Source organism: Talpa occidentalis, unplaced genomic scaffold (genome assembly GCF_014898055.3).
Source record: "Talpa occidentalis isolate TD23 unplaced genomic scaffold, MPIMG_talOcc4v2.1 talOcc4.13, whole genome shotgun sequence".
Classification (NCBI taxonomy): domain Eukaryota; kingdom Metazoa; phylum Chordata; class Mammalia; order Eulipotyphla; family Talpidae; genus Talpa; species Talpa occidentalis.
In genome coordinates, this window is record NW_023601322.1 from 20451611 (window position 1) to 20579520 (window position 127910).

Genomic DNA, 127910 nt, shown 5'->3' on the forward strand with positions numbered 1-127910 from the left:
TGTTCTCTCTGACTCCACTCCATTGCTATCCACCCTGGATGCCTGCCACGTACAAACACCCACTCAGGCAGGAGCTGCAGAAGGCCCAGGCTGCCGCGTGCCACTACGCTCCAGCCCTCGAGGAGACGGTGCTGATGTCTCCACAAGGCAGGGAAAGCTAGGAAGTTCCAGGCCTGAATGTGTGGCTAAAAAATAATCAGAATTCAAATTTGTCCCCAAAGCTGGTCTCTTGAAATGCTCCTCACCGTTTCTATTCTCTGATTCTATTTATCACCAGAGTCTGACTAGTTATATGAAACTACAAATAAAAGAATAACATTTTGGTCAAATAATAAAAGGTTCTTAAAGAGCACGAAGCAAAGGGAGCCTCTGGCCAAGGGTTCTTGGGAGTCTGACCAGAGGCAAGCGTGGGCTCCACGACGAAATTCACAAGCAAGACCAAACAGCACTGTGCGGTGTCTCTGTCCCTTCCTTCTTAGGCCACAGACAAGGGACCAGAGTCACAAGGGCAAGGACGTAGGCAAGAGACAGAAACTCCTGCCTTATGAGGAGGGCCTAGTGAGCTGCTTAGAGTCACAATCGAAGTCTTATTTTTTCAATCATATTCTAAGATTTTTTTTTTTTTTAAATTTTGGTGACTGCCCAAAGGTTGTGTGGTTCTGACCAGAATTCCACTTCAAATTTCCCCTGAGGCCAGGCCTTGATGGCTCAAAGCCATCCCAGCCAAGCAGCAGTGCCCTTGCATTTGCAAACAGGCTCTGACCACAGAGATGAGGGAGGATGGGGTTAAGCGTGTCAGGTAGCAGGAAGAGAGGAATGAGGAGAGCTTTGAGGCAAGTGGGGTGTAGGTGGGCTTGTGGGAAAGTGTGTCAACTCAGAACCATTCGAGAAACAGAGGGGTTCTAATCAGTTGTTACAAATCCCAGTGAAATTTGGATTTGAGAAACTGAAGAAAGGGTTGTCGGATTAGCCTAAGAAAAGGAAGGAGAAAAGAAAGACTTGATTATCTTCAGACAGATCAGGACATGTGATCTGGGAGTTCATAATGAAATTCAGTGATTTAAAAAGGGGAAATCCTATTTTTTTTGGGTGCTCACTATGTGCTAGGAACTTACTATGTATCATAAATTGGTTCCAAGGTAAGTAGCAGAGCCAGGAATTAAGCCTGGGACTTTTAATCTCTGAGGTCCATACTTATCCTACCGCATGGCCTCGAAAGACAGGGCACCAGTGGATACAATTATTTGTGGGATAAAACCAGGAGAAACTGCAGACATTGGCCCACATCCTGGACATCTGTAACACGAGGGGAAATGATGAGTAGGTCCCCAAGGCCCCTGGACCACTGGTATTGCTAGTTGATAAGCATGCAGCTGCACTGGAGAAACTTCTGGAAAGGGATACCCCAAACTCCTAGAGTTGAGCTGATCAAGATGAATTACCATTCACTTTACCTTCTGGTCTTCCCTCCACTTCTTATTGGTAAATTATTTTCTGCTGTGGCAAAACAAACATTGGGAGGAAAGAAAAAAGTTTAATTTTTAAGAGAAAATAAACCTTGAGTTATACTCTGAAAACTTATGTTACAGCATTTTGGAATCCTGAGACTCTACTAAGCTATTCTAATCTGACAAGAGGTGATATCACCACCAGCTAGAGAACAAAGCCTGGGCTTCCCAGGCATTTCCACACAGAGAAAGACCCCAGAGGCCGCAGATGTTAAGCATGTTGGAGGCACACTAGGTCATAGCTAGCAATCTAGACATCAAGTCAGATCATGTCAATAATCATGCTGAGGCTCCGTGGTTATGGTCCATACTTTTTTTCACCAAGACTCACTCAGGTCTAACAAGCAGCCAAGGACGCTGAGCCCGGAACCCAGCACTGGAAGGGTGCTCAGATAAAATATCCCTCTCGGACCCCTTCCAGCTCTGAGATTCAGCCCTGGCTATTTTAAATTGACGTTCCTCTTGGTTTCCTGGTCCCTACATGAAATGTTAAAGTCTGTGGCTTAACAAGTGCCTGTAAACAGGACAATGATCTCCCTTGGTTTATAATTACTTCCCCCACTTACAGACTTCTCAGTCAATGTTACGACAAAACACAGGGCCCTCGCTTTAGATCTTTCCTCCAGCCAGCCTCTGTGACTGCTAACCTACACTGGGTCTTTGCATTATATTGATCACTATCTGGATTGATAGCTTTCAAAAGCATTTCATTATCTATACATGAGCTATTAGCTTCACCAATACTCATTTTCATGTTATTTTCAAGATAGATAATAGGTCTTCCCAACAAGAAAAGAGTCTTCTGTCATTTATCCGCCTCCACCAGCTCTTTTCATCTCTAAAAAAATGAGAGTGATATCAGTCTTCAGAAAGCACCTGTCATACACTGGGGTTTTGCTCTTACTGCTCTAAAACGTAGATTCTCAAACAAATGCCAACGTGACTCAAGGGACATCAGCATCCAGATGATCACATTTAAATCACCTGTGCTGGATCCACGAGAGGCTACACAAGTCTTCTGTTCTAGTCTTTGAATTCAGAGGCAGGAGCACTATCTAACTGGGAATAAAATGAGGAAGAAACACTAATCTTAAAGAGGAGCTAATGTCTTATTTCTAGAATATAGCCATGTACCTGTATCTGATGCCTTTTTGATAATTTTGGGGTATTTCTGAAATTTTACATAATAATAACTCTCATATTCCATCAAAATGGTTTCAAGATCAATGTTGTCACAGACTTCAAAGCGTCGTAACCCCAGTTTAGTTTCTTGCTCCAAAGCATTGGCTGTGTCGAAATATCTGCAATTTCACAGAAGAAAAAGAAAAAGAAAATTACTTCTGGGTAAAAAGAATAAAGGCAAACAGGTGTTGCAAGTCCAAAGAGACTCAGCACAAAGAATAAGCCCATGTCAAATGGCACGTTAGATGAAAACCAGACTATATGAAGCCTGCCTATGGAGGAAGAGCTTCGCATGTTAAATGTATACAATTACTGTCCTTTAAAGTGTTGCCTCTGCCAACTGCGGTGGGGAGAGGGGGGTGTTGGTAGGAGGGATTACAGTCAGGATGGGGGGATGGGAATTGTATGGGGACTATAACCAAGATGATAGAGCATACATTGTGCAAAAATGAAAAAATGATGTAAAAAAATATATAAAATAAAAAATTATATATTAAAAAAACCTAAGTAACTCCAGCTGGCTTTTAACTGTGGTAAGTGAAGACACTTTTTCTGATGATTATTGTTTTTTTCTGGTCTTTATTGTGTGCAAAGCAGAATTCATTTTAGGAAGCTCCTGTGTATATTAATTTCTTCTCATGCTCAGTATTTCTTTCTTCTGCTCTGAATGACCTGATATGATGTCACTTGGGCTGTAGTAAACATTTTTTTTAAAAGAAAGAAAAATAAAGTGTTGCCTCTGGAAACTACACAATTATTTTAAAGACATCATCATTGTTCAAAATGTTTTTAGAAGTACATAAAAGTCAAGTAAGTAAATTAATGAGAAAAGTGTTTTGTGATTCATCTTTATTCATTTTTAGTCAAAAATCGGTATCTGTTCAACTTGATTACCTTGTCATTCACCAGTATTTATTCTGGGTAACACTGGCAATTGATAAAACCAAAATTCAAGCCCACCAAGCAAGATTTGCCACCCATCACGATATTAAAAAAGATGTCATGAGCTTTGAAGGAAATGCCAATGATATGTTGATCAATATCATCAAGCAAAATTAGTGTAAAAAAAATTATCCACTTGGCTGTATTCTCTCTGTTAATGTTTCTGTCAGTCACACACTACACTACCTAGTCCTTCTGTAAGTAATGTCCTCACCACGGGTTCCTTACTGCCATTTTTAATGTATTCCATCATAAAACTGATTTAAGTGGTGCTAGCAATAGAAAAAAGGGCCTTTTCTCACAATCCTCTGAATGTGTAAAGATCCTTCAGGTTTTAATCTTAATTCTTAACTTCTTTTTAAAACCAAGGAGACTCTTCTGAAAAAATATACATGTCAATAAATATGCGCAAATTAGCATAAAATTTTAGGGGCTCATCCAGGGACCGCAGATTAAGGATTCCTGCTGCAAGTTAGACTCTTTTTAATTAGAATCTGGGAAAGTAGAAGGAAAAATTTTCTCTTTTATTGTGCTCTCTTCCCTACCCCAGATTCAGATCAGATGGAACTTTCTTAAAAGGGATTGCCATGGTTATTTTCAATGACCTTGCTTATTTCAAAGAACTTGCAAACATCAATTGACTGTAGTTGACCAGTTTCTATAATTACTGATGACTCATCAAGCTTCTATGCTACGTCTCAACTCCTGTTTAATAGAAAGAACTAACTGAATCTGTTTTATTATTAGCTTCGTTTAGTATAGAGTTATACATGTTCAGTTAAAAAAAAAAAAAACTAGAAGCTAAAGATAAGTTCAAAAGAAAATTTCACTAATGACAGTGAATGTTAACCTTTTCTCTGTATTTCCAAACATTTTTAATGACTAAATACATACACTTACATATATGCACTTGTAAAACCAACCAAAAATAAAATGCCAGATGGAAACACACACTGCAGTTTTGCTCACAGCCTTTACTGACATCATAGCACATTCGGAGTGTTTCCCAGCATCATGACGTTCTGATCAAATAGCAATTACAGACTGGATGTTGTACTTCCCCATGTTCCCTAAACTAGCTGATGAGGGCAGCAAAACTGTTCTATGTATTCCCATGGTGGAGGCTAAATGGTGAAATTGCTCTTAGACCTTAAAGAACACAAAAAGAAAAATAAATTAACATTTTTCTTGCTGAGGCTTGTATTTACAGATAAATAATTGCAATAACCTTGAACTGAGCACCAGGGCCAGCTGGAAACTAAGAACACAGAGAAAGCAGCTGCTACCCAGAGGCGGCCACCTTGAAGGAACTGCACCCTGGCCCTGGACTCCACCTGGAAGCACAGCCTTCTCAAACTGCTTCAGGTGGGTTAGTGGGTTCATTCAGCCCTGTGGCCACTGTTAGCAGAATATGCTGACTTCCTTCAATCTTTGGCCCTTGCTGTTCAAATTACTTACTCGCCCTTGTCTCCAAAAGCCAGCTGAATTCAAGGGATGTCAAGCCCATAGGACTGGCTTACAGAATGGTGATATTGGGTCTCCTCACTCACGGGAATTCTGGAAGTTATTCTCATCCTCCTAATGGTGGGGTCTTGTCTGGTCATACGCTTGGTGTCAACATTATTAAAGGGGTTTCTACCCGTCCCAAGCCTGGAGCCCTGTGTGTGTCTCTCTCAGGCTGAGACAGAATTTCAGTCCTCACACCTATAGGTAGGGCCTCCCCAACATTCAGCAGGAAGCAGCTACAGAAGATTGACACTGGTGTCCCTTTGCCCTTTAACAAGGAGGAGGAAAGATCTCTCAGAGGGAATGAGACAGGAAGGGTCCTGGGACAGACACAGAGGGACAGGACTCAACTCTTCACTGTTCCCATTGTTTTCACTGGACTAGGAAGCAAGAGGTTAAATAAATATGAACAGGGCTGAAATCTCTGAGGGAGGTATGAGGTAAATTGCAGCCTCCCCCACTCCAGTGATTCTGGAAAGACCTCCATGCACATTCCAGGGCAAGATGACCCACATCCTACTTGTTTAAAATCCCTCTGTCCTGGTTAAGGTCCAGGGCCCTGCTATGGCTCAGTAGTCTTGCTAAACAAAAAACTGGTCAGAACCAGTTCAGGACCCCACCAGTGAGCCCCCTCCAAATAAACATATGTATATCAGCAGCCTTGAGACCCAAGGCCCGATTCTCTCCTGAACTTGCCCACACTCCTTCTTGAGTGTGGACTATCACTTGCCATAAGAGATTCATTTCTAACTCACTCTGATTCCCATGCTAATTCTTTCCTGAGCCAAAGTCAAGAACCTCATGCCCTGGGGGATGGCCTCATTGTTCCCAACTCATTCCTATTACAGTGTTGGAGCTTGAATGCCATCTGAACTGAATGGGGCTAGTTGAAGGAGCCACCAGAGGATTTTAACCAAACAGAGTGACAGGACAGGACTTCAGGAAGAAGAGCGAGGGGTCGTGAGCAGCAGGCGAGAAGGGGAGGCTGAGTCACGGGCCGGCCGACTGGGTGACTCTGCGCTGTGGGATCCCACCCTCCCTCCCTCACACGTGAACTCTGGGCTCTCTGCTAACCTGATTGTTCCACGAATGCTATGTCCCTTCTTTCTCTCCATTACATCTATTTGTCTGGATTTCACACATCTTTCAAGACCTGCTCACATGGCCTTCATAGCAAAGCTTTCTTTGACTATTTATTCCAATCTACAAGAATCTATGCTCTTTGCTGAACTCTCAGTATTTTGTCAAAGGCAGGTCTATGTGTACTTCAAATACCTAAGTTTCGCTTTTCATCTTGATAATCCACTCAAAGTCGCTTACCCAGCAGATCTCAAGAATTTTCACTGATTTGAGATACAAAGGGCCATCTCGTGGCAGAGAGGGGGAATGCATGTTTTGTACAGTAAATTTTGGGCCATAACAGCACCTGCAGAAGGTATACATATGCTGACTTTGTCTCTTTGTTTTTATAGCTTTCCTTCCTGATACATTTTCGAGAATACAAAATACATCATAATAAATGTCGGGAATTGCCTGTGTAAATGGCTGTGTCTGATTTCTAATTATTCTACCCATTTACATGCTAGTAAGTTCCTCAATAGAACTTTTCAAATAATATTTATTGAGCATCTATTACACTGTGCTCACAGTATTGGGTCTTATGAGGTGAGTTCAAGTGTTGTAAGAGTCAATTAATCCATGAAGGCAGTATTTCTCAAAGTGTTCCATGGCAAACTAGTACATAAAAACGGATTGAGGAAAATAAGGGTGCCTTGGCAAAATTGGCTTGAAAAACTCTGAAAACTGTGACTTCAGGCCAGAGATTGCCATTGCACATTAGTGAGTTAGACTGATCCAAGAAGTCCTGAAATAAGGAGGCCTATTTAACTTCATTTAACCCAATGCTTTGTCAAGTTTCCCTCGCCACAAATGCTTTTAAAGTAACATCTATTAACATTCTGCAGGACCACTGCTCCAGTGTTCCACCTCTTAAAAAATGTGGCCTTGAGGTATTTTAGTCCAGGGTTCTTTGTGTGGAGCCGAGATTTCATCTAAAGACAAAGTAAAATGGGCCAAACCCACATTCCAGCCACTTAAGGTCCTTTGCTGAACCAGGTTGGGTATTTAAAATATAAAATCCCAATCCTTCCTCCTCTGTAGTAAAAATAACAAGTGCTCCTACGTGCCTGCTTTGTGCTGGCATTATCTAAGCATGGCACATATTTAACCCTCATAAGAGTAGTATCTACCTGACACTCAAACACTGCCTCCCATTACCCCACTTTACATACGAGGGAACTGAGAAACAGAGAGAGTAAGTAACGCGTCAAGGTCACTGATTAGCAAAGAGTAGGGTGAGTACCTGAACCCAGGCCATCTGGCTCCCAAGTCTCTGATCTTATTCCAAAGCCCCCCCTACCAGGCTAGCCCACCTGCCCTTACCTTAGAGCAGATGGATAGTCACCAGGGAAAAGCAACCCACCACCCAAATGCAGACTGTCCAGGTCAATTTCAAGATGGGGAAACAGAGGCAGAGAGAGAGACAAAATCAGCCCTGCTCTGCCCCCACCCTCAGTTCCAACCATTGCTGTGTGTGGGTTTAGAGATTTAGCAGCTGAGTGTTGATTTTTTTTTTATTAAAATGTCATTTATTGGGCCTCCCCGGTGGCGCAGCGGTTGAGCGCCAGGTTGCGAGGCTGCCCGCAGCCTCTGCGGCGCCGGTTCGATCCCCGGCTGCTCCCTGGCCACCGGAGGAGGGTCCCACATGGCGCGCAGACCTCTCCTGCCGCCCGCTGCTCCCCTCAGCAGTGTACTTTGGTCCTTCTGCCTGCTCTGCTCCCCGCTCTGGCTCTGGTGAATTCTCTCACCCTCCCGCGCTTCTGACTGTACCCAATGCTTGTATAAATAAATAAATAAATCCTTAAAAAAAAAAGGCCATTTAAAATAAATAAATAAAATAAAATGTCATTTATTAGTGCTGTTAATTTAATGTTAATATATTAATGTTATTGGTTATGTTATTAATGCTTATTTTAAAATTGCATTTATGGTTGCTAAAAGAGAAAAGGTCGCTAAAAGATAAAAAGCTTATTTGATCAAAAATAATTTGAATTAGGTAACATCAAACCAGATGTGGCTAGGAGTGTTCCACTGCTGGAGTTAGAGGAAAGGCTTTTATAGAGTAAAGGTAGAAGAAATGCAAGGAAAGAATTTAACTATACATTAAATGGTTGTCTTATTTGGGAAAACCTTAGTTGTCTGTGATTGGTTTTCCTTAGGTTCAAATTTCTTAACCTTGATGTAATTATTTAATTAATTTTTTTAATTGTAAAGCATTTTATTGTATATGTATATATATTCTATTTTTTTAATTTAAATTTTATTTTTATATTCCCCATACAATTACAACCCCCTAATTTTGACCCCAATCCCTCCTTTCCCCACCCCCAACCCCCCCCATAGAGAGTCTCTGGTTCATAGTTGTTTGTTGATTTTGTGATTGTCTGTTTTGCTAACCAATTGGTGCATCTCTCTGACCCGAGACTGACAAGTGATATGAAAAGAATAAACCACTTTTTTGATAAAATTTAAATCCCCAACACAAAAAAGAAAAGTGTGCAATAAAACCATGTATCACAAGCTAAGTGGACTGAAGAAAGTTTTTGTCTTCAAAATGATGCAGTCTGTACCATTTACTTTGGAGAAAAAAGCTATTTCCACAATCTGATATTAAGGTGTTATGAGGAAGGCCACATTTTGTAATTAAGATCTAACATGGTCAGTCAAAGGGAGAAAATAATTCAAGTTTACTCAATAAACAAAGTCTGTGCAAAGGTGCAGTGTTATAATAGGCAACCAAAATATCAATACATGCATCTGAACTCTTGGCAAAAGAACTCAAATCCTTTAATGACTTAAATAATAAAAGCGGGGGTAAGTACAACTGGAGATATTTCATTTTCAGACTTAAAAAAAAAACACCTCGGGCCTCCCCAGTGGCGCAACAGTTGAGTGCTGGGTTGCAAAGCTGCCCGCAGCCTCTACAGCACCGGTTCAATTCCCGGCTGCTCCCCAGCCACCGGAGGAGGGTCCCACATGGCGCGCAGACCTCTCCTGCCGCCCGCTGCTCCCCTCAGCAGTGTACTTCGGTCCTTCTGCCTGCTCTGCTCCCCGCTCTGGCTCTAGTGAATTCTCTCACCCTCCCGCGCTTCTGACTGTACCCAGTGCTTGTATAAATAAATAAATGTTTAAAAAAAAAAAAGAAAAATCTTTAAAAAACAAACAAACAAAAAAACAAACAAACAAAAAAAAAAACCACCTCAAAATTGTGGCCTGTGCCCATTCTTATTTTCCTGAGATGATTTTCAAACAAAAACAAATTCTTCCACCTTGGAGTAGAGGACTAAGATTCTGGAAGACTGGGAAGGAGACAAGCCTGGAAGTGCTGCCCATATTGCACTCTCAGAGTTCCTTTGCTCAGTTAAACCCAGTGTCTTCAAATGTAAAATAGGGACTTTATTCCTACTTTAAAAATTAAAAGAACAATTCCTCAAGGTCTCTGGAATGGCCATTTCCTTCAAGAGATTAATGGGTTTACTTAGAACAGCTACCAGGGTTCAGAGACATAATGACAAGGTCTCCTGTCCTTGCTGCTGCCTCTGACCCCAACCCTCAGGTCACTTGATTCTCCAGCCCAACTTCTGGTTTCACTCCTTCCCCTACCCCCCTAGCAGGGCTGGGTTAACTGAAGGAAGAGATGGGCTCAACCTTTTGGGAAAATACCAGCAGCTGGTTGATTCTTTGTGCTTGAAGGAGTTTCCACCTTGACACCACTGACATTTGGGCCAGATAACTGTTGTGGGGGGCCATCCTGTGCCTTGAAAGCATTTCGCAGCATCCCGACCTCCACTCACTAGATGCCAGGTGATAGTCAAAAAGGCTCCAGACATCCTCAAATGCCCCCTGAGAGGCAAAATGACCCACCTGAGAACCACTGCTCTTAATTCAAACATTTCCAAACCCTAAATCTGAAACCTGAAGATATTCTTCCTGGCTGAAACTTGAAAAGAAAGGAAACTCCCAGACACTTTATGGGTCAGCTCTCTTGCGCTCATGTACTCAACCTTCTGGCAGCCTTGATTGTAGGTGCCTGTGTGATTTTAAATGAGCTAGGTGGCCACACTCATTGCTTCCCAACGCCCTCTCCCTACCAGTCACAGAATAGACATTGCAAAGGGAAACAAGTTGAGTGTAGGTCATCCAGGTAAATCTGATACCTTTATTGTGAGGGAATGAAAATTGAGGAGTAAGAGTGTTACCTCTGAGTACAGAGCCAGCAGTGGGGCTCTGGGAAACCTCACCTGAAGGCCTGTGCAATCTTCACCTGTGCTATCTTCAGACCCGAGAGGAGAGTCTCATGAGCAAGGTAACTTTGTTAATAAAGTTTTCAAATGCAGCAGATATCTAGGTAAATGAAGTAGTAGGTCTATGTGTCTGGGTTGCTGGGAAGGTGAGGCAAGGATGATGGGACAGGGCATGTGTAGTGTAGCAAAGCTTCCATAGGATACCGTGATGGTGGGACGTGACATGATGAATTTGCCAAAACTCATGGGACTACACAACACAAAGGGTGATCTCTGATGCAAACTACGGGCAGAGTGAATAACACGATATCCGATATCAACGTTGTTGAGTCCTCAATTGGAACAAATGGACCACACCAAAGACAGGTGTTAAGAGGCAACTGGGTAGGGCTCAGTAGGGCTTGGTGGGGGGTTACTACTTTATGGGAACTCTGCTCCATTTTTCTGTAAATGTAAAACTACTCTGTTTTTATCACTGTGTCTGGAAAAGTGGAGGTCAGAAAAAGACAGAAATCAGCTCTGTAAACATTTGTAATATAACTTACCCTTCCTGTGTTAGATAATGCAAAATCAAAATTAGAAGGTTTTTTCTTCGTGCTTCTGTTCTCATCTCGCACTGTGAACAGAGGAGAAAAATTTAGATGGGACAACAGTGAGATTTAACACTCCTTTTATAGCAGTGAACCCTTGAAGGTAAAAGTAACCTGTCAAACCAAGAAGCATGACTTAATGGCTGGAAGGCAGTTTGACACCTGTAAGGGTATATACAATTGTTTCTGTTGTTACATTCTTTTTTAGAGCTCCCTTCTAGATTGTCACCTGAAGATGCAAGTATTCAAATTAGGGTTTCAGTTTACTAGCTAACTTCTTACTGCCAACTTTTTATAACCACAAAGAAACAAATACACACACTTCTACTGCTTGGACCAGGTTAAGGAAAGTGATGATAAAGTCTTGTTGAGTTAGAAATCAATTCTGACATCACAGGTAACTTACTCATATCAGACTCATATCAGATACCGGGTATCTCCCACCCTGATGCACTCATAAAATACTTGACTTGCCATAATATCTCCCTAATTTGAAAATAACTTACTTAACATCTTTATCAAAGGAGAATGCAAGAAAGAACTAGAGAGAAGTAAAAAAGGCCCATGAGTGGCCCAAATTATACCATAAAATCTATAAACAAGCACTCATGCTTATAACACATAAAAACTTTTCAGCTCTTCACCCAGAGCTTTCTCAAATATTAATGTTGTAGTAAAATCAAAGCATTAAATAAAATTTAAACTATGTTTCAGCAACCTGGTTATTTAAAAATTAAATAGTTCTGTACATTTTTTAAGTTGCCTTTTAAAAATTGTAGTCATGTGTACATGACACAAGATTTAGCCTGTTACCCTTTTTTGCACCTCAAGTTCCTCAGATACTAAGTGTCAATTACACTCTCTCCAGCCCTCTACCCCCACCCCCACCCCCAGCTTCCCTGAAGCCTCCAGCATCTCCATCCACCAGAGATCGCAGACTCTCAGGCCTCCTTTGGGTGCTTATCCAGCGATTTCCTTTTGAAACTTTCCTGCACTGGGCCCCCTGGAAATGGAGTGTTCTCCTTTCTGGGTCACACCTTGGTTCAATGCACACCTCCCCTTGAGTAAAGGCACATGGAGTTTGGAGATGTTACACAGCTCTGGTGAAGACTGAACGTTTTGTAACTGGCCGAAATTAGCGATGATGGTCAAAGTCTTTCCCTCTTCTTTGTATTTTGGCTTTGTTATTGTCGGCTTTTTGTTGTTTAGAGTTGGTTGGATTTTTTTTTTTTTTTTTTTTTTTGGTTTGTTTTTTGTTTGTGGTAATTTGATTTGCCTCGCCTATAGTGCCATCTAGTGTATTAGGAGGAAAAAATACTTGTGAAATTTAGGGAGCTCCATAATTTGCAAATAAAGATGAAAATCATCATAAAAACACTCTAAATCAAGTTTGCAAAATAAAAATAGGGTCACATGGATTTGTTTCTAAATGTGCAAAATTCTCAAATTTATGTTGAGGGTTTGGTTTGGAATTTAAGGAGTCTAAAAGGTGTCTGCCCATCACTGTATCTCAGGGACCTGAGATCCAGAAGAGTTTAGAGATTTTCTCAGGAGCCCATAAAGAGTTGGGCACAGAACTTAGATCTTTTGCCCCCACCCCAGGCCCCCACACACAAGCTCTTGCCTCCACCAACTCCTCCTGGACATTATTACCCCCTCCTCACCAACCTCCACTCCCATCCCTAGATATTCACTCTCAACCAGAGAGAAGCTGCTATTTTAATTTGCCAAAAACAAATTTGTGAGCCAAATTTGCCAAAAAGCATACAACTGGTTACCCATCTTTCTTAGTGGACTTAACTGGGTAACAAATGGTGTCACTAACAATTCCTCAAACCTAATATCCCACTTTAGTCACCATTTCAAAGCAACTGGCAGAGACCTTCTTGGAAAAATTAGTCACCCTGCAGCGCCAGGAGTCACGTGTCTCATAGGAAATTATGCCTTTTAATTCCTGAGGAGTCACAGCTCTGGTGTCAATCAGGCTATTCCATGCCACAAGCCTTTAAGAACTAAAGGCCTGGGATTACTGAACCTTGAAAGCAACGTAAACGCCAGACAGGCTGCACTGGATACTGCCATTTCCACCGATTTTCATGACCCTCTAGATTTTGAGGCTCCGCTGCAGTGTCCTGGAAATCACATGGGGCAAAGCCTGGCTTTACATACTGTGGGGTGTTACGTCGGGTCAGAATCAGTGGTGGGTACTCATCGCTGTGCTCCATCCTTCACTCTGGAAGCACGAGCATCTTCCTGATCTAAACATGCACTGATGCAAATGTCCTCTTGGGACTAGATACTGAGAACTAGAGAGCCCAGGGTTTTGCCCCTGCTCCTCAGTGATGTGCCCTCTGTACTGCCTTTGGCTCAGAACCCTGAATTTCCTCAAGATGAGGTTCTGAGTGGACCCAGAAAACTCAGGAACAAAAAAAAAAAAATCTCAGGAGAGAAGTTTTTAAAGGAGTAGTGTAAAAGAATAAAGGTGAAGGGGAGAATGGAGAAACAAGGGCTATGACAGTTAAGGAGTGCAGTTTCTTTTAAGGGGAACAAAAATGTTCAAAAATTATCATGGTATGGTTTGCCTAGCTGTAAGTATACTAAAGGTCAATGAGTTGTACGCCTTAAGTGAGTGACCCTATATGAATTATATCTTAATAACACTGCTTTTAAATGCAAAAAAAAAAAAAAGAGGAGAGATGTAGAGAAAAGAAGGTTAAGAGAAATGTAAATAATTTAGGTAATTTTTTTGGTCCTGATATATACAGTTAATGGTCCAGTTGAATATAGAAATAATTTCATGCAATATTTTGAAGTTATTCAAAGTGGAAAATAGGAAGGGGTGGAAGCTTATCACCCACATCACTTCGAGGGGCTGCTCCCTGCCCTGGGGGTAGAGCCAGCAGGTCTTGGACAGTGACACTTGCTTGTTCTGATAAATCGGCAAAAACAAGTTTGCTGTGTCAGTGTGACCATAGGATACACTAACCAGAAAGAAAAGAAAACACAAAATTCTCTGGACAGAACTTTCTCTTTATATTTTTTCTTTTTGGCTTTATTGTAAGTAGCAATGCTCATGAAAGTAGAAAAATCCACTTAAATATAGTTAATATTTCCTTAATTCATTGAAACAAAAGTAAACATCTTTCAAGAATCTCAAAAGATTTTAATGTAAAAAGATGTAATTTTGATATTATCCAGAGTTGGAAGGATGAAAGAAGATGTACTTAGATGCAATTGGTGGAGTTAGAAACTGGTGCAAATTTTTTTGTAGAACAAATTCACAAAATCCATTAAAATGAAAAATGTACACACCCGCTGACCCAGCAATTTATACTACTAGAGAGCAATTGTACTATATTAAAGAAATACTCCCTTTATGTACAATGATTAATGTTTGAGGATGCACATTATTTGCAGCATTATTTGTATCCGCAAGCAATTAAACATCTCCTAAATGTCCACCAGTGTTAAATAAATACAGCCTTGCTATGGAATACTATGCACCAATGAAAACAATGATGTGGATCCATATATAGTAACAAAGAATGATTTTGAAGACAATGTGTTTTCTCCCCATCCACTCACTGCCCACTTTCAGATTATTGTGTCACTTGGAGAAAGAAAGTTTGAATTAAAAAGTAACATTTAAATTTGACAAGTAAAACCTCAACTAGTACAGAAAATATGAAAACAAAGTTCCTCTCTTCACTCTACCAACCATTGTTAATGTATTGTGTAATGGTTCTGAAGAGGAGTACGGATATATCAGCACGTACATGCAAAAACTTTAAAATTAAAAAAAAAATTGTATACACTTTTGGGCACCTGGATTTCCCACTTAATAATGTATCTTAAAAATCTTTCCATATGAGCACATGCAGATCTACCTAATTCTAAGACATGCTGTCAAGTGAAAACTTGCAGAAAAAGCAAAGAATGAAAAAGCCTAGATACCTAGTTTTCTCTGGGTAGTGGCATGGGCTGGAAGCACAACATCTGAAGTTTTATTTATTTTTTTTTTTTAAGATTTATTTATTTATTTATTTATACAAGCCCTGGGTACAGTCAGAAGCGCAGGAGGGTGAGAGAATTCACCAGAGCCAGAGCCGGGAACAGAACAGGCAGACTGACGAAATACACTGCTAAGGCGAGCAGCAGGCGTGGCAGGAGAGGTCTGTCGCGCCATGTGGGCCCCTCGCCGGAGGCTGGGGATCAAATCGGTGCTGCAGAGGCTGCGGACAGCTTTGCAACCCAGCGCTCAACTGCTGTGCCACTGGGGAGGCCCCCCACCTGAAGTTTTAATCTATACTCTTGTGATTGTTTAAAATTAATACTTTGGTAAGTAATAAGGAAACAAATGCACTGGCTCGGGTTCAGATGTTCACAATCAGAAAATTGCTAAGGCAAGAAATTCTATTACTACTTTGGTAGATGAGCCACATCAGGGTTCCCCCTGTTCCAGCTTCCATAGAGGTACAGTGACAGGCTGGGGGTAGGAGGGGATGTCCTGATGCTGATGTGGCCTCAGGTGTTCTCATTCACTTAGGCTCCTAACAAGTCACCCAAAGGCAACCCTCTATACCTTATTTCCCCTCTCCAGATCCCCCTGAGCTCTCTTTCCTCCCTCTCCCCAATCCACACAACCCTCACAGAGGGAAAGAAACCTAAGGGCTTGTTTTTTTTTTTTAAAAAGATTTATTTATTTATGCATACAAGAGCTGGGGTACAGGCCAGAGATGCGGGAGGATGAGAGGATCCACCAGAGACAGAGTGGGGAACAGAACAGGCAGACTGACTGAAATACACTGCTGAGGGAAGCAGCCGGTGAGGCAGGAGAGGTCTGCTGCTCCATGTGGGTTGCTCCCTGGCCGTGAAGTCATGCTGCAGAGGCTGCGGACAGCTTCATATTGAGTGCTTAATCCCTTGTACCCCCAGGGAGGCCCAAAACCTAAGGGTTTTATTGCCCAATATCCTAGGAAGGACCTTGGGTTTCCCTGGCTGCCCTAATGAAACCTGAGCTCCATCATTTGTCAGAATTATCTCCTTCAAATTCCTCTCAGAATCCCTGGAGGGTCTTTTAAATGGTGAACCAATGAGCAAGTTGAACTCAGGCTTGATCAGGATGAACAGAAAGGCAAAGCTCTAATTCTTGGGAGAGAGGAGCCTCCAGATTCTAAACTAATCTGAGCAATGTTGACTGTATTTTTCAAAGTCTATCAGAGAGGCTTGTGCAGAGTTTTGATTATAGTCCTGCCATACACTCGCTGTCCCAACTCCAGTCAAGAGCCTTTCCAGGACATTTTGGACAGAATCACAAAGTTTTGCAAATAGCCCCCGTCTCAGTGGCAGATGATGGGAATTGAGGGGCACCTTTGGTTCAGCGATTTGGAATTCTGTTTGGTAGTGAGTTTGCTCCACACATGGTTTACTTACTATACAGCTTGGGAAACAGCTTGTACTTGGAATCTCCAGGCCTTGAAATAATGATTCGACTTTTTCTTTGAGATGAGATTGACGGAAATGCAGAATTTAGTAAGAATAGAAAAGAGAGATAAGAAGACCCTATTCAAATATCTAGTGTTGAATATTTAAGATGAGCTGTTACTTGAAACACAGAACGTGCTCTTATAAATCTGTTAATTAAAAGTATAAAGCTTGCCAGATCTATAACATTATTCTAGTCATGCTATTCAAGTGAACACAAAAATGTGTCTTCTGAATGTAAAATCTAAGAATGGCCCACTGACAAATGGTCAATTTAAACTGTGAAAGATGGCAGCAACCTGAAATGGACACAATTAGATGCTCAATTAATTTCTGTCTACCAAAGCAACGAGGCCCAGAAGTGAACATCTCACCGAGGTGTCTCATTTGTCTCTGCTTCAATAACCTGGCTGTTTTCTTCTTCCTTCATTTCCTTTGTGGGCTATTGTGCAACAAAAATGCCTCCATTATCAGATTCAAAATTGAATCCTATGATACTGTAGCCTGAGGAAAAGGAAGCATTGAATATCATTCCTAGTTTTAGGCCCAGAAGATATTTAGGAAATGTTACTGTATATACACCACATGCAACATTAGTGCTTTTAATTTCTTTTTTACTGGTGCAATGGAGATTAATTTGCATGAGCTTGTTTCAATTTTTGTAATAAGATCCGGATTTTACATTAAGCTTTCCATCTCAAAAACAAACAGTTAAAAAGGACACATTTCTTCATTCAATTGTTTTTATTATAGTTCTATTTTACAGTCCCTGCATCTAATATTCACTTTAAAGCTTGACTATACATACCCAATGGTTCTAATTTGTTTTTTATTTGTTTCCTGATTACCTCCTCTTTCGACCAGGAAACTTCCTAAGTTTCAGAATGCTGTGTAACCTGACAAAACACTGGAACTACCAAAAGTAGAGTCTGTAGATCCAGGAAAGGCATTTATACTATTTAACATACTGTCAGGACTGGTCAGTTGTGCTGGGAACACAGTGTGTCCTAAAGGGGACATGTGTTTTTAATGAGTATGAACTGGTTATAGAATTTGAGGTTTCAGAGAAGTGTCAAGTCTACTAGACTAGAGTGTGGTATTATACTTAATTCATGTTCCCACAGACTACCCTCTGGTTACAACAGATCTGCAGGACGCAGAGGTCACTGCCATCTAGAAGAGTTGACATCAACCTGGTCACATGTGCCATGTGACATCACGGTATAGTCTATGAGGTCAATTATCTTTTTTTTTTTTTAAACCCACTGCAGGTTTAGTGACAATGACCCCATATTATATGCAGAGCAGGTTCACTTTGTGCCAGTTGTTGAGAGCACACATCCCTCGACCCCTCCTTCCTTCCCTATGAGATAAAGGGTTTAACTTAAATCCATCAAGTCTTTAGAACCAACTTCCAGTTGGGGTTTTTTTGTAAAGTAGGTGAGACTTTGAGGAAGGGGACAGATCTAAAAAGGGAGCTGTCCTGAGAAATAATTGGTGGTTTCATGAACAAGTCAGTGTCATTGAAAATTTGAGAAGATAAATATAATAAAAAGAGAGAAGATGGGAGATGGCGGAAGCTGTGCTAATTCAAAGAGACTTAAAAGATACAATAAGCAGAAATCCTGAATGAACCCTGGCTAGAGAACCAGCTGGCTAAAGAACAGTATGTGGCATAACACTTTGTTTTGAAAAAACATACCTGTAGATGTACATGAAGTACATATATATATATATATATATATATATATATATATATATATATACACACACACACACACACACAGGAAAGATCTGGAACGACATGTGGATACACACTAATGTTCTCCCTTAGTTAACACCTTAGTATACCTGGGTTGTGGGAGTGTGGTGATTTTTATTTTATTTATCCAATTTTTTAAAAAGATTTATTTATTTATGCATACAAGAACTGGGGTACAGGCCAGAAGTGTGGGGAGTGAGAGGATTCACCAGTGACAGAGTGAGGAACAGAACAGGCAGATGTACTGACATACACTGCTGAGGGGAGCAGCGGGTGAGATAGGAGAGGTCTGCTGTGCCATGTGGTTAGCTCCCTGCCTGGGGATCGAACTTGTGCTGCAGTGGCAGCGGATAGCTTCATAGGTTTGTATCTTAACCCCTTGCGCCACCAGGGAGGTCCTATTTATCCAATTTTTACCTATCATTTCTTTCAACTTGATTTACAATTATGTAATTAATCATGCAATTTTAGAACTGCCAATTCATACCACTGAGAATACAGAAAACAATAACTCAGGAATTCTTAGATCTATTCAAGTTCTAAGACTTGGGATAGCTCTAAACTTAGAATGAAGGGGGAAATGTTGACCAATAAATCATGTTGACGGGCTACAGAAAATTCAGGGAAAAGATGAACAACAACTCACAATGTATATAATTTAATATAAATTTTTATGTTTAAGAATTTAAATATAAAAATAAGGGGAGAACAACCACTGGGGTTTTCCTGATTTGGACAGGAGACCATGGCAAGTGTGCTCGTGGAGATCTGCCAGGATCTAATCGGATCTGACCTGATCAAGTGCTGAATAATCAATATTGGCAATTTAAATTAAGACCACTCATTTATCTATTATTTGCTTATTTTAGCAATAGTGTTTCACAGACGACTACCGAATCTGTTACCAATTACAATGTTTTTATCCACAAACGAGTATGAATGAGTCATTTGGAAAAGGCAAAATCACTGCTAACCAGGGGAGACATTTCTTTTACCAGTTTCCACATTCTCTGGCATGTCTAGTGATTATCCATCACCTGAAAGAAATTTGGGGGGGAGGGCGTGGAGAATGAAGTATAGGGGGGACAGCAGTCATAAAATGAGTTTGGTGCTGCATTTACTACATCCTAAGAGGTATTAAATGGATTTAAGAGGATTAGAAAACTCACTGAATTCACCAAGCAAATCTCTTCAGTAAACAACTGAAGTTAATCTCCATATTCACACTGAGACTCCAGTTGTTCTCTACTAATCATTTAGGGTGGTCACTACGGATAGATTGGATTTGACATATGAGAGAAGCCATTTGCTGACCCAGACCTATAATGCCCAGCAGTTTTTACCTTTAAGGAGGTGGCTTACTTCTTAGAAACTTTAAGGAAACACTGATTTAAGAAGCCCGGTTGTCAGGAGCTCTGGAAGTCTACACACTAATTGAAGTACTCAATAAAAATTCATTGGGGGCATGACAACTTCCACTCAGAATATGAGGCACTGTTAACAAATTTTTTTTTTTTAATAGTTTAAGACACTGTTCCTCTCTGCCCTTAAATGGTTGATTTTCTCGCCAGCATCAGAAACATAAGAATACATGCCTCTGTATGGCAGTGTCTTTATTTTATTTTTTTTTTAAGATTTATTTTTATTTATTTATTACACAAGCACTGGATACAGTCAGAAGCGTGGGAGGGTGAGAGAATTCACAAGAGCCAGAGCGGGGAGCAGAGCAGGCAGAAGGACCGAAGTACACTGCTGAGGGGAGCAGCGGGCGTGGCAGGAGAGGTCTGCGCGCCATGTGGGACCCTCCTCCAGTGGCCGGGGAGCAGCCGGGAATCGAACCGGCGCTGCAGAGGCTGCAGGCAGCTTCGCAACCCGGTGCTCAACCGCTGCGCCACCGGGGAGGCCCGATGTGTCTTTATTTTTTAATAGATTAGTTTTCATTGAGGTAAGGTTGATTTACAATACTCAGTATGATGTAAGGGTATTGGTCCATACCTCTTTAGTTGATGTTACTACACCACACCCACATTCAGAGCACCCATTTCTTCACTAGCATCCATTGGGCCCCTTCTCCGTTTGCTCCCTACTGCCCACCCTCCCACTCTGGCAGCCTCAATTCTACAGTCAGATTCCTAGGCTTTGTATTGTTTTAGTTTTGTCTCTTCCTTTGTTTTTTTTTTTTTTTTTTTTTAAAGATTTATTTATTTATGCATAGAAGAACTGGGATGTAAGTCGGAGGTGCAGGGGTGAGAGGGTTCACCAGAGACAAACGAGGAGCATAACAGGTGGATTTACTGAAATACACTGTTGAGGGGAGCAGCAGGCAAGACAGGAGAGGTCTGCAGTGTCATATGTGGGTTAGCCCCCTGGCCTGGCATCAAACTCAGGCCGTCCTGGTGATAGCACTGAGACAACCCCTATGCCAACAGGGAAGCCCTATTTGTTTCTTTATATTCCATATGTGAGTGAAATCATCTGGTATTTGTCTTTTTCCTTCTAATTTATTTCATTTAGTATAATCCTCTCCAGTTCCACCCCTGCTGTTACAAATGGCCAGAGCTCATCTTTTATTTATAGCTGAGTAGTACTCCACTGTGTCCATAGCACGTCTTCCTAATCCACTCATCTGCTGTTGGTCACGTAGGTTATTTCCACAGCCTTTGACCTTTTCTCCCTCGCCTCTCCTCACCTCAGAGATCTCATTTTGTTTATTAAAGACCACTAGTTTGGGCCTCCCCGGTGGCGCAGCGGTTGAGCGCTGGGTTGCAAAGCTGCCCGCGGCCTCTGCAGTGCCGGTTCGATCCCCGGCTGCTCCCCAGCCACCGGAGGAGGGTCCCGCATGGCGCGCAGACCTCTCCTGCCGCCCGCTGCTCCCCTCAGCAGTGTACCTCGGTCCCTCTGCCTGCTCTGCTCCCCGCTCTGGCTCTGGTGAATTCTCTCACCCTCCCACGCTTCTGACTGTACCCAGTGCTTGTATAAATAAAAAAAAAAAAAAAAAAAAAAAAAAAAAAAAATAAATAAGTAAAACATGCCTCTAAAAAAAAAAAAAAATCTTTAAAAAAAAAAATAAATAAAGACCACTAGTTTTTATAAGTATTTTACTTTGCCAAATAGTCTATTATGTAAATTTCCAATATTTCTCTTTGTCATTCTGACTTGCTTTACTATGCATAATTCCCTCCATTTTGCTGTTAATGGCAACATTTAGTATTTCATTGTGTGGCTATATATACACCACATCTTGATCAAATCTTCTATCCATGGGCATTTAGGTTACTACCATATGTCCTAGTTATTATAAGAAGTACTGCCATAAACATTTTAGAGCATACAGTTTCTGAGTTGATGGTTTCACAGTCTTTGTAAAGGTGCCCAGAAGTGGCATTGCTGAGTCATATGGTATTTTCATTTTAGTTTTTTTAAGGTAAATCCAGATCACTTTCCAAAATGGTTGTACCAGTTTACATCCCCACCAAGAGGGGCATTGCCTCTTTCTCTGTATCCTCTCCTGCATCAGATTTTTATTGTTATTGTTGTTTGTTCATATACCATTCTGATGGGTACAAGGTGATATCACATTGTGGTCTTAACCTACATCTCCCTTAAATGATGAACATTTTTTCCATGTATCCATTGGTCTTCCGGATCAGCTCTTTGACAAATTGTTTAGTTCTGCTGCCCATTTATTAATTGGGTTGTTCATTTTCAATTGTTGGATTTAGTTTTTATTTATCTTGGCTATTAACCCCTTGTCATTTGTGTAATGTGTAAATATTTTCTCTCATTCAGTAGGATTTTTTTAGTCTACTTAAATTTTCTTTTGCTGTGTACATTTTTAAATTTGAAGTAAACCCAATTGTTTAATTTGCTTTTATTTCCCCTGCCATAGGGCCCACATACTGTTCTTTTTAATAGCAATAATTTCCATAATAAATTCAATCCTTCTAGATAAAGGTCAGCACCCTTAGACACCTGAGGTGTCTTAGGCAAATCTGACTAAGGCCTTTAGTCAGAACATTCTGCTGATGTTCAGGTCATCAGGGCAAATGGCCATTCATTCATTTCAAAATAATTTATTTGATGTCTACTTCCGACACTATTTTGGGTGCAAATCATACACAGGTTATTATTGCCCTCAGGGGAGTTAAATTGTGACTTTAGACAAAGCTCTGTCTCTGGGCCTCTCTTCCTCAGGGTGCACTCACACCAGACCCACACTACTTAAATTCAAATTCCTGCTTCATCTTTCCTGTTGTGTTCCTTTGGCCTCCCTAAGCCTCAGTTTTCTCGTTCTTATAACAGGGCTAATACAACTCTTTTTGAGTGGAGGTTGAAATTAACTTCATGAATGGCAAGAGCAGCTCTAGAGTGGTCAGCACTGATGAATTCCAGTAGACCACCCGCTGGACCACCCTGGGGTGGGAGGTGGCGGTGTCAGTAGGGTGTGGCTCCCTGCCCTGCAGGAGGAATTGAGGGGGAAGGGATATATAAGGCGGGGCCTGGCGCGCGGGCCCTCATCCTGTCTGGGACTGCACTCCGGAGCAGTCCCTCCAGCGGGTGGCTCCATCCTGCCCCCTGAGAACCGAGGCTGCCCCCACCGAGGCTGCCTCCCGCGCACCCGGGGCCTGACTGGACAGCCGCCCACCACAGGGGGCAGAGCAGGCCTCGCGGGCCGAGCGCCAGCCATGGCGGAGGGGTGGTTGCCCTACGTGGTGGAGGAGCTGCAGCTGCGCCTGGCCACCAGCCCCGACCCGAAGAGGCTGAGGAAAGATCTGAAGAAACTCTCGGCCTTGCCAGTCACCGCAACCGTTCTGAGGAGGACCGGGGTCGGGCAGACGGTAGGTCGGCTGAGCACACACGAGCATGTCGGCAGCCTCGCCAGGGAGCTGGTGGCCAAGTGGAACAGGCTGGTTCCTTTGGAAGGAAACGCAGAGCCAGATGCAAGGCGCTCGGAGAAGAGCGACTCCCGAAAGCGCCCCAGGGATGCCCCTCTGAAGGGGGGCGCGAAGGGGCGCCACGAAGAAAACTGCCAGGTCTCCAGCAGCCGACCGGACGGGCCTGAGGACCGACAGAAAAAACACAAAACAGCCCCCGAGTCTGAGAGGCCACGCCAAGGGGCCCACGGAATCGCCCCCGTTTATTCTTTGGATCGGGAATCTTCTGGTTGCGGCCTTTCCCCTCCCAAGGCCGCTGGGCCTCGGCAGAGGTCCCCGGAATGTGATGGATGCCCCTCTGAGACCCGCGGGGCACGGTGGAGGCCCGGGCAAGGCCGCTCCGAGGCGCCTCGTGACGGACAGCGGCTGGGTCGCGACCAGCGCCGCCGCGCACGGCAGGAGAACCGGGCCGCGCGTCCGCGCAAGGGGCACCCGTCTCCCCCCGGGGACAGATGCCCAGTGGGTGCCCAGGGAAATGAGACGGGCTCTGTGCCCGCCAACCAGAAGTCACACCAAGCCTGCTCCCGAGAGGAGGCCGGGCCTTACTCCCAGGGGAGCGCCCTGGAGAACCCGCCCTCTGGGGGCGCCCTGAGAGAGAAGGAAAAAGAGGGGGGCAGCACCCAGCGGTCCCCCCCTGCCTCGGAGGCTATGTCAGGCAATGGCTTTAAAAAGCAGACGAGCAGCAACCCAGAAAACAAGAAATCTAACGAAAACAAGCAAAGTGTGTACAGTCTATGCACAGGAAAGGGGGCAGGAGACCGGCTGCCCAAGGTGAAAGAAGCTTCCAACAACCTAAAGACGCAAGAGAAACTAAAAACTTTTAGCTTGGCGAGCCAGTCCGTGAGCTCACTCCCTGAAGTCAGGAAGGCAGACACGGATCATGGCTGTGAGCAGCCCACCATGTCTTTTGAGTCCTACCTCAACTATGACCAGCCCCCGAAGAGAAAGAAAAAGACTGTGAAAACATCAGCTGTTTCTCTTGAACGTAGGGGACTGAAAAAAAATTCCAAAAGCACATGTGGAAACTTGAACTTGGGTCAGGCATTCCCTGAGGTGGCTGAAATGAAGTCAGAGAAGCTACAGCCAACTGGGGCCCATTTCGCCAAGCTGGACACGGTCCCCAGTGGCGCTTTACCAGTCCTGCCTGACCCCTCATCACCCAGGCTACCAGCTAATTACCCTCCACTTCCTGCATTTGAACTGATAACCTCCTACCAACCGGAGCAAAAAGTACTGTCTTCCCCCCAGAGAGAGGAAGAAGCTGGATTTACTGGGTACAGAATGAATTCTAAGATGCAGGTGTTTTCTGGCTCCAAGCACGCCTGTCTCCCCCACATGATGACCTTGCGGGAACAATGCATTCGGGTACTTAAAAATAACATCAATTCAATCTTTGAAGTGAGCAGTGTACCTTATTTTGTTCTTGAACCTGTTTTGGAGAGTTGTACCCCTGATCAGCTGTATCGCATAGAAAAATACAATCATATGCTGGTTGAAGAAACAGATAAATTGTGGAAAAATCATTGTAACCAAAAATTTAAGAAAGAAATGCCCTCAGAGCATGAATCGTGGCGGGAGATGTATCTTCGGCTTCAGAAAGCCCGAGAGCAAAGGCTGCGAGCACTAACAATGAATATCCACTCTGCACATGCCAATAAACCCAAGGGTCGACAAACAAAGATGATCTTTTTCAACTCTATGACCAACCTGCCTTCTGATATTTCAAGGAGGCAGAAATCTGAAATAGGAGCAGCTGTTCCGGAAAAAATCAAGATCAAGCCATCCAGCTACCCCACAGGAAGCAGTGCTACTCCCTCCAGCAGTGCCAGTGGCAGTAGCATTGAGCCTATCTCAGGCACCAGCAGTGCCCACTGGGTGCAGGTTGCCAGCAGCAAGAAACCTGCAAAGAAAACTGCACCACTAATGGCTAAGACAATTAGAGACTTCAAGAACAGATTCTCCCGAAGGTAAACTGAGGACATGACTTGGAGATGGAAGTTGAGGAGAGGAATACAAAGGCAGTGGGTGGGAGGTTAGGGATGAGGACTCCCACAAAAGACCGGAGTGTTTTGCTTTGTGGGAACTTTTAAATTCTAAATTCTATAGCTTTGAAGTGTTGAACTTACAAATTGCCACCTGCCACAGCCACTGCCCCCTGCCCGAGAAAATTCCAAAATTCTGAAGAAGAGAAGCCTCAGTCTCACACCTCAGAGAGATCAATTATACTTTTGTTGTCAACTTGCCTATTTGTTAACAATGACATCCTTTTAATGAATATTTCCCCGATTGTATTTGTATTAATAGATAAATAAAAGCATTTGACATGGTTTTGTTTGTTTAATCTCAGTGTAGATAAGGCCTTATTGAACATAAACCCAGAAACCATTAATTAAAAAGACTACATAAAAACGATAAAAAAAAACAAGGTCAAAAGACTAATAAACTAGGATAGATATTAGTAAACCACTTGACACTGAAAAGGCAACTTTCCTTTATATATAATGTCTACCCACAAATCAATTTATAAAGGACCGATAGTTTTCTAGGAAAATGGGTAAAATATAGGAAAAGATGGCTCATAGAAAAGGAAACAACGTAAATATGTGAAAATAGGATCACTCATAAAAATGCAAATAAAAAGCCTATGATACAAGTTTTATCTATCAGGTGAGTAAAATTCAAAAGATTCTTAGCCTGCTGTGTTGGATCCGATTATCAAATGTTACTAGTAGATTTATTAGTGGATGCAACTTCTATGAAAGTTAGTGAGCAAAATGTTAAATAGATGTTCTTTGTTAGAGCTATATCACTTTTAGGATGAGACTGAATATATAAATGAATAATGGCCAGAACAACATAAGCGCAGGAAGTCAAACCACAACCTCTGCAGCAAACATTCCAGAAAACCACACCATAAACTCTTAACAATTAACTCACAACCCCTATAGCAATTGGCCCAGAATGGTCAGGATTTGACTAACAACTGCCACTTTCCCTGTTTTTGCCTCCAGCTTCCAAGTCAGGACCAATCAGAGAAACCCAAGTATGCTCTCCAAATCAAACACCTACCCTATCCTGCTTCTTTAGTTAGCACCCCCTCCAGCTTTCCCAAGTCAGCAACCTCCAAACAGAAAATGCCTGAAGTCTTTCTTTTTTTCCACTTTAAAGCTTTCCCATTTCCTTGCCTACCTTTGATTCTCTTCCTAATACAAGCGTGGTGGCTGACTCCCTTGCCATAGCAAGCTGTCAATTAATAGCTTCTGCTTGTTTTCACTTGGGTAGTTTTCACTTATTTTTACAATAATTTTATTCTACAGGTGCACATATTTCAATTACATACAAATTATTTGATATAGGAATTTTTCTCTTTTTTTAAAGATTTATTTATTTATACAAGCACTGGGTATAGTCAGAAGCACGGGAGGGTGCGGGAATTCACCAGATCCAGAGCAGGGAACAGAACAGGAAGACTGATGAAATACACTGCTGAGGGGAGCAGCGGGTGGGGCAGGAGAGGTCTGTCTCGCCATGTGGGACCCTCGCTGGTGGCGGGGGATCGAACCGGCACTGCAGAGGCTGCGGGCAGCTTCGCAGCCCAGCGATGAACCGCTGCACCACCAGGGGAGGCCCTGATATAGGAATTTTTCTTCTAGGATTTTATCTTACAGATATCGATGAGTGTGTGTGTGTGTGTGTGTGTGTGTATTCACTGATGCACAGACATGAGCATGCATTTGAAGCCACTTTATCCCAAGGACATTTGACAGCCTCTAAGAGGCTAAGATGTTAACTAACGTGCTCAGCAACCTCAAATAGGTGCTACAGGAGCAGAAGTTGGAATCCAGAACCTAACAAGAAAGGAGAACGTAATAAATATATGAAGGGATCCCTTCCAGGAATTAGAACTACCTGGAAATTAAGAAATTGAGCTACCCAAGCTCAGTTTTCCATTCCCTATGTGGCCCAGAAAAAAATAACTCCTGGAAATTGGATTGTGATGTCCCTAGAGTGTTAGTATATACAATCCCTCCCCTCCTCCACCCCCATCTTGCTCATCCTCCCCCAACCCCAGCACAAGGTAGAAATAAACCTAAATCACCTACTCAGGAAGGTAAAATCACCCTTCATCTCAATTCGTGTTTGAAAATAAATTATCAACTACTCTGATCTACACATAAATGAGATACATTAGGAATAACAGACAATTGAAATAGATCCATGTGAGTCTTGAGCTATTGCAACTCTCAGACACAGATTTTAAGAATACTATTTAAATGAATAAAATTTACAATAGTGTATAAAAATAAAATAGTTAGGAATAAATTTAATATAAATGTTTAAGAAATTTGTTGTGGGCTAAATTCTGTCCCCCTTCCCAAACTCACATCTTGAAATCCTAACTCTGAAAAGCTCTGAATATGTGGAGATGGGCCTTTAGAGGATGATTACATTAAAATGCACTGTTAGAGTGGGTCCTAATCCACTCTGACTGGTGTCCAAAGAAGAGGAAATTTGGACAGAGTCCACGGATGCTAGCGGAAAAACCATCAGAGGTCCCTCAAGTCAGCTGTTTGCAAGGCCAAGGAGCAAGGCCTCAGAAGAAACCAAATTGCCAACACCTTAATCTTGATTTCTATCCTCCGTAACTGTGAAAAAATATTTATTGTTTCAGCCACCCAATATGTGGGGTTTTGTTATGGCTGCCCTAGAAAACGAATACAAACCTCTTCACTGAAAATGACAATAGAGCTAAAGCTGGTTGGTCAGAAGCACAAGTGATATTGTGGACTTGCAACTGGCCTTTGAAATCTAGAGTCGGCAGGGGCGGAGGGATGTAGACTGAAGGTCAGTCTTGTAACAGTGAGCCCGTGGCCTGTGGGATCTGAAGCAGAAGCTATCTACCAGTAGAGAGTGTCAGAATTGACTTCGACTGTAGGACACCCACTGTGTTACTGGGGACTGCCAGTGGGGACAAAGCTGCACACATCTGATGACCAGAGTGCATGTTCTCGACAAAGGTAAAGGAGACACAAACAGGGAAGACACGCACACACAGGGGTTTTCCCCACACAGAAAATAAAACCTTAAATTTTCACTTCATTGGAAAACTTTCGTGGAGAAGCTCCACTTGGGAAAATTTGCAGTCAGGAGTTCTATTGCTAATGATAGCAACAATTCAGCAGAAAAATTCTTGAACGTTCTACTCTGCGATACACCTCCAGTGAAGTTCAGGGGGCATTGTCATTCCAGCAGTCTCTGTGCGTTAATAAAGTCTCCACTAGTCAGAAGTGAAAGCTCTTTCAAATCCAAGTGTGTGCCTCACACAGGAAAAAAGATTCCATCATAAAAATTTGTAAAATATCTTTCCTTTTTTATTACTTTTTAAAGATTTATTTATTTATACAAGAGCTGGGGTACAGGCCAGAAGCGAGGGAGGGTGAGAGGATTCACCAGAGATAGAGCAGGGAGCAAAACAGGCAGACAGACCAAAAGCACTGCTGAGGGGAACAGCGGGCGAGACAGGAGAGGTCTGCCGCGCCATGTGGGTTTCTCCCTGGCCGGCCGGGAATTGAACCCACGTTGCAGAGGCTGCAGACAGCTTCACAGCGCTGTGCTCAACCCGCTGCGCCACCAGGGAGGCTCCTCTTTCCTTTTTTTAGAGAAGCATTCAATAAAGCTATCAACTGGTCTCTCTCCAGTTTCATACATTTTCATTTTATGTGTGCGCAGCTTTGTCCTCAGTCCCAAATTCAGAATTACGGAGCAGTTTGTATAGTTCCCTCACCTCTGGTCCTCTGCCGCCTCAATCTAACCTCTTAAGTCCTCCCAAATTCCAGGCTGTCTCTCCACCTCAACAAAATTACTGTGCTCTGCCTGGGCACTCCCTCCCGTACCCGTCCCAGGTATTGCTTCTCTCAGGACACTGCCCGATGCCTGAAAACAGTGGATGCACAGCCTTAGTCCAGTCTCCTTAGTTGCAAAAAGCAGAAGTCTGGTACCAGCTCCTTTATCTCAGTTGAGAGCAGAAGGCTAGATCAACTTTCTTAATGTTTACAAGGCTTATCAGGGTGATGAGATTTATACGTTTTCCATTTAAAAATGAAGCCTGGTATCTGAGGGGAGAAATCCTATATTGTGAAAAAATAAGGATGTTTAAAGAACAAATACGTAAATGAAAATAAAACCTAGTAAATGTTAATTTACAAAAAAAAGAAAGAAATTTTGTTGTTTTATTTTTCTTACATTGTTGCTTAAATTTTTGTGCAATATTTGATTTCTGCCCTCAGATATAATCCCCCCATATCTCCCACCACCAGAGCATCAATGAACCATCATAACCATAGTCCCTTGTGCTCTTTCCTCCCCTGTTTTGACTCCACATCCCCCCTATGTCTCAAATTCTGTAATTTGCCTGCTAGTTTAATCTTTCCCCCCACCCCCGACCTTTTGGTTGGTTACCTTATGTTCCTCCTATAAGTGAAAGCATCTGATATTTTAAAAGAAAGAATGTTTTTGACAAAACATAAAATACATAAATTCATATCTTTATAGTCTCATATTCTTGTGGTTAAAAAAAAACAAAAAACAAAAAAAACCTCCAAGGAACAGCAATGTGATGTTAGTGAGCTGTTTCAGTCCCTGGTTCTCAAATCAGTCTCCCTTTCTCAATCCAGGTACAGGAAGACTATGGTTCAAGAGCAGCCACAGTTTTTAAAAAGATGCCCAGGGCCTCCCTGGTGGTGCAAGGGATTAAGACACAACCTATGAAGCTGTCCGCAGCCACTGCAGCACGAGTTCAATTCCCCTGCCAGCCAGGGAGAAACCCACATGGTGCAGCAGACCTCTCCTGGCTCACTCATTGTTCCCCTCAGCAGTGTACTTCAGTCAGTCTGCCTGTTCTGTTCCCCATTCTGTCTCTGGTGAATCCTCTCACCCCCCACACCTCTGGCCTGTACCCCAGTTCTTGTGTGCATAAATAAATAGATCTTTAAAAAATAAAATAAAATAAAAAGATGCCCACAAGGCTGTAGCCATGGTCAACTGAAATATAACATCCTCTAAAATGTGCTAAGGGCAAGGAAGCAGCGAAGTGGTTAATCTTCCTTGGGTAGGAGCAGAGCACTTAAAACATAAGAGTTACTTAAAATTCAGCTTAGCTTTATTGTGATTTAGAGTTTGTTTAATTAGTATTTAGAACTACACATTGTTTATAGCTATTGGTATTTCAATAGATGCTTAAATGTTTGAACATTTAAAGTTTAATAAGCCTTAGTTCTTTGAAGAAAAACATTGGTGTAATTAAATTTTCAATTACTCTGGGTTTTTTTTTTAGGGGCTCATGCAATTAATAAAAGCTAAGGCATTTAACAACACACATTTTAAAACCTAGTCAACCCTCTCATTAATTAGCTAACACTTATAGTCCATATTTTTAATATAGAAGTTTCATTTGGGCAAAGTCACAACTTTCAAAAAGTACATGGATTAACACAGGCGATTAAATAACAGTAACCTGTTTCAAGATTATTTTATGTGTACACATGAATATGGAGATCAATTATGGCTTTCCAAAAACCATTCTTGTGCATTGATACCAATAATTGTTTGTATTTAATTGTGTGGTCAAATTAAAAACACTGAAGCAATTGCTCCTCAGAGTTTCCTTGCCCTTAGCACATTTTAGAGGATGTTATATTCCAGTTGAAAAAAGAAAGTGGCAGAGGTTTACAGATTGGATATAATCTTATTTTAATTAAACACTAAATTTAAAATGAAGCAAAGGAAATTTCTCCACTCCTAGATTTTTGCTACGTAAGATCACCAGCAACATCAGTATATTACATGGGAGTTGATGATACACACACCACCCTGCAACTACTGGATCAGAATCTGAATTTTCAAAACATCCCAGATATTTAGTATGTAAAGACAGAAAAGCCTGGTAAAGGCGTGGTCAGTTTATCAGTCAGAAAAGAGGTTTGCCAATGGCCTTGGCTTCAAGGAGCGTATAGTCTACTGGCAGTGAGCAGGGAGGGATCAACAAGAAAACAGTCAGTTATAACAACCTGACATGGGAGGTCTTCTCATTGCACGAAGGAGGGCACTTTATCAAGTGTGGGAAGCAGGCTGACCAAGAATGGTACATTCAAACCCTAAAAAGCAAGTCTATCTATCTATCTATCTATCTATCTATCTATCTATCTATCTATCTATCTATCTATCTCTCTTTCTCTCTCTCTCTCTATTCTACAATGTTAATTGCAGCATTATTTATACTAGCGAGGACATGGAAGTAGCCTAAATGTCCATCAAACAGGCAACTGAATCAAGATGTATACAGCCACACTATGGCGTACTACGCAGCCACAAGGAAAAATGAAATACCTCTAATTCACCAATCTGCACCCTCATCTCCATCTTATTCCCTTCTTCAGACTCCTAACCAGCACAATCCTTGTACTTGGAGCCCAAGAAATCAAGACATTGATAAGCATACCTAAATATTGCTCTCAGTACCATTTAGGGAATAAAACAAAAAATTAACACTGGCCTCTACCTTCAAGTTATATGTTCTGTTTGAGGGGCTAGGTAACACACAGGAAACATAATAAAATAAAAATAATCATAATTAAATGCTAACTTGAAATGTACAAATTATCTGAGACATGTCAAATTAGAATGAATGTGTCTAGACCAGAGAGAGAGGCAAAGTGGAAAGAGAAAAGGAGGATGATGTGGGTGTTATGTGGCTGTGAATACGTTGCAATGCTCTGTAGGTCATGTCAAGGATTTTAACCCAAATGTGTAATGGAAAGTCACTAAAATGATCCCAACAAGACATGACACAATTTTACAATGACTCTGATCACTGGATGAAGAATGGACTAAAGAGGGAGAAAACAACCACAAGGGGTGGGAGGAGAATAATTAAAAGCTATTGAAGTGGTTCACGTGAGAGATTTATATTTATGATGACTTGGATCCAGATGGTGGCCTGGGAGATATGGATGATTAAAGACCAATTATAGAAGTACAATTCATAAAATTTGCTGATGCCTTCCTTCTATGGGTGTGTGGGGGGGGGGGGCTGGGAGACACAAGAAGGAAGAAGGCACTGGGGCCTCCCTGGTGGCGCAGTGGTTGAGCGCTGGGTTTCGAAGCTGCCCGCAGCCTCTGCAGCGCCGGTTCGATCCCCGGCTTTTCCCCGGCCACCGGAGGAGGGTCCCACATGGCGCGCAGACCTCTCCTGCCGCCCGCTGCTCCCCTCAGCAGTGTGCTTCGGTCCCTCTGCCTGCTCTGCTCCCTGCTCTGGCTCTATTGGGTTCTCTTGTATAAATAAATAAATAAATAAATCTTTAAAAAAAAAAAAAAAGATTTATTTATTTAAAAAAAAAAAAAAAAAAAAAAGAAGGAAGAAGGCACTAAGGATTATTATCAGAACTCTTATTTTAGCAGGTGGGTGAATGGTGGTTTCACATTCCCAGATGGAGGAAGGTCAGGAAAGGTATACAGGTTTTAGAGAATATTAACAATTATTGGGCAACTTAACAAGCAAATAATTGAGACACCCCACTAGATGTGTGGAGTAATCAATTGATTTATTATTCTGTCCATATTCCATCTTCTAGGAAACCACATGAGTTTGGAGCTCAGCAAAAAAAAGTAGAGTCTAAGTCAATGTGGGGGAGTTGTTGGCAGATAAATGGCATTAGAAATCATGCAAACATATGAGAATGTCTAGGGCAGTGGTTTTCAAACCTGGAATGTTTGTTCACATGCAAGTTTTGAGGCCCATTCCAGAAAGTTTCTGACTCAGTAAAGTCTTGGTGAGGTCCAGGAATTTGCTTTATGAAAAGTCAACCTAAAAGCTTCTGAAGCAAGTAGTCCAGGCTCAAATTAGAGTGGGTAAAACACAGTCCAGTAGCAATAGCAAATATAGCCAAATCTTTGCGGAGTCAGGAGGTTGTTAGATAAAGGAAGATATGAGGCCAAACAGAGGGCTTTTATTTAATTTAATTTATTTATTTGTATTATGAGGTGTTTTTTTTTTTTAAGGTGGAGACACTAAAGAGTTGGTTCATAACCTTGGCTACACACTGTAATCGCCTGTTGAGCCGTTAAAAAATATTCATGCACAAGATCCAGCCCAAACAAGTAAAACAGACTCTCTGGAGGTGGGATCCAAGTATCAGTGTTTTTTAACTTTAATTTTTAGTCTATTTTCTTTTTCCTAAAGGATACCTTTTATTTCCCCAGTGTCTGGCTCATAGGATGTACTCAATTCAAGTTCACCGTTGTGAAAACATTGACCAGTTAGCAAATGACACAAACAATAGGAAACCAGAGTATATATTACAAAGTTAATGTACTCTTCCTGAGAAAAGGATTCTAGTCCAACTACCTTTCTTTCCAAAGGGGGACTGAGTCCCCCAGGTCGGTCTTGGTCTTGGCTAATCAGGACCAAGAACCAGTATTCTAACTCCCAGATCAGAGGTTCCGGCCTTAAAACAGTCTCATTTTCACTTTTCCCAAATTCTAACAGACCCACCCTTCCCGCAACTCGCCCTCTTGACCAGCCTGGGGATTGACCCGGCGGGGTGGGGGCTCAGGGCCCTCACTGCGCTTGCGCCTCTCGGCGAGGCTCTGTCGCCGGAGCAACCGGAGACGCGCGAATCGGCCTGCACCTACAAGGTGACAGGCGTTCCCCATACAGTTCTTTTTTGGATATGCTTTTCTTACCGCTTCCCGCGCCTGGTGAGTGACTTTGAGGGTCTGGTAGGAAAGCTCCATCAGACACTGTCTTAGGGCCCGAGAGAAGGGAGAAGAGGAGCCAGTTTCTAGGCTGACCGGTACATCCCAGGAAGGTGGCTCCGGGAAACCTGACGCTTAACCAGCCCGCCCCTCTCGGGATTGGCCAGAGCCGACCCAGGTCAGCCAATCTCTGGGCACAGATGAATTCCTTATCATGCCAATCAATGTTAAAAGTAAGCATGTTTAGTCCAGAGCGTTTGCGTGGCACTGGCCAATCAAGAGACCAAGAGGGGATGATTGGCCCGACTTGAGGCGGGGTTTGCAATTGTTTTAGTTCCCCGAATTCTGTCTTTTAAAGTGCAATTTAACGGACTCTCATATACCGTTACATTTGTCTTTGATTTTGGCAGTTCGGGTCTTCGTGACCCCATGCTTATGTCCCCAAGACTGAGACACACTTTGACATCACAGAGAATCCTGCGGGATAGGGATAGGACTCTGTAAACTTTGCTCTAGTTTGACATTGAAAGAACATCCTGTACTCTCTTTTGCATTATTTTCAAATGTAGTATGTTTTTGTAGCGCATCTCCTGCACACCACCACTGACTCCCAAAGTTTTCTAACCACAGTAAGAAATACATTTTTGGTCTTACTTATCTTTGACAAGAAGGTCAAAACACCCCATGGAGAAAGGATTGTCTCCTCAATAAATGGTGTTGGGAAAACTGGATATTAACATGCAAAAGAATGAAACTGGCTCTTGACTTAACACCACTTTCAAAAAAATTAGCGTGAGGGCCTCCCCGGTGGCGCAGCGGTTGAGTGCTGGGTTGCGAGGCTGCGCGCGGCCTCTGCGGCGCCGGTTCGATCCCCGGCTGCTCCCCGGCCACCGGAGGAGGGTCCCATATGGCGTGCAGACCTCTCCTGCCGCCCGCTGCTCCCCTCAGCAGTGTACTTCGGTCCTTCTGCCTGCTCTGCTCCCCGCTCTGGCTCTGGTGAATTCTCTCACCATCCCGCGCTTCTGACTGTACCCAGTGCATGTATAAACAAAACAAACAAACAAACCAGCAAACAAATAAATAAAGCATGCCTCTATTAAAAAAAAAAAAAAATTAGCGTGAAATTGATTACTAATTTAAACAAAAGATCTGAAACCATAGGGAGGAAATAATAGGGGAACGCTCTTTAAGGTGAGTCTTGTGGGGGGGAAATATATAAATATAAATATATATATATATATATATATCACCAAAACACAAGGAACAAAAGCAAAAATCAATGTGGGACTATATCAAATTAAAAAGCTCTGTACAACAACAAAAATGACCAAGGAAATGAAAAGGCAACCTATGGAATGGAAGTAAATATTTGCAAACTATTTAGCTGACAAGGGGTTAATAACCAAAATGTATAAGGAACTCACATAACTCGATTTTTAAAAATCTAATTTAAAAAGTGGACAGAGTACTTAGAGATTTTTCTCAAAAGAGATGTACAAATGGGCAACAAGTACAGGAAAAAGTGTTCCTTTAAGTCAACAGGGTAATCCAAATGCAAATCCAAACCGTAATAGATATCACCTCATACCTGTTAGAATGACTTATTAGAAAGACAAGTGGCAATAAATGCTGGTGAGGATGTGGAGAAAAGGGAAGCCTTGTGGGCTGTCAGGAGGAATGTATATTGGTGAAGACCAGACAAAAAACAGTAGGGAGGTTCCTCAAAAAATTCAAAGTAGAAATAGCATATTATCCAGCACTCCACTTTTGGATACATAGCACTGGACATGATATCGTTGTTTTGAAGAGATATCTGCACCTCATGTTCACTGCAACATTATTTACAATGGGCAAAATATGCAAACAACCTAAGATGCCAAATAATTATAGAAATATATCCTTAAAGTGCTGGTAGAAAAAAAAGCAACTGGGCCTCCCCGGTGGCTCAGCGGTTGAGCGCTGGGTTGTGAAGCTGCCCACGGCCTCTACAGTGCCAGTTCGATCCCCGGCTGCTCCCCGGCCACCAGAGGAGGATCCCACATGGCGCGCAGACCTCTCCTGTGCTGCTCCCCTCAGCAGTGTACTTCGGTCCTTCTGCCTGCTCTGCTCCCCGCTCTGGCTCTGGTGAATTCTCTCACCCTCCCGTGCTTCTGACTGTACCCAGTGCATGTATAAACACACAAACAAATAAAAATAAATAAATAAATAAGAAAGAAAAAAAAAGCAACTTAGAATTCTATACAAGTGAAAATAATCTTCAGAAATCAATGAGACTTTGAAAAGGTAACTGCCAGGAGCTGGGATGTAGGAGACTTTCCGAAGTAGTTTAGATGAAGAATAATGGGGGAGAGCTGTCAGGACTAAGAGAGACACTCTCAGAGTAGGTCTTTGGAGGTTACTGATCCCTGAATTATTCCCAGAATTAGATTTCCAGATAGTGCTGCTACCTATAAAAATCCGGTGTGGTGTCCCCCAGCATCCAAACCCCTCATCTTGAAAGGAGGATGTGGAGCAAAGGGAAGCTTTGTGGACTGTGAGGAGGAATATAAACTAGTGCAGACCTGACAGACAACAGTATGGAGGGGGTCTCCCTGGTGGCTGAGGGGGTAAGTCTCAGTGCTATCACTCCTAAGTTCCATCCCAGCGAGGGAGCTAACCCCATGTATGGCACAGCAGACCTCTTCTGTCTTGCCTGCTGCTCCCCTCATCAGTGTATTTCAGGAGATCCACCTGTTCTGCTCCCCACTTTGTCTCTGGTGAATCCTCTCACCCCCCTGCCCATCCCCCCACCTCTGGCCTTCACCCCCAGTTCTTCTGTGCAAAAAACAAAAACAATATGGAGGTTCCTCATACTTTCCAATCTCCTCTCATCCTGTCCTAAAAATTATTTTTAAAAAGTTCCTGCTGCCAGGCTCCTGGGAGACTTGTGAGCTGGGGTTGTTGGGTGGAGGGCGGCTGGGGCGCAAGGCCATGGGCCAAGGTCAGCCAGTGGTGGGGGCGGCACCGGCTGCAAACGCAAGTTCCCCCCCCTTCTAAAAATGCGGAGGCCAGCAGCCTCATCTGGTCTTGGTCGTGACGTCCGCAGAACATTAGGAAACCCAGAAGTGGGCCCATGCCGCTAAGTGAGACTTTTAAGTGCATTTGAGCATCGGTCATTGATTGTGTGCCAGGGAGTTTTCAGCTTAGCGGGGACTTTTTTTTCATGTGACAAAGGCCTCGCGGTTTCACTGCATGAACACCTGCCCTATCACAGTGTGAATTCAGTCCACGTAGAAATAAAGTGCCATTTAAAGTTTAGATCTTGACAGCTGCTTCAAGGTGCAGAACTTGGCGGAAAGCAAATGAGTATCACCAACTTTGCAGGTGAGCTTTTATGTGCTTGACAAAAAAGATCAGTCGCCTCGAATTAAGAGTTTAATCATTTCAAATACTTTGCATTTCAGTTTTCATTACCTAGTCGGATTTTGAACTGTCAAAGAAAAGGCAGAGTGGGGATTAATTGTTACCTTTGTGCCACCGGGATGCAGCTGCATTCAGGCTGCTCTCCTGCAGCCTGGTCACTGCCCTTTCACTTTTGGAAACTAGTGAATGTGTTGTCAAAGAAAAAAAAAGTGTAAATTAACTACTTTGCAGGTTTTTCACTCCTCTGATTTTTTTTATATCTTTGGCATAGGAACTGCATAAATAGCAGCTTATGAAAAAAACCATCTCTTTAGAAAGAAAAAGCAGAAGCGTGAGTTTTTCCCATTGATAAAAGAATTCAATTTTTCTCACTGAAATTCTCTGCTAGATTTGTTGGGCAGGATTTCTCAAACTTGGCATTATTGACATTTGGGGCCAGAGAGTTATTTGTTGGGGTGGGGAGAGTGAGCTGACCCATGCATTGTAGGATGTTTAACTTCATCCTAGGCCTCTGTTCACCAGATGCCAGTAGCATCCCCCAAACGGTGGCCACCAGAAATGTTCCCAGACATTGCCAAATGCCAACTATCCCCTGGAGGGTGAAATCACCCCTAGATTAGAACCATTTTTTTTTCCTTCAAAAAGGTAAGAAACACCAACCACCATATTTATTTAAACTTTTCCTCATCTAAGAAGAGAAATATTCAAAGAAAACCTTGGCCCTCTCCACAAGGGACCATGATTTAAACATCTGGCAGTTCTCATTGTCCTCTGTCTCCTGAGTGTCCCCCAACACAGGCCGCCACTTCTCATCTCACATCATGATGTGATGTTGTTATAGGACAGGGAGGGGGGGGACCACCCTGTTACAATGAGACTTTAGCTGCAAACCAGTAAACACCTTGGCAGGAAGACAGCGCAGCTTGATGTGTGCCTCTGCCTTGCCCAGGCCCAGTGACAGCAAGGACTGCCAAGACACAAGGTGAGTGGTAGGTCCTGTGGCACTGGAAGGACCAGTTTCTTCACTGTATCAATGTTTTGCTTCCTAAACTGTTAATACCTACAGTGAAAAGAAATGTTTAGGCTGACTGAATTAATGCCATCTTGTTGAAAGGTAACTGAACTTTTTTTTCAACATTTATTTTTCATTTATGCATACAAGAACTGGGGTACAGGCCAGAGGTGTGAGGGGTGAGAGGATTCACCAGAGACAGAGTGGGAAGCAGAACAGGCAGATTGATTGAAACACACTGCAGAGGGGAGCAGCGGGCAAGGCAAGTCAGGAGAGGTCTGCTGCGCCATGTGGGTCATCTCCCTGGTTGGGGATCGAACTCCTGCTGCAGTGGCTGCGGATAGCTTCCCAGGCTACATCTTAACCCCTTGCGCCACCAGGGAGGCCCAAAAGGTAACTGAACTTTTAACTTAAAAAAGATAATTTACTAACTAGCCAGAACCAGTTTCCAGCTGGGATGACCTTCTCTAAGAACTGTGCAAAGAAAATTATTTTTTCTTTTTTTTCTCTCCAGAGTAACCAAGGGCACTGAAAGTCAATGAACTGCAAAAAAATTGAATCTACAACAATGTAAGTTTTTGCAATGCTGCCCTTCTTGCCCATATCTTTTCCTTTTAAACCCTCTTAAACAAAGACCTAAATGGAGCACAAGTTGAACTCATACCTGAGGTTGTGTTCCCTGATTTGCAAATCCAAGACAACCCCACCCAGCAAATAAACGCTATTATTTTATTTTAGCCTCTTCACATTCTTCTTGGTCAACACCCCAGAGAAAAGAAAAATATCTTTTTCTTAATAATATTTTGTTGTTCTCTTCTTTTATAAAATAATCATTATATAAATGATTGGCAAATCCATAAAATATGAAAAAGAAGTCATTCGAGTTTCTTGCTAGAAACTAGAGTTTTAAAACATTGTTTAAATAATTACCAAAGCAGCAAAATTGTGTCTGGTGTGCACATTAATGTTTCCAAGTACATCATTTGATGTTTATGAAAGAGCTGAAGCTTACCACTTATTTCTCAAGCACATTATTTCCTAAAGTCTTGAAAAATAGTCCACTTTGCATTGGAGAAAACAAGTTTTTCTACCTGTTCTTTCTGTTACAGCAAGGATGTCATATAGGGCAAATTCTAAGTGATTTTTAATCACATGTCTTTTGTTTTATTGATTACTCTTTTAAAATTCTACATCAATCCCTTTTCCTCCCCCTCCATTTGCCCCTCCCCAAGGAAGTACATTGGAATTCTGTAGTCATGACCTCACTTAAGTCAGACCATCTTCAGCAGAGCTTCTCTAGACATGCAAGCATTGGGGAGTTTTCAAGCATGACAAGAAATGTAAACCCTGTGACAGTCAACTCTAAGTCAGCTCTGAATATATACATCATTAAGACTCCATCTTCAATATTGCTATAAAAAAGTATCCCATCATTTTTAAAAACTGTCAACCTTGTCAATGGGAGGAGAGAAAGTTTTCATCACATAGACATTCTGTGTTGGTATAAACCTGCCTCTGCTAACAATTGTCGAAATGTTAAGAAAGAAAAAATTGCTGACTCTTCTCCCAAAACAGAATGAAATCTGTTCTTTGCCCCATTGCTGTTATTAGAGTCATTTTCCTCATTTATTCTACAGGGTGAAAAATGTTTGCCCTGACCTCATCTCTACAACAGTTCCTCTGCCCTTCCTGCAAGCATAGATCGGAGCTCCTCTCTGTAGTCAAACAGCCCAGGATTGGAATCTTTGCTGCTCTGAGATTTCAGAAAGGTATTGGACTTGCTCAAGTCTTGTTCCTCCTCTGCAAAATGAGAACAGTTATACCTTCTTATAGTGTTGCAAGAATTAAGTAAAACAATGAGTTTCCTTGAGATAGTTTGCTTTTTTGTTTATCGGAAAAGAAATAATCAACACAACAATGATATGAACTGATGTTAGATTTTAAAATGCAGGGAATGGAGCTAACTAAGAGGACAGCAGGGTAATTCATGTCATTAAGCCAAAAAACATTGAACAACAGAGTTCAAAAATCTGGGCAGATATCAGTTCAGCTTCAAGAATCCCAACAGCTGTTGCCTTCACTCAAGAATGTCCTGCCATTAACATGACTCATCTTCAAACTTCTTTAGTGTGCACATCACTCAGTACAAATTTTTAAGAAAAAGAATCAGATTGCATCCCCCCTGCCTAACAGATGGGCTTTTCTTCGCCAGCATTCCCTCCAAATGCAATCGACCGTGGCTAGAGAGGAGGCTCCCAGAACACAAAGAGGTTTGCAGAATATTTCAAGAGATCAAGGTTGGCGCGCACCCCTAGAAGTATGTGGCTCCAGTACTTGGAAATTCCTGGCACGTAATGAGCACTTTAATGAGTCTTAGCTATTGTTACTGCTTGTAGAATAACCTGCAATTTCCAGCCTCCATTCATTTGATTATACCATTTCTTTTAGTGCTGAAATGTTACCTCCCCTTTTTGAATGAAAATAAAATGATTCATTTATTCATTCTTCAGGAAAACATTTATTTCATGCTTAATATAAGTCAAACTATATGCTTGGCCGAAGGGGCATAGTGGAGAACAAAGTCCCTGTCTTCATGGAACTTATATTCTAGTGGGGGCTAGGAACTCTGGAAATAAGTGTATCCATAAACCATGAATTAACGTAATTTTAGGTAGTGAGAGGTCTAAAAGAAAAATAAAACAGTTTGAATGGAAATACAATGAAAAGGGAGGAAGAATAAGAGCTATATGTGCCTGAAAATGCCAAGCTTATAATCATGGCTTGGTCCTTTCTGTGACCATCCCCCATTCAGGAGCTCACATATAGTTGCTTCCTTACAACGAAAAGCACACCTATCACCCTGGAAATTACAAGGGTTTTAGGAGACCTGTGTCAAAGATACTAGACTGGAATCTAAAATCATAAAAAAAAAAAAAGGTCTAAAATATTAGGAGACAGGGGCCTCCCTGGTGGCACAAGGGGTTAAGCACTGCACTATGAAGAAATCCGCAGCCTCTGCAGCATAAGTTCAATCCCCCGGTCTGCCAGGGAGCCACCCACATGACGCAGCAGACCTCTCCTGTCTCTCCTGCTGCTCCCCTCAGCAGTGTACTTCGGTCAATCTGCCTGTTCTGTTCCCCACTCTGTCTCTGGTGAATCCTCTCACCCGCCACATCTCTGGCCTGTACACCAGCTCTTGTATGCATAAATAAATAAATCTTTAAAAAAAATAAAATATTAGGAGACAAAAGGTGCTCCTCATGCTCTTATCACTTAGGAATTTACAACAGTTCTATGGTTTGTATGTCAGGAACAAGAGGCAGATACACATGCATGCATACATATATATTTCTATTATAAATCACAGTATCATTATGTGACTAGCTATTTCTCTAAGGAAGATACAAAAATGGCCAATAAGCACATGAAAAAATGTTCCCTAATCGTTAGGGAAGTGCAAATCAAATCCATGAGATACCAGCTCCCACCTACGAGGATGGCTATCAGCACAGGAAATAACAAGTATTGATAAGGATAAGGAAAAGTTGGAACACTTGTGGGAATGCTAAATAGTGTAGCTACTTTGGAAAATGGTATGGCAATATCTTAGAAAATAAAAATGAAGGTACCATATAATCAAAAAATTCTGCTTAAGGTACATAACCCAAAGAATCCTGGAGGCAGGATCTCAAAGAAATATTTGTGCACCCATGTTAATTAATCTTATAGCAGTATTATCCACAATAGCCAAAAGGTGAATTTTAGGAAGGGTGTTGGACTTACCTGTTTTCTCTTAAAAGCCATATGTTGAAGCCCTCATCCTCAGTAAAATGGGATTTGCAGGCGGGGCACATGGAAGGTAATTAGGCATGTTGTGATTAGGTCTAAGTATGTGCATTATAACATGTGCATCATTATAATTCAACATCTGAATATACTACATATGTATGCCACTATTATACTACACTAAGTGTGTGTATCTTGATAAGCATTTTTCAAATATTAATAATTGTTGAATCTAATTGGAATGTATACAGGTATCCATTGCATTATGCTTTCAATTTTTCTTTGTGTTGAAAAGTTTGAGAACAAAAAGTTGGGGATATAAAATTGAAAGATAAATTCGTTGTATTTTTTTGCTATTAATTTCAGTAAATGGTACTTGCAAAATATAAAGTAGCAAAGAAATGTGATTAAAATAGATATATGCTTGGAGAAGGATAGTAGGTTTGAACATGATTATAGGGAGAGAAAAAATTTAGTGAAAAGGAAAAAGATGTTGAAACCAGGGAGGACTGATGGATTCAGAGACAGGAAGGGAAAGAATTAATAATACACACACTTAGACCTAATCTCAACATGTCATGCACTGTCAAACTAAGTTGAATACTCTTCTAAATATACTAGGATATAGGGGGCCTCCCCTGGTGGCGCAGCGGTTGAGCGCTGGGCTGCGAGGCTGCCCGCGGCCTCTGCAGCGCCGGTTCGATCCCCGGCCACCCGGGCGAGGGCCCCACATGGTGCGCAGACCTCTCCTGCCGCCTGTTCTGCTCTCCGCTCTGGCTCTGGTGAATTCTCTCACCCTCCTGCGCTTCTGACTGTACCCAGAATAAAATAAAAATAAATAAATAATAAATAAATAAATCTTTAAAAAAAAAAATATACTAGGATATATTGTAAAGGTATTTGAGTGCTTCTTTATACTTTTTATTTTTGGTGTGTGTTTATAAGCTGTTTAGATGTAAGACGTAAGATATTTATCAGCTATCACTTTGTAAATTTATTAAGTACACTTATATATACCTTACCTTATAATCCTGTGACGTTCTGAGATCAGGAGCAATCATACTTGTTTTATAGATTAGAAAAATTAGATGAAGACTGCTAAAGTTACACAGCTAACAAGTGGAAAAGCCACTTTTGAGACTCTTTGACTCCATCTAGGAACTTGAGACAATGTAATGATAATATTTGGTTTTTATTGGAGCCAGATTAAAGTGGTAGTTTAGCTAAAGCCTCAATCCATCAAGTGTAATACATTTTATCATTGAGGATGTAATGACACAATTGTGCTGAATGGAATTCTGCTGGAGGAACAGTTGTGCATGTGGTTGGAGGAGGTATTTTATATGTGGCTTACAGGGGTGGTGAGACTACCACAGCTCTCTCCTGCTTGTCTCCTCCTTCAAGGATATTTTGACCACATTATAAGGCAGTTAGACCCAAGTAGTGCAAAGATACCTTTTTGATGATTAGTATATACAATATCATTGTATATCATTGCTGAATTGTTCCCGATAGTAAAGAGAGGCATCCTTTTTACTCTACCACTCAAGCTTTCCTTTAAATGATTATTGAATATCAGGAGCATAGTTTGAAAAACATGCCAGATTAGTAATCTGAAGTGGAGGAGATAAGGGAGCTTTCTACTTCAGAATTCTTTTGGTTGCAACTAACAGAAAACCATCCTGAGATCTAGAACTGTGAAGGAAAAGTATTGGCTCAAGACAACTGACAGGAAGAGAGTTGGGGGTATCAAAATTAATTCTGGTATTTATTTATTTATTTATTTATTAGGCGATTTCTGCCCACGAGATGGGTTGGTCTTCAAGTTGGCTTCTTATTGTAGCAAAATGGCTACACAGCTGTACATGTAGAAAGTGTCCTCATATTTAATCACTGAATAAAAGCCTCAGACATTAATTGTCCTACCATAGAGCCTGGGGCAAAGACAGGAAATGTTTTGCAGCAGATGAATTTATAGGTCCAGTTCTGATCTAATATCCATGGCAAAGGAGGAGGTAACAGTTATTGCCCTGGGCCAGTCTGGGGCAGTAGCTAGAACTCTTTGCAAATTTACACAACCCTACAATAAACACTTCACACAAGTCTTAACCCAGTCTTGTTTCCATTACAATTTTGCATTCATGTTGGTCCTCCTTATGGGTTGTAAGCTCCTTGGCGGAAGCTTAATATTTGTTGAACAATGTTAAAATCGAATGAGGTATAAAATCAAGACTTAACTGAGAATAAACTAAGTGCAAGAACAAGACAAGAGAAGACCACACAGTTAATGTTGGAGAGCTAGAATTAGAACCTACTCCAGCTACAGTTCATTCGTTGTATTAATTAAACAAACAAAAATACCTGACAATTATTTGTCAGGTGTTTATCAGTCATTTACAATGTAATGGTTAAAAAAATTTGTTTACGATAAAGATTTTAAACTATTTACTGGGTTGTTGGAAGAGTGACATATTTTTTCTATTGTTTCGAGCAAAAGTGTACCATCACTTTTCCCACAACCCGATATATAATACTCACATACCTGCATAAATACCATGGAGAAAAATTAATGAAGGAAACTTTCAGGTGTTAGGGATTTGAATTAAAATGCAATATATGGGGCTTTATGAAGAAGTGACAGTTAACTGAGTCCTGAGGATGAACAGGAAGTAGAAAGTGGAAAAGAGTGGGACATTATTCTTGGCCTAGGGAGTAACGTTCAGTAGTTTTAACACTTGTTGTGGGGACTGATGCATGAACTGGAAAAAGCAGTTTGTGGCGTGAGGAATGGAGAGAGGCAGTAGGTAGAAACTAGATTAAACAGGGCCTTGTGAATGATATTAAGAATTTTAAAGGAGTGGGCGGAGCAACATGGCGGCGAGGAGACGCTGCGAGTAAGATCTCCCATTAAAAAAAGTTAATAGGGAGGAAAAGCGGCAGGTCCCAGTGAGAACTGGGACACGGAAGATAAACGGACGACTCCAGCAAACTGCCCGAAGAAGAAAGTGGCCATAAAAGAGGACTAGAAGGGAGGGAAGCGCAGAACCCTGCTCCCCTCCCCCGCCCACAGAGGCAGCACTCTCCGACCGGCAGAGAGGAGGGAAACAACAAACCAAAACGGCCAACAAGAAAAACGGACACAGCAAGCGGGACTGTGAGTGGAAAGGAACTATTGCAGCCACCACACCCCGTGAACGGGAGCTGAGGCGAACCCTGCAGGATCCGCCGCGGAGGTGAGCTCCAGGCGCCATTAAAGAGAGCCCCGCCCCCCAGGAGGAGACCAGCACCAGCACACAGCCCCGGCCGCCCGGTAAGCTTGCGCGGAAAGTGGCGCGGATCCAGACCGGATCGCAGCTGCCCAGGTCCCCGCGCCTGCGACCTAGGCTTGCCGGGAGACGGCGGAGGCCCTCCCTGAGTGAGCAGGAACAAGGCGCCCAGGCAGGGGAGCGGGATTCAAAAGGCGCCATTCCCGCGCCACTGATCTGGGCTACAGCCCGCGTCCTGGAACTGAGGGCTTTGGAACTGAGACCCGGGGCACGAAATTAGGGGCGTGGGTTCCCCACGACGGTGGGGCACAAGGCAGACACAGCACCCCAAAGCCGTTGAGGTGTACCCTACCATCCCCGCTCTGCTCCCTGTCCCACGGGGTGGAAAATCAGCTCCCCAAGGGCTCTAGGAGAGATCTCTGGCGCCACCTAGCGACTTGACCCCAGCACAGGCTACTGAAGGAGCTAGTGGCCAGCTGGGGAGTTAGCCCACACCTGGCTCCTTCCGAACAAGTAGTCTGAGCCCACAGGGAGAGCGAGCACCCACAGCCGGGGCAGACCAGGCGCGCAGAAGAGTGTGCCTGAGACCAGACGCGCAGGGAGTGTGTCCCACATCACCATTTTAGAACAGGGACATTTCTTCAGTAAAGACTACCTGCAGAAGGCTTCCTCAGGAGCCAGAGGTGAGCGGGGGAAGTTCGCCCACGCCAGACCCCCTCTGGCCTGCAGTCCAAGCCCAGAGGGGAGCAGGAACCCACCGCCGGGGCAGACCAGGCGCACAGGGGAGTGTGTCCCCACATCGGCATTTTAGAACAGGGACCTTTCTCCATTAAAGGCTGCTTGAAACTGACAGATGACTCCTGGAAGAACCAGAGGGGAACAGAGAAGCCCACCCAAGATGCCGGCCAGTCCCAACAACACAGTGTCCCAACGCATACGGCAAATTAGAAAACAGACAGTAGGGAGGAGAAGAACCACACGCAACCTAGCAACTCTCCAGAGAAAAAGCACACCACAAAAAGAAAGCCAGCCCCCAGATTGCAAAGACAATAACTTGGAAGAATTTCTGAGCCTTCCCGAAAGAGAATTTAAAATTGCCGTGATTAAAAAACTGACAGAAGTCATAAAGGAAAACAATGATAAGGGAAAAATAATCAACGATCAGAAGAATGCAATTGAGTCCCTAGAGAGGGAAAACAATGGTCAGAAGAAAGAAATTGAGTCCCTAAAGAGGGAAGTAAAAGAAATGCAGGAGATCAAAGAATTAATGGAAGAACTAAAGAATTCTGGGAAAAGCAATGAAAGCAGAATAGATGAAATGGAAGAACGAATAAGTAATCTTGAAGACACAGAAATAAAAAGAACCAAAACAGAAAAGGAAAGAGAAGTACGAAGGAAAAAGAACGAAGAAAGACTTCGGGAACTATCTGACTCCATGAGGAAAGGAAATATAAGAGTTATAGGAATACCAGAAGGAGAGGAGAGAGATGTAGGAACAGAGAAAATATTCAAAGAGATAATTGAAGAGAACTTCCCAAATGTGAAGAAGGAGCTGAAAATTGATATACAAGAAGCAAGAAGAACACCAAACTTCCACGACGAAAGGAAAAATACAGCAAGACACATAATAGTAAAGCTCCCAAGAATCCAGGACAAGGAAAAAATAATGAAGCTGGCAAGAGGGAAGAAACAGATAACATTCAAAGGAAAACCAATCAGGCTGACATCAGACTTCTCCGAAGAAACACTACGGGCAAGGAGAGAGTGGAGGGACATAGTCAACAGACTCCAAGAAAACAGATGCCAACCAAGAATACTCTATCCCGCAAAGCTCTCCTTCCTCTTTGAAGAAAGAATATGGACCTTCCCAGACAAACAGAAACTCCGGAATTTCATTGCAACTAAACCCCCACTCCAAAAAATACTACAAGGAGTCCTAAAGCCAGAACCTCAGAGGGACGAATAACAATGAAAGAAGGCCAAAAAAAAAAAAAAAAGTTATTAAAAGAATAAATAAAATCAAAGGAAAGACAAACACAATGGCAAATACAGATGTTAACATATCAATATTAACTCTAAATGTAAATGGACTAAACTCTTCAATAAAAAGACACAGAGTGGCAGCCTGGATTAAGAAACAAAACCCAACCTTTTGCTGTCTCCAGGAAACACATTTAGCTACAAAAGATAAAAATAGGCTCAAAGTTAAAGGATGGAAAACAATCCTACAAGCAAATGGACCAAAAAAGAAAGCAGGAACAGCTATACTTATATCAGATAAAACAGATTTCAAACTCAAAAAGATAAAAAGAGACCCCAATGGTCACTACATTATGATCAAGGGGACAATACTTCAAGAAGAAATAACACTCATTAACATATACTCACCAAACGAAGGAGCACCAAAATATATCAGACAACTGTTATCCTCTCTGAAAACAGACATCAGAGAAAACACATACGTAGTGGGAGACTTCAACACACCACTATCAACAATGGATAGATCAACAAGACAAAAAATAAGTAAAGAAACCAAAGCTCTAAATAAGGACCTAGAGCAATTAGGCTTAACAGACATCTATAGAACACTAAACCCCAAAAAAACGGAGTACACATTTTTCTCAAGCGCACACGGATCATTCTCCAGGATTGATCACATACTGGGGCACAAGACAAACATCAACAGATACACCAAGATTGAAATCATATCAACCATCTTTTCTGACCATGAAGGCATCAAACTAGAAATAAACCATAAAAAGAAGGCAAGAAACTTTCCTACCTCATGGAGATTAAAAACCACACTACTGGAAGACCATTGGACTAATGAGGAGATCAAAGAAGAAATTAAAAAATTTTTTGAATTGAACGACAAGGAGGACACTAATATCCTAAATGTATGGGATGCAGCAAAAGCAGTAATAAGAGGAAAATATATAGCAATAGAAGCTCACATCAAGAAACAAGAAAGAACGCAAAGAAACAACCTCATCTCGAAGCTCAAAGATCTAGAAAAAGAACAACAAAAAAACCCCAAAACCAGTAGAAGAAAAGAAATAATAAAAACCAAAGCAGAAATAAATGAAATTGAAACTAAAAAAACAATCCAAAAGATCAATGAAACCAAGAGCTGGTTTTTTGAAAAAATCAATAAAATAGACAAACCCCGAGCCAGGCTCACAAAGGAAAAAAGGGAGAAAGCACAAATAAACAGGATCATCAATGAAAGAGGAGAAATCACAACGGACACAGCAGAAATCAAAAGAATAATCAGTAACTACTATGAACAGTTATATGGAAACAAGTTTAACAATCTAGAGGAGATGGACAAATTCCTACAACTCTACAATCACCCAAAGCTAGATAAAGAAGAAATAGAACACCTAAACAGACCAATTACAATTAGCGAAATTGAAATGGTAATAAAAAACCTCCCCAAAAACAAAAGCCCAGGACCTGATGGATTTACAAATGAATTCTACCAAACATTCAGAGACGAATTAGTGCCTATCCTTCACAAACTCTTCCAAAAAATTGAGAAGGAAGGGACAATACCAAACACGTTTTATGAAGCCAACATTACACTAATACCAAAACCGAACAAGGACAACACAAAAAAGGAAAACTACAGGCCAATCTCCCTAATGAACACTGATGCAAAAATCCTCAATAAAATTTTAGCTATCAGAATCCAACAATGTATCCATAAGATAATTCACCACGACCAAGTTGGATTCATTCCAGGGGCACAAGGATGGTTTAACATCCGAAAATCAATCAACGTTATCCAACACATCAACAAAAAGAAATATAAAAACCATATGATAATATCAATAGATGCTGAGAAAGCTTTCGACAAAGTGCAACACCCATTCATGATAAAAGCCCTTGAAATTCTGGGGATACAAGGAACATACCTCAACATCATAAAGGCCATCTATGACAAGCCAACAGCCAGTATCATTCTCAATGGTGAAAAGCTGAAAGCAATTCCATTAAGATCTGGAACAAGACAAGGATGTCCACTCTCACCATTGCTTTTCAATATAATACTGGAAGTCCTAGCCAGGGCAATAAGACAAGAGAAAGACATCCAAGGAATCCAAATAGGAAAAGAAGAAGTCAAACTATCACTATTTGCAGACGATATGATATTATACATAGAGAACCCCAAAAACTCCACAGAAAAGCTAATTCAACTCATCAATCAGTTCAGTAAAGTGGCAGGATACAAAATCAACACGCAAAAGTCAGTAGCCTTCCTATACACAAACAATAAATCTGAAGAAGAAGAAATCAAAAAGACCATCCCTTTTGTTATTGAAACAAAAAAAATCAAATATTTGGGAATAAATCTAACAAAAGAGGTAAAGGACCTATACAAAGAAAACTATAAAACACTGTTAAAAGAAATAGAAGAAGACACAAAGAAATGGAGAGACATCCCCTGCTCATGGATTGGAAGAATAAACATTATTAAAATGGCCATCCTACCAAAAGCAATATACAGATTCAATGCTATTCCAATCAAAATTTCAATGTCATTCTTCAAAGAAATAGAACAATTATTGATGAAATTCATATGGAATCACCAAAAACCCCGAATAGCCAAAGCTCTCCTGAAAAAAAAAGAAGGGAATGGAGGCATCAGACTCCCAGACTTCAAACTATACTACAAAGCCATAATCATCAAAACTGCATGGTATTGGAACAAGAACAGACATACAGACCAATGGAATCGAATAGAAAATCCAGAAATAAACCCACAGATTTATGGTCAACTAATCTTTGACAAAGGAGCAAAGAATATGCATTGGAGCAAAGAAAGTTTGTTCAATAAATGGTGCTGGGAAAACTGGGTCGCTACATGCAAAAGAATGAAGCTTGACCACTACCTCACACCATACACAAAAATCAACTCAAAATGGATTAAAGAACTAGACATAAGACCTGAAACCATAAAATATATAGAAGGAAATATAGGCGAAACACTACGTGATTTGCACATCAAAGACATCTTTACAGACACATCACCCAAAGCAGTGATAGTGAAGGCAAAGATAAACAGCTGGGACTACATCAAATTAAAGAGCTTTTGCACAGCAAAAGAGACAATAACAAAAACAAAGAGAAACCCCACCAACTGGGAGAACATTTTTGCACCCAACACTAATGATAAAGGACTGATCACAAAAATCTGCAAAGAGCTGATGAGACTCAACAACAACAAAGAAAATAATCCAGTCAAAAAATGGGCAGAAGAGCTTAAAAGAAACTTCTCTGAAGAGGAAATGCAAATGGCCAACAGGCATATGAAAAAATGTTCAACATCACTTGTCATCAGGGAAATGCAAATCAAAACTACCATGAGATACCATCTTACACCAGTGAGAATGGCACATATTAAAAAAACTAGCAACAACAAATGTTGGCGAGGGTGTGGAGAAAAAGGAACTCTTCTGCACTGTTGGTGGGAGTGCAAACTGGTCCAACCACTGTGGAAAGCTGTATGGAGATTTCTGGACCTACTAAACATAGAGCTTCCATATGATCCAGCAATTCCACTCCTAGGTATTTACCCAAAGGACACAGAAACATCAATTCCAAAGAACACCTGCACCCCTATGTTTATAGCAGCACTGTTTACAATAGCTAAGCTTTGGAAACAACCCAAATGCCCAAAAATAGATGACTGGATCAAGAAGATGTGGTACATATATACCATGGAATATTACTCAGCATTCAAAAAAGATAAACACATGCAATTTGCAGCAACATGGATGGCGCTGGAAGGGATCATGCTCAGCGAAATAAGCCAAAAAGAAAAGAAAAATACCGGATGGTCTCACTCATAGCAGGAATCTAGAAAACTTAAATAAGGGACCAGGAAAATGAATAACTATAAGAAAGTGAAAATCAAAATCAACAAAAAACTATGAACCAGAGACACTTTTAGGGGGGCGGGGGTGGGAGGGGAGGGATTGGGGTCAGAATGGGGGGGCTGCAATTGTATGGGGAATATAACAATAAAATTTATTAAAAAAAAAAAAAAAAAAAAAGAATTTTAAAGTCTCTTTGTGGGTGGGTTGCATGTACCTCTTTAAGGGAATTTTGAACCCTAGGTTTGGTCCAGCAATTTTTCTGCCTAGATTGACTCAGTGTCATCTTTTGTAACACAACTCAATGGGTTCTTTCTCTTGGTGGGATAACTTTGCCTCATCCTTCACCTTGTTCCTGATAACATGAGCACATGAGCCCTGGACCAGTTTGCCACTGCCCACTGCTTCACTTGTTGGGAGTCAAGATACGAACATCTCAAGGATCTTGATATTGTGACATCTAGGTCACCACGACTTGTAACCAAACTCAGTGCTGTGGCAGAATAAGGCCTAGGATCTCCTGACTGTAACTACCAAAAAGGCAACAAGCAGACACTGGAATTGAATTTATAAGCACTTTTGTTTTTCAGATTACTGGCCACTGATCTGAAAGAACAATCTAGGCCAGAAGAGACCGTTCTGTCGTCTTATCTTGAGTTGGCCTTTTTATAAAAGGTTAGAAAGACAGTCATGAAGAAACAGCCCATTAGAACAGTCCGTCACAGCTGATGTTTGGTACTCATCATATTCAGACCCAGAACTTTGTTATCAGCTTCCCAGTTACCTTGACCCTGGTACAAATGATGGTGTCAATGTCCAACACCCCTTTGGGCATCACCAGAGCAGGAATCTCAGTTTAAAGCAAGTTTTAGTTTAAAGAAAACAGATCATTAGTCTGTGTGTATGTACAGGTTTCTATACTAGCTATGGTGGCCTCCCCTACCTCCTGAACCCCCTATCAAATGAATTTGTGCTCTTGGTGGGTGTCTGGGCTGAGTAAGGCACTGCCAAGTAGAAGTGCACAAGGGACAATCATTTATTTCCTTGTGACAAGAAAATGAGACAGTGAAACTAGTGCTTCCAAAGAGACTGGCTCACAGAGGGGACAGTTTGGTAAAGTTATATATAGTATAGTTTAGCATGGGAGGGAGTCTTCAGGAATGTCTTTGTTCCCGGTGCTGGCATCTTCCAGTCCCTATCTTCAGTTGACAAGGTCTGTGAAAAACACGTCTCAGGGAAACATGAAAGTCTGTCATATCCTGTATATGACAGGATTCTTCTCATCGAGGTCTAGCTTGCGGCCAAGAAGCTCACATACAAAGTGACCTTTGCCTGGTGAGCTGGGCCAATGGGAAGCTCACTGCCATGTGCTCACACCCTCACCCCTTGTCAGCTCGCAGTGGGCGCCATCGAGATGTCTTCCATTTTCTCTGACCTGGCATTTCACTCTTTCCTAGCTATCTGATTTCCCTGACCCCTCCACTTTTTATCTGGGCCCGTCTATGGGCTCTTATTTCACGAGTCCCTTAACCCCATGTGCCCAACCCTCCCAACTCTGCAGTGACATTCAGCCGCCCTTCAAAGTCAGAATCGCCGGGTTAGCACTTTGAGGGTAACAGCAATTCCAAGAGGTCTCGCTGCCCCTGCACCATCAGACGGGAGTAGAGGCTCCCCCAGCACCCACATTCAGACTGTCCCTCCTGGCGTCCTAGGGGGGCGGGGGGCTGGTTTTATTTGCGGCTGCTTCCTCCGTCCCCAGCCGCCGTGCGGCAGGGCACCCGAAGAATCTTCCCGAACTGTGCCAGTCACGCGCCCCGTCCACCTCTCCCTCCCGCCGCCCCCCCAGATCAGGCCCTTCCCCAGCCCGCGGGAGCGCCGCGGTCACGACGGCGCCTCAGGGACCCGCCGCGAGCGCGGCGCCCGGGCGAGAGCAGCGCGCGGGAGGCGGACGGAAGCCGCGGGCGGAAGGTGGCGGGCCGGGGCGGGGGGCGGGGGCGGGGGCGCCGGGAGGGGCGGGGCCGCGCCGCCGGGGGCGGGGCGCCCGCGCCGGTCACGTGACGGGCCTGGCGGCGGCGGCGGCCGCGGCGTCTTCGGCGGCGCCCAGTGCAGGATGGTGCTGGAGGCGGCGGCGGCGGCCGTGGTGGCGGCGGCGTCGTTGGCGGCAGCGGGCGGGGGTGCTGTGGCGGTAGCGGCGGCGGCGCCCGCGGGTGGTATAAAATGGCGGATTTCGAGGAGTTGAGGGTAAGCGGGGGCGCGGGAGTCCGGAGCGGAGGCCGCGGGGGAGGGGAGGCCGGCGGAGAAGCCGCAGCGTCGTCCGCGCCACCCCCTGTTTCGCGGGGCCGGTTGGCGGCGCTCGGGGCCCGGCCCGCGTCGGAACGGGCGCCCGGGCGGAACGGGCGGGCGGAACGGGCGGGCGGCGGGGCCGCGCGTGGCGCCGGGCCTGGGGCCCAGGCGGGTCGAGCCGGCCGGGGTCCGCACACCTGGCGCGGGGGGCCCGGGCCGCCGGGGGGGTCGCGGGGCGCTCACTTCCGGGGTCCTGCCCGGCGGGCCGGGGGCGGCCGGGGGCGGCCGGGGCGCCCGTTCGGCCGTCGCGGCGGGGGGCGCGCTGAGGCGCGGGGAGCCCCGGGCGCCGGCTGCGCCGAGGCAGGGTCGCGGCCGCCGCTGAGGTGCTGGTCGCGGGAAGGCCCCGTCCCCCCGCCCGCGCCCCGGCGCACCCCGAGGGACGCGCGGTCCCGGGGAGCCCGTCGTCAGCGCCGGCCTGAGCCCCGCCGGCGCCCGAGCGCCGCGGCGAGACGCCCCGAGCCCGCCCGCGCCGCGCTGGGCTGGCGAACTCGTCTCGCGCCTGAGGAAAGACATTTTTCATCCGAGCCTTCGAGCAAGGTCACAACTTTATTGTGGGGCCCTTTGTATCCGGGAGGTGTGAAAAGGGGCGTGTTGGGGGGCAGAGCAGGAAAGAGGGTTCCTCCCGGGCCCATCACCTTCAGGGGGAGTCCGCAGAGGAGGCGCAGCTGAGAGGCTCGAGCGAGCGGGTTTCTTTTTTTCTGGGTCGCTGAATAACCGGCGACGTGAGTGGGGTGCTTAGGGGCGGGCAGCCTGATCATGAAAACAAGCCCAAGTAGAGGTGATGGTGAACTTGAAATTAAGTCAGCTGCAGCACGTTTGCAGAACACAGATTTATGATCGTAGGGTGCCTTTTTGGATTCTGCAAAAAATTCAGGGTTTTTGGTTTGGGTTTGTTTTTTTTTTTTTTTTTTTTTTGGGGGGGTATATTATCTTTTTTTTTCTGGGTGGTATAAGGTGGGGGAGGGCTGTTCACCTGGCTGGTATGGTGGACAACAGCAAAAGAATGTCTTCAGGATTCAGATCTGCAAGGAGATTGTTGTAGTTTGCGTAATGCCTGCCATTTTCCCTTCTGCTGTTCCAAAAATTTAGTGCCTAGTAAAGAGAAACCTGTATCCGTGCATTTTTGACTTACACTAGTTTATGCAGAGACCCATGATAGGAGGTAAAGAGTAGTAAGTCTAGGAGGTTCAGTGGCTCAGAGCCGTAGCTGGAGAGCTCTTTAACACCTGTGGTGCGCTTGAAATACTCAGGCCCCAGCCTCACCTCTGAAGACTCTGGCCTTTGGTTTAGGGTGCTTTGAGAAAATGGGAGATTGAAGTTAAACTTACTTTTACTTGCCATATCATCTTAAATTTGTGTAGTAACATGTATACGTCTTTTCTAAGATTTTTTTTTTTTTTTGGTTAGTGAAAACTTTTCCAAGACTTGTATGAGACTTTTATAAATGTTGTTGGTCAAGACTTAATAAAAAGGAGAAAATTTATTTACTTCGATGGGTAGAAAGGCAGCCAGTGCTTAGCTTGGAGTGGAACCAGGAACTCCTTGAAAACCAAAGAAGCTTTTCCCTCCCTCTCTTTCTCCCTTCTACCCACTACCTCTTCTCTCTCCATTTTGTTTTGTAGATTATCTTCATCATCTCTTTCGATTAATCAGCTGTCTTTGCTTCTCCCTGCACTTGATAGATGGTTCTGTCTCCCACAGTTCACATTAGGTGACCAACAAAGACTCACTGGGGGAGAATTTTCAGAGGAGGGGTGAGTATGGGCTGTGCAGATGCTGGAAGAATTATCCACCTTAGGCTCTGCCTTGGCTGCTCAGTATTGATGACCATGGCGGATACCCACGTAGTGCTTATTACATGCCTGGCTCTGTTCTAAACCCTTGACATGCATGCTTATTTAATCCTCACAGTTCTTTCAAGAAATTAAGGGGCAAAGGGGTTAACTAACCTGACATAGATCACACAGCTTAAGACAGGAAGACCTGCAAGTTTTAACATCAGGTGTGGAACTTTTGAGTTGGTGCTCTTCTGTCTTGAGCTTGGTTGCTCTGTTCTGTTTCCCGTGGCTCCAGACCATACACTAAATTGATGATAAGTATTCAATACTCTGCTTATGTGATACATAATATTGGAGCAAAAACAGGACAACTGGCTAAAAAACTGGAAGGGGAGAATAGGGGAAGGAACAGCTAGGGCTTTCTGTTGGTTTCTGCTTCAGAATGTATTCTGATGGTCACGGACCAGGAAAAATCTTGGCCTTTGTCAGCTGTTTTTCTTGTTTCTCATCAGTAAATGGTTAGCCACATACTTGGTTTGTGTTATTGCCGAGCGGATTTCCATTGTCTTTGCCCATTATTCTTTGGTGCCACTCCCTAGGGACCTGAATAACCAGAGCTCAGTACCTGGCTGTGCTGCAGTCTCTTATACTGGAGGTTGAGAATCTTGGGAAGGGGCATCCTCACTGTGCTTTAGTGACTTCTGTGCCCTTGCCTTTTCAGACTGGGGGTGGTGGGTTTGGTCGCATTTATTTGATGAGACGACTATTGTAGAACTTTAAGGGGCCGCCTGATAGTGTTAATTTTCTAGACTGCTCTGTGAGCAGACACCAGCATGGTGTCTGGTCGTAGTATAGCGTGGCAGCTCTTAACCTTCAGTTCATTTGAACTGTAGATCTAAATGCTTCTCTTCCAGATCTTCTGGGAGAGAGGATCTGGTTGGTTGAGCTTAGGTGATGGTCTACTTCTGTTCTCATTTCTGTAGACAGGAGGTTAAACTTACATCATACAAACCCGAACGGGGAGATCATCCTGATGACCGAAGGAAAGGAATGAGGTTGAGGGAAAGGAACGGGGAAGTTCTTTGTGAAGGGCAGTTGTGTGGTCAAAGATGCTATAATAATACATCACATATTAGAAGCTTTTGTGGCGTTAGAAGAAATTATTCAGTTCACCAGTTGCTTATTTGTCACATCTGTTGTTAGAAGTTTGTGAGTTAACTAATTTTCAAGTTAACTAGTTGTGAATTAACCTGGTACAAGTTCATAGAATCGAATAGCCTCTTGTCACTGCTGCCCTGCTTTCTGCCCCAAGAATTTGTAGCAGAATCAAGCATTGGGGTGGAGGGGGGCCGGAATAGTTGGGATTCTAGAGTCTCTCACCTCTTTCTCAACTAGAGCAGCTTTTTTACTCTTGTCTGTCTTCTCTAGCTGCATGATTCCAATACTGTGGGTTTCTCAGTTGCAGCCCTTGGGCAGTCCTTTACAAGGTCCTTGCTGCGTTTTAACCTGGTTAGTCCACTCTCCCTACTTACCTCCATTTCAGGATGGGGAAGAGGGAAGTAGGGAGGATCTAGTGTCATAACAGGCTAACTTTTTTTTTTTTTTTTTTTTTTTTTAAGGATTTCTTTCCTGTGTTCCTAATCCCTTTCCGTTTGTGCGTGGAGAGTTTCTTATCTTTGTGTGTTAGAACAGAGGGATTGTGCTGGCAAGAGTCTGGCGTGTGTTTGGACTAGTGAAAGCCAGTGATTATAACTGTCTTAGTAGGTGCTGGTAGACCAGATGCAGAAGATCCTTTTCACTAGGAGGCTTAAGTATTCTGTAACAGAAGGTTTTTTTTCGTCTAGAAGGTTTGAGGAATATACCTACATGACTTGCCATACTGCTAGCTTCAGATGCTGTTAGGATGCAGAGGGGGAATGAGGGCATTTGAGGTTAGAGGTCCTCATCCCCTCAAGCCTCCAACTCTTGGGCAAGGAAATAGACCAATAGTTATAATAGCTGAAATTGTTTCTGCCACGTGATTCAAAACTGCTATCAGTGGTCACAACTAAAATTTTCAGAAGGACTTCACTTGAGGTTATGGCTAGGAAGACACATTGAAAACTAAATATTAAATTTAAAATGAAAAAGATACTTTTTAGTAGAGAGTAAACCAAGATATTCCTAGCTGTATTAGACACTTTGCATTTGTTTGCTCCTTAGGTCTGCATCCTCCATCTTGTAAAGGCGAACATCTTTTTTGATAAAGCTAACATTTTCCTGCTTAGCATTTTTGTTTTTGTTTTTCTAAACTGAATCTTAGTCTGTTAATTTTTAAAATTGTGCTAATAATCCACATACCATAAAATACAGCCTTTTAAAGTATCCAGTTTAGTGGTTTTGGTCTATTCACTAAACTTTGCAACTTTCACCACTATTTAATTCCAGAACATTTTCTTCATAGCAAAAGAAAGCCTGTATTATTAGCAGTCATTCTTTGCTCTTTTTTTCCAACCCTCCGCATTCACTTTATTTTTATGGATTTGCCTAGTTTGTACATTTCATAGAAGAAGAGTCATAAGTATAGCCTTTTGTGTCTGCATTCTGTCATTTAATATTACCTTTTCAAAGGTTGATCCAAGTCATAGCATGTATCAATACTTCATTCCTTTTTATGGCTCAGTATTATTTCCATTTTATGAATATACCATATTTTATTTTATCCATTCAAGAAATATATGGACATTTGGGTTGTTTCTACTTTTGACTAGTAGGGACACTTATCTCTTAAATGTGTAAGTTTCGTGTGGATCTATGTTCTTAATTCTCTTGGGTAGATACCCAAGAATGGAATTGTTGGATCATACTGTAACTCTGTTTAACTTTTTTTTTTAAAGATTTATTTTTTATTTATACAATAGCTGGGGTACAGGCCAGAGGCGCCAGAGGTTGAGAAGATTCACCAAAGACATAGTGGGGAGCAGAACAGGCAGACAGACTGAAAGCATTGCTGAGGGGAGCAGCAGGCGCTACAGGAGAGGTCTGCTGTGCCGTGTGGGAATCTCCCTGGCCGCTGGTAATCGAACCCACACTACAGAGGCTGTGGACAGCCCCACAGCACTGCACTCAACCCACTGTGCCACCTGGGAGTCCCCTCTGTTTAATTTTTTTTAATTTTAATTTTTTACATCGTTCTTCATTTTTAAACAACATTTGCTTCCCCCCACCCCCTCAGGTGTAGTCCGTCCCCCATAGAGTTTTCTTCACCAAGGCTCCTGTGCACCATCACCTCAGTCCCCTGTGCTACCTCCTCCCTCCCTCTGATCCCTCTCCCTCCTCCTCCTCCCCTGCAGGATGTCTCTTATTTATAATTGTCCGTTTTTGCTTTGTTGTGTTTTGTACTGTTATTATTTTTTTACACTGATGTCTTATTGGGTTCCCCTATATTCCTGCTATAAGTGAAACCATCCGATATTTTTCTTTTCCCTTCTGGCTTATTCACTGAGCATAATTCCTTCTATTTCCAACCACGTTGCTGGGAATGGCATGAGGTTGCTGAATAATATTCCATTGTGTATATATGCCACATTTTCTTGATCCAACTTTTTGAGAAACTGTTGAACTGTTTTCCAAAAATAAAGCATTTCACATACCCACTGAGTAATATAGGAACTTTCTCCACATCCTCTCCTACACTTGTTATTGTCTGTCCTTTTGATTCTAGCCATCCTAGTGGGTATGAAGCAGTATCTCTTTGTGGTTTTATTTTGCTTTGCCCAGGTGAGTTATGCTGTTGAGTACCTTTTTGATGTGCTTATTGGCCATTTGTATATTTTCATTGGAGAAATGTTTATTCAAACCTTGCCCCATTTAAGTTTTTTTCTTTTAAGTTTAAGATCTAGATAGAAAATCCTTATTATATAGTTTGCAAGTATTTTCTTCCATTCTGTGGATTGTCTTCACTTTCTAGATTGTGTACTTTGAAGCACAAAAATGTTTAATTTTGACAAAGTTCAATTTATCTCTTGTTGCCTATACTTTGGATGCTAAATCTAAGAATCGTTGCAAACCCAGTGTCATAAAGATATATGCCTGTTTTCAATCAAGCTTAGATTTTTCATTTAGATCATTGACCAGTTTTGAGGTAGTTTTTGTATGATGTGAGGTAAAGATCAAGCTTCATTTGCAGGTGATTATCCAGTTTTCCCAGCACTGATTTTTTATTCCTCTGTTGAGTTATATTCACAGCTAATCTGTTTTTATACAGGTGCCTCATTAATAAATTGTACTGTTGAAGTGAAAGTGATGGGGGGAATGGTATCATTTTCAAGTGTTTATTTTGACTCCACTAGTAATGTGTCCTTTTTCCTAGACTTTAGAAAAGTGGTTTGAAACAGGAATACTCAGCTCTGCATTTGAATATTTATACACCTCAGTAAAACACCTTGATTATCTTTAATACTAGCATTGGAGATGGATGGTTATTGACTGTATATGGTCTTGAACAAGTTATATGACCTTTTCCCTAATCTGGCCAGAACCTTTAAATTCTTTTTCTTTGTTCCCATTTTAAAAAAATGAAGGTAGTACTTAGTACAGAAAAATTCAAAAAGTAAAAGTTGTTTCTTTCTCATTAAGTCCCACTCCTTTGACATACATGTCTTTTTTTTTTTTTTTAAGATTTATTTATTTATTATTTATATAAGCACTGGGTACAGTCAGAAGCGCGGGAGGGTGAGAGAATTCACCAGAGCCAGAGCGGGGAGCAGAGCAGGCAGAAGGACCGAAGTACACTGCTGAGGGGAGCAGCGTGCGGCAGGAGAGGTCTGCGCGCCATGTGGGACCTTCCTCCCGTGGCTGGGGAGCAGCCGGGGATTGAACCGGTGCTGCAGAGGCCGCGGGCAGCTTCGCAACCCAGCGCTCAACCGCTGCACTACCGGGGAGGCCCACATGTCTTTTGTTTTTAGGCAGTCCCAGAACTCAGAAATACCATGGTATCTTCTATGTGTTGATTTTTCTTTTTCAACTCTCAACAGTGTCTATTACTTGACCCTCTAGTAGATAGGGAATTTAGGTCATTGTATTTTTTCCATCAGTCCTAGCACTTTGATTTCTACCAATTACATTTTTGTTCCTTGTTCTACTATTTGATTATTTTTAAACTTTTTGCCATAGTTAAAATTCTTTTTTTTGACCTTCAGTTTCAAACAATCTCATCAGTTCCCAGTCTTTCTGAGAAGAATTTAACTTCCATCCATTTTCCTTTGTCTTCTTATCTCCACCCTTCCCCTTCCAGTCCTCATTTTTTCTTTCTGTTGTTAAGATTTATTACATTTATATTATGGTTTATATTGCTTCTGTACTTTTTTGCTTTGACAGGAAGATCCTAGAGATCAAGTGCTAATAAGGAGACTGCAATATGTATGTTGATTGTAAGAATTGGTCAGTGTAGAACCAGGTATGTGGAGTTGTGTATTAAACCTGTCCTCCTTAGCACAGGAGAAATACAAAGGATCTGTTTGGGTGAGGCGAACTCATGGGCATTGTTGTTATTTATTTATTAAGATTTATTTATACAAGAACCGGGGTACAGGCCAGATGTGCAGGTGGGTGAGAGGATTCACCAGAGACAGAGTGGGGAACAGAACAGGCAGACTGAAATACACTGCTGAGGGGAGCAGTGGGGGAGACAGGAGAGATCTGCTGAGCCTCCCCGGCTGGCCAGGATCAAACCAGTGCTGCAGAGGCTGTGGACAGCTTCATAGGCTCATGGGCATTGTTTTTAAAATGTAATCAAAGAATATTTTCATCTTGTAACCATTCAGCTTTTCTTGAAGATAGAATTTCTTCAATTTTCTTCATCTTCGTTGTCTAGTGTGTGCATTACTTTATATTGCACTCCTGGGTTAGGTATGTTATTGGGATCTCATGCCCTTCTATTTTTAAATTACTTTTCGATCTTGCTAGAATACAGTCCTTGGTTAGTTGTTTTAGGAAGGATATGTTGGTGATAAACTTTGTAAGTTCTTAAAGTTCTAAGCATTTGAAAATGGCTTGCCTTTGTTTCTGATTCTAAGTTGGTAATATTTTGTTTCAGAACTTTGAAAGCTTTGCTTTAGGAACTTAAAATGCCTAGTGTTGCCAGTGATAGATCCATGGCATCTGACGGTTATCCTTTTGTAGTTACCTTGTTCGTAGTCTTCATGGTGATCTTTTCATCTTTGATGTGAAGTATATCTGGTTATCCCTTTTCATTTCTTCTAGTGGGTAAACTTTCAGTTTTAAGCCTCTTCAGGTCTGAGGAATTTTTTTCTCTTCTTTGGATAACTTTTTTATTTTCTCTGAGTCTCTTAGATGAATTTTGGACTTTCAGATTGACAGTTTCACTTGTTTACATTCTGGAAGATTTCCTTGACTTTATCTTTGAATTTCAGTAACTATATTTTTAATATATAAAAACTTTATCCTCTTTTTCTCCTTCCTTCCCACCTACCCCTTTAAAATAAAAGGGAAGCCTGTTCTTGATTCATGGGTGGGGGAGGGGAGATTAATACCTTAATTTCTCTAAGGATGCTAATTCCTTTAAAAAAGTTCTCTCGAGACAATTCTTTGAAGTGGCAGTTGTCATACTGGTTTATGTATTTGGCTATGTTATTCTTGACTTTTAATTTTAAAATACTTCAACCTATTTAATAGGTACAGGAGATTATAACAGGTGAGATATTAGTAAACATATATTTACACATCACCCAACTTAAGTAGTTCATTACAGTAGTTCAACAGGGCACTTTCTCTGTCACATTTACATTATATAGCTAAATAACATTATGTAGCTAAATAATATATATATAGTATCATACAGTCTTTTTTTTTTTTTTTTAAAGATTTATTCATTCATTCATTCATTTATACAAGCACTGGGTACAGTCAGAAAGCGCAGGAGGGTGAGAGAATTCACCAGAGCCAGAGCGGGGAGCAGAGCAGACGAAAGGACCGAAGTACACTGCTGAGGGGAGCAGCGGGCGGCAGGAGAGGTCTGTGCGCCATGTGGGACCCTCCTCCAGTGGCCGGGGAGCAGCCAGGTATTGAGCTGGCACTGCAGAGGCAGCGGGCAGCTTTGCAACCCAGCACTCAACCGTTGTGCCACCCGGGAGGCCCTATATATTGTATCATATAGATAGATTTTTTTTGTATCTTAAATTTTTATACAAATGGAGTAATATTGTATGTATTTGGGGCTTTTTTGATTGTCATTGTTTTTTATTTTCCATCATAGGCATATACTCCAGTTTTTCATTTTCCTATTGGAAATTCATGTAGTTTCTGTTTTTTTTATAGGTCCTCAAATCTTTTATCCACACTTCTGAAATCCAAAAAGCGCTGAAAATGCTAAAAAAAAAAAAAAAAAGTAACTTTTCAGTGTTTTTACTTTGTGAAAAAGCTTGACCTGCATTAATTATTAGCTGTTTGTGATTTCTATTTTCTCATCTTGTGTGAATATTTATATTTTACTATAGTGATCCTAAGAGTCCTATTGTCAGGATTTAAGGATGTGTGCATCTTCAACAATGCTAGATAATACCATTTTCCAAAGAGGATGATAACAGTATTTGCTTCCCTTAAGCAATGCAGTTGTCGTTGCTTAGATTTCTTGCTAATATTTTTATCAGACTTTAAAGTTGTTGCCAGCAAGTATAAAATAGTTTTCATTTTTCCCCTTTTGTTAATGAGTTTGAGCATGTTTTTACTGTGCTGATTAACATGTTCTTTCCTTTTCTAGAATTCTGTTCATGTCTTTTGCCCCCGTTTGTACTGTCTTTTTTTAAAACCATAAAATTCCTAACTTGTAATAATTGGATTTACTTATCTATATTTTCTGACCTCTAGTTTATTAGTCCATGCCAGCAGCACCATCATATTTATAATAACTTCCATATAAACAAACTTCTCAACATAGCACCTATAGAAAGCATAGGTCATGAGACTATACCTGGATGCATTTTCTCTGTATAACCCTATGCAGGTCAAGACAGAGAACATTATGAGTGCTCTAGCAACTCCCTTTGAGTCCCCTCTCAGCATTTAAGCTTCTCAAAGATAACTTACTAACCTGACTTTAACATCTTAGATTAGTTTTGCCAGTATTTTGAGCTCACATAAATGGAATTGTATAATATGTTTTTGGTGTCTTGACTTTTCCTGCTCTTTGGAAATTCCTCTGTGTGTTCTTTGTAGCTGTTTGTCCAGTCCCTTCCATTAGGAGTGTAAGAATTATGGTCGCTACATGTCCCTTGCCTGTCCTTTAATTTTAGACATTTTAGTGGATGTTTCGTGGCTTTAATTTGCATTCCTCTAATGAGTAGTGATTCCAAACCCCTTTTAAAATACTTGTTGACCATATGGGTGTCTTATGTGAAGTGGCCTCCAAGTCTTTTGCCCATTTTTATATTGGGCCTCCTGTCTTTTTCATACTGATGTGCAGTTGACTATATGTCCAGAATACCAGCTCTTACAGATTGTATTTTGCAGATAACTTGTTTTCCCAAACTTACACATTGAGTCAGAGTTCTGCTTGACTTCTCAGCCTGTTCATTGCCCTTTCCCCATTGGCAGATATCTCCAGGGGGAAATATCACCAGGGGAAAAGATGCATCAAATGTTTGGATTCCATTTCTAGGCTGCTTAGATTCTTGCTGCTTCCATGCCTTCAAACAGATGTTTTTTATACTGTTTAGTTTTTAAAGTTTTTACAGGGAAGGTTGATCTGAAACAGTCTAGTTAATCATTGAGGAACACAAAAGTGGGTCAAGTCCTTCTGCATTGTAGTTTTTCAGTGAATTTACTGGCTGTTTGCTCTTCTATATAATTTTAGAATTATCTTTTTTAAATTATGTGGATACAAACCAAGTGTGTCTGCATGCGCACACATAACCCTACTGGGATTTTGATGGGAAATACATTGAATTTGTAAATCAGTTTGGAGGGAGCTTTCATTTTGTTACTAGTTTTCTTTTTTTAATATTAATAAAGTTTTCATAACCATGCGCATTATAGTCTCCATTTATTTAGGCCTTGTGCATAATTTTAATTTTCTTCAACTATTGTAAATATTTTGTTTGTTATTGCTAGGTGCCTTGTTTTTGTATCACAAATGGTATCTTATCAATATAATGACATTCTACCTTGGTAGTGTATTGAAGTGCATTTGAGTTTGTGTAACAACAGTGCCATGCTCCTAATTGTGATGAATAACCTACAGAATTCTTTTGGATTTTCTGTGTAGACAGTTCTATCTGTGAATAATGATCTCTTTGTTTCCTCCTTTCCAATTCTTATGCTTTTTTTCTTTCTTTTTCTTGTCTTAATGTGCTGGCTAGGATCTCCAGTACAATGTTGAATAGAAGCGGTGATGGGGGCATCCTGATCTTGTTCCTGATTTTAAAGGGAATGCTTTCAGAGTTTCACAGTTAAGTATAATGCTTGCTGTAGGTTTATTGTAGATAATCTTTCCAGGTTAAGGATGTTCTTTCTATTACTAGTTTGCTAATTAAAAAAAAAAAATCATGAATGGATGTTGAATTTTATCAAAAGCTTTTTTTGCATCTTTTGAGAAGATAAGCATTTCTTCTATAACCTGTTAACATGGGGAAATACATTGATTGATTTTCTGCTATTTAAACCAACCTAGTATTCCAGGTATAATGTCAACCCTAATCTGTCTCTCTCTCTCTTTTTTTTTTTTCTTCATTATTGGGCTCAGTTTGAAGATAGTAAATTTAGTACTTTTGCCTTAATGATGAGTAATTAAAATTTTTTTAAAACTATACTTTTTCTCTTATTTCTGGTAGAGTTTATGTAAGATTAGAATAATCCATTTCTTAAGCCTTTGGTAGAACTCCCTTGTAAAAATTGTAACTGGTGTTTTCTTTGTGGGACACTTCTTAATCACTAATTTGGTAGCTTTGGTTATAAGATTGTTCAAATTTCAAATTTTCAAGCTCGTTTTGGTAGGTTATACTTATAACGTAGTCCACTTTACCCACATTCTAGAACTTGTGGCAGTAAGTTATTAATTTCTTAGTTTGCGGTAACAGTAATGTTTCTTTAAAAGCACCCCTCCTTTTTTATGCCATCCTTGATCATTAAAAGCTAGATGTTTGCCAATTTTTAGACCTTTGGAAGAATTTAAACTTTAGTCTTTTATGCCCTTTAACATATAATTCCCCATTTCATTAACTTCTGCTCTTCATTTCTTTGCTTATACTTCCTTTGGTTTTATTTTTATTCTTTTTCTAGTTTATCAAGTCGGACACCGTTCTTACTAATTTTCAGCATTTTACCGTACGCGTTTAAGACTATCAATTTGTGTGTATTGCTTTCCTTACATCACATGCTTTTATGTTTTTATTTTTCACTTGTGAGTATTTTTCTATTTTCCACTATGGATTCTTTAATGTATGAGTTATTTATAGATTTTTATTTCCAAATATATGGGAATTCCTTTAGTTTGGTGACTGGCTTGTAATTCTGTTGTGGTAACAGCATGATTTGTAGGATACCAACCCTTTGAAATCTGTTGAGATCATGTGGTCACCTTTTATGATTTTTGTTTGTTATATGAAGAGAGTGTGTATTTTTTAATTGTGGTCACAAAGTTTTCTACATGTGCAGTAGTTAAGTTTGTTCCTATGTTCAAATCTTGTTATGTATTTAGAGTAGACATCTTAATCTTTCACTAAAATTTTTTTCATTTTCCTTGTAATTCTATCAAATTTTAAAATACATATTTTAATTGTTGTTAGCCATCAAAGTTTAAAGTATATTTTCCTGTAGAATTGAAATTTTCTCTGTGTAGTGACTTTGTGTATAGGATTCTGTTTTGTATTACATATTGCTGTTTGATGTTAGTGTACCTATATTTTTTTCTTTTGATCATCTAATTTTTTGCCTGATTTTAAAAATTCCCCCTTCCTTTTATCCTTCTATTTTAGTTTTAGCTCTTGTGATTATTATTGAATTTTTAAAATAACGTGGTCTGATAGTCCTGGCTTCTGTGATTTTAAACTTTTGATTAAGTAATTGTCAATTTACTTAGAATTATAAGAAGTAATACAGAGACATCCCATGAACTTTTTGCCTAGTCTCCTTGGGTGGTAATATCTTATAAAAATCATAGTATGATATCATAACCAGGATACTGATATGGACACAATCAAGATACAGACCATTTCTATCACCATAAGAATCCCTCATACTGTCATTTTTATAGCTACACACATTTCCTTCCCATTCAGCCCCTCCCTCCCCTTCACCTTTGGGGATCCATTCATCTGTTCTTTCTTTGAATAGTGCATGAATGGAATCATACAGTTTCTAACTTTTGAGGTCTTTTTTCATGCAGCATAATTCTCTGAAAATTCACCATGCTATTATATGTCTCATAATTCATCACTTTTTATTGTTGAGTAATACTCCATGAGCTGGATTTGTTTAGCTGTTCATCTGTTGAAAGACATCTGAGTTGTGTACAGTTTTTGGCTATTATGAATAAAAGTGCTACAAAGATTTATGCATAGGGTTTTCAACATGTTTTCAACTCTCTGGGATAATTGCCCAGGAGTGCAATTGCTGGATTGTATGGTTATTGCATATATAGCTTTTAAAGAACCTGCCAAACTGTTTTCCAGAGTGGCTGTACCATTTTACATTCCTACCAGCAATGTATGGAGTGATCCAGTTTATCTGCTTCCTCGCCAGCATTTGGTGTTTTCACTGTTTTTCATTTTAGCCATTCTGGTATGTATCTAGTGTTATCTCAGTGAGGTTTTAATTTGCATTCCCCTAATGGCTAATGATGCTGAACATATTTTTATGTGCTTATTTGTCATTGTATATCCTCAATGAAATGTTTCTTCACCTCTTTTGTCCTTTTCCTAATTGGATTTTTTTTTTTAGTTGTAAGAGTTTTCGGTATTTTCTAGATATCGGTCATTTGATGGATATGTGCTTTGAAAATATTTTCTCTGAGCTGGTTGTTGATTGTCTTTGCATCCTTTCACAGTACTAGTAGAGTACAAGTTTTTACTTTTGGTCAAGTCCGCTATGTAATATTTCCTTTTGTGGATCTTGCTTTGAGTATAAGCCCAAGAACTGTTTTGCCTATTTCTGGACACTGACGCTTTTTCTCTGTGTTGTTTGAAAAGTTTTATACCTTTATTCTTACATTGATGTCTGTGATACTGTTCAGAGTTACTTGTTTTTGTATAGCATGTGAGAATTAGTTAGAAGTTCATATTTTTCCTTGTCAGAAAGGGAAAAATTGACATTGCTTGTTGAGTCTTCCAGTCTATGAAGACTCTATTTAGATTGTAGACTTTCATTTGTGTTTTGTAGTTTTCAGCATGCAAGTCCTGTATTGTTTTATTTTTTTAAAACATGTGATCTTTATGTTCTTTGGCGTAATTAGGAGAAAATGGTGTGTTTTTAGCTTGTTTCTACATGTTCTGTTGGTGTTCATGTTTTGCTTTTATATCTTGTGACCGTGCTGAATGAATAACAACTTAGTTTTTAGTTCTTTGAACTGTTTTGTAGATTCCTTGGGATGTGCAAATACGGGTAGTTTCTTTTTTTCTTTCTGATCTGTATGCTTTTTTTCTCTTTTTTGTCTTATTCCACAGTTGGAACTTTCAGGACTATGCTAACTAAGAGTGTCAGAGTAGACATCTTTGTCTCATTCAAAATCTTGAGGTGAAGCATCCAGTCTTTCATCTTTAAGTATGTTAGCTCCAGAATTTCTTACAGATGCTTTCTATTAAGTTGAGAAAGTTCTCTTCTGTTTTAACTTTTTCAGAGAATTTTTTGTCATAAGTTGGTATTGAATTTGTCAAGTGATTTTTTGTATTGATTGATATTATAATGCAGTTTCCATTTTTTAGCTATTAATATAGTGTATTACATTGATTTCAAATGTCGATCTAGTCTTGCATCCCTGTAATAAACCTCACTGGGTCATGGTGTATAATTGTTTTTGCATATTGCTGAATTCTTTATGCTAATGTATTAAGTAACTCATCTATATTCATGAGTTGTTTGTAGTTTCATGTTTTGTACTGTCTTTGTCTGGTTTTGTTTAAGGGTAATGCTAGTTTCTTAAAGTGAGTTTAGAAGTGTTTTCTCATCTTCACTTTCACTTTCTGGAAGAAATTGTGGAGCTCCAGTAAAATCATCTGGGCCTAGTAAATTTTTTGGGAGGGGGGAAGTTTTAAATAATGAATTCATTTTTCTGAGTTGTTACAAGGTTACTCAAATTTTGTATTTCATACCGGCTGAGTTTTGATAGTTTTGTGCAAGGAATTGATACATTTTGTATAAGTTACCGGAAATACTTGTGTAAAGTTGGCATTATTGATGTATTGATGCATATATTTTTATCCCTGCAATTTGTGCTATACTATCATACTTTTTCTATGCTTTGTTTCTCTACTTATTTTCTTGCTGACTTTTGGGTTGATTTTTTTTCCTTCCTCATGTTTTCCTCGTTTTACTAGTTGTGAAATTATGTACTTATTTGGGCCTTTTTAAAGACTCCCAAAGTTTTCTTGAAATTTTAGTATATGAATATAAATCTAAAATGATTGTTTTTATCTATAGAATAAAATACTCATCACTCTATCAATTTATATGATTGCCATAATGTTGCCCAGCGTTATTGTTTTGTCTTTCTTTAGCATCACAAATGTGATGTTATCAGCAATAGTACATAATATTTACTGTTAGTTTATATAGAAAATATTTAAGCCAATCACTTGTCATTTTCTTTGTTATTTTCTTTGCTCATCATCTTGCCATCTTAATACTCATTTCTCTAGATTACTCTTGACTCAGTAGCGATGGAGTTTTACTTTTCCTGCAGTGTGCTAGGCATGTCTTCTTCCTTAGGACTTTTGTACCCGCTGTGTCCTGTTCTTTGGAATGCTTTTCCTCCCATGTCCACTCGGTGCTTTCTGACTCCGCCTGCCTTCAATTAGTTACTCAACGCCACCGTATTTGAGATCATCCCTCTTTAAAATTGTGCACCTTGTGTCCATTTCCTTCTTTGTTTTTGTTCATGGTGTTCATCACCCCTTGCCATATTATGTATTTTATTTAATTCTTTATTATAAGTTTTGATCAGTTAAGGTTTCCAGCTCACTAGTCATTTATTGGAATTTTATTTTAATTTGAAGAGAGTTAAATCTTTTCGGTATTTAGTATTTTTATCTGGTAACTTATCCAAGGGTTCTCTTATTTTTAATGTAGATAATCATGACTTTTTTTGACCAATAAATCTTTTTGCATTGTTTTCATTCAGTATTCAGAATCAGTTGCTTCCCCCAACATCCTCTAGAGGATATCAGTGATTTGTTTTTATAGTATTATGCACAAAGACTTTTTAATGTATTTGAGGTGTTTGAATCTGATGTAGTTACTGTTCCTTTTGACTGTCTCAACTTGGGCTACTGGGCTGTTTTCTGGGTCCTTCTGCCAAGATTACAGTGGACTTTGATAACTGCTTTCTGGTATGACATGTTTTGGGTTCGTTTGTATTTTCTACCCTAGTCTTGAAATATTAGCCATTTCCTCAGGCGCCTGGGTTCCTATGAGAAATACTATTTAGGCTACAATCTCTTTTTTACTTCATACAAATTAATATTTTTTTGTTTATTTGTTTAAGTAAATCTAGAACATGTTGAAGTTTAAGGAAAAGTTGGGAAGAGACAGATTATTTTATTATGGATACATTCCTACATTTGTAAAAGTAGAAAGTTTCCCATGTACACAATATCCAGCTTTTTAGCAGTTACCAAGTCTGATTTATCACCTATGTCCCTGCTTAGTCTCCCTAACTTATTTTAAAGGTAATTTTATATGCTGTACACTTTTATCCATCAATATTTTAGTATGTGACTATAAGGATAGTGACCATCTTACCCTGGTAATGTATTGAGTTTAAATTAAACCACTTTTATATTCCTAAACTGCATTTTGGGTGCTTTGAGAGGATATTTGTAGCTATCCTTATAGGAAACTTGATGTGTCACAAAAGACCCTTGATACTTTTAGGCCCTGTGTAGGGAAATGAAAACAATAAGGTGGTCTGTTAGTCTCCCTGTCTCATCAAGCTTTTACCTAAAAGTTTGTTTGGATGAATGAACTCATTTGCTCAAGTTTGAGAACCAGTAATTCACATGAATTTTGTGTTTTGTTTTTAATAGATTTTTCCATGTTTGTCTTCTAACTCTATTTGACTCTTATTCTCTGAAACAGTTTAAGGAACAGAATTCTTTGTTTTCCTTGAAGGATTAGTAGAATTTATTAAACTATCCTGTCTGGGTAGATGCTTTTATAAATGGCTTTTATAAATGGAGAGCGTAGAGATAATATACCTCTTTTTTTTTTTTTTTTAAGATTAATTTATTTATTTATACAAGCACTGGGTACAGTCAGAAGCGCGGGAGGGTGAGGGAATTCACCAGAGCCAGAGTGGAGAACAGAACAGGCTGACTGATGCTATACACTGCTGAGGGGAGCAGCAGGCGCGGCAGGAGAGGTCTGCGCGCCATGTGGGACCCTCGCCGGTGGCCGGGGATCAAACCGGCACTTCAGAGGCTGCGGGCAGTTTCGCAGCCCAGCACTCAAGGGCTGTGCCACCAGGGGAGGCCTGATAATATACATCTTGAATCAGATTATTTTATATTTTTGTAGGCAATAACTTTTGTCTTTAATTTATTAGAATGTAGTTGTGTGTGATATTCTCTTTAAAGAAACTTGCTTAGTATTTGTAATCCTTGCCTCATAAGACTATATCTTTCTCCCTTTTTGGATTTGACTATAGACATTTCTGCATTTTTGTCTTCTAGTTACTGGGTTTTTGTTTTGTTTTGTTTTTTTGCTTATTTCTTATTCTTTGGTGAATTTTGTTGTTAATTTTTTGCCTCTTAAACTCACTTTTTTTTTAAATCTTGTGTTTTATAGTAAAAGAAGCATTTGGGAAGATGGTCTCCCAAGCTTTGGCTTATTTTATAGATATTGAAATAACAAAATAGTGTTTTCTTTCTTGTTTCTTTTGATAAATTCCAATTTTTTTGCCTGTCAATTTTGATTTCTTTAGCTTAGAACTTATTTAAATCAGTGTGTTGTAAGGAAGAGAGCCATTTAAGTTCTTTCAAATAAAAGGGAATTTTATTATAGATATTACCACAATTTCTCAGGGATGTGAGGCCTCCTGTGACCTCTGAAATAGGTAGTAGTTAGCAATTGGAATCTCTCTCTCATTTGTCACATAGTTTTTCTTATGGTATCAAATTGGCCACTGCTTTGATCTATTGATTATACTTACATACATGCATAATTACTACATGTATATACATGAAGATGTAGATTGTTTGAATATTGTGTTTTGGGTCAGCAATATTAACAATGGTATTTCCCTCAGCAGCTCCTTTCTCCCCTTCCCAATTATATACCACAGCAGATGGAGGCTTTACAAAGTTTTAATTTTTAACATGACTTCCAACCTATTAGAGCTTCCTCAAATTTCAGACTATATTTGGGCAATTTCTATCACATATTTAAGAGTTGCTCTTAGGGAAATATTTTTTACCCAATGGTGATTATATTTAGCTATCATTTACTTGTTGAAGTTTTCTGAAGGTAGCACCTTCAACTTTGCTTTCACTCCTGTATTTAACAGTTTTCAGTTATATGATGTCCTAGCATTTAAATTTTTAAATATTTTGTGATTGGAATTTGATAACTAAAATTGATTTAAATTCCTAGTCTTTCTTTAGAAATTCAGATTATCTTTTTTAAAATCTGTTGTGGTAACTTCTCCATAGTTCATATAATTTTCTTAAAGTCAGTCTGCAGATATTTTTTGAGAAATTCCCTTGTAGTGCACATACCAGTTGTTATTGAAGTATTAGAGGATTGACTTTGGGATGCAGCAAGATGGAGCAGATAAAATTCACTTACAAAAAAGTGCACTAAAGATGCAGCCATCAGAGATTAGTGAAGAACAGCTATGGACATCCATTCCTGGAAGTATTCATAGCAGGGCCACTTTACCTGGTGAGAGCCAAAACTCAGTGGAAGACTGAGTATAAAAAATATGCATCACTTTAAGAAGAAATGGGATCCAACAAGATTTTTCAGGAATACATTTCTATAGAATTTGATTTAGTTGATTTCTTTGAGAATATCTTAATAGTGTTTGCTACAGGAGGGTATTGTTTGTTTTCAAATAGAGATTGATGAGCAGAGGTATGAAATGACCTTCTAAGGTCCTAAGTTGTTTTTTCTTTTTCTTTTTTTTTAAAGATTTATTTATTCATACAAGATCTGGGGTACAGGCCAGAGATGCGGGGGGTGAGAGGATTCACCAGAGACAGAGAGGGGAACAGAGCAGGCAGACTGACTGAAGTACACTGCTGAGGGGAGCAGCAGGCTAGTCAGGAGAGGTCTGCTGCACCGTGTGGGTTGCTCCCTGGCCAGCCAGGAATCCCACTTGTGCTGCAGAGGCTGTGGTTTGCTTCATAGTGCGGTGCTTAACCCCTTGGGCCACCCGGGAGGCCCTGAGGTCCTAAGTTTTGATGCCAGGATTTGACCTTCATTGCTTTTGTGAAGTCACAGGACTCCAGTGACTCTCAAAGCTAGCCTCTGTCCTGTCTGCTATTGTTTCTTTAAGCCAGGGGATTGGATTTCCCTTTTGTTTCAGAAGTCCATAATTTACAGAGTTCTAAGCCTTATACCTTTCTTCCTTTTGGGGAGAGGGCAGTGTTTATAGTAGCTGATGGAGCCAATTGTATGTATTAGCATTTACCAAATAAACTTACCATTGGAAATAAGTGATATGAGGCCTCCCAGGAATTACTTTTTGAGAGCCAAGCTTAGGGTGACTTAGTGTCTATTTTGTTATTCTGTAGCAAGTCTCCTTAAAATGAATATTTGAAATAAAGTGGAAGGAAGGAACAAAATAATGAATTCTTAGTTTGGTTGCTTTAGGAAGAATCACAGATATGTCTGTACCACTGCCTTTATTGCTGTTAGTCTTTTCATGATAGCATGTTTTTTATGCTGTTGTGATATAAGCAAACTTCAAATAAATTATTTATTAGGATTGGGTACTTTGGGAAAGATGCATTTCTTACTTGGTAAGATATATCCTCAAAAGCTGTTGTAGACCTTTTCATGAAACATTGAATTAAACTGTTAAGAGATAGGACAGAAATTTTCTTGTTTTCTGTAGCATAGGGGTAAGATAAATAAAATAGCCTTACACATGGAGGAAATGAAGTGAGTTAAAATATAATGGCCATGGTATTGTGGTATATTGTGCAGTTTGAGTGTGATTGAGTGCACTTTCACTGTGGTGACTACCTAGCCACATGTGGCTTTTAAACACTTTAAATGTGGTGAGTCCCGAATGATCCTGAACTGTATAGACTGGATATTAAAGTCTTAGTATGAAAAAGTATGTCATTGATATTCTAAAAAGTTGGTTATTTTTAAATAAAAATTTATTACATGTGGCAATATTTTTGACATTGATATGTATATTGATAGTTTCACATTTATTTTAAAATGGCTACTAGAAAATTTGAATTGTGTATATATAATTTCTATAGTGCTGATTGGGAGTACAACATGGCTGCTGATGAGCACTTAATATTTTCTGACTTGCGCAATGTGAAATGTAGAGACATAGCATGTGAAGTAGATTTCTGATACTGCATGTACGTGTGGATTACTATGATATACTTAAATGTGTTTGCATTTTTAAAAACAAGTATTATTCTGAACAGTATTAAGCAATTGCTTCTGGACTGTTACTGAAGACAGTTTCTTCTGCAGAACAGAGGGATTAATTATGAACCCTTATCAGCGTAGGTACTGTTCCTGCCCTTTACTATGCTAAGGGGGAGGACAGGTTGAGAAGTTCTCACCGCTGCAGTTTGTGGTGCTTATGAGGAGTAGGTGGAGAAGCAGTTTTCTTTTTCTTTTTTTCTTCTTCTTCTTTTTTTTTTTTTTTTTTTGGTGGGACCCTCGCCAGCGGCTGGGGAATGAACCGGCACCGCAGCCTCGCAGCCCAGCGTTCAACCGCTGCGCTGCCAGGGGAGGCCCGAGAAGCAGTTTTCTTTTGGGCAGGTTTCTGAAAGGACTTTTGGTCAGCCCCAGGCTTAGTTCCCTTTCTTCTAGAAGGCGCACTTGTGGTGCAGGTAGGTCTGACCTGTGTGGCTCACCTCTAAACTCAGAATTGACTGAAAGTCACTAAGAAGGCAAGTGGTTACAAGTATTTATTAGATTTTGTTGACTAAATGGAAGGTGAGCGGTAAAGCAGGAATAACTTCTAACATTCGTTTTATACCCAGGAACCAGTCAGTGAACGGTATGGAGGACAACTTGCCCTTTAAGACATGCGACCATTTGTTTTCTCGCTCTTAAAGGTCTTTTTCTTAGTGGATACTCAAGTGGGAATTTTAGAAGTGTGACTGCAGAATAAGATGTATGTGATTTTTAGTGTTAATATTTAAAAACATCCTCGTTTTCTGTTCCTTAATATTAGAGTTGGAGTTCTTGGATCATAATGCTATCTTGATTTTGTAGATTTACTACTTAGCATTGGAAGTTATACATATATAGTGTTGCAAAACTATACATTTTTATTTGGGTATCTGATAATTCTGTAGCAGACTACATTGTGTATTGTTGGGCTTAGTTTTAAAAGGAATATTTTCATTGGTTGTAGGTTTCATAGTCACTAAGGAAATATGGGTTTATCTTCAGCATCAGACTAAGTGGTTAATAGAAACTATAGAGCACCAAAATTTAGAGTACAGTAAAATTTAACACCATGACTTGAATGTAATTTGGGAGTGGTGTGTGAAAAGGCTTGTTACTAGCACATGCCACTTGATCAAATATGGGAAAAATCAAATTTTTACAGTTTGTTTTACATAGGGTTTTTATATGCCTGAGGGTGCTTGTTTACTTATGTCCTTTTTTTCTTTCCTTTTAGAATATGGTTTCTAGTTTTAGGGTTTCTGAACTACAAGTATTACTAGGCTTTGCTGGACGGAATAAAAGTGGACGGAAGCATGACCTCCTGATGAGGGCGTTGCATTTATTGAAGAGTGGCTGCAGCCCTGCGGTTCAGATTAAAATCCGAGAATTGTATAGACGCCGATACCCACGGACTCTTGAAGGACTTTCTGATTTATCTACAATCAAATCATCGGTTTTCAATTTAGATGGTAGCTCATCACCTGTAGAGCCTGAGTTGGCCGTGGCTGGAATCCACTCGTTGCCTTCCACTTCAGTTACACCTCACTCACCGTCCTCTCCTGTTGGTTCTGTGCTGCTTCAAGATACTAAGCCCACGTTTGAGATGCAGCAGCCATCTCCCCCAATTCCTCCTGTCCATCCCGATGTGCAGTTAAAAAACTTGCCCTTTTATGACGTCCTTGATGTTCTCATCAAGCCCACAAGTTTAGGTAAGTGTTTCTTCTGGACAAGAGCATATTAAATAAACCAAGAGGCTTTCAACTGTTGACTCGTGATTTGCTATTGATAACATAAAATCGAGGCATTATGGCATTATTGTCAAATGTTTAAGTGTGCAAATAAATTGTTGGCAGCCATGACTGAAATCTAATATCAGGCCATTCATTCACTGGAATGTTCTCGTGATTTAGAATTTAAATTAATTATGTGCATATGGGAACAGACACAAGTCTTTTAATGTATTGCATGTTAGCCCACATTTTGATTCTTTTACAACATTTAGTTTTCTGTTTAATACAGCTTTTGAACTGTTTTCCTAACAAATAAGTCTTTTATACTTAATTTTTTCTAAAGTAGCACAGGAGTTTGACTTTTTTTTTTTTTTTTAATAGAGGCATGTTATTTATTTATTTATTTGTTTGTTTGTTTATACATGCACTGGGTACAGCCAGAAGCGTGGGAGGGTGAGAGAACTCACCAGAGCGGGGTGCAGAGCAGGCAGAAGGACCGAAGCACACGGCTGAGGGGAGCAGCGGGCGGCAGGAGAGGTCCACGCGCCATGTGGGACCCTCCTCCGGTGGCCGGGGAGCAGCCGGGGATCGAACCCGCACCGCAGAGATCGCGGGCAGCCTCGCAACCCAGCGCTCAACCGCTGCGCCACCGGGGAGGCCCAGGAGTTTGACTTTTGCTGGTTATGATGGCAGGTGTTTCAGAGACTAGTCTCAGCTTTTTAATATCCATCGACTGCTGAGAAAATTTAATAAATTTTATCATATATATAAAGTTGATGTGACTTTAACAGATTTTTATCCTGGCTACAGTGGCATAATTTCCTTCTGTGTATTGAAATTATTTGCTGTGGTATTCGGATTTACTGATGAAATAAATTATTTGAGAAATAACATTTCATAGTAAATCTGAGAGATTGTTTTCCTTTGTATCTGGGAAAACCCCTTTTCAAGTCATTTGAAAAACTCTCAAATACATTCATGTGCTTTCTCCTTTTTGTGTAGAATTATATAGCATTTCATTACATCTTGGTTGAGCCAGAAGATTTTGAGGAGCAGAACTGGCTAAAGGGGTCAGTATGATCTGATTGGTGGCAGACCAAGGAGGCTGTGCTTCCCCCCACCCCCTTCCTCTGCTGTAATTGCTTTTGTTTAGCAAAACTAAGACTGGCAGGCAGAGTAATGCATTTTATCCCTTCAGTACACTCGTTCTGGAATAAGGATTCCCTGATGTTCACATTTTATTATTCGTACGAATTTCTATAAGTAGAATTTTTCCATCACAGAGTAAGAACATATTAGACTGTTGACAATATATTGTTACATAGTTTACAGAATAGCTGTGCTGGTTAAAATCCTAGAAAGTAAGAACATGTCTCATTGTACTTTATTGGTTGCATTAAAAATCAGTCTGATTCTGATAGGTGAAACTTCCTTCAGCTTTTCATTTTAAAAATTAACAGGAGCAAGCCTTTTAAATGTTTGTTACCTACTGCTTTTCTTTTATGATTTTATTTTTATCTTTAACCTCTTTTTTACAAGTTGATTTATCTGGTTAAAATATTTCCACAATTAATTTTTTACTTCTTCCATTCTCAAGGTTTTTAGTTTACACCAGTGCCCAATATCATGGCTCATTCACACATTTCTCTCTCAGCAATTATTGCATGTTTATTTCTTTGCATTTTGAGAAAGATTCAGACTGGTGATACATTCCAGTGACCCTACCTCAGGATTATGACTGAGGTGAGGACTGAGAACAGAAGTCCTGGGACCCTGGAGACAGTGCAAGGTGTCACTGTTTAATGCCTGGAAAGGAGGCTGGAGATGGAAGATGTAGCAGTGTGTCTGTGCTCCTGGGCATCAGCGGTGTTCCAAAGGGATGCCCCAGAGACTTGCTCTTAATTTCCTGCTTTGTTCAGAAGAAGAAATAGGGATTTTTCTTTTTTTTCTCTACTCTTCATAGAGTTCTCTTTCATTAACTTCAGTAAGGTTAAAGGAAAGTAGTAGATTCTTTGTAAGTTTACTAAAATAAAACTTGTGTATTCAGTGTTTAGATAACTCTTTCATTTGGCTTATATAAAGTAATGCTCGAAGTAGTTTATGTTGAAGATAAGAAAAACCTGCCTTTGGAGCATAGTTTAAATTAGAATGTAAGAGGTACATATTATCTCACAAACTATTACTCCTGAGTTAGTCATATGTTTTTCAGGACTCCTACCCATTATTATTTTTATAAACTTTATAAGCTTATGAAACAATACTTTAAAAAAAAAAACAATTTTATCTTGATTTCTCTAAAGCGAAAAAGAGCAGAATTTTTTAAATGTTATATAGCCTTATTTTTATCAGATTTATGAAATAGTTATCTATGAAATCTTTTAAATTTTGAGGTTAGAAGGTTAAAAAATTAGTGTATTTTGGATTGAAAATATGACAGTAAATAATGATAAGGCTAGAATATGTCAGAAAATAAAAGGCACGGTGAAGATACATCTGTTACATAAATTGCTAGCATTAACTTCACATGCTATAAATTGTTGATAAATATTAACATATAGCAACTATGGAAAGATTCTAGATAAAATTGGAAAGTTCTTGGTTTATGTGTACTTTGTAAGTCATTTAGACAGGGCCTCAAATACTGGATTCACCAAAGGTTGTGCACAGCACTGCAGGTGTTGACAATTTTGGTGCACTGAAAATAGATCAGTCTCTCAGGATTTTTATGTTAATCAAGCGTCAAAGAAAGAAGTATGAATTACAGCAGTTGGGCTGTTGTATGTCACTTGTACTTATAAGGCCTGCCTTTTAAGGTCATTACTTTTGCTTTAAACAGTTGCTTTTTAAGGAAATTACAGGTGAAAACCAGCATATTCTTTTATATTTACTTCTTTTCTTTTTTACACTGTTTGAACTGGGTTTTCATTCTTGAAAATTTGGTTTTGAATTTGCTGTCACTCTTTGTTGTTTTGGCCTTCATAGTTTCCTTCTACATTTCTTGCAGTTCATGCCTGCTTTCAACATATTCTCTTGGCTTCTGTTTATCTGAAAATCATCAGTCCATCCTGTTTTGAAGAGTATTGAATTTTCAGTTGACAGTTTTGTTTTCCACGGCTTTAAGATGACCTCTAATTTGTTTCTGATAATAAGCTAGCCTTTACTGTAACAGTGTTCCCTTGTGTATATTTCTTTTTTTCCCCCACTGGCTGCTTTCAAGATTTTATAGTCATCATAGATTTTCAGTAGTTTGATGTGACTAATTAGTTTGTTTTTATTTTGCTTGAGGTTTGATTTGTAACGACTTTTCTCCCCTCCATCAAAATTATGGAATATTTTCATTACTTCTGTAAGCTTTAAAAATACCCCATTTTCTCTTCTTTTGGGACTCTGTACCTATGTTAGGTCTTTTCAAGGTTACTAACTGAAGGGATTGGGAGCTCACACCATTAACTAAGTTTGAAGACTCTGTAGTTATCTCTAACCTTTAAGTGTGTTTACTGAATTTGAAAATTAAGAGATCATTCGTGACTAGTGAGGGATGGAGAGTGACAGGTGAAATGTGCACAAGAAAGCAAGAGTGGAGGAGTGAGCAGGAATCCAAGAAACAGAAAAATTTTACTGTAGTTGTGTGTTTTATGTGTTTGTAATTTTATGCCCCACAGTTCTGTTTAATTTTTAGGCCTTCATCATAGCCAGCATTTCTTTCCTCCTCCTTTTAAAAATGTTTTGGGAAACTAAGAATCATGTTATGACATGATTTCATGTGATTGCTATGATAAACTCCCTATCCTTAAAGAAAAGAGTGTTTTTAGCAAGGAGTTAGTATTTTTCTTGATTTGAGAATTGAAGTCCTTGACATTGGATATTTGTTTGGCATTTTAATTATTTTTCTTCAGGAAAACACCCAGTTTGCCTTCTTTTCCATGTTATGGCAATACTTGTAAAGAAGCAAAAGACTCGAGGCGTCTGTTAGCTTTCCTTTTGTTTATTTTAATGAGTCCTAGCATATCGATGACTTAGTGCATCAGTTTCAGTCTGTTACAGTTGTCTGAGAAGGAAATACATTCCAGCTTTTAATAATGTAGTTAAGAAGGGTGGCTTCATAGGGTAATCTTTTTTAACTGAGTAATCTTTTTGCACGCAGAGTATTAGATAACTTAATTACTCTATCATCTTAGAAGTTTTAAAGTTTAGTCTTATACAAATGCTTGTGTAATTGAATATGAATTGTGGAAAATAAAACATGGCAAAGAAAGGAAATAAAAATTGAGAAAACAAAAGACACCTGCTTCTTGAATATTCATTGCTGATGCTATAGTCAAAGAAGAAATGTAAGTTGGAGAGGTTATGCGATATTTTCACTAGATTTAGAATAAAGAATGATAAATACTTAAAAATTTAACCAGCTTTAGAGTGACGTTTACTTTCATGATTCCATGATGAATGTAGTTTAGTGCTTCTTTACTTGGGATATTTTAATCAGAAAAATTTCAGAATTTGATAGATTTTATCAGAAAGCCTGGTTGTATAAGCCAGGTGCTTACATCTTTAGATTTATTGTTGGAATATTATCTACCTTTTTTTCTCCCCAGTTCAAAGCAGTATTCAACGATTTCAAGAGAAGTTCTTTATTTTTGCTCTGACACCTCAGCAAGTTAGAGAGATATGCATATCCAGGTAAGAATATTGTTTGGAATGTATTCTCTGTGTGTCGGTGTATTAGTCTGCTAAGATTGCCATAACAAAGTATTGCAGACTTGGAGACTAAAAAAAATGCATTTTCCTAGGAGTCTTGCAGTCCAGGCTAAGGTGTTAACAGATCTGGTTTCTCTTGAGTCCTCTCTGGTTGACCTACAGTGTCCATCGCCTTTAGCTGTGTGTTCACACATGTGTCTTTCCTCGTGTGTGTGTGTGTGTGTGTGTGCATGCCTTTGTCTTAGGAGTCCACTCTTAGAACCTCATTTACCCTAATCACTCTTCAAAGCCTCTGCTTCCACCTATAGTCACATTGAGGGTCAGGGCTTCCACATAAGTTTTGGGGGATACTGTTTTATCATAATTATTGGGCTCTTTTTCCTTAAGTGAGTAGGGTATGCTTTGATTAAAGGTAATCCAACAAAATTTAATACTCTGTTATAAAAAAAATTTAACCTTTGAATAAAATCTGAGATTATCTTTTGAATTACTTTTGTTACATTGGGCAGTAGCTTTCTGGCACAAGGTGATCCAGGCTCATCTTTTATTTTCTCTGCCTCAGTCCTGGAATTGAGTTCCAGGGAGCTCTGGTTCTTACTTCATAACAGTTCTACCTCTTTTGGGGGGAAAAGTGGCTCATTTGGTTCTGTAACATACTATACATTTTTGTATCTGGATGATTATGCTTCTTGTGTCATTTAACTCTCTGTGTTATTTCAGACTTTGTATAGGAGGATTACTGGGAGCTTTAAGAGTCTGTATGCCCAGGTTTTATTCATATAAGTTATATTAGACTCTCTGAGGATGCAACACAAACAGTAGTTTTTAACTCTCCCCAACTGTTTCCAGTGTGCAGCAACTTGAGAACCCCTGTTGTTCATGCATCTCTACCCCTTTGCAGTAATAGTAATAAGGTCTAAAGTGAGCCTTGTGCGCATTTTGGTTGGGTTGTTTTGTTTTCTTAGTACATCTTGTGAAGGTGGATCTGTGAGTTCAGCTTTCTTCTTGGTTTCAGTAACTCTTCCATTTGGCTTATTTACGTCTCTAATTGTGCCCTCTTGGTCTCTCACACTGACATCTGTTACGTGTTCCCAGCAATCAGTCTTTAATTCTTTTCTCAATAATCTGTGATAGCGTCCTCTATAAAGGTGCTTTGTCATTTTTATATTGATGGCTGCAAAAATTAGTCACCAACACATCCCTCTGGAGACTTCTGACACTGCCACTACTTTGATGACCCTCACATGCATCAGGCACAGTACACCCGAAATTGAACATGCCTTCCTCCCAAAGCTGCCTTTATCTGTGGCCCAGACAATGTTCCAAGCTTTAGGGGTGCAAAGTTGAAAAATAAACAGGCCACAAGGAGATTTCTGCTTCTTGTATTTCCTCCTATTACCTATTTCATTAATGGCTTGGACTCTGCCTGGACAGACACTCTTTATATTATCCCACACTTCATCTACCATATCTGTCAGTTTGCAATACTACATTGTTGTTTTATGTCTTTAAGTTTTGTTTTTTTTTTTTTTAAAGATTTATGTATTTGTTTATAAAAGCACTGGGTACAGTCAGAAGCACTGGAGGATGAGAGAATTCACCAGAGCCAGAGCGGGGAACAGAACAGGCAGACTGAAATACACTGCTGAGGGGAGCAGCAGGCGTGACAGGAGAGGTCTGTCATGCCATGTGGGACCCTTGCCGGTGGCCGGGGATCGAACCGGCGCTGCAGAGCCTGCGGTCAGCTTTGCAGCCCAGCGCTCAACCTCTGCACCATCAGGGGAGCCCCTGTGTCTTAAGTTTTAAAGCTTGAAGCAAGTTGGAGGGAAGCTAACTTAGAGTAATACTAGCTGGCTTGTGAATTGTGTCTCATCTACTTAGGTCTGCATGCCCTTTGGTAAGTTACTATAGCCCATTGAATCTCATGTACCCAGTATGTAAAATTGGAAAATAATAGTCACCACTTCACCTAGCGATTGGTGAATTGAATGGCATAACTTGCTTTACCTGTTCTCCTTATCCTGATGAGTGGTATCACCATCTATCAGTTTGTACCATTCCAAAACCTGGGTATCACTCAGTCTACATGCTGTCTTCCCCTTATTCTGCTTTCCTGTCTTCTTAGTCATGGAATCCTATCAGCTTTTATGCCTAAAAATCATTCAGTGCTCTTTACATCTAAAGTAACTTCAAACCCTCCTCTTTTGTGTAATTGTAATGATCTCTTAACTCTCCCAGCAGACTGTGCAATCTTTCTAAAGCCCACTCAGTTTTTCCTCTCTTCTGCTTAAAAACCCTGTAGTGATAACTCATTGCCTTCCTTGCAGTTCTCTTTAACATCTCATTCTACTCATCTTTTTTATCATCCCATCCCTAGCAGCCTATCCTCAGAGTGGGTTTTCACAGATGTACCTTTGCATATCCTCTTCTTCCTTACTCTGGCAAATCCCTGATGTTTTAAGGGTTTGTTCAGGTCTTAACCTTTCCAAGTTTTTCAAAACCCATCCTTTGTTTCTCAATGTACTACATATTTGTTTTCTATCAAAGCTTTGTCCCATTGATTTGACTACTTATTGATGAAAGCAGCATCCGTTATTTATTTTTATATTCTCAAAACCTGTCACAGGCCTGGCATAAAGAAATGCCTACTTTATATTTGATGGATGAATGAGATCAACATGTGAAAGTTCTTAGAACAGTGACTGGCAGAAATTTCTCAAAATGTTTTTGAAGGTATTTAGCACATTGCGTTTCCTAGTTTACATCGGTTTCCCTCACTAGAGTAAAGCGTAAGTCCTTAGCTATTCAAAGCCCTTTCTAACACGTTCTTTCTATCTTTTTAAGTCATATTTTATCATTTCTGTTTTCAATTGTGCTGTGTATCTCTGCTTGCTCCTTACCTTTACTTTTGTTGAGAATATTGCACTAGTGAAGCCGCTGTTACTGATGGAAATATGAGAACTTTGAGACAAGTGTTGTCTCTTACTTAGTTTTAACATTTCAGTGCCCAGACTGAACTATTTCTTGGTTTTAGTGAGTAGGATGATAGGAATTTCTTGCAAGAGGTAAATGAGTCTAGGATATTGGGATATTTTGAATACACATTTGAGAAGGGTGAAGCTACTACTAGGGAAACACAGACCAGAGTTAACAATAAGAGCAGCCAGCTGCTCATATGTGTTGAGCTCTTCTTACATTCAGGCTCTTCACATGTGTAATTAACATGTTTAATGGTCACGAAAACTCTGTGAATGAGTTACTGCATTAATTTTCCTCTTTAGCAAATATAGAAACTGAGGCACAGAAAGGTGAAGAATTCATAATTTGCCCAAGAGCATACAGTTGGGATTATAAAACTCAAGTAGGTCACTACATTGCTTTAGTGCCTTCCAGTGAACATAAAGAAGTGGAAACGTTGAGAAGACTGGCCCAGTTAAGAGCAAAATGAAGAAGGACTAATGACTAGTGATCTTCTAAAAATCCAAGATTTATGTAATAGCTAAGAACAGTACTTCTTAAGCTGTAATGTGCATACATGTCACTTGGGGATCTAGTTAACATGTAAATTCTAGTTCTGCAGGTCTGTAAGGGACCTGAGCTTTTACATTTCTGATACCCTCCCATACAACAGTACTGCTTCATTGTGGACTCCATTTTGAAATGGCATGGGTTTGGAAGGTTCAGTACCAAAGATATTTTATATGGGACTCTAATAGGTTCTCATCCAGAAATTATAAGTGGTTCTGTGTCCTTAACTGGATACATAATTATGAGGCTGTCATGTTATAGAGATAATGAGACTCCAGGTATCAGTTCTTCGTCTTGGTTCTGTGTTACAGTCACCTGAGTAACTAAAAACTAATGGTCAGACTTAACTCCACATTAACTAAGAATCTAGTGTGCTCCTTTTCATATTAACCAAATCTTTAGCCTCTTAAAATAAATACTGCTTTATGCAAGTTCTGGAATTACCTTAAAATTGCCATAAAGACATGACTAAACGTTCAGTAAATGAGGGTCATCACTATAGTGCTTCATTAAGGCTTGTGTTCTTGGAAGGCTGGTATTATCTTTTAAGGACTATGAATAAAAATTCAAACAATGCTTTTTTTTTCTGGTAAGACTGTTGCTGTTAATTTTCATTGTGCTTTCTTAACCTAATTTCTTTCTCTTTCCAACAGGGATTTTTTGCCAGGTGGTAGGAGAGATTATACAGTCCAAGTTCAGCTGAGGCAAGTTTGAAATTTTCTGGTACTTTTATTATATACTTGCAGATTACGTACATGCAGTCCTGAATTTGAAGATAAATAAGTATGTTTGAGAACACTGTTGAAGAATGATTTCTCTTTTCTCCTTTAATGTAGGCTTTGCCTGGCAGAGACAAGTTGCCCTCAAGAAGATAACTATCCCAATAGTCTGTGTATAAAAGTAAATGGGAAGCTGTTTCCTTTGCCTGTAAGTTGCTTTTTATTCACTAGGCTTGCATATAACTTTAATATAGCTAGTGACAAGTTCTAGAAATTGACAATTCAGTACCAGTGAACAGTCTTGGTGTACAGATTAAGTGTTGTTTTCCGCTGAAGAGATTCTTTTTTTTTTTTTTTGAAGATTTATTTATATATTTATACAAGCACTGGGTACAGTCAGAAGTGCGGGAGGGTGAGAGAATTCACTAGAGCCAGAGCGGGGAGCAGAACAGGCAGACTGACGAAGTACATGCTGAGGGGAGCAGCAGGCGCGGCAGGAGAGGTTTGTCATGCCATGTGGGACCCTCACCGGTGGCCGAGGATTGAACCGGCGCTGCAGAGGCTGCGGGCAGCTTTGCAACCCAGCGCTCAACCACTGCGCCACCGGGGAGGCCCCTCACTGGAGAGATTCTTGACTCTTTGGAGAAATGACTGGTTCTGTGTCTAAGGGAGATGGAGAAGATAAGCCTGGGGCATTTTATGTCAGAAGGCAAGGGAACTGTATAGACTCTTAGGATTATATCAAATGGCCCAGTAGCAGAGCAGGCTTACATATTTAGGGCAGCGTGTTTTGATGGATGGCTGATTTAGTTGGGCCTGGGTTGTGCATGAGGTAAGACGATGAAAGTCAGAGACTTAATGAGGACAACTGGACATGGAAATATAAAGGATTCTGAGCTTGGGTCTTGATGCACTTCCTTGTGGGGATAGATACAGTGATATCTGACTGACAGCCTGTTGTGAGCAGCTAAGCAGAATGTGGGTCTCTGTACTGAAATAGACACAGTCTGTTTCTGACCTGAGAGCTCTTGAACTCCTCAGATTCTGTTAGTCAGATCTTAAAAAGAACACTTAATTGTTTAGTTGTACTAATGTTTATATATTCACTTAAGCCTGGATAGCCTCTAAATTGGTACAGCAGTATAGAAGGCCAGCAAAGCCATAGTCCAAAAAGTCGTGGGGCACAGCCTATTTGTCACCATGCTCTGCTGCTGGTGAAGGTATTTTGGTCTGAAATGCTGAAAAATAATGATTCCACCAGCCTACTAAGTTGCCATTTCAGCACAGAAGACATTATTGTGACTATTGAAAAGAAGGTGAGCATTTCTGCTGAGCATCTGGCTTGGCTCTGAAATAAGTTTCAGCAACATCTAAGAGTAGTTAAGTGGGTCATGAAACATAGTGTAGGACTCTGGGCCCTGCAGAGCCAGCGGGTTCTCATTGAACACCAAGTAAAGAGGGTGCATGGCCGAGGTTGATCCTTGTACAGATCTCACTTCTTGGTTGTCTAGGGGTCCCATTTGTGTCATACATAAAGTAGATTTGCTTGGGAGATCCCTTGTCAAATGAACTTAGATAGGGAAAATTGCTAGAAATAAATGAATGCTAAATATTTAAATGTACAGTATCCCAACTATATCCTATTGTCAATAACCAGGTTATTGATGATTGAGTGGAGGTGATGCTGATGATCAGAGGGAGAATGTAACTTAACATAATACAAAATTACCACTGAAATCAGTCCATTCATGGGGGTAGAGAATAGTTTTAAAATGCTTCAGGTGATTAGGACTAGCACATAACTTGATTTTGAGTTTGCTAATGTCTCATTCTTCTAGCTCACTGTTACTCTCCCTCCTCCTATTGCCCTCTTCTTTTGTCAGATTGACTTACGACATTGTTGCTTGCTGTCTCAAATTTGTTTGTACCCTTCTCCATTAGCTAGTTCATAGATTATTTTTGTCATGTTTTTAGACCCTGTGCTGTTGTTTTCATTTGCTTAATCTACCAGTGAACATTATCCTCTAGGCCAAGAACAGGCAAAGCAGCTTCCCAGATATTGGTGTTGATAGTCCTTGTGCTTGTTGATCTTTGAACCAATTCCTAGTGTCCTTATAAGAGGACATTTTTTTTCTTTAAAGATTTATTTATTTATGCACACAAGAACTGGGGTGTAGCCCAGAGGTGCAGAGGGTGAGAGGATTCACCAGAGACAGAGTGGGGAACAGAAGAGGCAGATCTTCTGAAATACATGGCTGCAGTGCCATGTGGGTAGGTCCCTGGCTAGGGATCGAACTCATACCACAGTAGCTGCCGATAGCTTGATAGTGCTGAGACTTTAACCCCTGCGCCTATAAGAGAATTTTTTTTTTTTTAAAGATTTATTTTTATTTATTTATACAAGCACTGGGTGCAGTCAGAAGCGCGGGAGGGTGAAAGAATTCACCAGAGCCAGAGCGGGGAACAGAGCAGGCAGAAGGACCGAAGGACACTGCTGAGGGGAGCAGCGGGCGGCAGGAGAGGTCTGCGCACCATGTGGGACCTTCCTCCGGTGGCCGGGGAGCAGCCGGGGATCGAACCGGCGCTGCAGAGACTGCGGGCAGCTTCGCAACCCAGCGCTCAACTGCTGCGCCACCGGGGAGGCCCTAAGAGAATTTTTTTTAAGAGTTTTTTTTGGCTCGATTTATTGCGCGTGAACAACTTTAGTTGGACTTAACTGTTCTCCCTTCATTCTCATATTTTTTCTCTGTCACTTTTTTCCCATATTATAATGAAAGTTTTTGAAGGGTCTTCCCTGTTCTGTGTTTAATGATTTCAAAAGTTTCACTGTTAATTTTAGATTGCACATATGTGAATTCCCACCTAATGAGTGCTGTCCTACCTTTTATGAGGCAGTGAAGGATGTCCCGTAGTTGTGATAGACAGGTGTGCTTCCTAGTGCCCCGTGTCATATGCCTGTATCATTGTTTCCAAGGTGCTTGTTTTAACATCCCTGAAACCCCAAGGTGTCTTAAAATTGCTGGTGGCCAGGTGGCAGCTGTGATGTACTGTCATTGCCTGCACTTGTACAGCCTTGATGGAGTCCCATGGCATGAGTGATTTTTGCATTCTCTTGGTTTTTCAGTCAACAAATGATATAAGGACATTTTGAGGAATGAGCATGAATCCTGGCTGTTTGTAAACTTTGAGTGCCTTTTACTTGAAAGAAAATCTGAGCACTCTTAGTGGAATACACTGTGTTTTAAGAAATCCTTTCCTCTTCAGAGCTCTTGGTGGTGTAGTGTCAGGTGAATAACATAAGCATTTGATGACTGAGTGAAAAGTGGTTCAGGAACTTGTTTTATATATTCAAAAGGAAATCTTTCAACTAATTCATTTTGCTTATATTTTCTTGCAATGTATGCAGAAGTAGTGATATTACATTGTATTATTATTTTAGTGCTTTTTCCTTCTCAGTGGTACATCGTTAAATTTGATCAATGGCTGCTTAGGTTCAGTGAAAAATGGCATGATTTTTAACTTATAGTTTTGAAATTTTAGATTTCTAAAAACTATCATTTTGGTTTTGAAAATCACAAACAAATGGTAATTGAAATTTGGATATAATATGAATCAAAATGTGTACATTTACTATTTAAGACAAATACTTGATGACTAGCATGAAATACAAGTTATTATAGCCATCAGGCTATTAGAATTTAATGCCAGTAGAAATATTTTTATTTATAAACATGACCTGGCCTTAAAGATGACAGTCTCTGTTCTACCTGGGGAGAAGGCAGTGGAAAACATTTTTATCACTTACATGATTTTAATAATTCTTTGAGATTCATCAGTTTATCCTTTCTATTAGTTCCCAAAGTTTGTCCTTCCTCTTTCTGCCCCCAGTGTTGAATATATTGAGTTCCTAATACCAGTCGATACCAAGAGGTGCAACTTTATCTCTAAAAAGATTCATAGCCAATATTGTAGCATATCGCATCTTTAGTTTTAATTATGAAACATGAATTTTTTTGTGTGTACTTTTCATAACTTGAGAAACATTTACTAACCCTTTGAAAGTAATTTTCCTCGTTTGAATTGGTGACCTTAGAATGAACACTCTGATTTCCTGGATAAATAAAAATGAGTGAAATTAGTCAGGATGCTGTATCTGGAGAAAAAGTTCAATCTTCAGATAATTCAAGGTTAATTTTTTCTTTCTTATGGTTGTAGGGCTATGCACCACCACCTAAAAATGGAATTGAGCAGAAGCGCCCTGGACGCCCTTTGAATATCACGTCTTTAGTTAGGTTATCTTCAGCTGTGCCAAATCAGATTTCCATTTCTTGGGCATCAGAAATTGGGAAGGTAAAAATTCTCTCCTCTATGTAGCATAAAACTGGGTATTGGTTTATTTATTTATTTATTTTTTCTGAGGGTACTGGCACTACCTTGTTTAATTTTCTGATTGTAATTTCTAAAAGGCAGTAACTCTGAATTCAGGGGTGGAGGTGTAGAGATTCTTAAGGTTAAAAACTTAAAGTTTTCCTGAATATTCCTTTGGAAAGGGAATAAAGGTAATGGTTTCTTCACAATGCTCTTTATGGTTGTGTTTAAATCGTATTTTAAGAAATTATAAACTTGGGTGATTTTATGTATTTATGAAGAGAAACAAAGAAAGCTTTGGAGGGATTGCTTTAATTTGTCAGTTTTCTTGTAGGGCACTGATTCCTAATTTTCATTTGCATGAACTGAATGTACCCTGGTGAAGCATTGGCTAAGGATTCAGAAATTCTTGTGTTAGTTACAGATTGACCATTGTTGATTTTGGCACACTTAATTTATCTTGAGGCATGCTTATTATAAAGATTATATAAAATCTTGAGAATGGGTGTTGGGTGCATATGTAAAGGATGATGTTAGTAAATGATCATAAGCATTGAAGATGTGGTGGTATTTTTGTTACATAATGGGAATAATATATTTTCCTTATAATTAAAATAATAAACTGACAAAATTTGCACTGTAAATAGGGTATTTTTTTTAAGATTTATTTATACAGTAACTGGGGTACAGGTCAGAGGCACAGAGGAGAGAGAGATTTCACCAGAGATAGAGAGGGGAGCAGAACAGGCAGACGGACACTGCTGAGATGGGCACTGCTGAGGGGAGCAGAGGGTGAGGCAGGGGAAGTCTGCCACGCCATGTGGGTTTCTCCCTGGCCGGCCGGGAATTGAACCCATGGTGCAGAGGCTGCTGACAGCTTCACGGTGTGGTGCTTAACCTACTGTGCCACCGGGGAGGCCCCATAAATAGGGTATTTAAATATTATTTAAAAGAACCATTGTAGGACATTAAAAATGATCTAAAATATTTTGTTGGGCAAATATTGAAAGTGTTTTGTTTATTGTGCAATCCATTGAATGAATATACATAATGAAATGGTAAAATAGATTTTTAACATTAGGCGAAGTAGTATATCAACTCTTCATAAGTAAAAATAACTAATGAGAGTTCCTTTGGGTGAGATCTAAAATCTGAGAGGCATGGGACTGAACACTATTACTTTCTGGCCTTGTCATTTTGATTTTTATCTTTGTTTGTCTTTTACTGTAGCAGCTGTCCCTCCCCAATAAAATATCCATTTGGGATGAAGAGTTAAATCATCAGTTTTCCTCAGAAGAAAGCTGACTTTGGGGTTTATTTAACTAATTTGTTCAAGGTTGTGTAGCAGGTCTCTTCTGCCAGAACTAGAACTTTGGAACACTACATTTAAAGTGTTAATTCAGACATTGGTGTTTGAACATTGATTTTCTGTAATGTACCCCATTTTTTATTTATTTTATTAAAAAAAAGATTTATTTTTATTTATTTGTGCATATAAGAACTGGGGTCTAGGCCAGAGATGCTTAGGGGGAGACCGGTATGAGAGGATTCACCATAAACAGAGCGGGAAGCAGGACAGGCAGATCTGCGGAAATACACTGCTGAGGGGAACAGCTGGTGAGACAGGAGAGGTCTGTTGCGCCATGGGGGTTAGTCCCTGGCTGGGGACCAAACTCATGCTACAGTGGCTGGCGATAGCTTTATAGTGCTGAGACTTAACCCCTTGTAACCTATTTTTTAATACTGTGAGAACCCTGTTAAGTAAAATCAGAACAATTCTAATTAGAAGTGGGCTTTGAGGAATGCATTCTCTTTCAGTCCTTGGAGATGACGCCTAACGTACCAGTTTTGCTAAACTAGAAGCTCAATTTGGAAACTACTGACCTAAGCTGGATGTTTTAAAGTGACTCGTAGTTGAGAAGTACCTAATATGATTAGGTATTTATCTTCCCTAAAGTAGCTGAGTTGATTTTGTCCCCTTCCTATAGAACTTATTTTGAATGTTATTTTTAGAAACTAGAATTTCTTAGATAAGTATTTTATGTAAAATAGGCCATTATGTCTGTCTTTAATACAGATTATCTTTCTTCGTAGAATTACTCCATGTCTGTTTATCTCGTACGACAGCTCACGTCAGCCATGTTATTACAGAGATTAAAAATGAAAGGTATTAGAAACCCTGATCATTCCAGAGCACTAAGTAAGTAATGTTTGAAGACTGACCATATGAGATTTAATGGGGGCGGGGGAGTGAGAAGCCTCACATAATACATCAATACAGGAACAATTTGGGAATAATTAGAAAACCTAAAAAGAATTTTGAGTTAAAAAATACTCTAAGAATGAAGCCCTGTAAGCTGAAAAATTCCGTTTTTAGAAACCACTCCCAAGAGGATCAATTTTAAATCCCAACTAGTCTGAATTTTACCCTTTTACCTCATTAAGGTAAACAGACATTAGCATGATGGTAGTTTTGATGTATACGTTGACTTGAGAGTAGGAACCCAAGCCTCCAGTATAAAGAGAAGTACATTGCAAGAAAAAATACATAAGCTCTTTTTACAAAAGAAATGTTGCTATCAACAATAACATTTGCCTTCCGAGGTGTATATTTGCAATGATGCTTTCATAATGTATAATAATAGAGAAAAAAGTTAACCCAAATTGTATATAATTGAGTTCAGTAACTGAATTTAGTTGAGTAAGATATTTTTCTGGAAAAGAAGAGTATTTTCCCCCAGTTAACTTTACCTTCCATGTCAGTGAATGGGCCAATAAGAAGAAAAGGATCCATAGGTTGAAAAAGGACCATGGAAGACTATTGAAATGGTGTTTTGTTCCTTATAGTTCTACGATTTCTCATTGCTTTAGACAGAATTGTTGCTCTTCCTTAGACTGAAAGCTGAGGAAGCTTTTCCCTAGTTTTTCTTGGTTCTTCCAGGTCCATTGTCTTCAGTTCCAATCCTATTCTCCCTATAATGGTGTTGAGAATTAGACTTTTGAACATCTGTGTACTTAGTAGTTTGTATATACAGTAATTTGCAAATAATATCAGGTGAATAAAATCACAGAAACATTAACATGTCCATAGTAATTTTCACTTGTCAAAAAAAGTAAAGAATATTTTTACTTTTTCTGTTTACAAATTTAACGGTTGTTGGAAACAATCGATATTTTGTAATGAAAAACAGTCATGAATGTGTATTAGTAAGAGAGAGAAGTTCAACTGTTGCTTTCTGAGTTCCTTTCCTAATTATATTGTCCTCAAGTCTGAAATAGCTTTCTGCTTTGAAACTCTTCCTTACCAGCAGTTTTACTTTTTTTTTTTTTTTAAGATTTATTTATTTTTACACAACAACTGGGGTACAGGCCAGTGGCACAGGAGGGTGACAAGATACACCAGAGGCAGAGCAGGGAGCAGAACAGGCAGATGACAGAAACACACTGCTGAGGGGAGCAGTGGGCACGACAGGAGAGGTCTGCGGCACAATGTGGGATTCTCGTTGGCTGGGATCGAACCTGTGCTGCAGAGGCTGCGGGCAGCTCCACAGCGCGGCGCTTAACCTGCTGCGCCACTGGGGAGTGGCGCCACTGCAGTTTTACTTTTAAGAAGAAAATTTAAAATTCACTTAAGCATGTGATGTAGAAGTTACAAGTTCATAATTTTTTCAGCTTATACTGTATGATAGTGTTTTCAATACAGTGATACTAAGTAGATTAATTTTTGTAGGTTTTATTTCATGTAGTTTCTTGAGTTATTTGAAGTGTTTGGGAAATTTTAAGTAAGATGATATGTATTTCTATAATTTCTTTCATATTTCAGAATTAATTAAAAACTTAAAAAAAAATTTTTTCCTTCTAGTTAAAGAAAAACTTACTGCAGATCCTGATAGTGAAATTGCTACAACTAGCCTTCGGGTATCCTTGATGTGCCCTGTAAGTAAAACTATTTTAGTCTGGGGTGTTTTACTTTTTATACATTACTAATTTTTTCTAAAAAGTGTGAAAATGAATGATATGATAAAATTCTAAACTTATTTTCCTGTTTAGACATCTTCATGATTGTTATGAATACAAAGAATGCAAGATTGTTTAGTCACTAAGAAAGATGAGCAGACCTTAAAGGATATGTATTAAAAAGTGACAGGAACTTTAGGTTCAGAATAGTTGGTCATGGTTAATTCTGTAGATAATCCATAGCTAATAATAAACACATGTTGAGAACTGGATTATTTTATCAGAATAGTAAAGGGCATTGAAAAATAGCAATAAAATTACTACAACGTAATTGATGTTAATTGATACTGGTTTAATGAGTTAGAATGTGTGAGATGTCTTACTCCCAATGTAATGTGCTTTTAAATTATATAATAATTTTTATCTTATGTCTCCTACCCTAAGACTGTGAAGATGAGTCAGTCAACAACTCAGATCCTACAGAGTATTTGGTACTTAGCTAATTGTGGGAGGAAATACAAAAAGCTTGAGATTATCAAAAAATTAAAAGTCTAGTTTGAGAGCTAATGCCAGCTCACATGAAAAAGGAGCCTCCTGTGCTTAGTACAAATAGTTGTGCTATTGGAGTCCCGAAAAAGAGGTAGGACAGGTCAGGAATAGTATGAAGGCTTCTTTAAATCAGTAGTGTTGGAGGGAACCTTATCCAGATGAGACAAACTTTATGAGAAATGTCATGAAATCAAGAAATAATAGTCCAAAACCTATGTCTTTGGGGCCAAAGGAAGGTAATTTCACAGTAATTACTGAAGAAGGATCTCAGAGTCTGTATAATTTTATTGCTGAACACCATATTTGAATTATACACTGGAGTTGTGTGCTGATGAAGTCAGTTAAGTGATTTTCAGTGTATCCTGCAGAGGGGGCTAGGTGCTTGGGGAATCGAAAAGGAAACCAGGTCTGATATTTATCTCTTAAAATTTAAGTCAGTATGTTACCCAAAACAAAAGGATCTGCTGCTACTAATAGTTTGGAACCGATTTGAGCCATTTTTACTTATAAGCTCTTTTTTTTTTTTTTTTTAAAGATTTATTTATTTATTATTTATACAAGCACTGGGTACAGTCAGAAGCACGGGAGGGTGAGAGAATTCACCAGAGCCAGAGTAGAGATCAGAGCAGGCAGAAGGACCGAAGTACACTGCTGAGGGGAGCAGCGGGCAGCAGGAGAGGTTCTGCGCACCATGTGGGACCCTCCTCCGGAGGCCGGGAAGCAGCCGGGGATCGAACTGGCGCTGCAGAGGCTGTAGGCAGCTTCGCAACCCAGCGCTCAACCGCTGTGCCACCGAGGAGGCCCTACTTATAAGCTCTTAGTTTAGATAATTAGGATGGATGATTTTAGATACTCTACAGTGAAGTGGAAATCAGTTTAGATAGTAGTCACTTACTAATTAAAAAGTGTTATATTGGTTAGACATCATTTCATGCATAAAAACAATAAATTTCAAAATAATACCATTATCTGACTGAGTAGAATTTAGCACATTCAAATCTTTGTTAACACATGCCATAATTGGTATTAGGAAAATTTTCGGACTTTGTAGTCGGTAATAAATGCCTTCTTAAGTTGGGCGAGGCTCATTAACTAATGTAAGATACTAGTGTAGGATTAATTTTAAAACCAGCAACTTCTGTAGTTTGGGATGGTTGTCATTTCTGCATGCTTGGAAATTCTAAAGTAATGACAAGAAGAGATGAAAGTTGTATAGAAGGAAAGAATGGAGTAGCAGTCTGCAAAGTGTGGTCCAGAGATAGCTGCTTATCCCTAAAACTCTTTTAGGAGGTCCACAGAGTCAGAACTACTGTTATTACAATGCTAGGACACAGTTCGTCCTCTTTTTGCTCATTCTCTTGTGAGTAGACAGTGGTTACCTTGTTCCCACTTTCTAACTTTGTAATGTTTGTTTAAGTTATTTGGCTTGTTTGTGCCTCAGTTTCCTCATTTGTGGAACTATATATCAACCCTATAGTATAGTTGTTAGATTTAAATGCAAGACAGCTCTCAGATTTATGTGAATTACTCAGCATTGTACCTTGCATATAGCTAGAACTCCATAAGCCTTAGTTATTGCTGTGGTGACAAATTGCTGAATTATTTTCTTTTTAAATTCCAAAACAGTGAAATATTAATTTTATATGAAAGAGAGTAGAGAGAAATCAAAAGGAAAAAGAAGAACATTCTTCAAGTCTTACCCTTAAAAGTAAGGCAACTAATGTTACAGTTTTGCTGTGACTTCTTACAGGCTTTTTAGTACATGTAAAGAAGTCCTTCTCTCTTCACTTCCTTTCTCTTTGCCCCCTTTCCAGTCCTTCTCCATTTATTCCACCATTTAATCAACAAATACCAAGCATGTGCTCCATGCTAGGTAATGTGCTCTGAACTTGGATTACAGTGATTAACATCGACATAGACCATGTCCTTTTGGGGCTCATAGTAGGAACAACAGATTTTCTGTCAGGATAATACAGCTGGTTAAAACTGAGATGTTTTCTATAAGGAAAGTTCGAAAGTTTGTACAGGAAGACCTGATCTGACCTAGTCTGGGTGTACACCTCTATGAACTGGAATGAGAACTAAACAGGACTATAATTACATAAAAGTACATTGAAACATCAACACACATGATTACATAAAAGAAAATTTAATAAATGAAAAATATATTTGCAGTTCATATCACATATATAAAAAAGGCTGATTAATGTAGCGATTCTATAAATAGATAGCCAAAGGGAAAATGAGAAAGGGTTATGAATAGCTGGCTCTTGGAAACACAAATGACTCTGAGAAGTGAAGAAAGAGGCTCAGCTTCACTTATAAGGAAAATGTAGTCACACTGTTGTATTTTTCACCTGTCAGATTGACAGAGGTCAAAGAATTCAGGGGAGCTGTATTGACAGGTTTAAGGATTAACAAGCACATTAATACATGCATATGTGTAAAACAGTAAGTAACCTCTTGTTAGAAGTTTGTCAATGTGGCAAAAATCACAAATGCACATTCCCTTTTCCCCAAAAGTTCACTTCTAGGTTTTATCCTATAGATATTTATTATAGCATTATTTGTAGTGATAGAGATTGGAAACCATTTAACTGTCTACCTCTGGGGTACTGCTTCAATAAATAATGATCCTTTGTATCATATACCACATATCAATTATGATACTTTCATATCATAATTTATATACTGATAGATGTGAAACAGTCATGAACACCAAGTTATACTGTGACAGTAGGTGCAGGATTGTGTATTGCATGCCACCATTTGTGGGAAAATGTCTTTTAAAATGCACACTTGGTTATGCATAAAACATCTATGAAAGGCTATGCCAGAGATCGATAACTAGTTCAGTTTAGAGCAGGTGAGAGATATGTTTTCATTGTATATGTATCTTTCCCTATCTGTGATTTTACATGTTATCTATTTGCAAAAATAAAATGGTTTTTTAAAAATCAAAAGGGAATGAATGAATACAAAAAATTATATATAGTGACCTTGATGGAAATAAATTCTAGTTTGAATTTTCTTTTTCATTTTCAGCATCTTTATGACTTCTTTGGTCTTCTATCTTCTTTGAGTCTTTGTTCTCCTACCTGAAATGGTTTCTCGTTTTGTCTTCCCTGTTCTGTAGTTAGGAAAAATGAGATTGACAATCCCGTGCCGTGCAGTGACTTGTACACACCTGCAGTGTTTTGATGCTGCCCTTTATTTGCAAATGAATGAGAAGAAGCCCACCTGGATTTGTCCTGTGTGTGACAAAAAAGCTGCCTATGAAAGTCTAATCTTAGATGGGTAAGTATATTCCAAAATAGTTAGTAGCTCTGTCTCTGTTCAGTATGGCATAAAGTCCAGATATTTGTGTTTTCTGATTTATACTTAATCATACTAAATCTTATTTTTTAAACTGTGATTAGTGGCTCCTTTATAACAGTTTGTTTGGGGTATGAGATGTGTAGTTTCCTTTTACTTCCGCTTTTTAAGATCATATTTCATAGCATATAAAAGATGAAAACCCAGTCAGTGATGTCATTTTGCTTACTTAGAGCTTTTGAAGAAACAGTTAGGGTCTCTGCAAAAATGTAGTGCAAATAGTAGGTGGATGGAGTTGCACAGATGATCACCATGCAGCTGGAATTAATGCACAGATTTTTCTGACTATGGAGTCCAGACTCTTTAAGCATTGTGTCTCATATTATATTGCATATGTCAGAATCTGGAAAATGATGTAGTTGTCAACAAGTGGGATATTATTGAATAACACTTAAAAAAATTGTATCAACTAAGTACCATTATAAGATTTAGAAAATAATTAATGAAAAGATTAAGATAATCAAAAGCTCATCCTATGGTGAATTTTTTACTGACATATTAAAAAGATTGAAACTGTACTTTGTATAGTGATTTGCATGTACATAGGATTTTCTCTCACTATATAATGAAAAGCATTCTAGATCTAGATTCTTGTACAGCAGTTTTTTCTGAGGATTTAAAAGGAATTTGGTAATGACAGGTAAGTGAAACTTTCACTTTTCTCTTTGTACTTTTACTTTACTATAGATTTTTACTTTTTAAATCTTTTTGACTGATTTTGAAAGAATTTCACATGTAAAAAGAATTTGCAACAGCAGCAGATTCCTGTGCAACTTTGACCCAGATACATCAAGTGTTAACATTTTGCCATATTTGTTTCATCACATTCTCTCTTAATATTCATGTGCATGCGCACACACACACACACAACCCTTTGGTTTATGTGTTTAGGGAGAGATGATTATTATTACTATTTTTAATTTTTTTTGAACCATTAATATCTTAGGGTATGTTTCCTAAATTCTTGATATTCCATTATGTGGGTATGCTGCTAATTATTTAAATACTTATCTACTGTTCCATAATATTTGTTTCTGCTTTTTCTTAAGTTGCCTTGTGATAACATTTTTGAAGGTTTTTTTTGTATATTTCTTTTAAGTCCTTAGCTGTTGAAATAATGAATCAGATGATAAAATCAGAATTTTAAGGTTTTTATGATTTATTATTAAGATACCTTGAAGAAGGGCTAAACTATTTTACTTTCTTAGTAAGTTAGTCACTCTTCTGCCAGCATTGTTTTAGGTCTTCTCGGTCTTCTTACCAACTGATCATAGTAAATACTGTTTTCAGTGCCATTACCAGTTGTTTACAGTGTGAGGTATTAAAATGCCAGAGCAAACAAACATTCATAGAATATTGCCTTTCTTTTGCCTCCAAGGTAATATGTATACATTATTATTTCATCTTTGAACAAAGCCATTGATTACACTTACGTATTTTTTTAATTGGTTTATAGGCTTTTTATGGAAATTCTCAATGACTGTTCTGATGTGGATGAGATCAAATTCCAAGAAGATGGTTCTTGGTGTCCAATGAGACCGAAGAAAGAAGCTATGAAAGTATCCAGCCCACCATGTACAAAAATAGAAAGTATGTGCAGAGGGGCAGCAGGGAACAAAGCAATGAGACTTGTACAGCATAGTCCTTTTAATTAACCTTGGCCACTAGAACTACATTTGGGATTCAGTTTGCTAACTTTACCTTTTAATCATCTGTTATATACATAATTTTTCTCAAGTGAGTTTTAAGAAGTATGTTGAAGTTTATACTATTTATAATGAGCCTTCTCACAGTATTTTTTTTTTTTATGTAAGGTAAAGGAAATAGTCACCTAAAATCATTTTTATATGTGGTGTGTCTTACAAGACAAAAAGGTATAAATGATATTTCTATGAACAATTTTTACATTGTCCCAGGTGGAGTTGTGGCTGAAGAGACAGTATCATCCATTGGGGAGGAGGGGGGACAAGGCCACAGATTGGTAGCTTAAAAAAATGAACAAATTGTTTTCATTTCTTTGTGAAAGGAATTTGACCATTGTTTTAGTTACCCAAGATGTACTTTAGTCCTAACTTCCTGCACCTGTCCACACTGAGTGGGGAAACTAAAGGCAGACTCAGTAATTGAAACCTATAGGTGAACTGAAAGTTTCTTTTAATGTGACATAGTCTACTTACTGCATCTGATTTTTGTGCTGACTATGTTTGACATTTTATCAATGTAATAAAAGCATATAATGTCCAAACTAGAAAGAGAGGAAAAGTAAAGGATTCATGTCACTATTAATCATTAAGTATGGAACGATGAAAGTTTCACTCATCTTTGAGAAAACCAGTGATTTAGTTGATTGGTTGCTATTGTTTTTCTTTCATCAACTAGCATTCATTTCCTGCTAAATAAATTATATTTTCCTATGAAATGGTGAGTTAACATGGCACATAAGACTATTTTAGTAGGCAGAGGAGAGGTCCTAATTGATAATAAAAGGTAGTGATGTCTGAATAAGTTAAGTGAGAAGTCTGGAGTATTTTCAACTTAGGAAGGTGAAAGTTTTTATCAAGTTCTGGCTTAAGATGAAGCATCTGCATTACTTTGCTAGACTGGAACTCTCTGATTCTGACTTAACATTGCCTTATGTCTGTGAGAAAATACAGCCAGTGAAGCCAAATATTCTCATCCATGGGGAGACCTTCCCCTTTACTCCATGCATCTGTAAAATGAGTCTTACTTGCTTATATGGGGAGACAGAGTGAGTAGCAGGATATGTGCCATTCCTTTGGCAGCATTAGGAGGCAGCTAAGAGCATACTTTCCGAAGGAGGCTTGACCCTGAGCAAAGCATAGAGGGCACCTTATCTCCCCAGATAAGCACTCATTTTATAGACAGATGTCTGGAATTAGGGAGTTGGTTTCTGCTCAGTTTATGGCTATACTGGCTATGCATTCTTCTTGATGTACTGCACAGTTAAAATTCTTAGGACTAGAGTTTGTGTTACACCTTTGAGATATATATATATATATTTTTTTTTTTCTTTTGTTTCCTAAATGCAGGTTCAAGTGTCCTCAGTAAGCCTTGTTCCGTGACAGTAGCCAATGAGGCAAGCAAGAAGAAAGTGGATGTTATTGATCTAACAATAGAAAGTTCTTCTGATGAAGAGGAAGACCCTCCTGCCAAAAGAAAGTGCATCTTTATGTCAGAAACACAAAGCAGCCCAACCAAAGGGTTTGTTAATTTATAGTTCACTATTGTTTATTATACTTGGAACTAACTGTTCTTGGGATAGATTTGTAAATGTCTTTGAGACTTGCATAACCATAGAAGGCTGTTTTAATTTGCCTTTGTTCTGTTGAAATGTTTTCAAGTGAGAATGTTTATAGAAAGGCAAATTTTGATGAAGAAATGTTCCCATCTTTGGGAAGTGGGAGTCGAGAGCTGCTCATGTTTAAATATTTCATATTTGTTTTACTTAATACTTGATACATTTTCTCAAGCCTATTTATAAGGAGTAAATTTGCCATCACAGACCAACCTGAGGAAGCATGGTGTAATGGTGTGGAGTGGGGAATCCGACGAGTGTGGATTTCAATTCTGGCACCTCTGCTTACTCCCTCTGTGATCTTGGATGAATACTTGATTTGTTTGAGTCTCCGTTTTCTCTTCTGTAAAATGGACTTGAATAATGCCTACCTCATAAGATTATTTTTAGGTTTCAATAAGGTGACAAAGGAGTTTAGCCTCGGTGTTAGTTAGGCACATGGTAGTTTCGCTATAAGAGTTGATTGCCTTTTCTTCTCATCCACCCCAGGGCAAAATGTGGACAAGTAAATGCATTCTAGCATGTATTTTTTATGATTCCTCTGGCAGAAACCATTAAATGACTGGTCTAAGTATTTAGCAATACTGGCTTCTTATATGGAGATTGGGAACCTGTAAGAAAGTATCAGAACATCTCTTGACATCCCATGAACACATTTCTTCAAATCTCATCTCTTTAGTCTCTCAGTGCACTTATGTGTTCTAGTGATTTTATTGGGGTTATAATAAACATGCCATAAAATTCACCCATCTTCAGTGTTAACCTGTACAAGTAAATGATTTTAGTTAGCACAGTTATCGTCTCCTCGTCACAGTTCAGTTGCAGAATATTTCTAACATTCAGAAAACAACTTTCCTGTTCCTGTCCGGTTAATTTTCTTTCACACCCTAAATCTAGGCAACCATTGATTTTTTTCCCCATCTCTATCAATCTTACTGTTCTATACATTTTATATAAATGGAATTATCCTCTCAGTGCACTTTTTGCACCTTTCTTTTTTTTAATCAATATTTTTGAAACCAATAGAATTAAATGATCTGTGCTTCTTTCCTCATTGTTAAAATACTTGTATGTGCGGGTATGACTTACATATAATAGTAAGGTTGTATATTTTAATCAATGAATTTTTTGTAGTGGAACAAAAATGATAAAAGTAGTTTGAAGTGGGCTTCTTTTTCCCTCTTTTTAATAAGGATATTTATAATTTATTGCTCCTTTCAGACAATTTGGTACTTCTAGACTATAAATGATAAAAAATGAAACATTTTTTAAATGGTTGCTAGAGGGAGAGCCAGGCAGTGAGTACTTACATGTGGTATTTCCAGACTTACTCTGTAGTGATAACCCTTAGAAGATGCTGGAAAAACATGGGTTGCATGATAATATAGATAGATTCAGACTAGGTTAAAGGGTAGTGCATAGTGACAGACTCATGGATTGATGTGGCCTTGGAGGGTATATCTGGTAGCATGACAGTTAGAGGAGGGTCTTCGCCTCTATCCGTCCTGTAGCATGGTTGATCAGTATTTGATGGGACATGAAACTGGAGGAATGCTACATACATTTGGTGACAATCTGAAATCACCTAATAAGGATCCTTCATACCCGTGGCAAGGTACCATAGAGATAGATGTAAGACTCCTCATCTAGATGAAAAAGAAAACAAAACAAACATTGTTAAGCATAAAGTAGAAATTTGGCAAAATCGGCAACTCTGAATTGCAGCTACATAGCTCATCCCCTAAGTCAGTAGGACTCTTTGCACCCAAACTAGATTTATAATTTAACAACTATTCAGAAAACCCTTCTGAAATAGGATCACATGGAAAGAAAAAAGAAAATTCTGAATTCAGTCTTAGGAAATCATTTAATTATGTATTAAAATGGCACCCACTACCACCAAGTAGGGTTTATCTAGGAATGCTTTAATACTAGAAAATATAGACAATGCAATAATAAAAATTATAGTGAATTTTGAAAGTTATGTTTTGAGAAATGACAATTCTAAAGTTAAATTGAAAAATAAAAATTACAAAAGTAAAAAAGGAGATACATTGATAAAATGAATTTCATGTAGTTTTCTTAATAGATACTGGAAAGGCACTCAATAAATTAATAGCCGTTGTTGATAGACTGTCTTTGAAATATCAAAATTCATTTACTGCTTTTATGAATCTCTATTAAAGCTGATTTGTCCTTAGACAGGATAGTAAAAGAAATAGGGTCGGTTACATACTGATGCCAGTTTTGTTACATTTTAAGCTAAATAGCCCTCACTTGGAGCATTTCAGTCAATGCTCATCATCAAGAATGATGAGTACGCAGAGGTGGAGAACCTGGGTGAATAGGGCCACTGTCACATGATGGTAGCTGTTAAAACCAGGAGAACATGATGGTGAGAGTTACCTTGAGTTCTTAAAAGGGAGACGTTGATAACTGGGATTAGTTTATTCTTTGTTATAACATTTGGCAGATCTTAGTCAGGTAAAGGAAAAACTTTCCATTGGAGTTTTCCGAACGTTAAGAAAGTTGATGTTTTAATAGGAAAGGAAGAGTGAATGCAACCTCTGGCAGTGCCATGGTGGGATCTTAGGCTGTAGTTTCATCACTTCTGCAATCCCTTCCAAGTATTATGTTTCTGTGGTTTTATTCCTAGTCCTCTTTTTCATATCCTCTCTTGTGGCTCAACATCTAGAATGTTTGATTTTTCTCTGCTTAGTTTATTGTAGAAAGACTTGGTCAGTAATAGTAAGGAGAAGAGCAAGAATGTAGTATGAGAAACCAGGAAAACTCACTGTTGCAATCTAGAAGTTATATGAACAGTTATGTGAACAGGACTTCTTTTTAAGAACTCCTGTTTTAGTAAAAGCTGTTCTTACAGTTCTACAAAGAAAGACTTGTTCCTCCTGGAGCAGCCACTGTTAACCTTACTCTAGTAATCCTTCTAGCCCCTTCTCTTGCACATACCTATTGTAGTGTTTAAATGCAGTCATATTATACCTATCAGAAGAAGGTATCGTAATTTAAGACCTTTTCTATAAAATGTCTAGTATTTTTCTTCATCAAAAGATAATTTAAAATATTATGCCCTTGCCCCTTGGCCTAGAAATTGAATGATTGCTTTGTCATTAACAAAGTGGTATTCTAAAGACAGGAAATAAAGAATAAGGATAAATAAACATGTCTCCAGATAAGAACCACTAGAATTGATAGTAAAGTTAGATTTTTTAAATAGTTTTATGATTATAAAGTGGGAGCACAGAGTGAATTTCAGGCTTTTCATAAAAATTCAAGTTTCTGAATTGTGTACCCATTTTTTGGACTATCTATGTCTGGGCCAAATATGAGGACTTCAGTGCCCCCAGCATACAGTCCAGAGTACTAGCATTTGCTGTCTAGGGATATTCCATTTTGTGCTATGATATTATAGATAAAGATACAAAAAGTTAAAGTGTGTAAGTACGCATGCATAATGTATTTGCCTGTGTGTGTATTTGCCAGTCCTATGAGAAGGCAGTAATAAATGTTAAAATTTATAAGTTATAATTACTTTATAACATTATGTTTTATGCCCATAATTTCACCAGATGGTGCTATTTATATTACTTCTTGGTCCCCGTTATTTCATATTTATTAAATGCATCTATTTTTTGCACAAGCATTGGGATCATTGAACCTTTCTGAATTTTGAAAGATTCTGATAAGAACAAAAATCTCCTATCAAGACATAAATTGATGATCCTAAAAAACCACTGATTTCACCCGTTCTGTGTTTTACTGAATTGAAAAGTTGCCAAATTCAAATAGGAATAAACCTACTCTAAATAGTTTATCAAATGTTTGGTAAATGTTTAGGCGTTGATTTAATAACCTGTAAACCTCCATTAGATTTTAACATTTCCACATATTGTGACAGTCAACATTTTTTATTGGAGAAACGAGGGATAATTAATCATTTAAAGTTTCATGTAATGGCAATAGAACATATACAAAATTAGATATTACTGTGGTGACAGAAAGTGTGTTGGGACACTGACCAGACTCTTGCAGATAAAAGGAGCCAGGTAGTAAAGTGAGTTGTAGTTTTCTAGAAATCTGAAAGTTGAAGGATCAATGCAAAAGAAAATAAATTTCTAATGCGAGATATCAGTGAAAGAGATATGGGGGCAAGAGGGAGGGCAGACATCATTTAAATGTACATTTAACAGAAAATTTTCAAAATAAAATTATGTGTGGTGTGATGTTTTCAAAGTGGTTCTTAGATTTAAATAATAAAATAAAATTAAGAGAATAATACCACGAGGCAGCCAGAATTGTGGGAGCCGCTTTTTAAGCCCCTTCCTTAGCACTGACATACCAGCTTCTTTCCCCTGGCCCGCTGTGTCTCCTTGCCCACTTTGGTAAAAATTCCTGTTTGAGAAGTGGGATTATGTGTAATTTGAAAACACTTTCCGTGATTTCCTTTTCTTCCACTTTTATCTTTGTAGAGACCACTGTTTCCAAACCTCCAGAAAAAGATGAACTTTTATACAGCATAACTAGCTTATTCTCATCCCAACTTCTCTCTTTCCTCTCTAGACTCATAAAGGTATCCTGACTTATGTAAAATCTTATGAGTCATCTGTTTTAATTGGAAGTTTCTTGATAGATAAAATCACTACTATTCACATATATACCACATACACATTGATAAAAGCAACTGTAAAATGTTTTTGTATTTGTGCAACAAAGTGTTATATATTACTCCAGCACTGTACATTATGTTTTAATGCCAACTTGCTCTTATGTCACAGCTGCTGTTGAGAGCCAGCATACATTCATGTTAAAAATGAAGATTGTTATGAAAGAGGAGAGTGGAGGACTGTGTAGTGAGTAGCTGCCGTATAGTTGGTATTGAAATGCAGTGACTTAATGACTGAGTATGCCCAATGGTGCAGCCCTTCTCTCCTGTGAACTAACAGCCAGATTGTTTGTAATTTTCCATGCTATTTAAAACAGGGTTCTCATGTATCAGCCATCTTCTGTAAGGGTGCCCAGTGTGACTTCGGTTGATCCTGCTGCTATTCCGCCTTCATTAACAGACTACTCAGTACCATTCCACCACACGCCAATATCAAGCATGTCATCAGATTTGCCAGGTATGTGCAGAGTTTTTTGTTTTGTTTTTACCAAGTTTTATTATTTATTTTCACTCTTAATCTGTGGAATAGTCTTAAATAGGAATGCTAAGGAAATTTGAAGCTTCGTGGACAGGTAGCATCTATTTAATATGTCACATTCACACCCTGTCTATATCATTTCAACTACAGAGCAATCTAGATTCCTGATGATAGGAAATACAGTAGGATAGTAGGGCGGTCAGAAAATTTTATAGGGTTTATTCTCTCATAGATAATTTGTACTCAGATTTTTTCTTCATCTCTCCTAGAAGTGTCACAGATTAGGAAGAGTATTTTTCCATACTCTTCTTGGTAGCCTGTCACTTGCTGCTAGCCCACCAGGACTTTAGAATATACTGGTGTGTTGTGGGTTCAGCACTGCCTACCAGTTTCATTTACCCTCCAGATTTTTTTCCCATGCAAAGATAGACTATACCAGGCGTTCAAAACACTGCTTAAATTTTGGGACATAATTTACATACGCATTAACTGAAGTTTTAAAGAAATTCAAGTTTGCTTGAATTACCTTAGTACAAAGACTTATGCAACAACCAGCAGCCATATGAAATTAAAGGAAAATTTAAGCTCTTTCCTCACTCCATAGCCATTGTTTTTTCCAGAGCATTCTTTAATCAATCATATTTGAACAAGTTAGAACTAGGACCTCTTATATTCATGACTTTTCCTTTTTTCAAAAGGGCCCTTTTAGTGAAATACAGTTTCTTCCTCCTATTATTTTCTAAATTTTGAAGTTAATTTTAATCTTTGGTTATTCTTCCTTTCCCTCTTAGTGAGGTCTTTATTTTAAGCACAATATTTATTCTATTGTGCAAAATTATTGTTACTGAAACAATTAGGAGTTGTGTTATCTGACCCAGTGTAATTTAACACTTGAATTTTTTTGAGAGTACTTGAATAAAATTTCATGAAAAAGACTACACTAAAAATAATACCCATCAAAAAAATTTAAAGACCATTCACATTTTAAGTATGTTTATTCCATATGTATTTTGGGATTAGTGTTTTAGTTTGTAAGCCCAGCTAGCACTAGTTGCAGATAGCATTTGTGACATACAAGCTTGATGCTGAGGTGCAGGTCTAGTTTCATAGTCCATGACAAAGTGGGAAGCTCAGTTTTAATTCCTAACTGCCATATTTTGCTTTGGCCTTGACTAGTTTTAAGAGAGGTGGAAGAGTTGTCCACATGTCCTTTTAGTGTTATAAGCAAGCATTCTAGAAGGATTCATTTCCAAAAGATGATGAATAAAAAATTATTCCTAAGAAACAAACAAACAAACAAATGCATTTTGTATACTGAAGTGACTTTGGCCATTTAGTTACAGATTAGAGACAATTTATAAATCACTTGCTCTTGTTTGTTTTAAATTATGTGCATCAGGATGAATTTTAATTTTGGAGAGTTTGCATTAATTTATAAAATGTGGACATTGGAGAAAAATTCAGTAAAATATGTTTACTGTATTTCATAGAGTAAACTTTAGGCTGGTACTAAAGAAGTAAAACTAATATCCAGGACTTATATTTAGCCAGTATAAACCAATATGGTGATACTAGTTATTAAATGTTGAATGCTTTCTTGCCACTTGATAATATAACTAAGATCTATTGTACTTTAGAAGAATTACCAGTTTATTGTCATTTATGAATTATATAGCAGCTACTACATCTAAATAGTTCAGTTTTTACTCTGGTTTTATTGTTAATGTGCTCTTTTATAATTAGTAATTACCTTGGTTTTATTTTGTGCATACCTTTTATGTAACTAGTGTAATTTTTATGTAATTAGTTTTGATATTTAGAATTTTAATAATTTATAATAAAATATTAAATAGAACACCAAGAATGGAGATATGACAGTTTTAATACATTTAACATTCCTTTTTAAACATCATAAACATGAATCTTCTGAATCTGCAGGAGAACAAAGAAGAAATGATATTAATAATGAACTGCAGCTTGGAACATCTTCTGATACTGTGCAACAGTGAATACAAAATAAAACAAATAATTTGTATTTATGGAATGGAAAACAGCTTGATTATTTCAAGAAAAAATATGACTGCCTTATTTTTGCTAGTGCCATATTGTCAGGTGCGAATGGTGCTCAAAAGATGTATCATTAAAATTTGAAAGTGCTAAACATTTACATATATTAATTCTGTAGCAATCATGTTTTGTTACAAGTTCATGACTCAAGTAAGGAAAATGTGTTATTAATAAGAGTGGGAAAAAAACCATTTCATATAAAGACATATTTAAAATCTAAAAACTACAATTTTGCCAGTGTTACTAAAATTTTACCAATTTTGCCAGTGTTACTAAAACATTTAGAATTGTACCACCAGAATTTTTAACACCACCTGCTTTTTAGTTAAAAATAACTGAGCATTTTCAACTATGAAATACTTCAGAGGGCATAGGAATCTACCAATATAACTTACTGCAGTGGAAACTTACGGTGAAATAAGAAAACAGCCTTTTGCTTAATGTATAAAACCAAGGTGGTAACATTTTAGTCACGATTCATGAAACTTCATATATTTTGTATGGAGTTTTAATAGTTTACTTAAAATGTAAAATGCAAGACTGATAATAGCTTGAAATTTTTTATTAGGCAGAAAAAGGTCTGAATTATTATATCTAGCTTCAGTGTTAGGGTATCAGAAGACATAGGCCAAGAAAGTGTCTTAAATCTTTTCTCAGTAGACTATAAAATTGCTGGCATGGATGAAGTCATAATCATCAAAGAAAAATACCACACATCTAAAGAATTGGGATTGAAAGAATGAAAACATGAAGAGTCTTTCCACCTTCAGTGTACTAGAGGGCAGCCTCCAGTACTAGAGCTGCAAAAACATTCTGAATATTGTATCAAATTGGCAAATTTTTTTAAGTTGTGAAGTTATGAAGTAGGAATGGTTAACATCTAGAAAGTGATTTGGCTTTATTGCATACTATTGCAACAGATAGCATCCTGCTCTTTAGCTTTATAAGAAAATTAGTTAATCAAATCAACTAAGCTATTCAATAATCATTACATGATGGTGATCGAACATATAAAATTAAACTATAAAAAGCAGAAGCTGTTATAAGAAGAAAGTGGTTGTACCATTTGAAGCCAAACAGAATAAAATTAACCAAATAATTAAATGGCATGCTAGTAAACTATTTTTTGTGACTTGTCAATGCAGGTTTTCCCAGTTTAGAGGCAGTAGAATCTTTTATAAGTTGTAAAGTAAAAAAGCAGTTGCCACTAATTTATGTGGGAAATATTTTTGAGTGTCCCCAGACCTAAAATATAACCTACCAAACCATACCAAATAACACATCAGGGCTAATACAGCACTGACATAAAGTTAAAGCAGGAGTGATGCACAGCCTGTAAGTGTAGGGAAGGAGTGGGGTTAGGCCACATGCCACTTGAGGCGTTGGCTGCCCTTAGAACTAATAGCAATACAAAATCTCTTTTTCCCTTGTTGCTTTTTGTTGTAAAAGTAAAAATCCTCCTTGGATTTTTCTGGTTCGCGTAAACAGGTAGTAACACAGGTCTCTCATAAAATTGAAGTGGCATGAGGAGCACTTTTGAAAAGCTGGAAATACCTGTAGTAGAAATGTTTTGAATATAAAAAACTCTCAGGAAGTATTATAAGGGCTACACAAATTTTGAATAATAGAAACAGGCAATTTACCGAATAATATCAATGTGAAGAGAAACTCTGCTTTTGAGATGTCACCCACTGGTCATAAATGTTATAGGAAAGTTGTTGGAAAGGTTTGTTGCAATGCCCTCTATCTAACTCAGATCTCACTATATCATATGGATAGTGATAGTCATATGAAGTGAAAAGTATTATCAACAATTAGGGAAAATGCTTTAGAAATTGAGTGAATTTTTCCAGTGAATGTTGCTATAGCTTGTATCACTTGATCATAGCCTTATATCCTCTTTAGAGATTATAAGGGAATAAATATACTTAAAAATTTTGAGTTATAAGTTATTCATATTGTCCATTAAATATTTTTATTGTCCCCACCAAAATAGTATTCTCTATTTTGAATAATGATATAGTACCAGACTTTCACTCTGTATGATTGTTAAATTTGAGGTGACATGGAATACCATGTCACCAGTATATAGGAATTTATAGAATCCAATAGAAATAGTCTTGTCTTAGTGACCTATACCTAGTATGTGACTTTTTTAAAATTTGTATTTATACATATTTTTAAATTTTATTTTATACATTTTTTTACATCATTTTTCATTTTTGCACAATGTATGCATTTTCATCTTGGTTATAGTCCCCATACAATTCCCACCCCTTTGTTTTGATCCTACTCCCTCCTCCCTGCCCCACCCCCCGTAGTGTGTTTATATAGTACGTGATTTTTATTTAATGTTTTGAAATTTAGTCAAATTGATCTTGAAGTTTACTACTTGATTTTTCAGACCTGAAATTTATACTTATAACTTTAATACTTCAAAATGGCATTACTGGGCAATCTTATACACATACCTATTTCTGAAGCATACTTGGAGAATCCCAGATCGTTAGTTTCGAAAACACATTAGCTTACAGTCCAGTAAACTTGGATAAGATCAACTTGTTAGTGAGCTGTGGTTAGCAAGTGCTTGCTTTGTGCAGCAAGGTGGGCTATATGTGACTTGGATGAACAGAAACAGAGAGCTATCCGTGCAAAAGACATCTGTTTAAGAAGTGATATTTTAGATAAAGCTTAATGTAGTGTATTTCTAAAAAAATAAATGTGAAATACCGTATGAGTCTAAGTATGCTTGTTTTTTTTTTTTTTTTTAACATTACGAATGCAGATCTCTCTCTCTTTTTTTTTTTTGGTTTCTCATTCTGTTAAGTGGTGAAGGGGAAAAGTTTGCCTTGACTAGTTCTTCTTCTCTGGAAATTTTTGAACTGCTACCTTTAAGTCACTGGGAGCTGTTTTTTCCAGTTTATTGCCAGAAATTATGTTCATTTGGGGGTTTTATGCACATTAAATATCACTGATCCATGGTGTAGAACTTCCCTATGGCAGAATGGTAAGCTCTGATTCCCAAATGTTTTGTGACTTATGAAAAATACAAAATGATTTGGGGAAATAAATTCTTGTCTCCAAAATAAGAGACAAATATTAACAAAACATTTTTGTTTTAGGTTTGGATTTTCTTTCCCTTATTCCAGTTGATCCCCAGGTATGTATCCTGAATTTAAGCAACTAATTTGTATTTGATTGTTTGTTATGTCATACTAACTAAAAATTACCAGTTGCATAAAATCAGGACAGTCAACTCTCACTTATTTAAATTGATGGAAAGGAAGTACTATATAAATTTTTCCACTTTCATTTGGAGGAGTGAAGTTTGCTGTTTTTTAATATTCTGGCCTTGGTTCCTCAATTTTTTAAATTATCTTTTACTTAGTTTAATAACCATTTGACATTTCTTATAAGCGATTAAGTGAATGAGGGGAAGAAGCAATGCCAGAGGGCCAGAATGTAAAACTTTAGAGAGATAAATTATAAAACACTTGTTCTGTAAGATGTGAATCATTAGCTTGATTCTCCCTTCTTTTTAAAAGCAGTCAGATTCAGACTTTGGGGATATCCCAATCTAAAGTTGGTATAAACCAATCGTTCCTTTTTTTCTGTCAGAGATAAGAAGCCCTTGGTATTCCAAGTCCAGACATGAAGACCTTGCAGTGAGCTTGGACGCCACTGGCAGGCTAGAGCAGAGGCAGAGCAGAGGAGGAAAAGGCATGACAAAAGCCTAAGGGGAAAGTGAAACAGAGAAAGAGACTTTGAGAGAAGTGTTGAGAGGAAGGAATAGAAGAAGAGCGTGGATCCCTGCTTCATAGACTGCCCAGGAGCAGCTAGCCTCAGGTCTCATGTTGGCAGCCATAAACAACACTGGGAAGTTGGGCCCAAGGTAATGTGCAGAAAGAGGAATTTCTTCTCACCTGAGTTCACCTTGTTACATCAGATTCTGTAGCCAAAAAGTAGCTGTCTTTTTTTTTAAGAAGTAGATTCTTCTGACTTACAGTATTGCTCTGAACCCATCTTTTTTTAAAGAAGTGATCTTAGGCCTGAGGATTTTTATTTCATTAGTGCTATTTGACACACTTCGTGGCAGGCTAGCAATTGAGACGCCAACAGAAGGATGAGGTGGTACCTTCAGTTCACCTTAGAAATCCTATATTGCCTCCTTAATCCCTGTTCATCCCTCTGCAGATATTTGCAGATCGCACATAAAGGATACGGAGTTAGACGTAAAATAGCTGCAACCTGGGTGTAATTGAAGGCATAGAACCTACTGGTAGCCTAACACTATAGTATGTGCCATTCAAAAACTGCCTGAGAGGTAGCAGAAGTGAAAGTAAGTTTCCGGGCTGTTTTCCAGTCTTACTTCAACTTTATTGGAAAGTCGGAAATTGATTTTAGAAAGGAAGTTTAATACCTGACAATTCAACTATTTTCAGGGCTCTTATTCCCCCTTAGCCACTATCCCTTGAATCTCTTGTGTGTGTGTGGCAGTCATTTTATTGATGAGCTTTCTTTTACTTGAAAGGCAGTCTGAATTTTACTTGTTGCTTTTCTACTGGCCAGCAGCTTAAACCTGGGACTGTGCTTATTTTATGGGCCTTGAAGATTGTATAGTCTAAACAATTTGAGTTTTAGATTCCAGTTTTGAACGTAGTGTCTGGAATGATAGACTTAAATAATACATGAATTTATAATATTGTTTGGATATCTTTACTGATCTTTCATTAAAAACAACCTAATGGCAGACTTAGGACATCGCTCACACTGTATACTAGACCTCACTTGCCCAGTTTACTGAAGCAATTACAGTTGTTTTTCATATAAAATACTCTACATTGATAAAAAGTTTTTAGCTCTTGTCTCTACTTCTCTTGGTCAATATTAGAATCGTAAACTCAGATATGAATTTGTTTAAGAATCAGTAACCAAGATGAAAATGTAACTTGAAATTTAAACTCCTGGAGAGATATATCAAACAAGCATCACAAGGAAGACTAGATTAGCTCTCCTTTAAGATTTATTCCAAAATTTTGTGATTGCATGAGATGATTATCTGTTTTGTGTATCCTGCCGTATAGTTACCCTCTAGTCTCCAGTTTGGAGCGAATTCACAGGTATTGTTAAATTACGTGTAGAGGAGTCAAACACATCACTCTTAACGTTGTTCCTAACATATCTGTTACTAAATTTTGAAAGATTTGGATTTGAGTTTTGTATTAGCGTTTTAGCTTAATATTATAAAAATAAGTTTTTTTAGCCTTTTATAATGTGGCTGAACCTGGCGACAATACAATTAGTGAACGAACATTCGCTATTAAATAACTTCAATTTTTTGTTGACATTTTTGTACTTGTACCTGCATCTTTGGTCAACAAACAAATGCTACAAGTTTTGGGAGAATCAAGAAAGTGCTACATTCATGAAATAATACAAAGTAGTTAAAGTTCATGCAACCTTCCATCCATTGATGTGAAGTTCTGAGAAAGTTTAAATTCTCAACTTGGATTTAAATATGTAGCTATGGCTTGTGCATATCTAACAATTTCTAGTCTCTTTATTTGAAATAAATGTAGCCTCTTCCTCATCAGCATCATTGTTTGTTTCAAGCAGTACTGTCCTCCTATGTTTTTGGATAGTCTCACCTCACCCTTAACCGCAAGCAGTACGTCTGTCACCACCACCAGCCCCCATGAAAGCAGTACTCATGTTAGTTCATCCAGCAGCAGGAGTGAGACAGGGGTCATAACCAGCAGTGGAAGTAGCATTCCTGACATCATCTCATTGGACTAAAGGACTCACTCGATTCTAGGAATCATTCATGAAAACTGCTCTGTCTTGGATCTCTGGTCCGTGGAAGCTATATATATATATATTTTTTGTAACAATTGCTTTGATATTTATTGAACTGTCAAATGGATTCTTTTGCTTTCTGAGAAATGAACACAGATGACTGCAGCAAGAACCAAGTGACATGCGAGGATTTTTCTTATTCAAGCTGTACTCTGTGCATCAGATATATTCAGCCATAACTGTTATCTTCTTGAGAAATGGATTTCAATTTCATGTTCCTGAATGGATTCTACCAATCAGTTTTTTTTTTGTTGTAATAAACAGCAATAAAATTATGTAAATATTCAAGTAAACTTTTTTCTAATGAAAAAGATGTAACAAATGATTCTAAAATGACAGCAACTTCTCTTAAGCTGATGTGAAGGAAAAATTCATGGAAAGAAGTTATGTTTGCTGATGAGTTCTTTCCACGGAGATTTGTTCTATTTCATCGACGTAATGAAGTCTTCATAAGTGGCCAAAACTTGGGTTGTTCTTCTTCCTGCAGTTCTACTTTTCTTCCTGATCCCATCAGAGAAAAATGGCTTTCGTGTTAACATTTTTCCCTGGTTGTCATTTATCCTTTGACATTGTTTGCTAATGAATGTGGAGTTAAGTTCTGGGATTTGGCTGCTGTGTGTTGGTGATTGTGTTGAAGAACACTATGCAGATTCTACCCTGACTATGTTATTTTTGGTAATTGTATATTCTCACTCTAGAGATTTCTATAGCTTGGGCTTGCCTTCTCAAAAAGGTTCTATGCAGCCATCAAGTGGAATGTTTTTGGTATGTTCTGGCTGGAATATTCATTAGAATTTTGTTGGTGCTGTCCAGAAATAACGAGAGCTTGGAGGCAGTGGAAGAACAGATTTAGGCGAGATGGAAATAACAAAAGTTCAGTTTCTTCCTAACAGCTATTTTGCTTATTTATTTTAGAGAATAAATTTGAGTCTTTGTTGAAAAAGACTCAAATTACTTTAAGTCTTTTCGGGTCTTAGTAACCTGACAGAGTGTTAGGTCTTGGCCATACTTCCCACCAATGTAATTTCAGTCTCAGAACAAGGATTTTCAAAATTGAAAAGCAAACAGTAGGAAGGGATAGGGAAAGCATCAGACTTTCCACTTTTTTAAAGGAAATCTTCCCCCCGACACCATGAAAAAAATAGAGTTAACAGTGTTAAGTAAGAAAGTGTGGAGGAGGATGGACTTAAAACCCACTTTGAAACCTATTCTCCTATAGTTTGACTTTAAATCCTTTAGGAAACTGAGTTATTTCCTTAGATTTCATCCAAATTTTACATATTGCTGCATTTGGCCTCCTGTTCAAGGAGTTAGTATGTTTCCAGTGTTTAGCTTGCTCTACTTAAGATGTATCCACCTTAAAAAATAAACTGACTGATTGATTTTTCAAACTGAAGTGCCGGTACTAGGACTCTGCCAGATGCAGCTAGAATAGGGCCGTGCTACTAGCATCGGTGCACTGCCATGGGACTGAGTAGTTGCTGCTTGTTTTTGTTTTTTGGGGTTTTTTTTTTTTTTTTTTTTGTTTTTTTTTTTTTGACACCATCTCATGTTTTCCTGATCTCTGCCCTCCTTTTGAACTGATTCAATTTCATGTGATTTTTCATCCATTCTTTGACTTATCATCCCTTTAATGTATTGCCCTTTTTGGAGAGCTGTTTATCATTAAAGATGTGGAACACAAACCTTGCCGTAGCTGCACCATAGTTGCCAGTTTTACCTTCTTAGCCATTAGATTTCCAAATCATGTTACAGTTTTTGGTCCAATTATAGAGTTTCTTTTTAGTAAAATTTTATGTTGCTGCTCTAAATACACATGCAATTTGTGTTAACTCTGTAATCAGAAAAAGTAACCTGATTTGTGTGATATAATTTGTTAATAAAGAAATGTTGTATATTTGTTATCACTTTGTTACCCATTAGATTCTCAGATACCCCTCTTCCAACAAAGTTTTATAAGGTAAATGAAAATATTGATAGAAATTAGTTTATTTACTTGGAGCTTATAACTGTTACCTCTGTGCTTTTATAGTACTTTTCTTTCTCACTATTGTGTGTGAACAGTTTTAGTGTTCGTTTTTGTGCTTTACATTGAAATTACATGTACTTTTTAAATTTATCTCATACAGGCAACTAGCGTTTTAAAAAATTCACTTTTAAGTTCATAATCCTTAAGGTTGGGGCTTACTTTGTGTCTTTGAAGGTGAGTGATTTTCTTTATGCCTTTAGCCTTATGACAACAGCATGATTATTAAGCCATTTCCTTTCTTTTAGTACAAATGACTAGAAGTGTTTTTACCAAGAATCTGATTTAGTGATTTATGTTGCTAACTCAAATTCCTCCTTACCTAAGTTCAATACAGCTTCAGACGAGGTCATCTTAGCTGTTACTTAGATGTCAGTCAGCCAACCAGTGATTTCATGGAACTTGTTTAAGGAAAGGAATTGGAGCTACTCGTCTTATGCTTAGCCACTTAACCAATGTATTTTTACCTTTATTCACACTTAAATATTAAGGGCTTTGTTGTTTTGGTAACTCCTGACAATGTAATTGGTGCTGAATACAGATTCACGCCTAAGGTCTGTTTATATTCACTACTGCCCTTAGTTAGCCCCTTGGGTATTTCATTTCCATTTCTGCCCAGAAGGACAGATGTCTTGACATGTTACAAAATAATTATAAAGGCCAAATGAAACATAGAGGTAAGTTTAGATATGTGGCATTTATCTGAAAATGTGTTTCAGAAAACTGGAATGAAAACCATGATTAAGCGAGAGACTGAGTACAAATAAGTTGATCCACAACTCCGTGGAAAACCAAGTTTCCCTAGGGTAGACTTAATTTGAAGAAAGGCAAACTTGGATTTTAGGTGAAGTGGTGGTTTAACAGACTATTCTGACTTTAAAATTCAAACCTTTCAGACTTTTGCTTTGGCCAGTCCTGGACATTTGTCATTTCGTAATCAGGTTGTCTGTTTTTCTTCAATAAAGTATCCATTAGTTACCTTTTGTCTTGATTTTATATGAAGCATTAGTTTAATTCTCAGGTATGCCTTTCTTTTCCCTCTAGTCTCCAATTGGTTGACAGCACTTAGCTGTCTCTGTCTGTGTGTACTTATACAGGAACACTTCCCCTGTATTTTTCATCTTGGAACATACAGAGCAGCGTGCCATTTCAACCTGGGTCTGACATACTCTTGTGGCCCTGGACCCATGTGTGCGGGAGCTTGGAGTTGTCGTTTGGATTGGTGATTATTGTTAATTCAATCTGATTCACATCAATACTGTGAAACTTGTGGAAAAGGCTTTTAGGAATTTCTTTGCCTTTTTAAAGAGTCTGATGCTCCTGTCAAATAAATGAATGGTTTGTAAGTCCCCTTTGTTGCTGTCAGGAACCATACCCCAATTCCTGGCACACACAAATAAAACTATGTAAGAAATGCCCATTCTTCTTTAAAGTTTGCTTGATTCAGTGTTGTTTTTTTTCCCTGTTAATGTCAGAAACATATGCTTATTGTGGGAAAATTATACAATACAGAAAAGGAAAAGTATTAATTACCTGTAATTCTAATACCCAGGAGGGAAAAAGCACTGTCCTGTTCTTTTCATATTTCTAGTGGTCTCTCTGCCACTGGTGCATGTTTTTACATCGCTTCATTCATTCACAATATAATTCATATCTTTGTTTTTTCCCCCCCAATCTACAGGTGTTATTCCATGTCATTAAAAATTATGTCAATCTTTATTAATTGCATGGCATTCCATTGTATGGACGTGCCATGATTTGTTACCTCCTTTCTTCACTGGGCGTTTTAGATTGCTTCTCATAATATTACAAGTGAATGTCTTTGTGCATAAATTAGTCCTTAGGATAAATTCTTAAAGTGGAGTTTCTAGGTCAAGTATGAACACTTACAGTTCTTGATTCACCCCACATTTCCCAAGTGATTTGTTAATTTATATTCCAGCCATTTGGTCTGAGAAGAACTGCCTAATATTTTCCAAGAAAAGGCACCGATGATCTCTATGCAGACATCTGCACAAAGACCCCCTTCTGTCCCTGATGAGCTGGGCTAACTGATTTGCTGGTAGTCGGCAGAGATTCCTGGATTGTCTCAGGAACGTATTTAAGCTGTTTCTGAAACACCTGTATATGGCTATCCGAATGATTTTTCACATAGATTTACTTGCTCTGTGAAATAGCCTGATGTCAGACTACATCTTCCATTGTTAGAAAAATCTTTAAAACCATTTGTGCCTAGAACCAGCCCTTAGTAGCCAGCTGTCTTTTTTCCTCTTCCTGTAGGCTCCAATTTGACATTTCTGAGCTTCCCAAAGCCAGTAGGATCTCCCGAGCCAAAGACAGTCCAATCCAAAGTGGAAAAGTGGTAAGGCTGAATAAAACAAAAGAAGGGCCAACCTTTGCTTGTTTCACCTGGTGGTATTTCATGTTTGCAGTTGGATCATGGTGTTCTAAGCGTGGTTGTGGGGAAAGAAAAACATTGCATTCATGTGTAAAATGTATTTCCTTGATTGACATACCATAGTCATTTTCCAAACCGCTTTTTTAATTTCAGAATGGCTTTTAAAATTTATTTTGTGTTCTCCGAGCTTCACTCTTAAGAGTGTTGTGTTATAAAATAGGATATACCTCTTACTTTGGCCTTCAGTCTATTCAGCAAATATTTGCTATCTTGTAAGTGTGTGTGGTATAGAATAGTATGAAAGATGTGATTTCAGACTACAAAGGGCTTAAATCAAAATTTCAAAATCAAGACTTCTTACCTCCTAAGCAACACTGGGCTAATCACATAAATTTCCCATTCCTTACAACAGCCCTTTGAAAGAAAGTGGTATTGTCCCTATTTTACAAGTGAAAAAACTGGTTTAGATAAGTCTTGCAATGGACTTGGGAATCTGAAATAGACTACCTCAAAATCCCTCCAGTTAAATAAAAGGCGACACTAATTGACTAGGCTATTTAAGAGACTGATAGGGAATCTAAAAATTATGAGAACTGATTTCAGAGAGCCACGGGAATAAGGAAGAGGGATAGTGAGCCATTTCAAAGGAAGTTTCAAGATTTAGTGTCTGATACAGGAGTCAGTGCTGAGGGCATTTCCCAAACCTAGGTAACCAGGATAATGGTGCTACTTAAAGGGACAGGAGTCAGAATGGAGATTAGTTGGGGAAACTGGTGAGTAGTGAGTTAAGTGTGAGATTTCAGAAATGAAGTGGCTTTTTTGCAGTTTTTTTTAAGGAGTGCAGACTTAACCTTGTCCATTATTTTCACCATCACTTCTCTGTTCTGTACACATTCAAGTCCCACTTGCCCATCCACCCAGCCCTTCTGCTCCCTAAACCATGCTTGCTTGCATCTCAGCCTTTGTTTCCCTCGTCACTGCCTTGACTGAAGTTGTGCCGTTCCCTTCGGTTCTCATGGGTGTGGGCTGTGTTCTTGTTCCATGTATCTCAAGAGTTGCTGCCTTCCTCTGGTCATTTCTAAATAATTTGTCCCCAGGCCTCTGACAAACATCTGTCCCACTGCTGCACATGCCAAGAGATTATGCTCTCAGCTACTTCTGCTCCTGTCAAGTAACTGATCACTTCTTTTGATTTGCTGAAGGCTTCACTTCCTGACTCTGTGTCCCCTGCCATCTTGAATTCCATTGACCTGCATCTCTTCTGTGCTCTTACAGGTTATCCACCCAGCTGCCAAGCATGCGTGTGAAATTATGGTTACTGCAACATTTTCTTCCTCTAGAACTCCCTACCACTGCATAATTCCTTCTGTTTTTCTCTGTACTTCGTGCCCAGCATAGACAGCTTTGCACATACGCTCAGACCCCTTTTCTAAGTCACCTGTCAGTCCTCTAGCATCACATGGTTCTTTTGTCCATCTTCATCAGTTATCACAGATACGACCACTCCTTGTCAGACCACTCCCTTCTCAGCAAAGGACCTTCCTGATTGAACCAGAAGACAGTACATAAGCTTTTCTCTGCTGTGCTGCCTGCATCCTTGCCTCGTTATTACAGCCTGGGAGGACCAGGTAGACCTGAGGGCCAGTTCAGCCATATGGGCTTTTGACTCCTGCCATTCTCAGGGCCTTCTCCATCAGACTTTCTCGCTTCCCTTCATGCTTTTCACCTCTCTGCTGGGTTTCTTTTTTCTTTTTTTGGCTTATAGTTTCACATATCAAATATTTGAGATCCGTTAGGGGCCCAGCATTGTCAGACACTCAGAACATGAGCTAGATAGGTGTCTACCTTCACCAAAGTTGTATTTTAGCAGAATATAGAGATTTGTGAAATGGGGCAGTTAGAATACAGTGGTAAAAAGCAAGAGTTCAGGGTGCTACAGGTGTTTGTGCACCGGCAACTGATTCCATGGAAGTAACATGCAAGTAGAAACGTTGATTGGAAGTTTTTCAAGTGGAGGATTGAAAACATTCAGAATGGCTGGAAATGTACTAGGAATATTAAGGGAAGTATGTAAGAAGTCACGTAAAGCAGTGAGAGGCACTGAAGAGTTTCCATGATCATTAATAGTAAAGCGCATTGTTGGGTGTGGTGCGATTGTCTCCATTTTGCAAGTGTGGAAACAGATTCTGAGAGGGTAAGTGACTTGCCTGAGGTCATATAACTTGTAAGTGGGGAGCCAGGCTTTCAGCCACCTTTCAAACACCTCAGCAGGGTCTATCATAGTCATTCTACCTAACAATAGGCGTTCCTTAACTGTTACTATCACATCACTGTTTATATCCTATGTGGCACTAATCACAGCCTGTTTATGTGTTGGTTCACTGTGTATTGTCTGTTTTCCCTACTAGATTGTAAGCTCCGTGAGGGCAGGGGTGATAATCTCATTTCACTTGTACCCCAGAGCCTAACATGGTGTGTGGTGCATAGTCAGTGCTCAATAAATATTTGTGAATGAAGAAATGGTGCATAATTTTGTATTTGACTCATACTGACAGTGGAATCATATAATATCCGAGCAGCAGGCAGTTACCAAGAGGAAAACAAGGTGTATCTTTAAGGCAGATGGCAGAGATGAAAGGCTAGGGAGATTCAGCACACGGACCTAGCCTCCAAAGTTGCACAGGGACAAGGGCTGGGAATGGGATTGGAAGAGCAATGCATCGGGCAAGTAGGTACTATAATAAACCTGAACACTTAAGTTACCCCTTAGAGACCCAGCCTGCTATATATAGGTAAGGATCAGGAAAATTCCACATAGAATCTCCATATTGATGAGCACCTCCTCTGAGTCAGGTGCAACACATCAAGTTATACTGTACAGCTGTAAACAGCTGTTAACCTGTTGCCTCTGGAAGTCATGCCCACATGCCATTAGATGAACTACAAGCTTCTCCAACAACATATGGGTAGTACTAAAGCCATTTAAGTGCAGGAGCCCATCCACAGGAGACAAGTGAGAAAAGAGCCAGAAAAGGAACAAAAGGAGATTGGGAAGAGGCAGCTAAGAGAGGAGTGGTATCACAGGCACAAGTATTTCCAGAAGACAGTGGTCAGTGAAAGTGAAAGTTCCTGGTATAAATACAAGGTTGCTTTTAAAGAATTTACTTTAAGAAACAACATGTTTAATTGAATCTAGATACTTAATTGATTATAAGACATTTATATAAAAAATTAGATTGATGACAATTGCTTTCAGTTACATTAATTGTAAGAGGTAGTAGCCCATTAAAATGGGGAGGTGCAAATATGCAAATAGAATTTAAGGATCACAGCAATGTTTGTCTTCCTTTGGTTTTCTCAGTCTGACCATATCTAGTAATTTCATCAAGAACAATTTCAGTGGGATGAGAACTGCAAAGGAGAGAAATAGAGTGGGCAATTGGACAACCCAAAAATTGCCTGTGATAAAGGGCGAGGCTGTAGCAATAAACTGGTTGAGGGAATTTTTAATTGGGAGAAACTTGAGTATCATGTTTACATGCTAATTGGCTAGAGGTATGGAATCCCTAGAGGGTTTTTTGACAGCACAATTATTTTTCTGTCTTCATGAACTTTTCTTCTTGGAAATTAAATGTAGGTGTAACTACATTTATTGGTTAGCTGCCTTTCCCTACCCTGTTGACCCACATTCCTTGGCATGCTCAGCCAGTCCTCCTAGAATCTTAAATTCTAAGGCTAGGATTTTTTTTTTTGTTACTTTTTAGGTGTCCAGTTTTAACTTTCAACCTAACTATGAATTGAGTTTCTTGTAGACTGCATATTCTGGTTTTGGTAACATCTTTATTGAGATACAATGCATATATTGTTTTAGTTTGCTAGTGCTGTTATAAACAAATTCCACAAATGGAATGACTTAAACAAGAGAATGTGTTTTCTCATGATCGGGAGGGGCTACAAGTCTGAAATCAAGGGGTCAGCAAGGTTGGTTCCTTTTAAGTGTCCTGAGGGGTCTGTTCCAGGCCTGTCTTGGATTTGCAGATGGCAGTCTTTGCCCTGTGTCTGTTTACACTGTCTTCCCTCTATCCATCCAAATTTCTCCTTTTTATAATAACACAAATCATTCTGAATTAAGATCCACTTTAATGATCTCATCTTAACTGGATTGCCTCTGTAAGGACCGTCTCTCCAAATAAGGCTACATTCTGTGGCACTCTAGGTTTAGGACACCAACATTATCTTTACGTGTGGGGACACAATTCAACCCTTAGCATATAACATACAATTCACTCATTCAGCATGTGCAATTCGTTGATTTCTAGTATAGTTATAGAGCTGTGCAGCCATAACCGCATCAATTTTTCAACATTATCCTCATCCCAAAAAGAAACTCCATAGCAATCAACCGATCCTTAATTTCCTGATCCACCACATAGGCAACTACTAATACACTTTTATTTTGCCTCTTGTGGACATTTTATATAAACTCAGTCATATAGTTATGTGGTCTTTTGTTTATTTCACTTAGCATGTTTTCAAGAATTACCTATATTATAGTATATATCAATACTTCGTTCCTTTTTAACAGCCAAATAATATTCCATTTATGGATATATGATACTTGATCCACCAGTTGATAGACATTTGGGTTCTTTCCACTGTAGCATTTATGAATAATACACCTATAAACATTCACATGCAAGTATAGCATACACATGTTTTCATTCTTTTTAGGTAGATACCTAACAGTGGAACTGTTGGGCCATGTGGTGATTCCTTGATTAACATTTACCCTATAGCACTACCCACCCACTGCCCCCCGGCCCATTTGCCTAGTCTCTCCCTCATTGTCATCATCCTCTACCTAAGTGGTACATTCATTACAACTGATAAGCCTACATCACCACGTCATAACCATCTAATACGTAGTTTACAGTAGTGTTCACTCTTGGTACTGCACATTATATAGGTTCGGACATACATATACAATGTTCCTACCTGTTGTTTATTCCTGCCTCACCTCACATCCCCAGCAACCACTCATCTTTTTACAATATTTTTTTGGCTTTTCCAGAATGTGGTATAGTTAGAATCTCATAGTGTGTAGTTTATTTTCAGATTACTTTCCTTATTTAATAAGTATTTAAGTATGCTAAGTGCATGTTTAGTTTTAAAAGAAATTGCCAATCTGCTTTCCAGAAAAGCAGTATCATTTTGCATTCCCACCAGCAGTGAATTTGAGTTCCTGTTACTCCACATCCTTGTCAGCATTTGGTATTAGTGTGTTGGATTTTAGCCTATTCTAATAGATGTGTAAAATAGTATCTCATTGTTTTTAATTTGCAGTTCCCTGATGATGTATGATGTTCATTCCATATGCTTTTATGACATCTGTATTTTTTTTTTTTTGGTGAGATGTTTGATCAGATATTTTGCCCATTTTTAATTGGTTTGTTCGTTTTCTTCTTACTGAGTTTCAGGAGTTTACTGTATATTTTCGAAACCAGACCTTGAGCAGATAAGTATTTTGAAAATACTTTCTCCCAGCCTGTGACTTGTCTTCTCATTCTGTTGTCGGTGCTTTTGGCAGAAGGGTTTTTAATTTTAGTGACGTCCAGCTTAGCAGCTTTTTCATTCACGGATTATACTTTTGGTGTCGTATCCAGAAAGTCATTGCGTAAGCCGCTGTTGTCTAGATTTCCCCTGTGTTATCTTCTGGGAGTTTTATACTTTTGTGTTTTACATTTAGGTTATGATACATCTTGAGTTAATTTTTGTTAAAACGTGTAAGGCTGTGTCTATATTCTTTTTCTTCCCAGTTATTCTAGCATCATCTGTTGTAAAGATTATCCTTCCCCATTGAATTGCCTTTGCTCCTTTGCCAAAGATTAATTGATTTTGTGTGGGGTCTACATCGGGCTCTCAGTCCACTAATCTATTTGTTTATTCTTTTGCCAATACCACACTATTTAGATTACTGTGGATTTTTATTAGGTCTTAAATTGGGTAGTGTCAGTTACTTCTTTTTCTCCTTCAACATCATGTTGTCTATTCTGGGTGTTTTGCCTTTCTATATAAACTTAGAATCACTGTTGTTAGTCACAGAATAACTTGCTGGGGTTTTGATTGTGATTCTGTTGAATCTGCCCATCAAATTTTAAAGAACTGACATCTTAATATCAAGTATTCTCATCCATGCAAATAGAGTTCTATCCATTTATTTATCTTCTTTGATTTCTTTCATCAGAGTTTTATAGTTTTTCTCATAGTCTCATACATGATTTGTTAGAATATGCCTAGGTAATTTTTTTCTTTTGGTGCTAATTTTTTTTATTATTTCACAATCCAGTTGTTTATTGCTGGCATATAAGAAAGCAGTTGACTTTGTTTGTATATTAACCTTGTATCCTGCAACTTTCTTACAATCACTACATAGTTCCAGGAGGGTGTTGGTTTCTTTTTTGTTTTGTTCCATTCTTTTGGCTTTTTTAATATAAACAACATTGTCATCTGCAAACAGATGGTTTTATTTTTTCCTTCCCAGTTTGTATACCTTTTGTGGTCTTACCGCACTAGCTTTTGCAGAATAGTTTTTAATTTTACTGCGGTCCAATGATCTCGAGTAGGAGTGGAAAGAGGTGACATCCTGGTCTTAGCTCTATCTATTCCTACTTTATTGACCTGTTTTGTCTTTAGTGAGTGATGGATTTGGTCAAATACTTCTGAAGGTAGATGTAGGCAATGAGGGATATAAAGCATATCAACTAAATACCAAAAGGCACCAAATAGAAATTGTAGAAATGAAAATATAATAATTAAAATGGAAAACCATGTGGACAGGTTTAACTGGAGATGAGACACCACTCTGAAAACTAATGAACTATATAAATGCTTTGCAAACTTTGATGTGCATGCAGATTACCTGGGGAATGATGTTAAAAGGCAGATTCTGATTTAGGTTTCCCCTTCTGTCTAAAAGTAGAACATTTGGTCTGATTTGCTAGGTTATTTTTTGGGTCTAGGAATGCTACTACCATAAATTTATATGGAAAACAATTTGGATAGCGGGAGAAACCTTTTCTGCAAGTGTTAGGATGGGGCTTGATAGTCTAAGGAACTCAGAGGTGAGAAAGATCCTCACTGGAGTCCCAGAAGAAAAGAAGAGAAAGAATAGAAAAGGAAAAATATTCAAAACTATTGTGAGGAATTTCCAGATACCATTCCACACATTCAGAAAAGGAATAAATTCTAAACAGAGTAATGAAGTGTATACCTTGACATTTCAGAGTGAGATTTCAGAACACTAACAATAAACAAAAATTATTAAAAATCAAAGAGAAAATAGATGTCTCTAATGGGTTGACAATTAAACTAACAGATTATTTCTCATCAGCAACAATGCAAGCTAAAAAAAAGGATAGTTCAGTGTATCTTGGGAGAAAAATAATCAAGAACTCAGTGAAAATCTTTGAAGTGTGAGACTGAAAATAAGTTTCATTTAAACAAAAGTAGTTCTTGCCACAAACAGAACAGCCCCTCACTTAAAGAAGATACAAGTCAGATAAGCTAGAAGGAAGAAATCCTACATGGAAGAACTTAGATATGAGGTAGAAATGGAGTGAATGGCTGTTCAAAACCAGGATTTTCCTGTGCTTCCTGAGGGGGAGACAGGTATGGAGAAAGAGACTGATGTCAATCTCAGACTGAAGCTGGGCAGCAAGGATGCTGCTTTGTGCATGAAACTTGCTCACCTAGGAATACCCAGGAGAGACCTGCAACAACTTTGTTTTTAGGCTTTTTTTTTTTTTTAATGATTTTATTTATGCATACAAGAACTGGGGTACAAGCCAGAGGCGTGGAAGGGTGAGAGAATTCACCAGAGACAGAGCGGGGAGCAAAACAGGCAGACTGACAGAAAACACTGCTGAGGGGAGCAGCGGGCAAGACAGGAGAGGTCTGCCGTGCCATGTGCGTATCTCCCTGGCCAGCCGGGAATCGAACCAATGGTGCAGAGGCTGCAGAGAGCTTCGCAGTGCTGTTCTCAACCCGCTGCACCACCTGGGGGGCTCCTAAGCAGTAAAGCTTTTAGAGAAAACATGGAGGAGGGAGATCAAGGTGAAATCCACACTTTTAACAAAGGCCTCACCCTGCTCCCCAGAACAGTTTGCATGGAACAGCTGCTAATCTTGAGTAGCCCGAGAGTTTTAGAGCCTTGTCAAATTTACCCTGCTGTCCCCAACCTGAAGGTCCTGATGATAATAATGGGTAGCATCTCCATAGCACTGTAGCTTAAAAGCACTTGTACTTAATGTTATTTTACTTAATCATGCACCATCAAAAAATGACTTACCAAGATTTATGGAGAGAAAGATACTTTACAATTTAAAGAGGCCATTTTCAACCTTAGCTGCACATTTCAAATGCCCAAAGAGTTAAAGTTCATGATTCCCAAGCCACACTCCAGGTCCACTAGAAGTCAGGAGCCAGGAGCCTGGCATTTGGAGAGCTGCTTTCTGCTTTGATGTGTACCTGCGCCTTGGCCTGGGTGAGGGCTGGAAATGGCCTCTGGCCTATGAAGAGCTAGCAATTATCTGTTCAGAATTATTTATATTTCTATCTGTTAGTGACAATGAGGTTTAAAGGAGGCTATTTTAAAGTAACAGCTTCTCAGTAGCAATGAGCCCACTGGTGGCCAGATCTGGTTTTCAAAACCCATCCCTCCATGGATGGAACTGCAGGGGGTTATGCTAAGAGAAATACATCATAAAAGAAAGACAGAAGATTTTACTCATGTGAAATATAGAGAAACAAAACAAAGGAACAGATAACCTAAACCCAAACAAACCCTGGAAATCTGACTGTAAATTTGAGGCAACCAGAGTGGGAGGTGGTGAGACGGGAACAAATGGGTTAGCAGACTCCATGGTCTCTGGCAGAGGATTATGGTGCTCTGCTGGGTAACATGCATCTGAAGGGGTGTGAGCCTATGCCCTCAATTTATTTGCAATGTTGTATTTTTACCTCAATAAAAATAATAAGAAAAAAGATGTGAATTTGACTATGGTAGATAGAGGGATAGATATGTTATGAAATAAGAATAGAAAAATATTAATAATAGAATCAGGTGTAGTTCTATAAAATTCTTTCAACTTTTCTATATGTTTGAAATTTTTTATGACAAAATCTTGAAAATAAAATTTTTGAACCTGTTCCTAGGTTGTATTCACTATTCTGGGAACATACACATGTAAAACAAGAAAGTGCAGAAAAATATGATTAGGGTAAAAAAATAATAAAACCATTCTCTAGTGAAAAGAACCAGGGTTCTGGGTTTCCTAGGGCTGGAACAGGGCATACATATGAGGAACTAGAGCCTTTTGCAGTGCCAGGAAGCAAATGCTGAGAAGAACCAACCAAGCAAGCAAAATCTAAAATTGGCAGCTCTTCTGCTTGCCTGTGATTATGCAGTTGTTTCTCTTTTTCTTTCCCCTTTTCCTAATAAACCTGTCCCTTTAAAATGTAAAAAACAAAACAAAAAATCACTTATGTCAAAGCAACACAAGAAATTGATAGAGCTCCCAAATGCCCAACTCTGGAACAATTTGTGCAATAAAATATAGTAGTATTTGACTGTAACTGAAAATATGTAATATCCATGAGTCCATACTGTTAAAAAGATATGATTGAATATCTAAATAAATGGAGAACAGATGGTCTGTGTAGCAGAATCCACATAATATTTGTGGGTACACTACTAGAGAAGATGAAGTGTAACTCCATTTCTTCCATGTGACTGGGAATAGAGATTCTTTCCAAAGGGTATAGAATAGAGAGGGGGAAAGGTAATATAGTGGAGAAGCTTGACAAACACTACTTCAGC

At 39.2% G+C, this 127910-nt stretch overlaps 3 protein-coding genes, 1 long non-coding RNA gene and 1 other non-coding gene across 13 annotated transcripts in view; 4 read left to right on the forward strand and 1 right to left on the reverse strand.

Annotated features, from left to right (window-relative positions):
• Positions 1–34141, reverse strand: part of KATNAL2 (katanin catalytic subunit A1 like 2) — a 62638-nt gene extending 28497 nt beyond the window's left edge. Inside the window, exons 1-4 of one of the 3 annotated variants that reach the window (XM_037508564.2) lie at positions 34012–34141; positions 11047–11117; positions 2643–2809; positions 1455–1494 (exon numbers count right to left, since the gene is read on the reverse strand). In XM_037508564.2, coding sequence (XP_037364461.1) covers positions 1455–1494; positions 2643–2809; positions 11047–11117; positions 34012–34062 — 329 coding nt within the window. In that variant the 5' untranslated portion in view covers positions 34063–34141. Of the gene's footprint in view, positions 1–1454; positions 1498–2642; positions 2810–11046; positions 11118–34011 lie in introns of all 3 variants that reach the window. The other 2 variants (XM_037508563.2, XM_037508561.2) reach the window with 2 other exon arrangements.
• Positions 23023–25356, forward strand: LOC119243707 (elongin-A-like). The gene has a single exon (XM_037509657.2). The coding sequence runs from the start codon at positions 23023–23025 to the stop codon at positions 25240–25242; it is 2220 nt and encodes a 739-aa protein (XP_037365554.1). The 3' UTR covers positions 25243–25356.
• On the forward strand, positions 33926–40908 carry LOC119243069 (uncharacterized). Of its 2 annotated transcripts, XR_005124629.2 has the most exons (4): positions 33926–34026; positions 38952–39007; positions 40075–40206; positions 40650–40908. It is a non-coding gene; the product is annotated as an uncharacterized LOC119243069 (long non-coding RNA). The 2 variants fall into 2 exon arrangements; XR_005124628.2 differs by having other exon boundaries at positions 40075–40908.
• On the forward strand, positions 37574–37716 carry LOC119243858 (small nucleolar RNA SNORA13). The gene has a single exon (XR_005124860.1). It is a non-coding gene; the product is annotated as a small nucleolar RNA SNORA13 (small nucleolar RNA).
• A 12522-nt stretch (positions 40909–53430) lies between the features above and the next one.
• On the forward strand, positions 53431–120736 carry PIAS2 (protein inhibitor of activated STAT 2). Of its 6 annotated transcripts, XM_054694061.1 has the most exons (16): positions 53593–53609; positions 55334–55465; positions 64846–64934; positions 75525–75999; positions 80613–80697; positions 84897–84947; positions 85080–85170; positions 89178–89312; positions 91425–91530; positions 93193–93266; positions 96973–97133; positions 98668–98801; positions 100262–100433; positions 105526–105665; positions 110876–110913; positions 113370–120736. In XM_054694061.1, the coding sequence occupies exons 4-16, from the start codon at positions 75528–75530 to the stop codon at positions 113547–113549; spliced, it is 1839 nt and encodes a 612-aa protein (XP_054550036.1). In that variant the 5' UTR covers positions 53593–53609; positions 55334–55465; positions 64846–64934; positions 75525–75527; the 3' UTR covers positions 113550–120736. The 6 variants fall into 6 exon arrangements, with proteins under 6 accessions (XP_037364466.1, XP_037364462.1, XP_054550037.1 ...); XM_037508567.2 differs by lacking the exon at positions 64846–64934; XM_037508565.2 differs by lacking the exons at positions 55334–55465; positions 64846–64934 and having other exon boundaries at positions 53519–53609; positions 113370–120735.
• The last annotated feature ends 7174 nt before the right edge of the window (positions 120737–127910 follow it).

Coding starts and splice junctions, on each gene's coding strand:
- PIAS2 (XM_037508565.2), top strand. CDS start 53,586: ATGGCGGATTTCGAGGAGTTGAGG. Junction 89,313..91,424: donor GGGCATCAGAAATTGGGAAG/GTAAAAATTCTC, acceptor CTTTCTTCGTAG/AATTACTCCATGTCTGTTTA. Junction 91,531..93,192: donor TGATCATTCCAGAGCACTAA/GTAAGTAATGTT, acceptor TTTTCCTTCTAG/TTAAAGAAAAACTTACTGCA.
- LOC119243707 (XM_037509657.2), top strand. CDS start 23,023: ATGGCGGAGGGGTGGTTGCCCTACGTGGTGGAGGAGCTGCAGCTGCGC.